This window comes from Diceros bicornis, chromosome 17 (genome assembly GCF_020826845.1).
Source record: "Diceros bicornis minor isolate mBicDic1 chromosome 17, mDicBic1.mat.cur, whole genome shotgun sequence".
Taxonomy (NCBI): domain Eukaryota; kingdom Metazoa; phylum Chordata; class Mammalia; order Perissodactyla; family Rhinocerotidae; genus Diceros; species Diceros bicornis.
The window spans coordinates 52,986,309-53,124,192 of NC_080756.1; the positions used below are offsets into that span (position 1 = coordinate 52,986,309).

A 137,884-nucleotide genomic window follows, 5' to 3' on the forward strand; every position below is an offset into this window, starting at 1 on the left:
TATCAATTAAGCATCAAGTCAGAGTATGGAATATAAAAGAAATTAGGGATATGGCTAAAGGAAACAAGCCCACAGGATTATAATAAATTTTACCACTTAGTTCTAATCTCTTTTTCTCACCACAAAAAAGAAACGGTCATTATGTGATATGATGGTGGTGTTAGTTAATGATATGGAAGTAATCATTTCACAATATATAAGGGTATCAAATCAACATGTTGTACACCTTAAAATTATACAATGTTATACATCAATTATGTCTCAATGAAGCTGGGGGAAAAAACAAACTGAGGGACAGTCTACAAAGTAACTGATCTATAATTTTTTTAAAGCAATGTCATGAAAGATAAAGTCTGAAGAACTGTTTCAGATTAAAGGTGAGTAAAAACCCAGGATGACGAAATACAATGTGTGATTTTGGATTAGGCTCTGGTTTGGGCTGGGGGGCAGGCAGGAAGATGACTGGGATTGTCATTAAATTATTGAAGTAATTGGTGAGATCTGAGTATGCCCTATGCAGTAGCTAATAAGATAGCATCAATGTTAAATTTTCTGAATTTGATATTTATTCTGTAGCTATCTAACAGACTGTTCTTGTTCTTAGGAAATATACATTGAAGCATTTAGGGTTAAAGGGGCATGATATCTGCAACTAACTTTTAAATGGTTCAGAAAAAGCAAATGTGGCAAATGTTAATAATTGGTGAATCTGGGTGAAGTGCATTCAAAAGACTTTGTATTATTTCGCAACTCTTCTGTACATTTGAAGTTATTAAATGATGTCTTGGGCCGGCCCCGTGGCTTAGCGGTTAAGTGCACGTGCTTCGCTGCTGGCGGCCCGGGTTCGGATCCCGGGCGCACAGCGGGCACGCACCAACGCACCGCTTCTCTGGCCATGCTGAGGCCGCGTCCCACATACAGCAACTAGAAGGATGTGCAGCTATGACACACAGCTATCTACTGGGGCTCTGGGGGAATAAATAAATAAATAAATAAATATAAAAAATAAATAAATAAATGATGTCTTAACATCCAAACAAAATCAATGTAATCTGCCACATTAATAGCATGAAGGGGGAAAGACACATGATCATCACAATAGTTGCAGAAAAAGTATTCAACAAAATCCAACACCTATATATGATAAAACCACTCAATAAACTAAGAATAGAAGGAAACTTTCCCAACATGATATAGGATATATATGAAAAATCCACAGCTAACGCTATACTCAATGGTGAAAAACTAAAATCTTTACCCTGAAGGTCAGGAAAAAGACAGGAATGCACATTTTTGCCACTTTTATTCAACGTAGTACTGAAAGTTGTAGCCAGAACACTTAGACAAGAAAAAGAAATAAAAGGCATCCCACTTGGAAAGGAAGATGTAAAACTATCTCTATTTGTAGATGATATGATATGTAGAAAACCCTAAAGAATCCACACCAAAAAATATATATATATTATATCTAATAAACAAATTCAGCAAGTTGTAGGATACAAAATCAACACATAAAATCAGTTATATTTCTATATACAAGCCACAAACAATCCGAAAAGGAAATTAAGAAACAATTTCATTTACAATAGCACTAAAATGAATAAAATACTTAGGATTAAATTTCACCAAGAAGGGGCAAGACTTGTACACTGAAAACTGCAAACATTGCTGAAGGAAAGAAGACCTAAATAAACAGAAAGATTCTCATGTTCATGGGTTGGAAGACTTAATATTGTTAAGATGACAAAGCAATTTATACACAGATTCATTGAAATCTCTATCAAAATTTCAACAGTGTTTTGTGCAAAAATGGGAAAATCCATCCTAAAATTCATACGTAATTTCAAAGGACACTGAAGCCAAAACAATCTTTGAAAAGAAGAACAAATTTAGAGGACTCACACTTCCCAAATTCAAAACTTAACTACAAAGCTACAGTAATCAAAACAGTGTGGTCCTGTCACAAGGATAGATGTATAGATCAATGAAATAGAATTGAAAGCCCAGAAATAAACCTTCACATCCATGATCAATTGATTTTTGACAAGGACACCAAGATCATTCAATGTGGAAAGAACAATGTCTTTGATAAGTGGTATTAAAAAAAACCCTGAATATCCACACACAAAAGAATGAAGTTAGACCCTGAACTTAACCCATATACAAAAATTAACTCAAAATGGGTCAAAGACCTAAATTTAAGAACTAGAACTATAAAAATGTTAGAAGTAAACATAGGGGTAAATTTATGACCTTGGATTTTACAATGGTTTCTTAAATATGATACCAAAAACACAGGCAACAAAAGAAAAAAACAGATAAACTGGACTTCATTAAGATTAGAAACGTTTGTACATCAAAGGACACTATCAAAAGAGCGAAAAAACAGCCCACACAATGGGAGAAAATATTTGCAAATTACATATCTGATGAGAGCTTTACAACTATAATATATATAGAACTACAACTCAACAACAAAAATATAAAAACAACCCAGTTTAAAAATGTCAAAGCACTTGAATAGATATTTCTCCAAAGAAGTTACACAAACGGAAAATAAGAAAGTGAAAGATACTCAATACCATTAGTCATTAGGGAAACGCAAGTCAAAACCACAATGAGATACTACTTCATATCTCCTAGAATGGCTGTAATAAAAAAAAGAAAGAAAAAAAAAATAACAAGTATTGCCAGGGATGTGAAGAAATTGTAACTCTTCTATATAGCTGATGGGAATGTAAAATGGTACAGTCACTGTGAAAAACTTTGGTAGTTCGTCAAAAAGTTAAAGATAGAATTACCACACGATTCAGGAATTCCACTCCTAAGGATATATCCCAAAGATTCGAAAACAGGAACTCAAACAGATACTTGTATGGCATTGTTTATAGCAGCATTATTCAGAAATAGACAGAATTCAAGTGTCCATTAATGTATGAATGGGTAAACAAAATGTGGTGTATACCTACAGTGGAAAATTATTCAGCCATGAAAAAGAATGAAGTTTTGATACTGCTACAACATGGATGAAGCTTGAAAACATGAAGCTAAGTGAAATAAGCCAGACCTAAAATGACAAATATTGTATGATTCCACTTATATGAAATATCTAGAACAGGCAAATTCATAAAAACAAAAAAGTACATTAGAGAATACCAGGGACCAGGTGCAGGTGGAAGATCGGGAAATTATTGCTTAGTGGGTACAGAGTTTCTCCTAGGAGAGATGAAAATGTTTTGGAAACATTGGTAATGATTGTACAACACTGCATATGTAATTAATGACACTGAATTGTACATTTAAATAATAATTGAAATGACAAGTTTTATATTATATTATATACATCTTACCATAAGAAAAAAAACAAAAACAAAATCAGTAGCTAGACATCATAGTGAAAATTCAGAACAACAAAGACAGAGGAAATATATTACAATCAACAGATCAAAAATATACCCACAACAGACTACTCAAAAGCAATCATTGAAGCCAGAAGGTAGTGGAATAAATACTCAAAATATTGAGAGAAAATAAAAAGTTCAAATCTAGAAATATATACCCAGATAAATTATCACAAACAAGGGTCAAAAAAAAAAACCCACAATTTTTTTAGATAAACTAAAAACGGACTTGGAGACGATATTTTTAATTCAAATAAACAATAAAGTATTAGTATCTAGAATATTTTTTGAAAGCCTATAAGTCATCACGGATAAGACAAACCAATAGAAAAATGGACGAAGGACCTGAAACAGTAGTTCACAAATAAAGAAAACATAAGTGGTTGATAAACACAGAAGGTGCTTAGCCTCATTAGTAATCAGAAACATGCAAATTAAAAGAGCATCATTTATACACATCACATCAGGAAAGATTTAAAGTTGGATAATACTAAATTTCATAAGATTGCAGTAAGATGAATATTCTTAGAATTCACTAATAAACGGGATTATATACCTTGAAGGACAATTTGTTAGCATTCTAAAATATACACACCCTGGTAGCAATTCCACTTCTGAGTATCTACCATAAAAAAATATTCCCTATGTAAACAAGGAGACATAGATAAGAATGTTCATTACAACATTACGTTGCTGCAAAAAACTAGAATCCACAGTTCGGATATTAAAATTGCTAAATAAAATGTAGTATTATGCAACATAACACTACAGAGCAGATAAAAAGGAATTAATCTGGCTCTAGAAACTGTACAATTGAGAGAACAAAGCAAATTTCAGCTGATTATATGCATAACGCTACCATTTATATAGAAAAACACAGAACAGTATTTTATGTTTCTTCTTGGTATACACACATGTATGTAAAATAACAATTTTTTTTTTTAATTTTTTGTGAGGAAGATTGGCCCTGAGCTAGCATCTGCCAATCCTCCTCTTTTTGCTGAGGAAGACTGGCCCTGGGCTAATGTCCATGCCCATCGTCCTCCACCTTGTATGTGCTGCTGCCACAGCATGGCTTGACAAGTGGTGCGTCGGTGCACGCCCGGGATCCGAACCGGCGAACCCTGGGCCATGGCAGCGGAGCACGCACACTTAACCACTTGTGCCACCGGGCCAGCCCCAAATAACAATTTTTTTTTTAATTCTAAACATCTCTCTGGGGAAGAGACCGTTGGAGGTGGTCAAAGAGGACTTTCACTTTCCCTGTAATCATCTTTTTTTTTTTAAGTATGTGTTAACATATTACTTCCGCGTTTTTAAAAGAATGGAAAGAGGCGCCAGCCCCATGGTGTAGTGGTTAAGTTCGGCGTGCTCTGCTTTGGTACCTGGGTTTGGTTCCCAGGCACAGACCTACACCACTTGTGGGCAGCCACGCTGTGGCGGGGTCCCACATGCAAAATAGAGGAAGATTGGCACAGATGTTAGCTCAGGGCAAATCTTCCTCAGCAAAACAAAAAGAATGAAAAGAAAACTTTCTGCAAAGAATCTTAGTAAATTAATAGTGGTTACCCTTGGAAAGGAGAGTAGAAGAGTAGGGAGTGGTCAATGAAAGACTTTCCATTTTTTCGGTCTAATCTTCTGCATTTTCACCCAATGTGTATTCATATATTACTTTGTCATTTTTTAAACGTTGAGTTGCTTCACCACTTTGTAAGCAATACTTAAGGGCTGAGACATTGTTATCATAATATGATTATAAATTTCACTCTGATTCTTTATTAGAACATTTAGAAACTCTTCTTCCACTAAATAAAATTCTTAATCCTTTACATATAAGTGGCAAATTTTATCCAGCTGGGTCAAGGAAGGAGCAAATTGCATCAAAATCAATGGAAAGTTTATGTGACACTTTAGGCAAAAAGTAAATACAGTTGATTTTCATTTGAAACATTCAATGACTCAGTTTGTTTAATATGCCTTACAACTTGGAAAAAAACAGTAAAAAAATAATAAAGCCTAGATTTGGATTCCAGTTTTTTTTTAATGCCTCTATAACTGACCCTATACTTGTGGACTGTCTCAAAAGATGTCCTTCTTGTATCCGTAAAAAAATGCAAGGTTGGGGCTGGCCCGGTGGTGGAAGCGGTTAAGTGGGCGCGCTCCGCTGCAGGGGCCCATGGTTCGCAGGTTTGGATCCCGGGTGCGCACTGACGCACCACATGGCAAGCCACGCTGTGGCGGCATCCCATATAAAGTGGAGGAAGATGGGCATGGATGTTAGCCCAAGGCCAGTCTTCCTCAGCAAAAAAAGAGGAGGATTGGCAGATGTTAGCTCAGGGCTGATCTTCCTCGCAAAAAAAAAAAAAAAAAAATGCAAGGTGGCAGAGACATTAGAATTCCCATAGTCAGAAATTTAGCAGGGGAATAAATGAGCCATTATTTTCACTGGACAATGGGCTTGAGTCCTTTTTGGTATAGAATTAAAGAAATATGATTTTAATTTTCAGATGTTGACACTATTACCAAAGTATGTTATTTTTTAATCATTTTTAGAAATGAATAAAATTACCTAAATTATCAAATTCATTTAAAAAATAAATGAATTATAACTTTATGGATAACAATGGTCTGAAAAATGTTTACTATGTTTTTCATTTTGGGAAATTCTGATTAGTTTCTAACTAAAAACTAGTTAAAAGTTAATGTTATGAAAGAGTTAATGGGCTCAGATTCCAGTAATTGGGCTTTCTGTATTTGAATGTGGTTAATATTTAACCAGACGAAATGCCCCTCGGCAGTTGTAGGACTCAGGCAAAGTGCAGCTAAATGTACTCTTGTGCAATTTATTTGGATAGGGTTCAAATACAACACTGAGACTTGTGGGACGCGAAGAGCAGACAGGAGAGTTAACTCAGCCACACAATAATTGTTATGGGAAATGAACATTTTATAAAGTTGATTTATGGCATCTAACCTCACAATCCTTATTTTGTTTCCAATATCAAATACTTATGCTTTCTGTTTCATGTCACTCAATCATGCATTCATTCAATAGTTATTTATTGAGCAACTACACTGTGGCCCAATAGGAAATAAAACAGACAAGAATCCTCACCTTCCAAGAGCTTATATTCTTGAGGGAGGAGAATGATAAAAAGCAACATGAACAAGGAAGTTAAATTGCATATAAGAAATGTTTCCTGCTATGGGAAACAAAGCAGGGGGGAAGGTGGGCGTCGGGGTAGGAGGTGGTCACAGCTCTAATAGGGACTTAGGAAAGACCTCCACGAGAAGCTGACTTTTAAGCAGAGACTTGTAAAAGGTGAAAAAATACTGTGCCTTTTCCTGTCTCAGCCTCCCTCTCTTTATTGTTCTTGATCTCCCTTCCATCTTTCCTTCCACCTTTTCTCTGTCTTCCTCTTGACTAGAGAAACTGTGATGAAATAAGGATTCCAAAGCTGTAGAGTCTGTATGAAAGTTCTGGTGGCTCTCCTCCCTCACAGAATTTTTACAAAGATGATCTAATAGCTGTATTGTGTAGAGAATGGTAAATTCCTTCTCTACACTGATATTAATAGCAGATTTGCAACTACTCCACTTATCACCCCTTGGGAATAGTAATAATAATTATTATTATTATAATGAGTGGTAAGGGAAAGGGAGGAGTTCTAATACTTAATGTTACTTACCTGTGTCCTGCACTCTGATAATCACATTACATGGCTTTCTTCCTACACCCTGCCAGTAACCCTGTGAGTCGATACTATTAGCATCAACATTTAAGGTTGAGAAAGTGAGGCTTAGAGATGAGAAGTTAACTGCACAAGCCAGGATTTGAACCCTGGCAGTCTAACTCCAGAGACTACGTGCTCAATCACTATGCTAGGCTTGCATTTTTGAATGTGCTTTCCAAGCTTCTTCTCACAAAATACAACCTTAAGAGTGAAGCAGGGAAAATCTGGTTGCCCCAATATTAATGCTCAGAAAGCTGTGGCTCAAGTTAGAAGCAAAGGTGACTCCATTAGAAACAAGTGACAGAGGCAATGCAGTGCAATGGTGGGGAAGAGCTTGGGTCCTGAATCCAGACCACCTGAGTTCAGATCTTAGCTCTGCCACTTAGCTGTGAAATCTCCAGTAGATTACTTAACCATTGTGTACTCCACCTCTAAAATGGGGGTGATAATAGTACCTGCTCCATGATGTTGTTGGGAGAATTAAATCAGGTAACACACGTCCAGCACACCATAAGCTCAATGTATATTAGCTATTAAGTACAAAACCAGGACTAGAACTCCGTTTGGACTTTAGTTGAGTGTGGTACCCAGAGCACTATATTTTCCAGTCCTGAGGAGGAGACGGAGCTGACTTGGTAGAGTGATATTTCAGACAAGGAATTTTTCTGTTACATGAAAGTTTTTGGTATTTTACCAAAATAAAAATAATAAATAAAAATAAATAAAATACTGGAAGAATAGAAAACAATTAATAGAACTAAACACCAAAGGGTTAATTTTCTATATGCAAATTATATTTCATTAAACCTGACTCCAAAAAGGAAATATAACAAACTTTACACTTGCCCAATTTTTTAATAATCCTTATATAATTTTTATATCTCTTAAAATTTTCTCACCTTATTTTTCCTTTAACTTCCATGATACCACATTGTCCAGATTTTTCTCCTACTAGTCAGGCTACTTCTTCTGGGTCTCCTTAAATGTACTTGTTTCTCAGAACCCTCCTCTAGACCTCTTGTTCTATATATTCTACACCAGGATTTCATCCATTCCCATTGCTAAAATCCTTCAAATATGATGATAATTTCAAAACTTGTATCTCTAGCCATGAGCTCTTTCCTGTGCTCTAGACTCTCATATCCAACTCAAGGGTAGACATCCACAGGCACTTCATGTCTAACTCACACTCATTATATTCTCTGTCTCTGTCTCTGTCTCTGTCTCTCTCTCTCTCACACACACACACACACAATCTCCTTGCTGTGTCTCCTATCAGCAAAAAGCATCATAATCCACCCAACTAACTAAAGCAGAGACCTGAAAATCATCCTTAACTTCTCTCTCTCAATCCTAAACACCCAATCAATTACCATGAAGCATTGATTTTTTTCTTCTAAATATCTCATGAATTTTTCATCTTCTCTCCATTCCCATCCTATCTCACTTCGGGATACCATCACAACATATCTAGATAACTGCACTAGCCTTCAGACGGGTCTCTCTGCTTCCAGTCATCCTCCAAACCTCCATACGAGTGATCCTTCTAAAACGCAAACCTGATTACATCGTTTCATTGCTTAAACCTTCTCAGGGCTCCTCATTTCTCCAGGGATATAATCTAAGCTCCTTCCCAAAAACCTCTTTATGTTCGAGTTCCGACAATTCAGGATCCTTATACTCATGAAGTCCTTCCCATTCTCAGAATATGCCCAGCTTTCTCTTGTCTTTAAGCCTTTCATATACTTTTTCCTAAGCCCAGACCTGTAGCCCCTCTCCTTCTTCATCTGGAGAACTTCGTCATTCATTATGGCCCAGCTTTTTTCTAACTTCCTACAAGAAGTCTTCCCCGAGTTTGGAAGCCTGGATTACACCCCTACTTCAGTGCTTTTTGATACCCTGAACATGATCTTTTATTGCATTTACTATTCTGCACTGTTATTGCCTGTTCAAGGCTCTGTATCCACCACTCTCATCATTATCCTGTAAAATATAAAACAATGTCCATATAGTTCATTGATGTATTCTCAAGGTAGAGTGCAGTGTGTTGAATTTAGTAAGGCCCAATACACGTGTTGACTGAATGGAGGAACAAATGTAATTATTATAATAGCTGAAGTTGGAGACGAGCAACAAGTTCAGGAGTTGTTAAACTCTTGCTTAGCAATGATTGGAGCTTTTAGAGGCAAAGCAATGAACTACAGAAAGTTTTCTTTACTCTTGCATCCTCTTGATTCCCATCCTAGACATACACCCCCCCACCATTGTCTCTCTTTTCACCAGCTATCACTTAATACCCCAAGATTATAGTTTATATTAGCTTATTTTATTTCTCCTCCCCCAGGAATATTTTCATAAATTCTCTGCAATAATGAAGAGCTCACATCATCTAAAAGGAAAATGCTAATGCACTTCCTAGCCAGGATAGTAATGTGCTGCAGGAGGAATTAAGATGTGTCCCAAATATTGATCCTCTCAGCTTTCGAAGCAGTCACCTTTATCTGCAAGAAATCTCTTTGACTTACTTGTATACTGTGCAAATATTACCATTTTCTATGTGTGCTGTGATGTGAAAAAGTTTGGGGAGCACTATTCTAATGAAGGAGCTGCAGGCAGTGACGTGTGGTTGGTAACAGTTTTTGAGTCGGCCTAGTGTCCACAAATTGGGAAAGCTGAAAATCTCTTATCAGGACTTTATAAATCAGTGGTTCTTAACCAGGAGAGAGGTGACATTTTTGGTTGTCACAACTGGGAAAATGCTACTGGCATCTAGTGGGTAAAGGCAGGGATGCTGCTAAACATCCTACAATCACAGGACAGCTCCCCACGATAGAAACTTATCCACTCCAAAATGTCAATAGTGCTTAGATTGAAACACTTTGTTCTAAGACAAAGGAAGTGGGTTCTAACTATATGTGGATTTCCACTCCCTTAATCCTTTACCATCAACAACTACTCTGACACCACTTCTGAGCCTATTAGGATTTATCCTTGATTGTTAAGAGGACACCACTGAGAGCAATGACCCCTTTCAGAGAATTCTTGCCAAATTCTACACACTCTATTTGGAAACCTTGGGGTGGGACTTCCAGTTTGCACAGAGCACACTCATAAATAAAGTCCTGTGGATTTGGGGAGTTTCTGAGACCAGGCAGAGTGCTAGGAGAAGGACATCTATTCTCTGATCCCCTATACTTCCTTCCTACACCATGGGGAAAGGCAGCTATGCTCTGCCATATCTTCTTCTAATTAGTGTTGCCCTCCTGCCTACAGCTGCCTCAGTCCATGGGAAACCGTGAGTACCACCTGGGACCCTATTTTATATTGTCCTTTCTTTTTTCAATATTTCACTCTTACTTCATTTCATTGCTATTTTCACCCAAAAGCTCCACCTATATTCTTGAATGTCCCTTCCAACTTTAATATCATATAATTCTATATAATCTTTTTTTCACTCTAAAGTAATTAGTGTGACAAAACTTAGATTTGATTTGATTTAGGAAAACTTCCTTCCTATTAGCCTGTCACTGAGACCTAAAACTCGAAAGAGCCATTTCTCTTTGTTGAAGAGATTTAAACACAATAGTTTAAAATATATATTTAAATCGTAGCCACTCATGATTGGATTAAACATTAAACTGTAACTTGGGGCAGGTGAGACTTAGGGTGAATCAGACCTCTTTGAGCTTAGCTCAGTATCTCTAAAGTGGCACTATCTGCCATGCAGGGCTATTGTAAGGATCAAAATCACTTGAAAATGATCAAATATACTACCAATAGAATTTATTAATAGTGAAAAAAACACATTATCAGGAGTTGTATTGTCACATTGATTTTCTCTTTTTTGTGATTATAAGAACAAAGACATTTAACTTTAATAGGAGTGGAAAAAAAAGAAGATAATCCAGTGATATTTAGAATACTTTAGCAATATCAGTCATAGGGTGGGTTTTGGGGGAAAAAACCCTCAGATACAAGGAAGGGAGAGGTGAGCCATCATCACTGAAGACAAACTTTGTCTATTTCTCAGTTGTGCCGTGGGTCAATTATGCAACTCTGAATTCCACACTTAATGTTATGAATCTAGAAATGAGGAGAAACTGAAAATAATAGTAGTACTAGGTTATTTTTCAAGTATTAAACATGGCAATTGAGAATAATCTTTTTTGTAGTTTTTTTTTTAATTTTTTGTTTATTGTGGTAACATTGGTTTATAACATTGCATAAATTTCAGGTGTACATCGTTATACTTCTATTTCTGCATAGATTACATCATGTTCACCATCCAAATACTAATTACAACCTGTCACCACACACATGTGCCGAATTATGCCTTTTGCCCTCCTCCCTCCCCCCTTTCCCTCTGGTAACCACGAATCCAATCTCTGTCTCTATGTGTTTGTTGTTGTTATTATCTACTACTTAATGAAGGAAATCATATGGTATTTGACCTTCTCCCTCTGACTTATTTCACTTTGCATAATACCCTCAATGTCCATCCATGTTGTCACAAATGGCTGGATTTCATCATTTCTTATGGCCGAGTAGTATTCCGTTGTGTATATATACCACATCTTCTTTATCCATTCATCCCTTGATGGGCACTTAGGTTGCTTCCAAGTCTTGGCTATTGTGAATAACGCTGCAATGAGCACAGGGGTGCATGTATCTTTACGCATTGGTGTTTTCAAGTTCTTTGGATAAATACCCAGCAGTGGAATAGCTGGATCATATGGTAGTTCTATCCTTGATTTTTTGAGGACTCTCCATACTGTTTTCCATAGTGGCTGCACCAGTTTGCACTCCCACCAGCAGTGTATGAGAGTTCCCTTCTCTCCACATCCTCTCCAACACATGTTGTTTCCTGTCTTGTTAATTATAGCCATTCTGACGGGTGTGAGGTGATATCTCATTGTAGTTTTGATTTGCATTTCCCAGATAGTTAGTGATGTTGAACATCTTTTCATGTGCCTGTTGGCCATCTGTATATCTTCTTTGGAGAAATGTCTGTTCAGGTCTTTTGCCCATTTTTTAATTGGGTTGTTGGTTTTTTTGTTGTTGAGATGCATGAGTTCTTTATATGTTTTGGAGATTAAGCCCTTACCAGATGTATGGTTTGCAAATATCTTCTCCCAATTGTTAGGTTGTCTTTTCGTTTTGTTGATGGTTTCCTTTGCTGTGCAGAAGCTTTTCAGTTTGATGTAGTCCCATTTGTTTACCTTTTCTCTTGTTTCTCTTGCCCGGTCAGACATGGTGCTTGAAAATATGTTGCTAAGACCGATGTCGAAGAGTGTACTGCCTATGTTTTCTTCTAGAAGTTTCATAGTTTCAGGTCTTACATTCAAGTCTTTAATCCATTTGGAGTTAATTTTTGTGTATGGTGTAAGGTAAGGGTCTACTTTCATTTTTTTGCATGTGTCTGTCCAGTTTTCCCAACGCCATTTGTTGAAGAGACTTTCTTTTCTCCATTGTATGTTCTTGGCTCCTTTGTCAGAGATTAGCTGTCCATAGATGTGTGGGTTTATTTCTGGGCTTTCGATTCTATTCCATTGATCTGTGTGTCTGTTTTTGTGCCAGTACCATGCTGTTTTGGTTACTATAGCTTTGTAGTCTATTTTGAAATCAGGGAGTGTGATACCTCCAGCTTTGTTCTTTTTTCTCAGGCATCCTTTAGCTATTCGGGTCTTTTGTTGTTCCATATAAATTTTAGGATTCTTTGTTCTATTTCTGTGAAAAATGTTGTTGGAAATTTGATAGGGATTGCATTGAATCTAGAGATGGCTTTAGGAAGTATGGACATCTTAACTATGTTAATTCTTCCAATCCAAGAGCACGGAATATCTTTCCATTTCTTTGTGTCTTCTTCGACTTCTTTCAGCAATGTTTGTGTACAGCAATCTGTACACAAACATTGTGTACAGATCTTTCACTTCTTTGGTTAAGTTTGTTCCTAGGTATTTTGTTCTTTTTGTTGTAATTGTAAATGGGATTGTATTCTTAATTTCTCTCTCTGCTACTCCGTTGTTAGTCTATAGACATGCAACCGATTTTTGTATGTTGATTTAGTATCCTGCAACTTTACCGTATTTGTTTATTACTTCTAAAAGTTTTCTGGTGGATTCTTTAGGGTTTTCTATATATAAAATCATGTCATCTGCAAATAGTGACAGTTTCACTTCTTCCTTTCCAATTTGGATCCCTTTTATTTCTTTTTCTTGCCTGATTGCTCTGGCTAGGACTTCCAGTACTATGTTAAATAGGAGTGGTGAAAGTGGGCATCCTTGTCTGGTTCTTGTTCTTAGAGGGATAGGTTTCAGTTTTTCTGAAAACCATTGAGGATGATATTAGCTGTGGGTTTGTCATATAAGGCCTTTATTATGTTGAGGTACTTTCCTTCTATACCCATTTTATTCAGAGTTTTTATCATAAATGGATGCTGTATCTTGTCAAATGCTTTCTCTGCATCTATTGAGATGACCATGTGATTTTTATTCTTCATTTTATTAATGTGGTGTATTACACTGATTGATTTGTGAATATTGAACCATCCCTGCATACCCGGAATAAATCCCACTTGATCATGGTGTATAATCTTTTTAACGTATTGTTGTATGCAATTTGCTAGTATTTTGTTGAGGATTTTTGCATCGATGTTCATCAGTGATATTGGCCTGTAATTTTCTTTTTTTGTGTTGTCCCTGTCTGGTTTTGGTATCAGGGTAATGTCGGCTTCGTAGAATGAGTTAGGGAGCTTCCCCCCCTCCTCAATTTTTTGGAAGAGTTTGAGAAGGATAGGTATTAAGTCTTCTTTGAATGTTTGGTAGAATTCACCAGGGAAGCCGTCTGGTCCTGGACTTTTATTTTGGGAGAGGTTTGTGATTACTGTTTCGATCTCCTTACTGGTGATTGGTCTATCCAAATTCTCTACTTCTTCTTGATCCAGTTTTGGAAGGTTGTATGATTCTAAGAATTTATCCATTTCTTCCAGATTGTTGAATTGGTTGGCATATAGCTTTTCATAGTATTCTCTTATAATCTTTTGTATTTCTGAGGTGTCTGTTGTAATTTCTCCTCTTTCATTTCTGTTTTACTTATTTGTGCCTTCTCTCTTTTTTTCTTGGTGAGTCTAGCTAAAGGTTTGTCAATTTTGTTTATCTTTTCAAAGAACCAGCTCTTGGTTTTATTAATTTTTTCTATTGTTTTTTTAGTCTCTATTTCATTTATTTCTGCCGTGCTTTTTATTATTTCCCTTCTTGTACTGATTTGGGGCTTTGTTTGTTCTTCTTTTTCCCGTTCCTTTAGGTGCATTGTTAGATTGTTTACTTGAGATTTTTCTTGTTTGTTGAGATAGGCCTATATTGCTATAAACTTCCCTCTTAGAACCGCTTTTGCTGTATCCTATAAATTCTGGCATGTCGTATTTTCATTTTCATTTGTCTCCAGTTATTTTTTGATTTCTCATTTGATTTCTTCATTGACCCAGTTGTTGTTCAGTAACATTTTGTTTAATCTTCACGTATTTGTGGTTTTTCTGATTTTCTTCCTATAGTTGATTTCTAGTTTCATACCATTGTGGTCAGAAAAGATGCTTGGTATTATTTCAGTCTTCTTAAATTTATGGAGACTTGTTTTGTGGCTTAATATACGATCAATCCTGCAGAATGTGCCATGTGCATTTGAAAAGAACAAGTATTTTTCGGTTTTTGGATGGAATGCTCTGTATATATCTACTAGTCCATCTGTTCTAGTGTGTCATTTAAGGCCAGTGTTTCCTTATTGATCTTCTGTTTGGCTGATCTATCCGTTGGTGTAAGTGGAGTGTTAAAGTCCCCTACTATTATTGTGTTACTGTCTATTTCTCCTTTTATATCTGTTAATAATTGCTTTATATATTTAGGTGCACCTACATTGGGTTATAGATATTTACAAGTGTTATATTCTCTTGTTGGATTGTTCCCTTGATCATTATGTAATGCCCTTCTTTGTCTCTTTTTACAGTTTTTGTTTTAAAGTCTATTTTGTCTGATATGAGTACTGCTATCCCAGCTTTCTTTTCATTGCCATTTGTGTGGGGTATCTTTTTCCATCCCTTCACTTTCAGTTTGTGAGTGTCTTTAGGTCTGAAGTATGTCTCTTGTATGCAGCATATATATGGGTCTTGTTGTTTTATCCAATCAGCCACCCTATGCCTTTTAATTGGAGCATTTAGTCCATTGACATTTAAAGTAGCTATTGATAAGTATGTGCATGCTTCCATTTTTTAACTTTTTTTTTTCAGTGTTTTAGTAGTCCTTCTCTGTTACTTTTTACTTCTATACAGAATTGATGGTCTCTTTAGTTTGACCTCTGTCTGAAAGCTGTACTCTTTAACTCCCCTTCTCCCTCATTTTATGTTTTTGATATCATAGCTAAGTTCTTTTTTGTGCATTTGTATCCATTACCCTCTTATCATGGAAACAGATAATTTTTTCTATTTGTGGTCTTCTATTTTCCCCTTAAATCAGTCCCTTTAACATTTCTTGTAGGACTGATTTCTTGGTGACAAACTCTTTTAATTTTTGCTTGTCTGGGAAACTTTTGATCTCTCCTTCCATTTTGAATGATAACCTTGCTGGGTAGAGTATTTTTGGCTGTAAGTTTTTTCCTTTTAGCACTTTAAATATATCATGCCATTCTCTTCTAGCCTGTAAGGTTTCTGCTGAGAAGTCAGCTGATAACTATATGGGGTTTCCTTTGTATGTAACTTGTCTTTCTCTTGGGGCTTTTAGGATTCTGTCTTTATCTTTAATTCTGGACATTTTGATTATGATGTGTCTTGGTGTGGGCCTCTTTAGGTTTATCTTGTTTGGGGCTCTCTGTGCTTCCTGTACCTGGATGTCTGTTTCCTTCCTTAGGTTAGGGAAGTTTTCATCTATTATTTCTTCAAATAGATTCTCTGCCCCTTTGTCTCGCTCTTCTCCTTCTGGGACACCTATAACATGGATGGTAGTGCACTTGATGTTGTCCCAGAGGTCCCTTAGACTGACCTCACTCTTTTTAATTCTTTTCTCTTTTACCTGTTCAGCTTGGGTAATTTCTTCTAGTCTTTCATCTAGCTCGCAAATCCGCTCTTCTGTATCCTCTATTCTGCTTTTGAGTCCCTCTAGTGAATTTTTCATTTCCAGTATTGTATTCTTCGTTTCTGATTGGTTCTTTTTCATATCTTCCATTTCTTTGTTGACATTATCACTGAGTTCATCTATTCTTCTCCCCACATCAGTGAGCATCCTTAACACTCTTTGTTTGAACTCTCTGTCAGGTAGGTTGCTCATTTCTGTTTCACTTAGTTCCTTTTCTGGGGTTTTGTCCTGTTCCCTTACTTGGAATGTATTCCTTTGCCTCCTCATTTTGCCTTCTTCCCTGTGCTTGTGTCTATGTATTAGGTAGGTCAGCTACATCTCCTGCTCTTGGATAGGTCACCTTATGTAAGTGATGCCTTAGGAGGCCTGCAGTGTGCTTCCCTCAGTTCTCAATGTTCTGGGGGTGACCCCTATTTGGGCTATGTGTATCCTTCTGTTGTGGCCTGTTTGCTCTCCCTGTAGGTACCCAGGGAGGCCGAGTTATGCTCCTGGCCAGCTGTTGTAATGCTCAGCTGTTTGTAGTTGTTGTGGGCCCTTCAGTCTCTTTATCAGGTGTGGGAGCCCCAGCACAGTTGCCTGCGAGTTCTAATACCACATTTGTGTTCCAGTATTTCTTTTAAGTGAGTAGGCCCCAGCGTGGCAGGTTGTTAGGCTCAGGGGCTTACAATTGCTATAAGCCTCCAGCCTTTAGGTGTCTTGTCAGCTCTCTGAGGATTGCAGCTGGATGGGGCTGGCCTCAGGCATGGGAGCACCCAATTGTTTCAGGCTTTGGAAGGTGGGGCAAACCCCCTATGTGGGTCTTTGAGAAGCTCAAGTCTTCTGCAGTTGACAAGCCCTACCGCTCACAGGTCCACACCCATAGTCAACACAGTCCTGCCCCGTGTGCATGCCCCGACCTCCTGAAGTGGACCCAGTCTCTCCATGGCGGGAGCCCCATACACTCCACCACGTCCCCACACTCTCCACCCGCTCCTTGTGCAAGCCCTGCTGCACTGAAGTCGGCTCAGTTGCCAGGCTGCAGAGAAAACAGTCACCAATCTATGCAGGCCCACAAGTTGCCTGAGGGCTTGTTGTTGGGTGGGGCCAGTCTCTAGGGTGGGCTGCCTGCCCTGGCTGAGCTGGATTAAATCGGTGCTCTTGTGGGTGGGGCAGACCCTGGGCTAGCAGGCCCCAGGGAGAACTCCAATGGCGTCTGTGTCAGCATGCCCACACCAGGCCACTACCAGGGCCACCCCCAATGTCCCAGTCCCCGGAGAGGTCCCACCTCTCACCGAGATGCACTCAGGGCCTATCAGGTGAGTCTCTTTTCACCAAAGCACTGTGCACCTTTCTTTCTGGTGATTTTAGGTTGCTTTCTGAAACAGGTGAGTTTGTGCATGGGCCCTTTGAGAGCCATTTTTAATTTCTTTGTGAACCAGCTTTTCTGGGGGTACTCCCCAATGTTTTCGTAGCAGGCAAAGTCAGATATTATGCCACTCATCTCAATTGTACTGGGTCCACAAAATGCCCACAGCGGGGGCACTCCCTGGCTCAGGGCCCTGCTCCTCCAGGGAGGCTGCGGACCTGTGCGCTGCTCCCGGGCAGCCGTGAGGCACTGCGGCTGGTGAAGGTGGCGTTTTTCCTCACCAGAAGGGAGTTTCTGCCTCTTCTACCTCAGTTAGGATTGTCCGTTGTTGCAGGAGTTCCTCTTATCCAGTTTTCAGTTCTGTCTCAGGGGTAATTTTTCCACGAGTAGTTGTAAATTGGCTGTGTCCATGGGAGGAGGTGAGTTCCGAGTCTGCTTACGCTGCCATCTTGACTTCTCTCCCAGACTTGTTGAGAATAATCTGAACTCTATATTTTTATGTAGTAAATAATTATTCCTCCCATTTTTTCCTTTAAAAAAGTAAGTTCAGGAATTTGAGTGTTGAGAGTTTAGTGAGATAAGCACATAAAATTATCACATCTTTAGAAGTCACCTTGAGTGGGATATCACCGCATAGACTGAAATATTACCCTTACCAATGAAGAGAGACAACAATTTTCTTGCCATTTGGCCATAATATCATGTTGTCAACCTGCTTTCTCTGAGTGTAGAACTAAGAATGCCAATAATTATTGCAATGAAACCATAATCATGGATGATAATATGTCTTCCACTGACCTAAACACCTTCCTTTCCAGGCAGTATATGGTGCTGGTCCCCTCCTCATTCCATGTTGAGACTCCCGAGAAAAGCTGTCTCCTTCTGAGATGCCTGAATGAGACAGTGACTGTAAGTGCTTCCTTGGAGTCTACCAAGGGGAAAAGGAGCCTCTTCAATGACCTCAAAGCTGGCAAGGACTTATTCCACTGTGTCTCCTTCACTGTGAGTACAGCTACCTATCTCTGTTTTGTTTTTTTTCTTTCTTTCTTTTCTTTAATGTAATTCTTATGGTCGGAGATTGGTTTTCTGTATCAGGGAATTAATTTAGAAGGATATCAATTACTTCAAAGAGAGACCTAGAAAGTTTACCCCAGCAAAGGAACAAAATATAGATTTCCCATGCCAAAATGGGAGAGAGGCAATACTTATAGACATGCTAATTTTCTGTTTAATTCCCACAAAAATCCTACTAGCCGGACAAAGAATAAGTTAGATACTTTGGGGTGTTTCTAATAGTAAGGTGAAAACTTTAATATAATACCAGAACTCATGAGGACCCCCACCTTCTACATATATTTGACACCCTGAGGAAATTTCCAGTTTCTTCTTGGGACAACCCATTCTCAAGATATAACTCCCACTGGGCTGGTCTGACGCTGTAGCGGTTAAGTACAGGTGCTCTGCTGTGGCAGCCCGGGTTCGGATCCCGGGCATGCACCGACGCACCACTTGTCAAGTCATGCTGTGGCGGCGTCCCATGTAAAGTAGAGGAAGATGGGCACGGATGTTAGCCTAGGGCCAATCTTCCTCAGCAAAAAAGAGGATTCGCAGATGTTAGCTCAAGGTTGATCTTCCTCACAAAAAAAAAAGACATAACTCCTACCATTATTAGAATATTAATTTTTTCCTTTCCCATAATTTTCAGAGGTGGATCTACTTTTTAAGTAAGATTATAATATTTTCTCCATAAAGTTGACTATGTTTTAATTACTACTGTTGAGTCACATGGAAATTTGGGTTTCATTTGTTACACTTCTTTCATAATTATTCTCCTCCACTTCATGTTTAAGTAATAATTAGTGCCCCCTACCTACCTTTCTGTGATTCTGAAGGAAAACAGGAAAGAAATAAATACTAAGGCCTCCAGGGAGAGGTTGTGAAGGCTCTTATGATCTTTTTTGTTCTTAGCTCCCAAGATCCTCTTCTTCTGAGGATGAAGTATTGCTCTCTGTCCAGATAAAAGGACCAACGCATGAATTCAGGAAAAGGACTACAGTGCTGGTGAAGAAGACAGAAAGTCTTGTCTTTATTCAGACAGACAAAAAAATCTACACACCAGGACAGTCGGGTATGAAACTCTATGGTGGAGTAATTCCAGAAATGAGATGTCTTCCTCAGCATGTTACCCAAATGGTCTCACTAGGAAAATTTCTCTTTTTCAGTTAAGTTTCGAATTGTCTCTGTGGATAAAACTTTTCACCCACTGAATGAGTTGGTGAGTCTTTTGTATGTGTGTATATCAGTGTTTGGGAGACAGTCAGTGGCAATGGAGAGCAAGAAGAAGACTATAAGGGATTTTTGCTTCAGCAAACCTGAAATCAATAGTAGCAGAAAACCGTTAACCCAACCAGAAAAGCAGATTGTCATGAATGGTGTTACCAAAAGGGAAAGAGAATGAATTTTTCTTCTTCTGCACTTCTCAGTCAACTAGATATCAGCCTACTACATTTATTGTTTAGAAGGATAGGTATTAAGCATAGGGGGGACATACACAGGTAAAATAGACAGTTTGGCCCTTAATACCATTTAATCACATAAATCCTCAAAAGCTTTACACCTCCTCTACGCCTCCACTGCTTTAAAGTTCCGCTTAGACTTCTATAAAACTGTATTGGACTAGTTGTCTCTCCCTCAAGACAAATATCTTATTCAAGAGATGTGTCATTGGTCTGAATCTTACACCACAGACTCAAGTATGCAATCAGTGTCACATTTCTTTCAATCAAATTAAACTCAAGAGAGAGTCCTTATGGAAAATTCACTTTTTGACATTTTGGAAAATGCCTCCTCTTCCCTTGTGGTGCAAAATAATCCAAAAGACTTACATGGATCCCAGAAACTGAGGGAAACCACTAGGTTCCAATTCATCGAGGTGATTTTCTATGCCCCTGTCTCATCAAACCTAGCACAATCCTTACCCTACCACTTTAGTCAACTTCACCTCAAACATCATCAAGGGAAAAAACAGTAAATCCCCACTGTACTAACTGTTCTTCATCTTTACCTGTATTCTTTGTCTCTACCTCTGTTACAATGAAAGAACTATCCCTGTTCCAATTCAAAGCCAACTCCTCTAGCTGTGCTTCTCAGCCCATCCTCTCTTACTTTCTCAAGAGCTCCCAGTTGTTCTCTTCTTCTCCTCCATCATTGTATCTCCCTCTGTGGGGTAGTTCGTAACAGGCTACACACTTTGCTACTAGCACCTTATTAAAAAAAAAAAAAGTTAAATATAAAAAGTTCCCTAGACCTCACACCCCTTTCCAAATACCACTCCATTTCTCTGTTCCCCTTCATAACCAACCTCTATGAAAGAATTTACTACACACACTGTCTCCACCCGTTACTTCCGATCTCTGCACTTTTTTGATGCTGTGATATATTTAAAGCACACAGACAGGTATTGAGAATAATTTCACAAGTATCTATACTCAAAATTGTGATTAATTTAATGTTAACGTTTTCCCATATTTGCATCATTTTTATAGAAGTAAGACATTAAAGAAAAATGTGAAACTCCCCTGTGTACCCTTCCTTTATCATATTACTCCTCCCTTCCTCATCATAGATGGCCACTATCCTGAATTTGGTATTTATAATTGCTGTACATGTTTTTTATTTTACTAAATGCTACATACATACAGTGCGTATATACATAGTATATGTGTATATTTATATATGTATACATAGGTATACATATATATGTATATACATATATAAAGAGAAAGAAACAGAGAGACAGAGACAGAGATTGGCATCCTTAAACTATTATGGTATTGTTCTGCATACTTTTTTCAAATTTTTATAAATGGTAATAAAGTACAGGCATATCTCATAAATATTGCAAGTTTGGTTCCAGACCACCAAAATAAAGTGAGTATCTCAATAAAGCAAGTCATGTGAATTTTTTGGTTTCCCAGTGCATATAAAAGTTATGTTTACACTATACTGTAGTCTATTACGTGTGCAACAGCATTATGTCTAAAAAACAATGCACAGACCTTAATTAAAAAATACTTTATTGCTAAAAAACACTAACCATCATCTGAGCCTTCAGCAAGTCTAATCTTTTTGCTGGTGGAGGGTCTTGCCTTGATGTTGACGGCTGCTGACTGATCAGGGCGGTGGTTGCTGAAGGTTGGAGTGGCTGTGGCAATGACAACAATCGAGTTTGCCACATCAATTGATTCTTCCTTTCATTAACGATTTCTCTGTAGCATGCAGTGTTGCTTGACAGCATCTACCCACAGTAGAACTTCTTTCAGAATTGGAGTCAATTCTCTCAAACCCTGCTGCTGCTTTATCAGCTAAGTTTATGTAATATTCTAAATCTTTGTTGTCATTTCAACAATCTTCACAGTATCTTCAGCAGGAGTAGATTTCATCTCAAGAAACCACTTTCTTTGCTCATCCATAAGAAGCAACTTCTCATCCATTCAAGTTTTATCATGAGATTGCAGCAATTCAGTCACAACTTCAGGCTCCACATCTAATTCTAGTTCTCTTGCTGTTTCCACATCTGCAGTTACTTCCTCCACTGAAGTCTTGAACCTCTCAAAGCATCTGTGAGAGTCGGAATCAGCTTCTTCCAAACTCTTGTTAATGTTGATATTTTGACCTCTTCCCATGAATCAAGAATGCTCTTAATGGCATCTAGAATGGTGAATCCTTCCCAGAATGTTTTCAATTGACTTTGCCCAGATTCATCAGAAGAATCACTATCTATGGCCGCTATAGCCCTATGAAATGTATTTCTTAAATAATAAGGCTTGATCAAAATTACTCCTTGATCCATGGGCTATAGAATGAATGTTATGTTAGCAGGCATGAAAACAACATTAATCTCACTGTACATCTCCATCAGAGCTCTTGGGTGATCAGTTGCATTGTCAATGAGCAGTAATATTTTGAAAGGAATCTTTTTTTCTGAGCAGTAGCTCTCAACAGTGGGCTTAAAATAGTCAGTAAACCACGTTGTAAACAGATGTGCTGCCATCCAGGCTTTGTTGTTCCATTTATAGAGCACAGGCCGAGTAGATTTAGCATAATTCTTAAGGGCCCTAGGATTTTCTGAATGGTAGATGAGTATTGGCTCCAATTTAAAGCCTTCAGCTGCATTAGCCCCTAATGCTTTGGAGCTTTGGAGCCAGGCATTGACTTCTCCTCTCTATGAAAGTCTAGATGGCATCTTCTTCCAAAATGAGGCTGCTTCTTGTACATTGGAAATCTGTTGTTTAATGTCGCCACCTTCATGAATTATCTTAGCTAGATCTTCTAGATAACTTGCTGCAGCTTCTACATCAGCACTTGCTGCTTCACCTTGCACTTTTATGTTATGGAGATGGCTTCTTTCCTAAAGCCTCATCAACCAACCTCTGCTAGCTTCAAACTTTTTTTCTGCAGCTTCCTCACCTCCCTCAGCCTTCATAGAATTGAAGAGAGTTAAGGACTTGCTCTGGACTAGGCTTTGTCTTAAGGGAATGCTGTGGCTGGTTTGATCTGCTATCCAGACCACTAAAACTTTGTCCATATCAGCAATAAGACTGTTTCACTTTATTACTATTCATGTGTTCACTGGAGTAGCATTTTTAATTTCCTTCAAAGACTTTTCCTTTGCATTCACAATTTTTCTAACGGTTTGGTGCAATAGGCCTAACTTTTGGCCTGTCTTGGCTTTCGACACCTTCCTTGCTAAGCTTAATCATTTCTAGCTTTTGATTTAAAGTAAGAGATGTGTGACTCTTCCTCTCACTTGAACACTTAGAGGCCATTGTAGGGTTATTAATTGGCCTAATTTCAATATTGTTGTGTCTCAGGGAGTAGGGAGGCCTGAGGAAAGGGAGAGAGATGGGGAAATGGACAGTTGGTAGAAAAGTTGGAGCACACAGAACATTTATCGATTAAGTTTGCCGTCTTACATGGGCATGCTTTGTGGCACCCCAAGACAATTACAATAGTAACATCAAAGATCACTGATCACAGATCACCATAACAAAGATAGTAATAATGAAAAATTTGAAATATTGCGAAATTACCAAAATGTGACACAGAGACATGAAGTGAGCCAATGCTGTTGGAAAAATGATGCCTATAGACTTGCTCGATGCAGGGTTACCACAAACCTTCAATCTGTAAAAAACAATATCTGTGAAGCACAACAAAGCAAAGCACAATAAAATGAAGTATGTCTGTATATATCATCCTGTAACTTGCTTTTTCATTTATATTATGCTTTTCAAATTTATCCAAGCTGTTATATGTTTCTCTAGTATAGTTTAATCATTTTAACTACCATACAGTTCTTCATTGCATGAACAAACCACAGATTATTTATCTATTTTACTGTTGATGAACATTTTATTAATTAATTTATTTATTTTTGGCTAATAAACAATGTATATACTTAAGGTGTACAATGTGAAGTTTTGATATATGTATATGTATTTGATATATGTTTTTGATATATCAAAACTTGTGAATTGATCACCACAATCAGACTAATTAACATATCTATCAGCTCCTACAGTTGCCTTCTTTTGTGTGTGATGAGAATGCTTTTTCTGCATCTACTGAGATGATCATATGATTTTTATCCCTCATTTTGTTAATGTAGTGTATCACATTTATTGATTTGAGTATGTTTAACCATCTTTGCATCCCAAGGATAAATCTCACTTGATCATATGTATGATCCTTTTAAATTAAGAATGGTTTATACGATCTAGTGCATCCTTTAACAAATTAGAAAGACAGTATAATTTTTATTACTAATGGATTACTGAATCTATTTTTCTAATTTATCCTTCTCATTTTCTAAGTGATTATTATTTTTTCTTGGTATCCCATTATTTTTTTCACATTGATCTTGATGAATATGTTATTAGCCCTACTAATTTATCAGTAGATTCCATCAGTTTATCCATGTGGACAATAACATAATCTGAACAGTTTGTGTTTTCTTTCACACTTTTTATAAGCCAGTTTTCTTTTCTGGTCTTATTGTCCAGGACCTGCAGAATGATGTTGAGTAGAAGTATGTTTATGATTTTTATGGGAATTCTACTAAAGTTACACTGTTAGGTGTGATGTTTGCTATAGGTTTTCTGTAGAATCTCCTTATCAGATTAACAGATATCTCTTCTATTTCTTCCATTTATACTCATCTTTTTTTTTGTGTGTGAGGAATATTAGCCTGAGCTAACATCTGTTGATAATCCTCCTCTTTTTGCTGAGGAAGATTAGCCCTGGGTTAACATCCATGCCCATCTTCCTCTATTTTATGTGGAACACCTTCCACAGCATGGCTTGATAATCGGTGCTTAGGTCCGCACCCAGGCTATGAACCTGCAAACCCCGGGCCACCGTAGCGGAGCGTGCGAACTTAACCACTACGCCACTGGGACAGCCCCTACACTTATCTTTTTAAAATTTAAAATTTGGGGAGTTTGTTTTGAAAAGAAGAAAAATATGTCTTCTGGGCAATGGAGAGAGAAATATGAAATGGGCATAAGCAAAGAGACAATATTTAAACATGAAAGTGGATGAAATACTCAAAAGAATGGATTTAAAAAGAGCAGGGAGGAAAAAAGGTACTGAGCCCTGAGGACTAAAAATTTAGAGATTGGGAAGATGAACAAAATTCAACAAAGAACACTGAGAAGGAACAGAAAGAGGAGTCTGGAGAAAGTAATCAATGGTGCCGGGAGCTGCTGATAGGTCAAATAAAATAAGAACTGAGAAAGTGATCTTTTTAGATACAGCAATGGGAAAGTCATTTGGTCATCTCAGTTAGAGCACTTTCAGTAGGAGGTTGAGTTCAAAGCCTAATGGGAGTGATAACAAGAGAGAATAAGAAAATGTTGGATACAATGAATGACAAGAAACTCAGAATTTTGTTGTAAAAGAAACAACATCACCGTGAGGGAGTAACAGGGTGGGAAAATGAGGTCAAAAACTACTACCTTTACAAAATTATTTTATTATTTGAAATACTTTTTCAGTGGATTCTATTGGGTTTTCCAGGCTAACGCCATATCCTCTGCAAAAATAGTAGTAATAGTAATTTTACCTCCTTCTTTACAACTTTTATAAATTTTATTTCTAATACCTAATTTTGCTAGTCAGTACCTGTAGACCAAGTTGAATAAAATAAGTAATAAAGATCGTCCTTGTCTTGTTTCTGACTTTTGTGTTGAATATGTTTTTTCTTGGAGATGGTATAGAAGTATTGAATTCTTAATCTTAAAGAATTTTTGAAAGGAAGGTTGTTGAATGTTATCAAATGCTTTTTCAATGTCCATGGAGATAATCATATTCTTCTGTCATCATGTAGGTATTACTACAGTGAATTATAGGAATATTTGCCCTCATAAAGGGCAATCTTTGTATTCCCAGAATAATTAACTGCTGCATAATCACAATGTGTTCTAGGGAATTCTGTTAATAATATCGTATATAAGATATTTGTGTTGTTCTTTATATACAGTCATATGTCACTTAAAAAGGGGGATACGTTCTGAGAAATGCATCGTTAGGCAATTTCATTTTTGTGCGAACATCATAGAGTGTACTTACAGAAACCTAGATGGAATAGCCTACTATACACCTGGGCTATATGGTACTAATCTTATGGGACCACAGTTGTATATATGGCCTGTTGTTTACTGAAAAGTCATTATGTGATGCATAATTATATAAGGTCGGTCTGAAGATTTGTTTTAAGGGCTTTCTTGTGAGTTCTAATAATATGATGTTAGCTTTTTTCTAGTTATACTATTCTCTATACCATTGCTATTATCAGTTTTTTAAAAATTTGATATATTTTTCTGATGAAATTCTTTAGGACTAGTCCTATTTAGAGTGTAATTACTTGAAAATATTTTTATTTCTTCTATACTAATTGATATGTTTGTAATTTCTTGCCCCTCTGAGGCCATTTTGGTGATTTATATTTTTCTAGGAAAACATTTATTTGCCTAGGAATGAGTAGAATCATCTCTTATACTAGTTTTAAATTTCTCCATATCTTATTTCCCTATTATTTCTAGATTTCTGTATTTGTCCCTTTCCCCTTTTTTTTGAGTAAGTTAGCTAATAGTTTATTTTTTATTCCACCAAAAAAATCCATTTTTAGAATGATTTATTATCTTTATTACTTTCTGTCAAATACTTCTTTTTGGTTTAGTTTTTTCTTACTTCTTATGTTGAACACATACTTTATTTCCATGTTTTTTAATTTATTCACAGAAATATTTAGGGCTATGTTTTGTCCTCTGAGCACTACATTTGAAGCATTTCATAATTATTTTTAATTAGTTTTTCACTTCTGTTTGATGTTCTCCTGGATCTAGGTTGCTTACAAGAAAACATTTAGTGAGTTGTTCTGCTTTGTTTTTTAGTTTTGTTAGTGTTAGGATTCCAGTTGGTATTTGCTAGTAAGATTTACTATTAAAAATGTGGGCTCTGGAATCAGACAGCTTGGGTTTGAATCTTAGCTCTACCATCCTCCATCTGTGCTTTCTTGTTTTGTTTTTAATTTTATTTATTTATTTTTTCCCCCAAAGCCCCAGCAGATAGTTGTATGTCATAGCTGCACATCCTTCTAGTTGCTGCATGTGGGCCGCGGCCTCAGCACGGCCAGAGAAGCAGTGCGTTGGTGCGCGCGCAGGATCCGAAGTCGGGCCGCCAGCAGCGGAGCGCGAGCACTTAACCGCTAAGCCACAGGGCCGGCCCCATCTGTGCTTTCTTGATCAAGTTTCTTAGCCTGATAATGCCTCAGTTCTCTTATCCATAAAATGGGGATAATATTAGTACTCATCTGATTGTACTGAAGATTAAACAAAATAAGGAATGTGACAGTCCTGAATGATATCTTGCACAGAGCAAAACCACAATTGATGTTAGCTATTATTATTATTACTCTTCTCAAACTTTAGTTCAGAGTTAGAACTAACATGTGCAGCTTTCCTGCCTGACACTCAGAAATTCTGGGCAGTCGTTTTGTGCTAGGCCCACAAATCTACCGCTGGTCTTCTGACCACACTTTGAAAAACAAAGGGCTGCCTAAGAATTCTGGAAGCCATATGATATTTGAAGCTGAATCATAAGAACACACAACTCTGTTAATCCCCATTTCCTGATTTGTAAAAGTATTGAATCAGCATGTTGTAAACTAGATAGCTGCAAACAACTAATGTTAGCAAATTCTGTTTTAGGAAATAACAAAACACACTTGTGATTGTTGGAATCTTTATTTCTTGTACTATTCCTAACATTCATTGGCTTCTTAAAGCAGATTAACTCAATATTCTATAAACTTTTATTTATAATTTTGTTGTATTCTCTAACAAATAACTGTCCTGTACAAACTTGCTTGATCATAAATTATCTGGTACATTGAAAAAATCATAATTCTAGGAATATAATCTGAACACAACTTTACTTTCACAGTTCTTTGAAATGTACTCATCCCTGCCTCTAGATGAAAAACTCTAGATGACTTTTCTGGTTGTTCTCAGATAATTATTTTTAAAAATCACAGTATTCTTCATTAATTGGACTGTCAAGTCCCATATATCAATCTAAACTCCAAACTTAAGTTGAAGCTATATATTCTCCCTCTTTTTCACAGCTGGACTGTTGTGCAGGTGGGAAGCCAGGCCAGAGGGATTCACTGATCCTCCTTCTTTCTCAGCTTTAAGTGACTACCCTGTCCTCTCCGTATCTGGGCTTTCTAACCTTGCTAGGATTGAAGAAGGAGAGCAAAAAAGAATTGTCTTGACTTGTACTGTCCTGAGAGGGTTTTGCATCCTTTGGGCCAGGTAGATGTTTAAAGCTAACTCATATTCTCATGGTGTACTTTTTGTGAACCCTTCAGAGACTCTCATCATTAATATATCACCAACAGTTACTTACACCAGGCAAATGTGCTCTAGTCCAGTGGTTGCTTACTCCCTCTCCAACCTCCAGAAATCCAGATGTCCACTTCCAACTTATCTTCACCTAAGATGTGTTTCCTTCTGTAGATAGCCCAATTACACAGAATCTATAACCCTTTTACTGGCTCTCTCTCCTGTGTGAGCCTCATCTGGTCAATGGGAGACACTTCTGTGTTCTTTGTTTGCAAAACCTCTGAAAGTGCAAATCAATCCCAAGGCAGTAGCAACTTTCCTTTGTTCTGCAGCCAGAGTAGCTAGTCAGCCATTTCTTGCCCTTATATTTCTAGGTCATGAGTTAGGCACTAGTTCACTCTCCAATTAAATGCAGGAGGCACATATCAAATGCTCACAGTGACCCCTTTGAAGCTACACTTATTAGACCCAAAATGAGAAGTAGGTACCTTGTATAGGGTAACAATAGATCCTGGTTGACCCAGGACAGTCTTGTTTTATGAATGTTGTCTGAAAATAATTATAATTAGTATCTTCTTTCACTCTCAAAAATTTCCTGATTTGGACATAAATTACATAGTCACTCTACTCTTTGGCTAGGGATGAGTCTTACAGCATGTCAGAGAGATCTTACTCAAAAAGCCTCCCCAAATCTCCATTCTCCCATTCCTTTTTTTTTTTTTTGAGGAAGATAAGCCCTAAGCTAATAACCAATGCCAATCCTCCTCTTTTCGCTGAGGAAGACTGGCCCAGGGCTAAGATCCATGCTCATCTTCCTCCACTTTGTATGGGACACGGCCACAGCATGGCTTGACAAGCAGTGCGTCAGTGCACACCCGGGACCCAAATCCCGGACCAACGCAGCAGAGCGCGCGGCACTTAACCACTATGCCACCAGGCCGGCCCCTCCCATCTCTTTTTATCATTGATGTATATGGTTGAGTTCTCCAAGTTCTTGAACTTCTACTTAAAACTTCTGTTTTGTGATCTGTCTTGCAAGTCACTTTGTTACGTGATATTAATTTCCTTTAATCTTGGCTGAAACACTTATTGTAATATTCAGTCCTTTAAGTCTATTTATGTTTGCTGTATTAGGAAAAATTCTGAGCTAATATTTTTTTCCGTTTCTTTTTTAGTTTCCACTGGTTCACATTGAGGTAAGCAACTTAAAGCATTCCATATTCAGAAAGCAATCAGTAAATTGAGAGGAAATTGCTGTTTGGAAGGTTGTGACAATATTCCAAAGACACTAGAGATTGAAAGAAGCCTTTGCGTATCTGAAATCCTCCCATTATCCAGAGAACTGGGATGTTGTACCTCATTCTGCTTCTATTTCTCTCTTTCCAAAGAAAAATACTAGAACTCTCCCAAATGATCTATCGTTAATACAGCTGTCTTCCTAAATGTATTATTGACCCTAATTCTTTATTTACTTTGATATGTTATAACCTGTTTCATATATCTAGGACCCTGGAATGAATCGAATTATGCAATGGCAGAATATCACGTTAAAGAATGGTCTTAAACAGTTGTCCTTCAGCCTGTCATCAGAGCCCATTAAGGGCTCCTACAAGATAGTAATACTAAAACAATCAGGAGGAAAGACAGAGCACTCCTTCACCGTGGAGGAATTTGGTATGATTTTGGAAGATTGGAAAGGGAAAGTGGGGATCAAAAGCTTTTGGTTACTACAGTGTGAATCCATTTGGATACTTTCAGTTCCCATGGATGAGGTTGGGCTTCATCTGATTCTAACCAGGACCATCATCTATGAACAAAGAACTTCATAAAAGTTTTGGGATTTTTTAAAAACAAGTTATTTTCCCTAACTTGGAAGTTTTCTCTTATTTCAGTGGAGGCTTCTGTGATTCCCTGGGACTAATACAATCTATAACCACTCAATGTTGTAGCTCTATTGGGTGTTCTCTTAAGATTTTAAAAGTAGTTAGAAGCGAAGTCACCACTTCAGAGCACTGGTTTGTCATTTAGGCAACCACAAAAATAATTTGCCAATCTGCCACATTTCTCTTATCTCCTTCGATAGTGGTTCCCAAATTTGAAGTGCAAGTAAAGGTTCCAAAGGTAATCACTGTACTGGATGAAGAAGTGAATGTGTCAGTATGTGGAATGTGAGTTAATTTTTGTTTCTTTTTCTACCCTTAAAATACTCTCAAATACTGAGAATATTTCGGATGACATCTTGTTGAAGCACCATAAAAATTTATATAAATACCTGGGGCATCTCTCGTCCCTTCTCTAGAACCTTCTCTTCATGGCATTATTTTCTTTTCTTCTTTCTTTTCCTCACTATAATTATTGCTCTACATCCATTATTACTGAAATATCCATTGCATAACTTGGTGGTATGAAGAAACAAGTTGGGTTCATTCTAATAACCTCAAAGTTTTTCCAACAATGGAATGAATTGTGTTAGGCGACATTGAGTTCTCTACCTTTGGAGATATAAAAGCACTTGATAAGATCCACTTGACAGGACAAGTAAAGAAATTCAAGGACCAGATGTGGCATTGTGCTGACCCCTCAAGGTGTGGTAGAAAGAGCACAGAACTAAGAGTTCACAGTCCTTGCACTTTGACTTTAAGTATGACTTTAAATGAACTTGCATTTCCTTATCAAAAAAACACAAGAATATTGGACTAAATGATTTGAAATTGCTATTAAAGTCTGCAATTATGGAAATCTAAAACAGCAATAGCAGAGGTAACTTGTAGAATGAGAAACTGAACTGCCAAAGGATCAAATACAGGAAACATGGCTTCCGCTGAGCCCCTTCCCAAACTCTTTCAAAGTAATAGTGATGAGATTCTTTTTTTAGATTTATTTGCATCCAATAACCTACATTTCTTTCTTAGAAGAGAAAATTCAGATAAATCAGAACAAATAAAATCAATTATTTTGTCACATATTCAAAAAAAATGTGTAAATGAGGAAAGAAGTTAATTCTCCTAAAGCAGAATGGTAATAAATAAATTATATACTATGTGATTCAAGTTTAGTAAATAAATATAACAACATAAGTATAAAACAGTCTTTGAGGAGTTCTTGGGGGATTTTGGAAGACTGTCTCTAGCTGAGTGTGATTGTGAGGATTTTTTTTTTCTTTTTCACTGTCACTATTTTCTGATTCTTCCATAAAACACATTGACAATTTTGTTGTGAGAAATTACAATAAACATTTAGAGTAGAATAAATAGAAGAAAATTGGAAAAGAGAAGTGTTAGGATAAAAGAGGAAAGATTGAGAGGGTTTGTTAGGAAATATTTCTCAGTCTGTTGAGCCGTGTTTCCAATTAACATGAACCATACACCGTAAAGACTTGGAGGCAGCAGAGTATAGTGGCTAATAGCTAAGCAGCCTGAGTTCAAATCTCAGCTCCATCACTTACGAGTTGGGCTGCCTTGATGAGTTACTTAACCTCAATGTGCCTCATTTTCCAGAACTACAAAATGGAGAAAGCAATATCATATCTCTCATGAGGTTATTAAGAGGATTAAGTTACTTAATATATGTAAAGCATTTGGAAGAGAGCTTGGTCCATAGTAAGTAGTAACTAGTATTGTATTTGTTGTTACTATGGAACTACAGAAAGTAAGTATGCTATGACTGATTGATAGTGTGGAATATGGATAGGAAGAAGGTGGGTCTCTGCTCCTTGGAAAACTCTTGGTCTCTGGGAATTTCTCTTGTGGCAGATATACCTATGGGAAGCCTGTCCCAGGACACGTAACCATGAGCATATGCCGAAAATATCGTCACTCCTTTTATCACTTTGGCAGAAATTTAGAGGTTGCCTGTGAGGAAGTCAAAAAGAAGGTGAGTGAAAACCATTTAAAGAGGCTTGTTGACATCTGAGAATAATTGTGAAATACAAATACAGGAAGAAGACAATCTGGAGGGAGAAACATGTCAAGATACCAAAAGATGAAAGTCCCACGATCCACCATGATAGATGGAAGAATTCCAGATATTTGCAACTAAACTTGTCAACAAACTCTTGGCCATAAATGAGAAATAATGGTGTTTCTTTTAAATAATAGTTAACAGTTATTGAGCACTTATGGCATGCTAGCCAACATTCTGGCATATTATATCTATTAATTTATTTAATCCTTGAATCAGTCCTATGAAGTAGGTGTTATTATTATCACCATTTTATAGACAAGAAACAGACATCGGGACACTATGTAACTTGCTCAAGATCATGTCACACAGCAGATAAATGGTAGAGCTGAATGCCATGCTCATAACCAATGTACTATGCTACCTCTAAGCAGTTGGTTCTCTCCAGAAAATGCCTTACATATTGGTTTGGATTGACCATTGGTCTGACCAGCATGCCAGTTTATTTTTATCTTTGTTTTTCTTGCTTATCAGCTAGACAGCCACGGCTGCATTGTGCAACAAGTAAACACCAGTGTGTTCCAACTAAAGGAGAAGGGGTTTCAAACTATGAATCTTCAAGTGAACGCCAAGATTATAGAAGAAGGCACAGGTGTGTGGGTAATGTAGAACATGGGGGACAAAACTGTGAGTGTTGATGCCTCTTCATCATTGGAAGGATAGGGAGAAGGAAGCAGAAAAATAATTTGAAAGCAAGTGGTTCCTCTCCAACACGTACTGTTTTGGTTTGGTTTTGTTTTAACCTCTTTCTCAGAGCTGGAATTAACTGGAACTGGGACAATTGAAGTCACAAGAACTCTAACAAAACTCACATTTGTGAAAGTGGATTCACGCTTTAGACGAGGGATTCCATTCTTCGGGCAGGTAGAGTACTTTATATTTCATAGATAGTTAAATTGTATTGTGACACCCAAACAACACAGATCTTTCTGCTCAAGATCATACCTTGTTAAAAATGATCGGTTGCTCCATAAGACCAAAATCACAAAACCACATATAACCAGATCTTTTTACTTATAAATAATGCTCATGAAATCTATAAACCCCAAAGCATTATTTTGTTTCTCTTGCAAAATAACAGGGGCTAAATGTTCAAAATAAATCCACACTGTCTCTAACCTTCACTTCTTTGTATATACTATTTATTATCTCTAATCACTAACATAAATATCAGTTCTTTCACTAGTTTTTCTTATAAGTATCTCAGCGCATCTGCCACTGTTAGTTTAAATGATAAATGCATTGGTGAGTGAGTGGTTTTCTTTTGAAGCACAGGAAAGTATGATACACCTATATGGCTTTAAGGATATGACCCTTACTCTCTATGTAATAGATAAATATATGTTAAATATAGGAAATACAAATACTAAGAAAATGTTACCATTTGATGTTACTAGTAATTAATGATTAATGAATTTGTCCAAGTCCAACAGAAATCTCTAGTGAGTTTTTTGCATGGCTTATCATTAAGGGAGAGAAAATGATTGTCTAAGTTACTTTTTGTTCCTAGAATTCTATAGTTTTGATTCTGTGTACACATTAAATCACTCCCAGTATAGTTAGCATACACGACTCTGCTCTTACAGAGAAAAACACAGAATTTCAATAATGTACACTTGGGAGAGACAAAAAGCCCCAAGTTGAAAGAAAAACCAGAGTTGGCATAACTTGGGGGAATTTTTCGTCTTTACATGATGTCAAAAAAAGGGTTTTGCTCTTGTATTCCTTATGGCTGGTATCATCAGCCTGAATCTACAGTTTATTCATTGTTCTATTACAGGTACGTCTGGTGGATGGGAAAGGAGTCCCTATCCCAAATGAGCTCATCTCCATCCAAGCAAATGAAGCTAACTATTCCTCCAACAGTACCACTGATGAGCATGGAGAGGTGCATTTCTCCATCGACACTACTAATGTTATGGATTCCTCCCTCACTGTCATAGTAAGTTTGGAAGTGAGGACCTAAAAACAAAGGAGAAGCCTTGGTAGCAGAGTTGCAACCCAACAGTGCTTAGCTCAAGGAAAAGAAATTCATATTCCAAGTTGTCTTATTGTAGGGTGAAATGTGACAAGTTCTTGATAAATAATAAAGGTACTATGGGAAAAACTAGAGAAATAACTGCCCATACCATAAAGATATTCTTTTAAATATTATATTCCCAATAAATAATTATCTTCTTTTATTTTGGTTCTGCTCTATATCTCTCAAGTTGATACCCTCAAACAAAGAAGGGTAAAAGAGTATATTTTATTTATTTAATCAAGGATAGATGACATTTGTATTCTCAAATTCATTACCCCCAAAATATAATATTCATTTTCTCAACCCACAAATGTTCATTGCATACTTGCGGGTACTGGGCACTGTGCTAGTGCCTGGTAAGAAAAATAATCATGGTTCTTACTCTCATAGAGCTCACATCATTGATGGTAGAAAGTTCCATTAAGTATTACTGTAATACCTGTGAGTGTTATAATCAAGGATGAACAAAGTAGAGTGAAAGTTAGGAGAAAGTCTTCTGAGGGGATTGGTAAAAGGGAAAGATGAATCCTGAAGTATTAAAGAGCAACTACTACATGAGAACATAGACATAATTGCCCCTCAAATAACTCCTGCAAAACTCAAGGATATAGAGCTTGCAGAGACCTCACAAGATCAGTCCACAGTATCACAGTAGCAGTAACCTTTACCTGTGCAATTAAATTATTTATACAACTTAATAAGCCCAACTAGATAGAGACATCTACTTGCTGAAGATCAACTTATCAATTTATCACAATTATTCTCCTCAATGAGATTTCCTAGTTCCTCTGGTTCTGGTCTGTCTAGATAAACAGTCTATGCAAAAGATACACTTCACTTTTTTCTATTCATAGGTATAAATACTTACCTCAAAATCTTCTGAAAATTGGGGATACTGTCAATTAGTTCATTTAATCAACAATAAGGGAGCTGTCCCCCATTTTTACTAAGAAGTGCAAAATTTTTAACTATTCAGTCAGGTGGGAGAGCAAGCTTATGCAGCTTAGAAGAGAAGTCCTTTGTAACAGGCTGTCTACAAAGTAACATTTCTTTTTGTTTCTCCAGGTTTACCATAAGGAACAGAGTCCCTGTTTTAGCTACTATTATTGCATGACAGAAAAACATAAACAGGCATATCACACTGCTAACCATGTTTTCTCCTTAAGCAAGAGCTATGTGTACCTTGAGCCTGTGGTTGGTATCTTGCCCTGTGGCCAAATTCAGACAATTCAGGCACATTATATTCTGAATGGGCAGGTCTTGGGGGAGCTGAAGGAGCTCATCTTCTATTACCTGGTAAGTACTGACTCTTGAGTGGAAGATTAGAAAGAAGATGTATATGAGGCCAAAAAATATGAAATCCTTTCATTTCTTAACCACGCCTCTTTTAACACTTTGTCTTTTCATTGGGCTGGATATCACCACCTGGGTCTCAATGATAAATATGTTAATGGGGGACAAGCTTCATGATAAGTGTGGTGATAAACTGAGAAAACATCTTTTATTTTAAGATCATGGCCAAAGGAAGCATTATCCGAACTGGAACCCATATTCTCCCCATGGAGCCAGGAAAAAGTGAGTGTTCCCCACTTACCAATACCTCTCTGACTGTACTCCCTAAACACTCACCAATGGACCCCCAACAATTGAGCAAAATAGGAATGCTATGATGCTTCTTGTGTGTCACCATTACATTCTCAACAGCCATAGGTCAAGGTTCCACTGCCTAATGTAGGCTATAGTATCATTAACTCAAAGATGGAAAATTCTCAAACATCTCAAACTGAACATCACCAACAATATTAAACACCTATTCCTGGGGCTAGAATATCTGAAAATATAAAATATTCCTATATATACCTAAAATGAATAATCCATGAAGTCATACTAAGATTAACATCAAAAAGGTAAAGTATATTATTTCAGTTTCTTTTCCCCATAAGATCTAGAAGCCACCCACCTTGAACTTTGATCATTCTAGCCACATCAATTTTTGAATGATAGAAAAATGACTAGGAAGAACAGAACTATAAAGTATAATAGATGGGAGACTGAGATATAAAGATTTCAGAGGGGAATAAAAAATTGGGGAATTAATGCAGATTAGGTATTCTCACACTACATATGCGTCAATCATGATCTTTCATGTCAGTGACCTATGTATCTTGTTTGTTCATGCTTATTTAAAAAGTCTCCCTGAATTTTATTCAAATAAACATAAGCATCTTCTTAAGTCATCAAATATTTCTTCCGGCCTTATTACTATTTCCTCTCTAAGAATGCTTTTCCCCTAAGTACCCATATAGCTAGTTTGGTCACCTCTTTCAAGGCTTGACTCAATTGTCACTTCCTCAACTAGGCCTATTCTGGATGTCCCTATTTAAAATTGTAACTTACCACTCAACCCTGGTATTCCCAATGCCCTTTTCTCCTTACCCTGCCCTACGTTTTTCTCCATAGGACTTATCACATGTAAATATACTATCTATAATTTACTTACTTATTCTGTTGATTTGTTGCCTTTTTCTTTCCACTACAATATAAACTGAACATGGACAGAGAGTTTGGTTGGTTTTGTTTTACAGATATGTACCAACTGCCTAGAACAGGGCATGGTACATAGTAAATTCACAACATATTTGTTGACACCCTTGGTTGCCCAATTTTAACAACCATTTAGTTCATTAATAAAAGTTTCAAATAAGTTACCTTTAAAAAGCTAAATAGAAATCATAAAATACATCATTAGGAGATTATATAGCTTCAGGTTGGTCTAAAACAATAAGGGAGACTTCTAATATTGCATAATTTTCACTAAAAAAATAAAAGTACTGTGAAAATTTGATTCACACAAAACGTTTTTAAAAAAATAAGCCACAAGGTCAATAAACCAACTAAATCAGCAATAAACGTTTACTAAAAAAAAAAAGTACATTTGTATTTCTAAGTGTTGATTGCTCCACTAAACTAGTCTATAATTTCCAATTCCATCTGAGTTCCATCACTGCCAGATTATCATCTCTTATTTTCCCTCCTTCTATCTGAGTTATAAATGTAATGACAATCAAGGTAGTTTCATTACTTGACAGAAACAATAACTTCTAGCTAATGACATTTAGGCTTGCTAAGCTTTAAAGCAGATAGGAAATCACTATATGATTAGCAGAAGGGATAAATAACATGGATAAACTTTTCAACAGTAAAGCTTCTTTTTGGAAGATATCCTGCACTACTCTTTTCATACATTACCCGTTAACACCCAGCCCATTAACCATGGACAGATTTAAGAATGTCTTCAATGTGAAGATACAGGTCCCCAAATTCCTAGGTGTCCAGGTTTTCCTGTCAGTTATCCTGGCCCATGACCACTTCCTCTCATTCTCTCTGTGCTCCAGTGAAAGGCCATTTTTCTGTGTCAGTCCCTGTGGAGTCAGACATCGCTCCCGTCGCTCAATTGCTCATCTATGCCATTCTACCTGATGGGGAAGTGTTTGGGGACTCTGCAAAATATGAAGTTAAAAATTGTCTACCCAACAAGGTAGGTGATTTATTTCCTAAAATTAAAAAAAAAAAGACATGAGGCTAGGAAGGACATGGATTATTTTAGAGATGAAGAAACTGAGGTCATATCAACTTAGTAACTAATGCCGTCACAAAATAATTTAATTGCAAGACCAGAACTAGGATCCAGGTCTCCCAATTCTTGGTTCAGTGCACTTTTTTTTGAGGCTCACCTTCTTTATTTATTATTTTTTGTGTATGTGATAAGAACATAACATAAGATCTATCCTCTTAGCAAATTTTTAAGTATACAATACAGTGTTGTTAGCTATAGGCTATATGCTGTGCAGTTGATCTCCAGGACTTATTCATCTTGTATAACTGAAACTTTGTACCCTTTGATTGACACATCCTTTTCCCCTCTCCCCAGCCCCAGGCAACCACCATTCCACTCTCTGCTGCTTTTATCAGCGCCTTTCAATCAGGTTGTGCTGCCCTTAAAATACAACCCAGTCCAGAGCCATTCACTTCATTCCCCTGAAATGAAACGGGAAGCATAGGTAAAGAGATGATAGATAGGTAGAGAGAGAGAGAGAGATAAATTTATAGATTAGATTAGATTACATTATTAGAATGACTGACATTTCACCTGGAGCAAATATATAACTGGTCCTTAAAAATAAGTAAGTAACAAGAATATATATGGCTCCCAGTGCTCATTTGTTGCTTCAGCATATAACTGGCCTGTATACTAACTGCTAAATAAATCTGGGTGGGAAAAAGACGAGCAAAGAGCCTCAGGACTAACTCTCTGACAACCATAATTTAGAAAAACAGATGTATGTTGAATATGCAAATGACAAAAAATGTGAAGGGCTTTAGGATTGTAATAACAGATAGCTTACTAACCTGATGATTTTCCCTTTCTCACAGGTGGATTTGAGCTTCAGCCCAACACAAACTCTCCCGGCCTCACACGCCCACCTGCGAGTCACAGCATCTCCTCAGTCTCTCTGCGCCCTCCGGGCCGTGGACCGAAGTGTACTGCTCGTGAGTCCTGAGGCTGAGCTCTCTCCGGTCTCGGTGAGTTCCCGTCAGCCTCAGGGGTCGGGAAGGGCCACTCGAGAATCCCAGAGCAAGGAGAAACCTCTGTTCAGTAAAGAAAAGAATAATTTTAAATATTTTACATTTATTTGAGGGTTAATAATTGTCGAAGCTCTTTAACGTATATCTTATTCAGTGCTCATGGCATCCCTGAAACATATCTTCATTTTAAGATCTAAAAGTACAGTTCAGAAAAATGTACGATTTATTAAGCAGAAAGTAAGAATGGCCAGTAAATTGCAGAGCTTAAATCTGATTTCACATGTTGTGTCTATGTACCTATTGTCTCTCTATGATACCACTGCTATCTCGATAATGAGTCAAATGTATATTTTAATTACTTTTACCCTTCAGATACTCAGTATAGAGCCTATCAGAGTAATGTTGGTTTTAGGGCACCAAAGTAAACTTTTTCTTTTTTAAATTGCAGTAACATTGTTTATAATATTATATAAATTTCAGGTGTACATCACTATATTTCAATTTCTGTGTAGATTACATGATGTGCACCACCCAAAGACTAATTACAATCCATCACCACACACATGTACCTATTCATCCCTTTCACCCTCCTCCCTCCCCACTTCCCCTCTGGTAACCACCAATCCAATCTCTGTCTCTATGTGATTGTTTGTTGTTGTTGTTGTTGTCTTCTGCTTATGAGTGAGATCATACCGTATTTGACTTTCTCCCTCTGATTTATTTCACTTAGCATAATACCCTCAAGATCCATCAATATTGCCACAAATGACCAGATTTCATCTTTTTTTATGGTTGAGTAGTATTCCATTGTGTATATATACCACATCTTCTTTATCCATTCATCCCTTGATGGTCACCTAGGTTGCTTCCAAGCCTTAGCAATTGTGAATAATGCTGCAATGAACATAGGGGTGCATCTATCTTTATGCATTCGTGTTTTCATGTTCTTTGGATAGATACCCAGCAGTGGAATAGCTGGATCATATGGTAGTTCTATTCTTAACTTTTTGAGGAATCTCCATACTGTTTTCCATAGTAGCTGCACCAGTTTGCACTCCCACCAGCAGTGTATGAGAGTTCCCTTCTCTCCACACCCTCTCCAACACTTGCTGTTTCCTGTCTTGTTAATTATAAGCATTCTGATGAAAGTGAGGTGATATCTCATTGTGGTTTTGATTTGCATTTCCCTGATAGTGATGTTGAACATCTTTTCCTGTGCCTGTTGACCATCTGTATATCTTCTTCAGAGAAATGTCTGTTCAGATATTTTGCCCATTTTTAATTGAGTTGTTAGTTTTTTTGTTGTTGAGATGTATGAGTTCTTTATATATTTTGGAGATTAACCCCTTATCAGATATATGGTTTGCAAATATGTTCTCCCAATTGTTAGGTTGTCTTTTCATTTTGTTGATGGTTTCCTTTGCTGTGAAGAAGGTTTTTAGTTTGATGTAGTCCCATTTGTTTATTTTTTCTATTGTTTCTCTTGCCCGGTCAGACATGGTGTTTGAAAATATGTTGCTAAGACTGATGTCAAAGAGCATACTTCCTATGTTTTCTTCTAGAAGTTTCATGATTTCAGGTCTTGCATTCAAGTCTCTAATCCATTTTGAGTTAATTTTTGTGTATGGGTAAGATAATGGTCTACTCTCATTTTTTTGCATGTGGCCGTCCAGCTTTCCCCAATACCATTTGTTGAAGAGACTTTCCTTTCTCCATTGTGTGTTCTTGGTTCCCTTGTAGAAAATTAGCTGTCAATAGATAGGTGGGTTTATTTCTGGGGTCTTGGTTCTGTTCCATTGATCTGTGTGTCTATTTTTGTGCCAGTACCATGCTGTTTTGGTCACTATAGCTTTGTAGTATATTTTGAAATCAGGGAGTGTGATACCTCCAGCTTTGTTCTTTTTTCTCAGGATTGCTTTGGCTATTTGGGGCCTTTCGTTGTTCCATATAAATTTTAGGATTCTTTGTCCTATTTCTGTGAAAAACTGTTGTTGGAACTTTGATAGGGATTGCCTTGAATCTATAGATTGCTTTAGGAAGCATGGAAATCTTAACTATGTTAATTCTTCCAATCCAAGAGCATGAAACATCTTCCCATTTCTTTCTGTCTTCAATTTCTTTCAACCATGTTTTATAGTTTTCAGTGTACAGATCTTTCACCTCTTTGGTTAAGTTTATTCCTAGGTATTTTATTCTTTTTGTTGCGACTGTAAATGGGATTGTTTTCTTAATTTCTCTTTCTGCTACTTCATTGTTAGTGTATAGAAATGCAACTGATTATTTATGTTGATTTTGTATCCGGCATCTTTATCGTATTCATTTATTACTTCTAAATGTTTTTTGGTGGATTCTTTAGGATTTTCTCTATATAAAATCATGTCATCTGCAAACAGTGACAGTTTCCCTTCTTCCTTTCCAATTTGGATCCCTTTTATTTCATTTTCTTGCCTGATTACTGTGGCTAGGACTTCCAATACTATGTTCAATAAGAGTGGTGAAAGTGGGCATCCTTGTCTGGTTCCTGTTCTTAGAGGCATAGCTTTCACTTTTTCTCCATTGAGAATGATATTAGCTGTGGGTTTGTCATATATGGCCTTTATCATGTTGAGGTACTTTCCTTCTATACCCATTTTATTCAGAGTTTTTATCATAAATGGATGCTGTATCTTGTCAAATGCTTTCTCTGCATCTATTAAGATGATGATGTGATTTTTATTCTTCATTTTGGTAATGTGGTGTATCACATTGATTGATTTGTGGGTGTTGAACCAACCCTGCATCCCTGGAATGAATCCCACTTACTCATGGTATATGCTCTTTTTAATGTATTGTTGTATTCCATTTGCTAGTATTTTGTTGAGGATTTTTATGTTGATGTTCATCAATGATATTGGCCTGTAATTTTCTTTTTTGGTGTTGTCCTTGTCTGGTTTTGGTATCAAGGTAACTTGGCTTTGTAGAATGAGTTAGGAAGCTTCCCCTCCTTTTCAATTTTTTGGAAGAGTTTGAGAAGGGTAAGTATTAAGTCCTCTGTGACTGTTTGGTAGTATTCACCAAGGAAGCCATCTGAGTCCTGGACTTTTATTTTGGGGGAGATTTTTGATTACTGTTTTGATCACGTTACTGGTGATTGATCTATTCAAATTCTCTATTTCTTCTTGATTCAGTTTTGGAAGGTTGTGTGATTCTAAGAATTTATCTATTTCTTTAGACTATCCAATTTGTAGACATATAACTTTTCATAGTATTTTCTTATAATCTTCTGTATTTCTGAGGTGTCCATTATAATTTCTCCTCTTTCATTTCTGATTTTATTTATTTGAACTTTCTTTCTTATTTTCATGGTGAGTCTAGCTAAAGGTTTGTCGATTTTGTTTATCTTTTCAAAGAACCAGCTCTTGGTTTCATTGACTTTTTTCTATTTTTTTTAGTCTCTATTTCATTTATTTGTGCTCTGATTTTTATTATTTCCTTCCTTCTACTGATTTGGGGCTTTGTTTATTCTTCTTTTTCCTATTCTTTTAGGTGCACTCTTAGATTGTTTATTTGAGATTTTTCTTGTTTGTTGAGGTAGACCTGTATTGCTATAAACTTCCCTCATAGAACCACTTTTGCTGTATTCCATAAATTCTGGCATGTTGTATATTCATTTCCATTTGTCTCCAGGTATTTTTTGGTATCTCCTTTGATTTCCTTACTGATCCAATCGTTGTTAAATAGCACTTTGTTTAATCATATATTTGTGGCTTTTCTGATTTTCTTCCCATAGTTGATTTCTAGTTTCACACCACTGTGGTTAGAAAAGATGCTTGGTATTATTTCAATTTTCTTAAATATAATGAGTCTTGTCTTGCGGCCTAATATGTGATCAATCCTGGAGAATGTTCCATGCACATTTGAGAAGAATGTGTATTCTGTAGTATTTGGATGGAATGTTCTGTATATATCTTCTAGGTCCATTTGGTCTAGTGTGTCACATAAGGTTAATGTTTCCTTATTGATCTTCTGTTTGGATGATCTATCCATTGGTGTAAGTGGAGTGTTAAAGTCCCCTACTAATATTGTGTTACTGTCTATTTCTCCTTTTATGTCTGTTAATAATTGCTTTATATATTTAGGTGCTCCTATGTTGGGTGCATAGATATTTACAAGTGTTATATCCTCTTGTTGGATTGTTCCCTTGATCCTCATGTAGTGCCCCTCTTTGTCTCTTGTTACAGTTTTTGTTTTAAAGTCTATTTTGTCTGACATAAGTATTACTACCCCAGCTTTCTTTTCATTGCCATTTGCATGGAGTATTTTTTCCATCCTTTCATTTTCACTTTGTGAATGTCTTTAGGTCTGAAGTGTGTCTCTTGTATGTGGCATATTTATGGGTCTTGTTTTTTAATCAAACCAGCCACCCTCTGCCTTTTGATTGATGCATTTAGTCCATTGACATTTAAAGTAGCTATTGACAAGTATGTACTTACTGCCATTTTGTTACTTTTTTCTGGGTGTTTTAGGAGTTCTTCAACGTTCCTTTCTTCTTCTCTTGCTCTCTTCCCTTGTGGCTTGATGGTTTTCTTTAGTATTATGTTTGGCTTCCTTTATCTTAATTTTTGTGTATTTATTACAGGTTTCTGGTTTGTGATTACCATGAGGTTTATATGTAATAACCTATGAATATAATGATCTATATTAAGTTGGTGGTCTCTTTAGTTTGACCTCTTTCTAAAACCTCTACTCTTTTACTCTTCTCCTCCCACATTTTATGTTTTTGCTATCATATCTAACCTCTTTGCGTGTGTGTGTATCCATTACCCTTTTATCATGCAAATAGGTAATTTTAGTTCTTTTGTCTTTTGACCTTCATATTATCTTCATACATGGTTGATCTGCTACCTTTACTGTATTTTTGCCTTACCAATGATTTTATTGCTTTTTTTAATTATAATTTTCTTATTCCTATTTGTAGTCTTCTCTTTCCCAGTTAAATAAGTCCCTTTAGTATTTCTTGTAAGACTGATTTCTTAGTGATAAATTCCTTTAATTTTTGCTTGTCTGGGAAATTCTTTGTCTCTCCTTCCATTCTGAATGATAACCTTGCCAGGTAGAATATTCTTGTCTGTAGGTTTTTTCCTTTCAGCAATTTGCATATATCATGCCACTCCCTTCTAGCCTGTGAGGTTTCTGCTAAGAAGTCAACTGATAGCATTATAGGGTTTCCTTTGTATGTAACTTCTTGCCTTTCTCTTATGGCTTTTAGGATTCTCTCTTTATCTTTAATTCTTGACATTTTAATTATAATGTGTCTTGATGTGGGCCTCTTTGGGTTCATCTTGTTTGGTGCTCTCTGTGCTTCCTGTAACTGGATGTCTGTTTCCTTCCTTAGGTTAGGGAAGGTTTCAGCTATTATTTCTTCAAATAGATTCTCTGTCCCTTTGTCTCTTCTCCTTCTGGGACACCTATAACATGGATGTTAGTGCACTTGATGTTGTCCCAGAGTCCCTTAGACTATTCTCATTCTTTTTAATTCTTTTTTCTTTTATCTGTTCAGCTTGGGTGATTTCTTCTAGTCTTTCATCAAGTTTTCTGACCCATTCTTCTCTATCACCTACTCTGCTATTGAATCCCTCTAGGGAATTTTTCATTTCCAGTATTGTATTCTTCATTTATGATTGGTTCTTTTTTATATTTTCCACTTCTCTGTTGATGTTCCCACTGAGTTCATCCATTCTTCTCCCAAGATCAGTGAGCATCCTTATGACTTTTTGTTTGAACTCTTTGTTAGGTAGACTGTTTATTTCTGTTTCATTTAGTTCTTTTTCTGGGCTTTTGTCCTGTTCCCTTACTTAGAATGTATTCCTTTCCCTCCTCATTTTGCTTCTTTCTCTGTGCTTATATCCATGTATTAGGTGGGTCAGCTATGTCTCTTGATCTTGGAGAGGTAGCCTTATGTAAGTGATGCTTTATGAAGCCCAGCAGTGTGCTTCCCTCTCATCACCAGTTCCAAATGTTCCGGGAGTGACCCCTGTGTGGGCTACATGTGTCCTTTTGTTGTGGCATGGTTGCTTTTGCTGCAGGTGCCCAGGGAGGCTATGCCGTCCCCATGGCTGCTGGTTGTAATACTTAGCTGTACGTGGCTGTTATGGACCCTTCACTCACTTAATCAGGTGTGGGGAGCCCAGCACAGTTGTCTGCAAGGTCTAATAGCACATTCTTGTTGCAGTTTTTCTGTTAAGTGAGTAGGCCCCCAGCGTGGCTGGTTGTTAGGCTCAGGGGCTTAAAATTGCTGTAGGCCTCTGGCCTGCAAGGCTGTTGTCAGCTCTCTCAGGATTGCAGCTGAGAGTGGCTGGCCTCAGGCCCAGGAGCACCCAGTGGGTTCAGGCTTTAGAAGGTAGGGCTGATCCCCTATATGGCTGTTCGAGAAGTGCAGATCTTCTGCAGCTGACAAGCCCTACTGCCCACAGGGCCACACACACTGTCAACACAGTCCTGCCCCATGTGCGGGCCCCAGACCCCTGATGCAGACCCAGTCATCCCACTGCAAAGGGCCCACACGCTCCACCAATGCACCACACACTCCACCAATGCGCCACACACACCACCCACTCCTCCCGCATGCCCTGGCCCGCAGAGGCAGACCCACTCGCCAGCCGCAGAGAATCCAAGCACCCCGCCTATGCAGGCCCACAAGTTGCCCAAGGGCTTGCTGCTGGATGGGACCAATCCCTAGGGTGAACTGCCTGCCCTGGTTGAGCTGGATTTAATTGGTGCTCTAGCAGGTGGGGCAGACCCTAGGCTAACAGACCAGGGGAAGAACTCCAATGGCATCTGCTAGCATCTGTGTCAGCATGCCTGTACCAAGTCACAGCAATGGCTGCAGCCAATGTCTCAGTCCCTGAAGAGGTCTCACCTTTCTCTGAGATGCACCCAAAGCCTATCAGGTGAGTCTCTCCACCAAAGGACTGTGCACCTTTCTTTCTGGTGATTTTAGGTTGCTTTCTGAAAGGGGCGAATTTGTGCATGGGCCCTTTAAGAGCAGGCGTTGTTCCCCTTATGTCTGATAGCTTTTCTTGGGGTATTCCCCACTGCTGTTAGTAGTCACCACAGCCAGATATTATGACACTCGTCTCAGTTGTGCTGAGTCCAAAAGCTGCTTATAGTGGTAACACTCCCTTACTCAGATCTGCCACTCCTCCAGGGAAGGCTGTGTACCTTAGGGTTGCTCCCAGCCAGCCACGAAGCACCACAGCTTGTGAAAGTGGCTTTTTTCCTCTCCAAAAAGGAATTTCTGCCTCTTCCACCTCAGTCAGCTCTATCTCTTGTTGCAGGGCTTCTTTTTATCCAATTTTCAGTTCTCTCTCAGGGTAATTGTTCCAAGAGTAGTTGTAAATTTGTTGTGTCCGTGGGAGGAGATGAGTTTAGAGTCCACCTATGCCACCATCTTAACACCAACTCCCAAAGTAAACTTTTTATAAAAACAGATTCTTACAAACCTCAAGAGTTCCTAAAATAGGAATAAAATAAAATAATAGAAATAAATAAAAATAAAAACAAAGAAAGATGTTCTCAAACTCTTCAAAACTCTCAAAAGCACAACTGAAATCATAAACTATTTGCAGTAGTCTTGCCTAGGCTAATTAAAATGTGAAAGTCTTATATTTGGTTTTTATATTGGGTTAAGACCAACATTTATGAAGAGTAGTTATAGCTCTAATAAAAGAAAAAATGTTTTAAGAATCATTATTGGCATTGGTTGGTTGCATAATTTAAAACACAGGTTTATACATTTATAAATTTAAAATGTATTTATTAAGTTTATTTATTTTATTTCTATTTATTTATTTTAATTTAATTTATTTATTAAATTTTATTTAATTACTTTTGGAATTATTTAGCCAGGATAAGGCTGGGAACTTATTATTGTTTAATTCAAGCAATGTGTAAATCAAACTAGTGCTTAACTTAAACTAGTGTTTAAACAGTAAGAGTTTATGTTTCATATGTAGCAAATTGTTTGGAAAACATATTACTAAAGTTTCATCATTTATATTTTGACTTCCTCAAAACATGCTTATAATAAAAGATCTATTGAGTAATTATTTTTAGCCAAGAAATATATGCACTTAGTTTAAAAATGTAAACAGTGTTAGAAGAGTTCAAACCAAAAAACAATAAGAACAACAGTTTTCTGGCTCCTTATCACCCTTCATCATTCCATTCCTTGCAAGCATACACTTTCAACCATTTCAGTTATTTCTTCTGATATTTACTTCCATATTTCTGAAGTAGATAGCCTTTGTTCATTCTTAATTTTTAACATTGTCTATGGATTCCTGTTATGAAGTAGCATTTTAACTCTTATTATTCATCTTCTCTTCTCTCCTCATCTTTCCAATACAATTGTATGATAATTTAGGTTAAATCTTTTGTCAATTTTCCTTATTGTGACTATATAAATATTGTTCATCACTAAGCCAAATAGTATATTATGACTATATTTCCCCTCTTGCTTGTTTTTATTTTTCCTAGAGTTTAGTCATTGCCTTATTTTCATATTTGCTTAGGGTTTTCTTTTTCTTCCATTCTCTCTTTGTCTCCACATTCTCTTATGATTCTGTAAACAGTGTTCAATTCAATTCTATTAACTCTACTCCTTTTTTTCTGTTGGAGCCCTCCATCTCTTCTCTGTTCTGGACCTATTGTTTTCTAGGCCTGTTGCTCACTTTCATCCCCGAGAATTCACTTCAAATCTCTCCTGGTTTGGTCCACTGTGTCCTGGATCCCATGACTTCTTTCTTTGTTTGCTTGCTCCTTTTGGTGAGGCACATCCTTCAGTAATTTTATAAGAAAGAGAGCATGGAAAGTAAACTTTTTTGGGAACTGTGAATATCTTTATTTAACAATTAATTAATACTTTGACTTAGTACAGAACTTTAGTTAGATAATCATTTTCCCTGAGAGTTTTGAGGGCTATCGCCCCCTTTGTGGGCTAGTTCCATTGCTTTCTAGCCTCCAAAATTATTATTGAGATGCACAATGCCATTCTAATTCTCAGTCTTTATATTTGTTCTCTATTTTCTCTCTGGAACCTTTTAAGATCTTTTTTTTATGTTGGGTGCCCTGAAAATTCAAGATCATGTGAAGGATCTTGCTTCATTTATTACACTAGACATTTATTATACTGAACATTCAATGAATCATTTCAATCAAGAGCACAGATTCAAACTTTTGGGGGAGTCATGGTCACTGACTACAGTCTGGTGAAGGCTATGAATATTATTTAAATGCATAAAATAAAATACTTAGGAATCTAAAGGAAGTACAATTTTCAAAATATTTTCATTTGATATTCTCAATTTGTAGCTATAACTATCACACTGAGGACTGCTGAGAAAAAGTTACTTCCATGGTTATCTGTTCATTTAAGCATTGTCATACCTAGAGCTATCCCCCAAATTCTTTCCAATCCTTACCTATTATTATTAGTGCCTCCTAAAAGCGTACAAGTAGTCCACAAAGGAAAATAGACTTCATTATGGCCACAAAAATTACCCTGAGATAAATGGCAATGGAGAGCATAGGCTGAGGAACTTCCTGCTTGGGAGCTATCTTTGGGCCATGATTGGTTCCTCTTAATAACAGGTACATCTTTCAGTACTTTTGTATGTCTGTTCTTATTAATACCATCATATTAGTGGAATAACCATTGAAGTCATGTGCCTGGGGATATGTCTGAATACCAAATCTAAGGCGACTTGGGATGTATATTGATTTCATATTTTCTTAATGAAGAGAAACCAAAGAAAAATTTTGCCAACTTAAATTTGTAAACTTTGATGGTCATAGATGAGTTATTAAATATCCACTTATAATTTTTGTATATTATTTAACTACACATATTCAAAATCAACATTACATTAAAATATTTATTAATTTAGAAATATGGTTTTTCCCACTGACATTTCATGAAACAATTTTATTCAAACTCTTCACAATAATTTCTGATGCTAGTGTCTTGACCTTGATGACGCTATATTATCTAACAATTTTCCAGAGCATATAATCTTTATTTTCACCTAAATTATCTAAGATATGGCATTTTGTTTATTTTTTTATTGAGGTCACATTGGTTTATAACATTATATAAATTTCAGGTGTACATCATTATATTTCAACTTTTGTATAGACTGCATTGTGTGCATTATGTTGACCACCAGAAGCCTAGTTGCCATCCGTCACCATACACATTTACCCCTCTACCCCTTTCGCCTTCCCTAACCCCCTTTCCCCCTGGTAACCGCCAATCTGTTCTCTGTATCTCTGTGTTCGTTTGTTTATCTTCCACGTGTGAGGGAAATCATACGGTATTTGTCTTTCTCTGTCTGACTTATTTCACTTAGCATAATACACTCAAGGTCCATCAAATAGTTTATTTCTTGAGATTTTCATTTTTATTTTAACTTAGTCTGATTTTTTACAGCTCTTAATAATAAAATACTTTGAATTCTCTCTTTTTTCTATCAATAAGATTACACGATGAGAAATTTTTAGATGTTGCATTTTTCAAATGTGGAAATGCAAATTGTTTTGACTGTTCTTTGGACTTGGGAAGTCTGTGTAACACTGATGGATTGCCAGCTAGACTATTTAGTTAAGCATGTAAAAAGCAATAAACAATTCTTAGTTTTCATAATTCAAAAGCTGTTCATCAAATAGCTATATTTCTCAATAGTCCTTGAGAAAATTATTGCTCTAATCAAGTCTCTAAAAAAAACAATAAAGTAAATGTTTATATGGTGAACACCATGAATATACATCTGTATGAAGAATGAAAAATAAAACACCCAAATAGCCTATTTTAATGGGAATCAGTACCACTAGTGGCTTGAGGTAAGATGACCGGCTAGAGCATAAACATGAACTGTAAAAGTGCCATATGGCAGATGACTTAGGAGGGCATAAAGTATTTGAGAGAAGGCTGTATACTATGAAAAATTTGGGGGCCGGCCCCGTGGCTTAGTGGTTAAGTGTGCGCACTCCGCTACTGGCAGCCCGGGTTCGGATCCTGGGTGCACACTGACACACTGCTCCTCTGGCCATGCTGAGGTCACGTCCCACAGACAGCAACTAGAAGGATGTGCAACTATGACATACATCTACAGGAGCTTTGGGGGGGAAAAAAAAAAAGGAGGAGGGTTGGCAATAAATGTTAGCTCAGAGCCAGTCTTCCTCAGCAAAAAGAAAAAGAAAAAGAAAAACTTTGTAAAGACTCTTAAAAAAGTGACATTCTCCTTTATTTTTTTATTTTTTGTTTATTGCAGTAACATTGGTTTATAACATTGTATACATTTTAGGTGTACATCATTATACTTCTATTTCTGCAAGAGATTCTCTTTTCTGAGCAATAATTTGGTGGAAAAATGAAAATCTCATTTTGTATTTGAGCATATACGGAATAACCAAGACTTTTGGATCATCATTGGATGAAAAACTGTGGACTTCGCATCCCAGGAATAATGTCTTGGATTACACTGATCTGACTTAGATAGATGATATGTGATGATTTATATCCCGTTAGAACAAGGAGTTCATTTTTCCTATATGTAAGGGAAAAAGTAGGTGGACATAATCCTTTTAATAGTGGCAAGATTACCTTCTGCCTATTTAGATTACAAATCTAACTAAATCCTTGAGGGTAAGACTCACAAAACTAGTTTCATTCTTTCACACAGTAAAATTCTATTACTGACTGATTGATATCATATTACAAGCATATATTTTTTAGTTTATATTTAATATATGTTTTATATTAAATTATATTATAAATATTATCTCTCTCCAACATAAGGTCCAGAATTTGTCTTTGAGCTCTCTCTTAATGTTCCTGTTAGTCTTGGATACTTGGAATATTTTTAATCTTTTCTTGAGCATGGTAAACACCTTTACAACAAAACACTGTCCAAAAGAAAAAAAATCTCCACAAATCTCTTTTATAGATCATGGACACACTTGAGAAATAATTGGTAGTGATCATAATGATTCTTTTATTTTCAGCAGGTACCATTCAAGAAAGGACAAGAAAGAGTTTTTCCCCTCTTTCCTCATTTTTTATAGGTATATAATCTGCTGCCTGTGAAAGACTATGCTGACTTCATTCATAGTTCAAATCAGCAGAAAGAAGACCAAAAAGACTGTATCAAACATGATAATGTCTCTATTGATGGACTCATGTACTCTCCAGTGTCACACAGCAAAGAAGAGGATGTTTACAGCTTCATGAGGGTAAAGCCTGTATTATCCATTAATATTCTGCCTTGTGAATTACTTAGGATTAATAGAATACTACATTAATAAAGAATATCAGAAAGTGTCCAGTCTGAGTCATTGTTTTTCTGCTGAGGAATCTGAGACATAGAGAGGTTAAGTGACTTGTTTAAGCGACATAGTTAATTGTAGTAAAGCCAAGGCCAAGACACACTTCTGATGAATCTTGTGTTCTTTTCAACATACTCTGTGGCTTTACAGCACTAACTTTACAATACTCAGCTTTGCTATACTAAAGAGTATGAGGAATAAAATTTGAAGAGTCTTCAAAGAATAAAATTCTCTTATTATGCTACTGTATCAAATATTCTATAACTCTTCTTTATTATGTAAAATTATAATGTCACTAATTGGGTATTATATTTTCCATACAAAGTAGGGTTTTTATATAATTTTTAAATATTTATGTTTGATTTGGTAATCATTTTCTTTCCAGAACATGGACTTAAATGTATTCACCAACTTGAAGATCAAACATCCCAAATTTTGTCCTGATGATATAAGTTCCCACCCTCCAGGTAAAATGACAAATTAGTTTATGTTTTGGATTAAGGGAAATGTTAACCATTTAGCAAAGATGATGAACATGAAATGGTTGAGCAGGCATATTGTCCATAACAAAGAAAAAGAACCCAAGTTTACGTGGGCCAAATTAATTGCCCAAAGTCACGTAGACACTAAGTGGCACAGCCAGAACTGGAGCCCCTTCTTTTGATTGATTTGGACACTTCATTGTCACTCAACAAGCAAAAAAAATAGACAATAAGATAAAATATAAAAATTACTGTAATAGGTGGACACACAAGAATAATTCTGTGGAGTCCGAAAATTTTTCATAGAATAGATGTGTCACACGGAATGAAGAGAATTTTGACAATGTATGAGAGATAGGAGAGAAGAGAAAAAAGACCACTTCAAGCAAAAGGAAGAGTATCAAAGGAAAAGAAATAATTTTTACGTAAAATTACACTGCAAATGAAGTACTCTATTTGTAGTCACTCTATTTTCTAACCCTATGCTAAATTTTTTAAAACTTCTGTCTTACTACCAGGCTATTATTTTCAGAGGTCATAGTCAAACATCTTCCCTTCTGATTCTACCCACCCTTTTCAACGTTCACCAAAATATCGTCTCTCAATAAATGATTTTGGTTGGCAATAGTATAAAAAAAAAGAAAAAAAATCAATTAGGAGCCAAAAAATCCTGATGTGTGGCATCAGGCAAGTCAATTCTCTTCTTTAAGCCTCAATTTTGTTGGTAAAATGAGGGAATCATAATAAATGTCCTCTAAATTTCCTTCTTACATTATACAAGAATATGATTTGAAATATTCATGTAAGATATTATGTGATGTGATACATATATACAAACTTCATGGTAACCGGATACCAAAAACCTATAGTTGTTACACAAAAATTAAAGAGAAAGGAATTCAAACATAACACTAAAGAAAGTCATCAAACTACAAGGGAAGAGAGCAAGAGAAAAAGAAAGGAACAGAGAAGAACTACAACACAGCCAAAAACAATGAACAAAATCACAATAGTACATACTTATCAACAATTGCATTAAATGTAAATGAACTAAATGTTCCAATCAAAAGACATAGCATAGCTGAATGGATAAAAAGCAAGACCCATCTATATGCTGCCTACAAGAGACTCACTTCAGATTTAAAGACACACACAGATTGAAAGTGGAGGGATGGAAAAAGTTATTCCATGCAAATGGAAATAAAAAGAGTGCTGGAGTGACAATACTTATATCAGACAAAATAGACTTTAAAACAAAGGCTGTAACAAAAGATAAAGGCATTACATAATAATAAAGGGATAAATCCAACAAGAGGATGTAACATTCATAAATATTTAAGTACCCAACATAGGGTCACCTAAATATAGAAAGCAAATATTAACAGACTTAAAGGGAGAAATTAACAATTATACAATAATAGAGGACTTTAATACCCCACTTACATCAATGAATAGATCATCCAGACATAAAATCAATAAGGAAACAGTGGCCTTAAATGACACATTAGGCCAGATGAACTTAATAGACATATGCAGAACATTCCATCCAAAAACTGCAGAATACATATGCTTTTCAAGTGCACATGGAACATTCTCCGGGATAGATTATGTTAGGCTGCAAAACTAGATCAATAAAATTAAAAAGATTGAAATCATATCAAGCATCTTTTTTGACCACAGCGTTATAAAACTAAAAATTGATTACAACAAGAAAAATGAAAAAAATACAAATGCATGAGACTAAAAATCATGCTACTAAACAACTAATGGGTCAACGAGGAAATCCAAGATGAAATTAAAAAATACCTTAAGACAAATGAAAATGGAAACACAACATTCCAAAATCTATGGGATGCAGCAAGAGCAGTTCTAAGAAGGAAGTTCATAATGATATAAGTCTAGCTCAGGATAGAAGGAAAATCTCCAGTAAAGAATCTAAACTTACATGTAAAGGAACTAGATAAAGAAGAACAAAGCCCAAAAATAAACTCAAAATGAATTAAAGACCTGAATGTAAGACCCGAAACCATAAAAATCCTAGAAAGAAACATAGGGAGTAAGCTCTTTGACATAGGTCTTAGCAGTATTTTTTCAGATATGTCTCCTCAGAAAAAAGCAACAAAAGCAAAAATAAACAAATGGGATTATATCAAACTAAAAAGATTTTACACAGTAAGGAAAAGCACCAACAAAATGAAAAGGCAACCTACTGAATGGGAGAAGATATTTGCAAATCATACATCCAATAAGGGGTTAATATTCAAAATATATGAAGAACTCATACAATTCAATATCAAGAAAACAAACAATCCAATTTAAAAAATGGGCAGAGAAGCTCAATAGACATTTTGCTAAAGAAGACATACAAATGGCCAACAAGTACATGAGAAGTTGCTCAACTAATCATTAATAATCAGGGAAATGCAAATCAAAACCACAATAAGATATCACTTCATGTATGTCAGAATGGCCTTATCAAAAAGACAAAAAATAACAAATGTTGGTGAGAATGTGAAGAGAACCTTCATGCACTGTTGGTGGGAATGTAAATTGGTGCAGCCACTATGGAAAACAATATGGAAGTTCCTCAAAAAATTAAAAATAGAACTAGGGGCAGCCCGGTGGCTTAGCAGTTAAGTGCACATGCTTCCACTTTGGCGGCCCGGGGTTCGTATCTCGGGCATGCACCAATGCACTGCTTGTCAAGCCATGCTGTGGCAGCATCCCATATAAAATGGAGGAAGATAGGCACGGATGTTAGCCCAGGGCCAGTCTTCCTCAGCAAAAAGAGGAGATTGGCGACAGATGTTAGCTCAGGGCTAATCATCCTCAAAAAATAAAATAAAAATTAAAAATTAAAAATAGAACTATACTATGATCCAGCAACTTTACTTATGGGTATTTACCTGAAGAAAACAAAAACACTAGTTCAAAAAGATATATGCACCCCTATGTTCATTGTAGCATTATTTACAATAGCAAGATATGGAAGCAACCTAAGTGTCCTTTGATAGATGAATGAATAAAGAAAGATGTGGTACATATATATATAATGGAATATTACTTGGCCATAAAAAAGAATGAAATCTTGCCTTTTGCAACAATGTGGATGGACCTAGAGTGTACAATGCTAAGTGAAACAAGTCAGACAGAGAAAGACACATACCATATGATTTCACTGATATGTAGAATCTAAAAGACAAAACAAACTAATAAACAAAACAAAGCAGAAACAGACTCAGATACAGAGAATAAATTAGTGGTTACCAGAGGGGAGGCAGGTGAGGGGCTGGGTGAAATAGGGGAAGGAGATTAAGAGGTACAAACTTCTAGTTATAAAATAATTAAGCCATGAGGATGTAATATAGAGCATAGGAATATAGTCAATAATATTGTAACAGCTTTATAGGAGGACAGATGGTAACTAGACTTATTGTGATGATCATTTCATAATGTTTATAAAGATCAAATCACTATGTTGTGCATCTGAAACTAACATAATGCTGTATGTCAATAATATCTCAATAAAAATGTTTTTTTAATTTTAAAAAAAGAGGAAAAAGCATTAGGCTTGGTTTTGTGGATCTATGGAAAAAAAAAACTTTGCAAGAATCTCTCCACTAATAATAATGTTGGCATTATGGAGCTCTGGTCATTTGTTATTCAAATGATTCTTATTACAGTCACATGGTATCTTGCCTGAAGGGCAGTCTTATGGTTCTTGCTTTCTTCTAAGGTGAAAGTTTTACCTTCTTTTTGGAAACCCTCCCCAGCTACCCTAACCCAAGAAATATCCACCAGTTACACATACACTATGTTATGCTTTCTCATGAATTTTATCATTTCTACTTTTGACAAAGATTCTACCCATCCAAAAAATGAGTGGTTCAACACATTTTTTCTAATGCAATTGTTTTAACGTTTTAATTTTAGCAAGAAAACTAAATATTTAGCTACATTACAGTCATGCGTTGCTTAAAGACAGGGATACATTCTGAGAAATTTTTGTTAGGGGATTTTGTCATCGTGCGAACATCGTAGAGTGTATTACACAAAAGTAGATGTTATAGCCTACTACACACCTAGGTTGTACGGTACGAATCCTACAGGACCACCGTCATATACGTGGTCCATCATTGACCAAAATGTCATTATGTGGCACATGACTGTATTCATACATGTCACATTGTATGGAAATATCATTCTCAAAGCAGTATTTTCCCTTCTTCCATTGTAATATGCATAGTGGCACTTCCTTATGTGGAATATAATGAGGTGATTGAAAATTTCCGTGGAGAGCCATTCGCTGAGACTGTACGAAACTATTTCCCTGAAACCTGGGTCTGGGACTTGGTAGTGGTAAAGTGAGTAACTTCCCTTTTTCCCATTACCTTTGGGTGTGAAAACATGATTTCATTATTTCCAACTATTTTTCTAATTAATTTCTGTCATTTCAAGGCAGGACTAGGCTAATTTATAAAACTCTGGTCTAATTATATTAATTCACTAATTATAGACATAGCTGTGTTCCTGGCACTTCTGGAAAATTAACATGGTGACTAATAATAATCTAGCTTTCTAATGTTTAACACCACTGAAGGACACTGTATTGAATAGCAAACTTGAAGCAATCCTACATGGAATAAACCATTTTTAGAATTATAATTTATAAAATTGTCAGATGGCATTTTAGAGAAGGAAGTTCAATGACAATTTCAAATCCATAGTCAGATTTCTAATAGTAGTACAGATTTTGAGGTGGTGTGGGGGCATGACTATGGTTGGGGAAATAGAACCATTTCTTTTATTTTTTCCATAGTGGGCTCTGATTATACTGTTAATATCTATTACTCTTTGGAGAGGACTCAAAAGTATGACGCTGGGTGACACTCATCAGTTACCATCTTAGAAATAACCAATTCACTCGCTTACTTTCTGTTCTTCGCATTGCCATCCTCCCCAGCTCATCAGGTGTGGCTGAAGTAGGAGCAACAGTCCCTGACACCATCACTGAGTGGAAGGCAGGGGCCCTCTGCCTGTCCAACGACACTGGACTTGGTCTCTCCCCGATTGCATCTCTCCAAGCCTTTCAGCCCTTCTTCCTGGAACTCACAATGCCCTACTCTGTGATCCGTGGAGAAGCCTTCACACTTAAGGCCACTGTGTTAAACTACCTTCCCAAATGCATCCGGGTAAGGGCCTTACCAAATTAAGCATGATCAAAAGATTGCATTAGGCCCCACCACCTTTTCCAGATCACTGAAATATCCCCTGACTCCAATTACATATATTACCACACCAATAATAATCAGGTCCCAAATTAGAAGAGACCTAGCATTTTTTTCCCAAAAATATATGACACTGGTTTTGAAACTATAGCTTGCAAACTCCAGATTTCTATTTTCTTTCATTTCTAAAGTTTACGAAAATGTTTTATTATAATCTAGGCTGAGTGCCTAAAATATGACATAATAGTCAGTACTGTTCAATCCTTTTATTTGGGTTTTCTAAGTCATCCTCTAAATTCCCAAGACACTTTCTTTGTACCTACCCTCTAACACTCATCACATTTAACCATACGTAACATAATTCTTCTTCCTGGAATCTTATATGCCCTAGAACCAAAAACATCTTGAGGACAAGAGCCACTTATACTCAAGAAGTGATTTATATACATAAAGCTTACAATATGTTTTTAACTGAATGAATGGATGAGTGTGTGGATAAAAAATGAAGGAAGGAAAAAAATAAAGGAAGGAACACCAATTGGAGTATAGCCACAAAGTAAGCTGGGAGAATTCTCGTGAGTCTAAGCCAGTAGATAAATTTCCTCAGGACAACATGCTATTGTAGACTTTTCCTATCCTCCATTACTGGCACCAAAAAAATTAATAAATATAAATAGATAAATATATATTTATATTAATTATATTTATAAATATATATATATATGTTCTGTATGAAGTCTATACAACTTTTTAATGTATATAGTCTCAGCTTATGTCATTTTCAACCCCATAATTTCCAAAAGTGTTTCTCCTAGTCTCTTTTAACACCCAAATTCACTCTAGGATCTTTCCCTTGCCCCATCCCATACCTCAACTTGTTACCCCTCTAAACTCATATCCCTTGTGTCACTTTGTCCCATATGGGGCTACAGGTAAGTGTGCAGCTAGAAGCCTCTCCTGACTTCACAGCTATCCTGGAGGAGAAAGACCAAGATTCTTACTGCCTCTGTGCAAATGGGAGACAAACTGTGTCCTGGCTGGTAACTCCCAAATCACTAGGTGAGTGAAAGCTCTCTGAAGGAACCCTCTCTACTCAAAGATGAAGAATACACGAAGGTTCCTTAAATTAGGTTCTCGTCTTTGGGCCCCACAAGCAGAAGACTCCAGGTGTTGCTGCTTTTGTCCCTGTACTTGCCAGCCCCTTAAATAAGGAGCAAGCTTTGGAATTGCTGACAAAACTTAGGACACCTTGTAGATATCGGGGATTTAAAGAGTACCAAGTCTCTGGGACATCTAAGCTCTGATCTATAGGCCTTTTGTTTCAGGGAACGTGAATTTCTCTGTGAGTGCAGAAATACTACAGTCCTCAGAGCTCTGTGGTACTGAGATGGCTTCGGTTCCTGAAATTGGGAGGAAAGATACAGTGGTCAAACTTCTATTAGTTGAGGTGAGTAAGCCTGACTTGTCTGATAGCCATAGTCAGTCCAGGAAATGGTAGTATTATTGACTGTCTATAATCTTTGGGTAAAAAAAGAATTAATAATAATAGCACATGAACTCAGCATATGAGAAGTGCATGCATTAAGATAAAAGCACTGTTTTGTCCTGTTTTTCCACTTGCCTTTAGCAATTTTCCCATTAGCTGAAAGTTGGACTAGATATTTCTTTTCCTTAGTCTGCACCTCTCCCCTCAGTTCCCATCACTTCTTTCTCCTTTTTCTCTTAATTATCCTTTTTTATTCTTGTCCTTTATCACCTGGACTCCTTCAAATTTCTCATACTTTTAGGCCTTCACCACTGTGATGCATATTAGAAATTATCTAACTCAAGCCCATCACTTCACAAGTAAGGAGGCTATAGACCCCCTCTCAAAACTCACATTATTTTTTTTTGCACTTGGATGCTCAGTCCCTTCTCATCTCTGACTTTTCATTCTCTCCACACAAGCCTGAAGGAATCAAGAAGGAATATACCTTCAACTCCTTACTCTGTGCTTCAGGTAAGAGTCATTCAAAACAGCAATAAGAAGATAGTAGCATTTTAAGTTACAATGAATTTTTCCCACATAAATCATCTCATTTGATTTTTGCAATATTCCTATGAGAAAGCCAAGACATTATGTACCTTATGTACCTCATGCCCATTACCCAAACAAAAAAAATAAGTGCCACAGGATCAAGGTTCTTAACTGGATTAACATAGCTATTAATAGCACAACAGGACTCAACCTAAAACGTCTTTGTTCCTCATTTGTAGCTCTTTTCTTCAGATTACAGGAACCTCTTCATCCAGCACACACAGGGGCCTCAGGAATGGCTAGGAAGAGTCAGAATCAAAATGTATCTAAGCTAATGGGAATAATATATAGAATATGTGGTGAAGGAACATATATTTCTGATCTTAGAGCTTCAGTAAAATCTAAGCTTTTTATGGCCAAAGACATTTCATACATAAACTGTACCAAATCATGAAAATATGGTTGTCATAGTTATTTTTTTCTCATTTTTGTGGCATTACTTGTTCTTCTACCACTGTATGCGTAGTCGTGAACTAGCCATTTGAGAACCGGCTATAGGAATTGATCATAAAAGATAAATCCTCCCCTGAATGTAAACTTAACAAGGGCAGGAATCTTGTCTCCTCTGGTTCACAACTGTATTCCCAGTGCCTAGAACAGTAACTGGCACAAAGTGGTTGCTCAGTACACATTTGTTGAAATAATGAATAATTTTGCTTAAAGTTTTTCATTCTAAAGCAAGCTCATGAACTAAAATCTATTCTGAGAAGAAACTTACAGTAGAGGTGAGATAAAGTAAATGATTTCACCAAAAGTGACAAACCAACATCATACTTACAAGTAGCATATTTGAGAAAATTGTTTTACAATTATTCAAAACCATAGACAGTTTTTATGTGAAAGGTAGAAATATGAAGGGAGTCACTGGAGGTTAACGAGATTTGCTTATCTCTGAAATTTTCAAGAGTAGAATTTGTTGTTCTTTGTGCCCACAAGTCTATTCTGACTCTTAGTGACTCCATGGAATAATAAAGGATATATCCCTACCTTGGTCAATTTTGCTTTCCTGAGACTTCATCATTAAAAACTAATCTACCTGCCACCCCTCCCACACACACACCCATATCAAGGACTTCCCTGAAAGTAAGAGCCTTGAGTAGCTAGCAACTGAGAGAAGTACCCTAGAACAGCAAAGAATCATATTTACTCTCTCGATTTAGTTATTCTTACATGTTGAGTGTCTACTCACACATAAGCTAAAACTTGAGGCCAACAAAATGCGTTATCTTCATATGGCTATGAAACATTTTAAGAAGCCTTCAATAGGAGTAGATCATCACATATCACAGAAAACTCAGAGCTTTCTTTGGACAGCCCCTGTGCAATTCAATGCAGTGGATAATAAAAGAGGATGAGACATAGCTTGGAAAGCCACCTAGTACCAGGAAATGTAAATTTGGAATATTAAAATCAAGGACATTTTCTGAGGAGGTAGCAAGTCCAAGTTTAAGGTGCATTCCTAAAAGCACTGGCCCTAGGACTTTTCCGAAAAGGAGACTGTAGATAATCCTCTTGTATCTGATTTGTTTGTTTATCTAGATGTCGGGGTATCTGAAAAATTGTCCCTGAAACTCCCACCAAAAGTAGTGAAAGAATCAGCCAGAGCCTCTTTCTCTGTTTTGGGTGAGTCACTCGGCCTCTGATGAACTTGGGACAGCAACCACTGCCACTCCCCCAGGTTTTTTTCAAATATTACTTTCAACTACGCTTCAGCTTTTCAACTTCTTTGTCATATCTCTATTTTTTTTTCTCAGTTTCTAATTGGTTCCCAGGATACCTGACCCTCCATTCTAGTTATAATTTCTTCACATCAGCTATCTTTCAGAAATGACTCAAAATGTGAATGTCATTTGTTCTTGATGATACCAGCCAGTTATGGTAGTTCTGACTTCTCATCTTTCCTTTCCAGGTGACATACTAGGTTCTGCCATAAAAAACACTCAAAATCTTCTCCAGATGCCCTATGGCTGTGGAGAACAGAACATGGTCCTGTTTGCTCCTAATATCTATGTACTCAAATATCTGAATGAAACCCATCAGCTGACCCAGGAGATCAAGTCCAAGGCCATCGGTTATCTCAATGCTGGTGAGTCAGATAGAAACTTCACTTTGTTCGGGTAAATGTTCTCTCGACAAATAGGCTTCACATTCACTGGGCAGGAAAAGCTGTGTTACTGGGGGGTCCTGCATGCCGGAGAGGCCAGGGTATGTGAGTGACCTCTGGCTTCTCTGGCATCTGCTTGCACGTTTGGGAAGTCTCTCTTTCTCTGCTATGTCACTGCTACTTCATGGACCATCTGAAACCTTCCATTCCAGGTTATCAGAGGCAGCTGAACTACAAACACAGAGATGGCTCCTATAGTGCCTTTGGGGACCAACATGGCAAGAAGAAAGGCAACACGTGGTAAGAAAAGTGTCCTATATGACAGACTTTGTACAAGCATTACCCTTCTTATTCTTCATGGAAACTCTACAAATTACATACTATGAACCTCATTTTATAAAGGTAGAAACTTATGCCTATTGTTGTTATGTAAATGTCTCTAGGTTGCACAAATAATTAGTGGCGGAACTGAGACTCATCTTAAGGTCTATCTGCCTTAACTCCCAAATGCCTTTTGGATTCAACACAGTAAGATATTCTTTTTCATGTCTCTCTAAGACTCATCAGAAGTAAAACAAATCTGGCCACTTTAAGTTATTTTCCAGCATCCAGAAATACCAGAATTTAAGGCTAGAAAAGTTTCAGCCATTTTTCACACTGAGACAAAACACACAGGCAAACAAGAGGTAACAAATGAAAAGGAGATTGGTGAAAGGAGAGGGAAGGAAGGTGTGGAGGGAAAGGATGTAATTTTTCGAGGCAGAAAACATTGCCAAGAGGTTGTCCATAGAGCAGGTGCAGAAGAGATGGTTTTTCTCATCTACAACAGAAAATCCGTGAAAGGAAGAAAACCTAGTGTGAGCACGCAAATGTCCTAGTCAACCACCTGATTAAGAAAGATGGAGCCTGAATCTTTGAAGCCATAAGAAAGTGAACGAGAAAGTAAGGATCACTTGAAGCCACTCGATAGTGAATTAACAGCAGATAGAGCCCAAAGAAAGTGAACAGTGTCCTGGAGTAACAAAAGGAGAGTCCCCAGCTCTAAGCACCCAGAACCCCTCATACTGACTCTCCTGAGCGTTGAGGGGGCCCCATGAAGCCTGTGCATGTGAAGGTGCTGCATGAAAAAAAAAATGGCCTCATCCCCCTACTCTTCTTCTTCCATCAGGCTCACAGCCTTTGTGCTCAAGTCCCTTGCCCAGAGTCGAGATTTCATCTTCATCGATGAAACACACATCACCCAAGCCCTTACCTGGCTCTCCAAGCAGCAGAAGGACAATGGCTGTTTCAGGAGTTCTGGGTCACTGCTCAACAATGCCATTAAGGTGACTGCTTTTATAAGCTAGCTCTGAGCCTCGTGATCTCACTGATCCATGGCAATTTGTCCAAGGGTGAAGGCACATGACAAGAAAGCACACAGGAATTCCTGAAGGAAAGGACTGGGAGGTATGAGAGGGCAATAGGGTGGAGAAATAAACCCACATACCACTGAGGAAAAAGAAATGGAATCTCGGATGGGAGTGGGGATAGATACAGATGAGAACTTCCAAGGAACCAGGCAAGAGAAAGGACTGACCGTGAGGAGAGTAGACATCTTCAAAAGGTTTTCTGATGTGGAAATAATCTCTCTTTCCCTCTCTTACACTTACAGGGTGGAGTAGAAGATGAAGTGACCCTCTCTGCCTATGTCACCATTGCCCTTCTGGAGATTCCTCTCCCACTCACCGTAGGCACCAATGATGTTCTCAGTTTCCCAGACAGCTGTGAATCCGTTGACCTATGATTACAATAATGCTCCTCTAAAACCCAAGTGACAGCTTTCCTGCCGCACAATGCTGATGCATTTGACGAAATGATAGAGACCACTCGATTCATCAGTGAGGATTCACTTATTCAGTGAAGACCTGGACTATGTGCCAAAGCTAATCCTAATACACATGGCGTCCAGCCCTGCCCTTATCAGTTTACATTTTAATTAGAAACTAATTTTTTTTTTTAAAAAAGGAATGATTTCTATTACGTTATGTGTTTTTTACCACTAGAAAGAATGATTTCTAAAAAGATGGCCAGGAAATTGATAGATAGATGAATGGATTTGAAAAGCACTGATACCGCATATCTTGTGGTCATTATGTTTATTCCAGGACCTGCTAGGACCCCTTTTCACTCAGGATGCCCATTGTTCTCCCCTCACAGCACCCTGTTGTCCGCAATGCCCTGTTGTGCCTGGAGTCAGCCTGGAAAACAACACAGAAAGAGGCTCATGGCAGCTCTGTCTACACCAAGGCACTGTTGGCCTATGCTTTTGCCCTGGCAGGTAACCAGGACAGAAGGAAAGAGATACTAAAATCACTTGATGAGGAAGCTATGAAAGAAGGTGAGAGAATGCATTATGTTTTTCTCCCCACCCACTTCCACTGGATGGAAAAGGGGAAGAATATTGAATTCCCGAAAATAACTTCCCTTTTGGTCTACATCACTATAAATGCTGACAATTTTACGCAAACTCACCCGTTAAGAAATCAATGCTCCTTTTACACCCAAACCTTCCCTGGTATATTATGTTATAGAGAGAATAAGATAGATAAAAGTAACATCACAGGAGAATTTGGGTGTTTCAATTTCCTTTTATTTACAAAGACAAATATAACTGACATTTATACTTTTCTGTATGGTACATGAATACATATCAAAGTGTCTAGAAGCTACTAGAGCCATAGCAAAGAAACCATCATCCATAATAATAGCTTCTATTTTTACTATGTCTAACACAACTCTCTGAAATAAATTGGTAGGTTTTTTATTTTATTTCAACAAAGCTAAAATAATGACCCAATCATTTTGGGTTCCTTTAGCAAAGGAACAAACCAGTGAAGAAATCATAGCTGCCTTTTTCTTCTACCAGCTCTACCAGGTCAAAATTTGAAGCAGTTCAGTTCATACCTTATAAATTTCTGTCCCCAATATTTGCCTCACCCACACTGGATAGATCATAGCAAGTTCAGATTTTTACTCTGGAATAATAAATCTATGGATATTATGATTGAAGTAAAAAACTTACTTTAGCTTTTGTTATATTGTATTTATTTATTTCTAAATAGAAACATACAATCATACATTAAATACCAATAGTTTTCATTCTTTATTCTTATCCTTAAGACAATGCAACACATTGGGAACGACCTCAGAAACCCAAGGCACCAGAGGAGCATCTTTACCAGCCCCAAGCTCCCTCTGCTGAGGTGGAGATGACATCCTACGTGCTCCTCGCTTACCTCACAGCCCAGCCTGCCCCAACCTCAGAGGACCTGACTTCTGCAACACACATTGTGATGTGGATCACAAAGCAACAGAATTCCCATGGGGGTTTCTCCTCCACCCAGGTCTGTGGTTCCCCCAGGATTCTTCCCCTTTAGAGTTAGGTCGCAGCTAGAAGGCTTGAACAAGAGAACAATAGCAAGAGGAAGGAAGATGGAGAAGAGGACATAAAATGAGGAAAAGGTTATTTATGATTATTTTGAGTCTCTAGCAAGTAGGAAAAGAGCCTCAAACATTTCCCAAAATAAGTTGTCTTAATCCCTGTGCTAGGAACTAGAGTCCTCTTTACACATTACTTACTGAAGTATGGTTGCACCACATCAACTTTTGATCAGGAGCCACAACCTTAATTTACGGACAATGGCAAAAATTCTGGAATGTCTAGAATCTTAGAAGTAGTCCTTTAAACTGAACCAGAGCGATAGATTGCAAAAAATGATGTATGAAAAAAGAGGACTCACCTAAGTCCTTATGTCGCTGCTGCACCAGGTAGCACCTTCTTTCTCTCCTCTCCTGACAGAGTCTCCTAATCTTTGTTGTAAATGTATCCTAAAAGGAAAACTGTTTTTCTCTACTCTCAACACTCCTGACAGTAACTACCTGGAGTTAGCACAGACCGCACGGGTTAATGGCTCAGTCTCACGAGATTGCCTCTCACTTCAGATGCCAGGCCCAAGTCCAGGCCTCCTGTACTTCTGACCAACCAGCTATAAATTGGGAGTTCCCACGACCCCCTCCTTGAGTTTGATAATTTGCTAGAATCGCTCCCAGAACTCAGGAAAGCACTTTACTTACTAATATCAGTTTATTATAAAGGATACAACTCAGGAACAGCCAAATGGAAGAGATGCACAGGGCAAGGTAAGTGGGGAGGAATGTAGAGCCTCCATGTCCTCTCCAGGCACACCACCCTCCCAGCCCTTCATGTGTTCCCTGACCTGGAAGTTGTCTGAACCCCTTTGTTTAGGGTTTTTGTGAAGGTTCCATTACACAGGTACGACTGATTCAATTATTAGCCACTGGTGATTAACTCAATCCCTAGCCCCTCTCCACTGCCCTTGGGGGGGGAGGATAGGGGCGGGGAGGAAAGAAGAGGATTTAAGGCTGAAAGTTCCAACCCTCTAATCACAAGGCTAGTTCCTCTGGCAACCAGCCCCCATCCTCCAAGAATCACCTCGTGAGCATACAAAAAGTTACTTTTACCACTCCAGAGATTCCAAGGGTCTTGGAAGCTCTTGTATCAGAGCTTCTTCTGATACAGAGGAAATAGAGACCAAATCTCTATTTCTTATTGTGCCACAGATCCCCTTTGGGTTTTCTTAAAAGTAACACAACCTCATACTTTCCCTCTCCATTCCCTACATTTGACATCAATCAGGACTACAAGCTATTAACTTTCATCCAGCCACATCCAGCCTGTCAAATATTATTTCTAAAAAATACATCTAATATAATCCCTTGTAATTTCCACTCTCAGTATTCTGAATGTACATTGCAGAACTTACCTTCAGAGAAGTTTGGGGAAGTGGTAAACTCCTCTAAAGGAGAAATAAAATATAGAGAAATGAAGTTTCTGTTACCTGTGCTACCGTGGTTTGCAATTCACTTCATTCTCTCACTCTCCCCTCTGAAATGGATAATCTTCATTATGATATTAAAGCACCCTCTTCATATTTGTTTTCTCTTTCTCTCAGTCCTATGGACTGAAAGACAGTGTCAAGACTCATTTTTAGTAAGAAATAAAAAGGAATTCTTAAAGGAGAGATTCTCTGAGACCTAAAGTACATTCCCATAGAATGGTATCAATAAAGAGAGTGATAAACCATGGGGAGGACTGGAATTATAAAGTTTTTCCTTTTATTTGATCAGAGTGCAGATCAGAGAATAATGCTTATTGACTACCCTGGTATCTCTCAAAGGCACATCAAAAGCAGCAGTTTGCTGATGAGAAAGAGCAAGACTAGTTTTGTGGGAAGATGGGGGGTGTCATTGTGGGTTTCGGAGGCAGAGGAAGAGGAATAGCAAATATGAATGCAATGAGCGTCATTCATATACACATTTCCCACTTGCTGTGAGAGAACTTGCTTTCTCTAGAGCAAGCTGCATAGGGAAATTATGTGAACATTTTGATTCTGAGGTATCTCAAAGATTGAAATCAGTCTTGGAATTAAGATTCCATCGTTGAAATAATGAGGGAGAAAACTCCATGGCATCTTTGTAATAGTAAAAATGGACTTTGGGAAGAATCCAAGCCCCCAAAGTTGACCCTCTCCTGGACTTTCACATGCATCTCTTCCAGGACACAGTGGTGGCTCTTCATGCTTTGTCCAGATATGGAGCAGCCACTTTCACCAGAACTGAGAAAGCCGCTTTGGTGACCATCCTGTCTTCAGGGACATTTTCCACAAAATTCCAAGTGCAGAACACCAACCGCCTGTTACTACAGCAGATCTGGCTACCAAACATTCCTGGGGAGTACAGCATAAAAGTGTCAGGGGAAGGATGTGTGTATATTCAGGTAACATTCTTGGGGAAAGTCAGAGAGATTCCACGCTAAACCCTCCCCCCGAAAATGAAAACTCTATTTATCCACATGAATAGCAGCAGAGCATTGTCTGATGTAGTGCCAGAAAGTGAGAGGATGGCACAAAAAGACTGGGCAGGGTTCCGCTGTGCTGTACACAGGGTCACTAGGAGTCGGAATCAACTTGAGGGCACTAACAATTTATTCCTACCTGGGCAATAAAAGGACAAATCAGGAAAAAGTAAATGGTGACAGATTGAAGGATCTTGTAGACTGGAAACTATTTCTGTTCATAATGTTCCACAGACAGCTCTGAAATACAATGTTTTCTTGGAGAAGAAGGAATCTGCATTCACTCTACAAGTAGAGACAATACCCCAAACTTGTGATGAATTCAAAGCCCATACAAGCTTCCAAATCTCACTAGAAGTCAGGTAAGAATATCTGTCTCTATTACTTAGTTCTGAAAAGATTAGCTGCCTAGACCTCTTCAGTAAATGGCTTCAAGCAAACCTAAAGTAATCCCCTTTATTAAATTTTTGCCTTGGCAGTGAAGAAAAAATTAATGTCTTTGCCAGTGTGGACAATGAAGAATTTGTAGAGTTATGAGCTCGATTTATCTGCCTCCAGGATTCTTTTATTACCCACCACCATTGTTGAAGAATAAATAATTTCTTTCAAGAATACTTCGACATGGGCTCATTCTTCCTTCTCTCTAAAGGATAGCTTTCTTAGTCTTTTAAATTTTCATTTTTCTAGAGAAAAAGAATTCACAATTCAACAGCACTCTTTAAAAGCTTTACTTGGAATAGATTCAGTGACTCTAGTTATAATTACAAAATTGAATGAATCTCAGATGAAGAGAGAAAATAATATTCACAATTTGATCCATCATCAATAGACAAATAAGTTAAATGTATTTCATAAAAGCAAGATATGTTAATCAAGCAAAGACATATTCAAGTAGCTACAGGGAATACAAATAACAGACACAACTCTTATCTAAAGGAATCTTATAGTCTAGTTGTGAAGGTAATCTCCACATGGAAAAAAAAGATAACCCTTCATCTAAAATGTATAAATTAAAAAGAAATGTCATATACCAGAGATTCTAAAATCTGGTTATTGTCCTTTACAAAAATTGTTTAAAAATGCATGAGTCCAGGTCCCACCCTCAGAGATTTAACTCATTATCTCTGGAGCTGCGCTCAGGCATCTATTTTTTAATGAGCTCTGCAGGTGATTCTGTTATAAAGTCAGTTTTCAGAACCACTCGTATTGACTAGAAAGGCTATATGTTTCTAGGGATGGGAAGATCACTGAGGACAAGACAGTAGTTAGGAAAGCTACTTAAAGATGCCAGGGCTTATGTTGGACCTTAAAGAAGGGCAGGACTCAAAACATGGCAAGGCCTATTTCTTCCCTTTCTTGTGTCCATAGCTACACAGGCAGCCGTCCAGTCTCCAACATGGTGATTGCTGATGTAAAGATGATATCTGGTTTCATTCCCCTAAAACCAACAGTGAAAATGGTAAGTAGACGCTAGGTATTTGAATTTTCTGTATCCCCAGTTTAACAGCATACCAACAGCATCCTAATAATGTCGACTGTATCAAAGCAACGTTGGTCCTAATCTAAGGAATCGAATTTATTTGGTACCAGGTACATGTTTAGCATTGTGCTAAGTGCCAACACAAGAAATGCAATAAAGATGTCTGAGTTAATTGAGCCTACATTCTAGTTAAGAATATTTTAAAAATGGGTAAATGAAACTGTCAAATAACATTTTAGGGCAAGATATAGTTAGGTACCAAAATTATTGGCATAGTCTTTAAATACTATGGGAATTCAGAGAAAGCTGAAATCATTGTTACTAGAGTAGAGACCGACACCTTCACAGATAATCTCAGATGAAGAGCTATCCAACTTGAGGATACTTCTCCCTCACCTTCAAACAAAAGCCAGGGACACTTATTACTTAGTCATGTGAATATGCAATCTTGCATCTAATGTATTCATATTCCTAATTTTCTGTGTATGTTCCCACTTCATTAGACAAGTGTCTTCAAACCCATTTAAAGGAATTTAATCCCAGCTTCTTTTTTATATAGATTTCCGTCCCACAGTCTGCTTGTCTCTTAGTACCCCAAGGGCCTCATTTATTCTATAACACTGGTGATTTCTCTCATTTTCCTCAGCTTGAACTATCTAGACATGTGAGCAGGACAGAAGTGAGCAACAACAATGTCTTGATTTATGTGGAACAGGTAAGAGCCCTGCAGCCTTGCTAGACACGTCAGGGCGGATAGTCCTTTTAGGTGGGTCTCTGCACCTGGGAAGCGCATGATATGAGAGGAGCAATCATAAGGAAAGCCTTTTGGAAAAGCACATCCTTTCTGTTCCACTAGATAATATTTTAAATTCTCTTTCCTCATTGCAGGCTTCCCTGGAACTTGGAATGTCAGAAGCAAGGGGGTTGGGGGAGGCTGGAGGATATGGATTTGTTTATACTAAAATGGGAATATGAGTATTTCTATTTACTTCAGGTAAACACTCTTTTCCACAAACAGGCTGATCATCTAGAAGCCCTGTTGAAAGTTGCTGATTAAGAATAGGAGGTGTTCCCAGAAGCCATCAGTGATTACATCAACCTCACCTTATCATAGACTAATGTGATTGATTTCATTAGCAACACAAGAACACTACTCTGATTTTGTACATGTATGTTTACACCTTGAAAAATATCTGCAAATATTAATATGGATAGAGTCAGTCTGCCAGTAAAAAGAATTTTTCTCGCTATGAGCAGAGCCATGCACTGGGCATGGAGGAATATGAATTGTTTTGTCTAAAAGACTGGTAAACTTGTCATTATTCAAAGGAACCTCTGCTCTAGTTCCTCACATTCCTGCTCTAAAATGCCTATCGCCATCTACATATGTGAGCAGGGAGGGAGCACACTTGGTTTGAGATTGAACATTATCAGCCAACTAAGAATTGTTCCTCAAAGGATGAAGAATGAATCAAGCGAAAAAAAAAAAGACATGAGGCCTCCCTGATTCTGCCTTATTCTCCCTTTCTCCTTTCAGATTACGAATCAGACGCTGAGCTTTTCCTTCACTGTTGTACAAGACATCCCTGTAAGAGACCTGAAACCTGCTGTTGTGAAAGTCTACGATTACTATGAGACAGGTGCGTAAGAGAGGACTAAGAACCTCGCTAAACTCGATTCCTAATAAAGAAATAGAGTGTGATAGACACTTGTGAGTCAGTCCTGTTTTCAACGTTTTCTGTCTCCCGTACCTTATACCTGCTACCTTGGCCTATAAAACTACTGCCAAAACCACCTACAACATAAGCCTATCAATCATGCACAATTTTCCAAAGTACCAAGAGTTTTACAAAGAAGTGTTTACAGTTAGAGAGATATATATAAATTTCCTTTAAAAGATACTACAACAATGCAAAGCAGTAAACAAAGCCTAGAGAATTACACAGATAATTATCATAGGAAATTAGAGAGAGAGAAAACTATCGCCTGAGTGGTTAATGAAGACCAAAGAAAGTAAAATTTGAGTTGAAAGATAAAGGGTGGGGATTATTCTGATTAGTGGAGAGGAACATATAAGGAGAAAAGTATAAGAAAACATCCTGAAGGAAAAATAAGCAAATATCAAAAAAGAACTGAAAGGACACATACCTACAGGCCTCCCTCTTGTACTTTGCTTGAACAACTGTCATATGAACAGCCTTTATTTTTCTCCAGACAAGGGAATTATGCCAGTGGTATCAAGAGTGGGAATTCAATAAAGCTTGCAGGCCTAATAAGTCAAAGCCTCTCCACCAAACCCTGTCCCATCGAAGCTCCCATTCTCGAGCTTGTCTCCCATTGTGTTTTCCAGATGAAGCAGCTTTTGCTGAATACAGTGCCCCCTGCCACACAGGTAAGCTGTTACCTTCCATGTTTCAAGCTCTCATTTTGCGCTCAACGCCAGTCCTCCTAATTACAAACTCATCTACATCTTTTTTAGTTGATCTCAGATTCCTCACACTGCACAATAACACAGGAATGTACATCTTGGGGGAGGAGCACTAAATCTCTGGAAGATGTCTCTAATTCCTGTATCAGAGGAGTCTATATTTATTATAGGGTGGATATCTCATGGATCCCGTTCTCAACCATAGCCAGTTTGGTTTCCTTTAAGAACCCTGCAATTCATATCCAATTAGAATTACACTCACTCCTTGTCAAGCCCTAAATCATCCTATTTACTTTCCTCTTCTCCCCACGGACACAGAACAAGGAAAGTTTGAGGCCCATATGTATAAATAGAGCTTTGCTGAAATCCCCAGAACCAGGACTCTTTAAAAGGATCATTTTGTCTCTGCAATATAGATACCAAACAAGCTTGATAAATAAATGTATATTTCCAGAGAGCATCTACCATTGATTCCTCATTCAGTGCAAATTGACTCCAAGCTCACTCAGCGCCTTGCCATGTACGCTGTGTTTCCAGTGAGCAAATAATGACATTCTAGTTGAGGTAATAACATAGAGTATAAAGCCGGGAATAACTCAAAACAGATTCAACGCTGCAGAACCTCAGAATATTCAAAATAATGTAATGGCAATCTGAGGAAGCTATATCGCCAAAAAAGCTTTCGGACGGGTAGATTAGTGACAAGAAGAGTATGAAGTATATCTTTGTGGAGACGCTTTTGCAAAGGCACAGAGAGTGTGCTGTACGCCAGGTAAAATGACTAACTTTACTAGGTAGGAGCTCCCCATTTCAGGATGCTAAAAATTAATTAATTAATAAATTATGTTAAAGTGGGAGATAGGAAAATATTATGGTAATTTCACTGAATTAGGAATTTTTTGGCCTGACTTCTGGTCCAAAATCTGCCACTGACCCTTTGTCTGACTTTGGGTCGATCCACTAACATCTGAATATCAACTTCATGTATATAAGAGAGAGTCTGATGTTATTGGAGAAGAGATAAATAAGTATGGGAGCAAGGTTTCTGAGGCGATAAGAAAATGCAGAAGCATAAAAAGAGGTATAAGGGTTAACTTAATTTTTTTAAAAAAGCTAATACTGAGTGTCTACCATCCGCTAGGCATTGTACTAAGCATTTTGTTTGTATTATGTAACTCCATCCTCACAATCACTCTATGATGTACATACTATGAGTAATGCAGTTTTTTAAATGAGAAAATAGAGGTTCAAAGAAGTTAAGAAACTTCCCAAACTCTAGTGATGAAGGAGGCAAATTTGAACTTGGGCATTCTAGGGTCAGAGTCCATACCCTTAACTACTTCCCTCTATTACTTAGCTGTGGGAAGAAGAATTGTTTCTTCTTTTGACATTTCAGAGGTTGGTGGGAGGCTGAATGCAGAAAGAGAGATGTGTTCAAAGGAAGAGAAATGTACACATGAGCAGGGAAAAGGGGAGAAAAATGGGGCAGAGGAAGCAGGAAAGGCAGAAGTTAGGGTTTCTGGGAGACCCTCAGGTAAGTTCATGTCTGAGACCTGCTGGCATCACCATGTAGCATTTGTCCCTTTCTTGTGTGAAGCATGTGGGATTGATAGACTGTGACCAGTGTGACCCAAGGTTTGAGTATGCCTTTCCCAAAAGACAAACTACACTGAGGGAGGAGAAAAGCTAACACCTACAAAATCTCTTGCTTAGAGCCTCTTTATTTAAAGATTATGTTGGTTTATTTCCTTTCTTTCTAGGGTACAGAAACAAAAGAACACTTCAGTATTCTGAAAAAGCTGGTAGACTTAGATGGGGTCATATCATGGGATCCAAGATTCCTTCCCTGAATGACCACAATAAAAAAGTCAGAGAGCTCAGACTGGATGTGGCCAGGCCCATAGGCATTTTATACAAGGCACATGCTATCCCCCTATTGTATGCTCCAATCACAAGAGAGCTACATCAGCTCAGAGCTCAGATTTGTGGGACTTCCTCCAAAGGGACACAAAGGAGAATCCCAACTTCATGCAATGAGTTACAAGCATTGCAAGTGAATAACCAAATACCATAAACAATGGTTTCGTGGGGAAGAAAGGAACAGGGAAAATCCTGTGAATTGGTCTCTGACTCTTGATGCTCTGATCTTGATGCTCTGATCTTTTTGTCTAATTGAAATGAAAACATGTAAGTGAGGCCCAGGACAGAAAGTGGAAGCAGCTCCCAGTTTTGGTCTATGCTAAGAGAGTTAGGCCAGGTTGAAGAGGTATGACGGTGTTTATGGGAGTGATAAAAAGTGAAGCTAGAGAGAGCAGTTGAGACTGATTTATCAAAGGTCTTAAAAGAAGTCTGCATTTTATCCTACAATAGTAAACCAATGGAATCTTTAAAAACAGGAGAGTGGCATGGTCAGATTTGATTTAGGATAGTAACAAGTGGCAGAAAGGGGCTAGAGAGGTAGAGACAGGTGGCAAGGAGATTATTACAATGGTCCTTATTTCTCATGAAAAATGTGCCTGGAAAATGGGTTGTGAGTATATTTTACTTCTTAAAACTGTATTCCTAATTCTTACTGCTTATGGAAAGTCAAAACGCTTTTCACCAGTATGACAAGTTCTAAACCACAATGAAAGTCAATAAAGAAATTTTAAGACACGGGTCTACTGTAGATATCAGGTTCAGCTTCCTATGCAATTTGTTCCCGAGTCGATTAAAAGCCATAATTGACACTAAGTGGCAAGTCAGGATCAACAATTAATGTGTTCCCAGATGTGCATCTTGGTCTGAACTGGAATGAGGAATGGGGAATTACTAAATACTAAAATAAAGTTAGACACAGACTAATAGGATTTTAAAGGGCAAACACTGATACAAAAGAAGCACATATAGCGTGTTCTGGATTCATGCCTCGGATCCTGAGCATTATGGTGAAAGACCATCTGAGACATTCTGTAAATTGTTTTTTTTCATGTGTTTCCCCTACAGTTGTCCCTCAGCAGAAGCTCTGAGATCCCCTTTTTTCACGTACAGTAACGAAAGATAGCCACGGGGTGGTGGCAGAGGTTAAAAAATATGAGTACTGCTGTTTTATTAATTATAAAAAACTTTAAAATAAAGAAGTCAGGCAAAGGGAAGAGAGAAGGAGAGCAATAAAATGATCATGGAAACTAATTGAGAAGATAACAAAATAAGTACCTTGCACAAATCATCCTTACCTGTGGGCAGAATTGCTTTCACAATCCTAGGAACAGTTAACTGATTCTTCTGTTTTTTCGGTTTGGTTTATTTTCTTAGAATTAGTGTATTCTACAAGAAATGTTACATTTCTTTGTTTTCTACCAATGAAATGTGACTCTAAACCCCAGCCCCATTGGACTCACAGGAAATTATCTCATATATTCTGGGGTTCTTCCACTTGGTGATCTAATGCAGGATCAAGGTGTCACATCCCACCCCTCTGTGGTCATCTGTCCATAGTGATGGTTTTAGATCCACCACTCTGTGGCCTCCTTGTCATTCTTAGGGATAGGAATCTTTGACAAAGAACAAGTGGCTGGGCCTGGCATCCAGCCCTCCAGATCTTCCCTCTAAAGCCCCTGAGGAATCCACTGACATCTTTCTGCCCAGCCTGGAAGAATTGTTTTAGTCTGGGGAAATGTCTTAATCATTTAGTCATTTTAGTCAGAACCCTTAGTTTCTTAGTTGGCTTTCTTCCTTCTCAAATTCTATTACTCCCCTAATTATTTATTCTTTTAAAATCGAAGGCCAGGAAACTGCCCCAAATCTCCCTTGAAGTTTGATTATCAAGATTTTCTACATAGACAATCACATAATTTGTGAACAAAGACGGTTTTATTTCTTCCTTACCAATTTGTATACCTTTTATTTCCTTTTCTTGTGTTATTGCATTTGCTAGGACTTTCAGGACGATGTTGAACAGAAGTGGTTAGAAGGGACATCCTTGCCTTGTTCTGAATTTTAGGGGAAAGCATCTAGTCTCTCACCATTAGCATAATGTTAGCTGTAGGTTTTTTGTAGATGTTCTGTATCAAGTTGAGGAAGACCTCCTGTATTCCTAGTTTGGTGAGAGTTTTTATCATGAATGGGTGTTGGATTTTTGTCAAATGCTTTTTCTGCATATATTATGATCATATGATTTTTTTTCTTTTGCCTGTTAATATGATGAGTTACATTAATTGATTTTCAAATGTTGAATTAGCCTTGCATACCTGGAATAAATCCAACCTTTCATAGTGTCTAATTATTTTCATGCACTGTTGGATTTGATCTGCTAATATTTTGTTGAGGACTTTTTATTTTTGTTCATGAGAGAGTCTGTAATTTTCCTTTCCTATAATATTTTTCTCTGGTTTTGATGTTAAGGTAAAGCTGGCCTCATAGAATGGGTTAGGAGATATTCCCTCTGTTTCTATTTTCTAAAAGAGATTGTAGAGAATTGGTATCATTTCTTCTTTAAATGTTTGATAGAATTCACCAGTGAAACCATATAGACATATTTTGATGATCTACTTCTTCATCTGGGAGTTTTGGTAGATTGTGTCTTTCAAAGAATTGGTCCATTTTATCTAAGTTATCAAATTTATGGGCATGAAATTGTTCATAATATTCCTTTATTACCCTTCTATTTTCCATGGAACCAATTGTAATGTCACCTCTTTCATTTCTGATATTAGTAGTTTGTGTCTTCTCCATTTTTTCTTGATTAACTTGGCTAGAAGTTTATTATATTATTGATCTTTTCAAAGAACCAGTTTTGGTTTCATTGATTTTCTCCATTGATTTCCTGTTTTCAATTTCATTGATTTCTACTGTAATTTTTATTATTTCTTTTCTTCTACATACTTTGGATTTAATTTGCTTTTCTTTTTCAAGTTTCCTGAGGTGGAAGCTTTGATTATTGATTTTAGATGTTTCCTCTTTTCTAACATTTGCATTCAATGCTATAAATTTCCCTCTAAGCATGCTTTTGCTGCATCCCACAATTTTTTTTTATTTGTATTTATTTATTTTTTCCCCCAAAGCCCCAGTAGATAGTTGTATGTCATAGTTGCACATCCTTCTAGTTGCTGTATGTGGGACGCAGCCTCAGTGTGGCCGGAGAAGCGGTGCGTCGGTGCACGCCAGGGATCCGAACCCGGGCCGCCAGCAGCGGAGCACGTGCACTTAACCGCTAAGCCATAGGGCCGCCCCATGCATCCCACAATTTTAAGTTGTATTTTCATTATCAGTTAGTAAAACATATTTTTAATCTCTGAAATATGGATATTGCATAATAGTTGGTGTGTTTTTTCTGTCCAAACTAAATATTTCCCTCCACTCTCTTCTTGCTTGCATGGTTTCTGAAGTGAAGTCCAATGTAATTTTTATTCTTCCTCAGTTCCCTCTGGTTTCTTTCATGATTTTCCCTTTGTCTCTGATTTTCTGTGGTTTAAATATGTAGGCTTCAGTGTAGAATTTTTAGTATTTATTTTACTTGGTGTTCTCTAAACTTTCTGGATCTATGGTTTGGTGTCTGTTAATAACCGGAAAATTTTCATTATTACTTCAAGTATTTCTTTTGTTCCTTTCTCTCTTTCTTCTCCTTCTGGTATTCCCATTACGTGTTATGTTACACCTTGTGTAATTGTCCCACAGTTCTTGGATATCCTGTCCTATTTTTTTCAGTCTTTTTTCTCTTTGACTTGCAGTTTGGGAAATTTTCAATTCTGTTAACAAATGCTCTACGTATCCTAATACATGCCAACATATTGACCCATTTGATAGGGCCAGGATTGGAATTGTTGGATAAAAGGATACATACAAACTTAATTTCAGTGTTCAGTATTCAGCCAAAAAGTATTCTAGAATGGCTGTACCAATCTATACTCCCTCCACTAGTACGTAAAGGGTTCCCATTTCCACTATAGTCTTGTCAATATTTGTCTACTTTTTTACACTTTTTTATATTTTTTTCTTTTTTTTTTTTTGAAGTATAATTGATATACAGTATACTATTAATTTCCGGCATACATCATAGTGATTTGATATGTATATACATTACAAAACAATCCCCATGACAAGTCTAGTTACCGTAGGACATCACACAAAGATATTACAATATTATTGAGTGTATTTCCTATGGTCTACATTACATCACCATGATTTATTTATTTTATAAATGGAAGTTTGTACATCTTAATCCCCTTCATCTGTATCCCCCACCCTCCAACCAATATCTCCTCTGGTAATCACTAGTTTGTTTCTTGTATCTGTGAGTCTGTTTCTGTTTTCTTTTGTTTGTTTTGTTTTTTTAGATTCCACATATAAGTAAAATCATACAGTATTTGTCTTTCTTGGTCTGACTTATTTCATTTAGCATTGTACCCTCTAGTTTCATCCATGTTGTCTCAAATGGCAAGATTCCACTCTTTTTTATGGCTGTGTAATATTCCATTGTATACATATATTTATATATGTAGACATATATATATATACACACATACTACATTTTCTTTATCCATTCATCTATCAATGGACACTTATGTTGCTTCCAAATCACGGCTATTGTAAATAATACTGCAGTGAACGTGGGGGGTATATATCTCTTTGAATTAGTATATTCATTTTCTTCAGATACATATCCAGAAATAGAATTGCTGGATGATATGGTAGTTCTATTTTTAATTTTTTGAGGAACTTCCATACTGTTTTCTATAGTGGCTGCACCAATTTACATTCCCACCAATAGTGCACAAGTGTTCCCTTTTCTTCACATTCTCGCTAACGTTTGTTATTTTTTGCCTTTTTGATAATAGCCATTCTGACATGCATAAGGTGATATCTCATTGTGGTTTTAATTTGCATTTCCCTGATTGTTAGTCATGTTGAGGTTGAGCATCTTTATATGTACCTATTGGCTGTCTCTATGTCTTCCTTGGAAAAATGTCCAAGTCCTCTTGCCATTTTTTAATCAGATTGTTAGTTTTTTTGATATTAAGTTGTGTAGGTTCTTTACATATTATGGATATTAACGACTTATCAGATGTGTGATCTGCAAATATCTTCTCCCATTCAGTAGGTTGCCTTTTCATTTTGTTGATGGTTTACTTGACTGTTCAAAAGCTTTTTAGTTTGATGTAATCCCGTTTGTCTGTATCTGAGTTTGTTAACTTTACCTGAGGAGACTGGTCCAAAAAAAATATTGCTAAGACCAGTGTCAAAGAGCTGACTGCCTAAGTTTTCTTCTAGGAATTTTATGGTTTCAGGTCTTACATTGAAGTCTATAATCCATTTTGAATTCATTTTTGTATATGGTATAAAATAGTGGTCCAGTTTCATTCTTTTGCATGTAGCTGTCCAGTCTTCCCAACACTTTTATTGAAGAGACTATTTTTTTTCCATTGTATGTTCTTGCCTTCTTTCTCATAGATTAATTGACCGTATATGCATGCAGTTTATTTCTGGGCTCTCTATTCTGTTCTATTGATTTATGTGTCTGTTTTCATGCCAGTGTCATACTGTTTTGATTTCAACAGCTTTGTAGTATAGTTTGAAATCAGGGAATGTGATACCTCCAGCTTTGTTCTTCTTCCTCAAGATTGCTTTGGCTATTCAGGCTCTTTTGTGGTTCCATATAAATTTTAGGATTTTTTCTTCCAGTTCTGTGAAAAATTTCATTGGTATTTTGATGGGGATTTCATTGAATCTGTCGATTTATTGGGCAGTATGGACATTTTAACCATGTTAATTCTTCAAATCCATGAGCACAGTATATCTTCTCATTTATTTGTGTCATCTTCAGTTTCTTTCATCAATGTCTTACAGTTTTCAGAGTGCAAGTCTTTCACCTCCTTGGTTAAATTTATTGCTATGTATTTTATTTTTTTCAATGCAATTGTAAATGGGATTTGTTTTATTTTTTTTCTGATAGTTCATTATTAGTGCATATACATGCAACCAATTTGTGTATATTAATTTTGTATCCTGCAACTTTATTGAATTCATTTATTAGTTCTAACAGTATTTTTGTGGAGTCTTTAAGGTTTTTTGTATATACTACTGTGTTAATTTTACTTCTTCCTTTCCAATTTGGATGACTTTTATTTCTTTTTCTTGCCTAATCGCTGTGGCTAGGAATTCCAATACTATGTTGAATAAAAGCAGCAAAAGTAGGCATCACTTTCTTGTTCCTGATCTTAGAGGAAAAGCTTTCAGCATTTCACCATTGAGTACGATGTTAGCTGTAAGTTTGTCACATGTGGCTTTATTATGTAGAGGTATGTTCATTCTATACCCACTTTATTGAGAGTATTTATGATAAATGTATGTTGAAATTTGTCACACATTTTTTCTGCATCTATTGAGATGATCATACAATTTTTATCATTCATTTTGTATATGTACTGTATCGTGTTGATTGATTTTCCGAAATTGAACAATCCTTGCATCTCTGAAATAAATCCCACTTGATTGTGTTTGTATGTTCCTTTCAATGTGTACAGTCATGCTTCACTTAACAAGACAGATATGTTCTGAGAAATGTGTCATTAGCCGATTTTGTCATTGTGAGAACATCATAAAGTGTGCTTACGCAAACCTAGATGGTATAGCCTACTGCAAACCTAGGCTACACGGTACTAATCTTATGAGACCACCATCATATACGTGGTCTGTCATTGACCAAAACATCATTATGTGGTACATGACTGTATCATTGAATTCAGCTTCCTAATATTTTGTTGAGGATTTTTGTATCTATGTTCTTCAGGGATATTGGCCTGTAATTCTTTTTGTGGTATCTTAGGCTGGTTTTGGTGTCATGGTAATTCTGGCCTCATAAAATGAGTTTGGAAGTGCTTTTTCCTCTTCTATTTTTGGGAATAAATTGAGAAGGATAGGTATTAACTCTTCTATAAAAGTTTAATAGAATTTACCTGTGAAGCTGTCTCATCCTGGACTTTTGTTTTTTGGGAGTTTTAAATTACTGATTCAATTTCATTACTTGTAATCAGTGTATTCAGATTTTCTATTTCTTCCTGATTCAGTCTTGGCAGGTTGTGCGTTTCTAAAAATTTATTCATTTCTTCTAGGTTTTCCAATTTTGGCATATAATTTTTTGTAATAGTCACTTATGATCCTTTGTATTTCTGTAGTTTCAGTTGTAACTTCTCCTCTTTCATTTCTGATTTTATTTGGGCCCTCTCTCTTTTTTTTCTTGAAGCGTCTGGCTAAAGGTTTATTGGTTTTGTTTAGCTTTTCAACAAACTCGCTCTTAATTTCATTGATCTTTTCTATTGTTTTTTTAGTTTCTATTTCAATTGTTTCCGCTCTGATCTTTATAAGTTCCTTCCTTCTACTAACTTTGGGCTCTCTTTGTTCTTCTGCTTCTATTTCCTTTATGTATAAAGTTAGATTTTTTATTTCAGATTTTTCTTATTTCTTGAGGTAGGCTTGTATCACTATGAACTTCCCTCTTAGAACTGATTTTGCTGCATCCCATGGATTTTGGAACATTGTGTTTCCATTTTCATTTGTCTTAAGGAATTTTTTTATTTCTTCTTTGATTTCTTTGTTGACCCATTGGTTTTTTAGTAGCATGTTGTTTAGTCTCCACGTGTTTGCATTTTTTTCCAGTTGTCTTCTCGTAATTGATTTCTAGTTTCATACACATGTGGTCAGAAAAGATCCTTGATATGATTTCAATCTTCTTAAATTTATTGATCTTGTTTTGTGGCCTACCATGTGATCCATCCTGGAGAACATTCCATGTACACTTGAAAAAGAATGTGTATTTGGGATAAAGCATTCTGCTTGTATCACTGAAGTCCATCTGGTCTATTGTGTCATTTGAGGCCAATGTTCCCTTATTGATTTTCTGTCTGGATGATCTATCCATTGATGTAAGTGGGATATTAAAGTACCCTATTATTGTCAATTTCTTTCTTTATGCCCATTAATATTTGCTTTATATATTTAGGTGCTCCTATGTTGGGTGCATAAATATTTACAAATGTTATCTCTTCTTGTTGGACTGACCCTTTTATCATTATGTAATGCCCTTCTTTGTCGTTCATTACAGTCTTTGTTTTAAAGTCTATGTTGTCGGATATGAGTATTGCTACCTCAGCTTTCTTTTCACTTCCATTTGCATGGAATAACTTTTTCCATCTCTTCACTTTCAGTCTGTGTGTGTCTTTAGATCTGAAGTGAGTCTCTTGTAGGGAACATATATGGGTCTTGTCAAAGACATAGGGTCAGTCACCCTATGTCTTTTGATTGGAGCATTTAGTCCATTTGCCTTTCAAGTCACTATTGATAGATATATACTTTTTACCATTTTGTTAGTTGATTTCTGGTTGTTTTTGTAGTTCTTCTCTGTTCCTTTCTTCTTCTCTTGGTCTCTTCTTCTGTGGTTTGATGGTTTTCTTTAGTGTTATGTTTGGGTTCCTTTCTCTTTATTTTTCTGTGCATCTACTATAGGTTTTTGGTTTGTGGTTACCAGGAGGTTCATATATATCAAGCTATATTTATCTGTTTTAAAATGATAGTTGCTTAAGTTCAGATTCATTCTGAAAGCTCTACATTTTTATTCTCCTCCCCCCACCTTTTGTTTTTTATGTCATATTTTACATCTTTTTATTTGTATATCCCTTAACTACTTATTGTATTTACAGTTAATTTTACTGTTTTTGTCTTTTAACCTTCATCCTAGCTTTTTAAGTGGTTGATCTATTCCCTTTACTAGATATTTGCCTTCACCAGTGTGATTTTTTTCTTTCATATATTTTCTTATTTCTGGTTATGGCTTTTTCTTTTCTTCTTAAAGAAAACCCTTTAACATTTCTTGTAAGTCCAATTTAGTGACGATGAACTCCTTTAGCTCTTGCTTGTCTGAGAAACTCTATCTTTCCTTCAATTCTGAATGATAACCTTGCATGGTAAAGTATTCTTAGTTTGAAGTGTTTTCCTTTCAGCACTTTAAATATATCATGCCACTCCCTTCTGGATCACAAAGTTTCTGCTGAAAAATTAGCTGATAGTCTTATGGGGGTTCCCTTGTATGTGCCTTGTTGTTTTTGTCTTGCTGCCCTTAATATTCTCTCTTTATCTCTAACTTTGCCATTTTATTTATAATATGTCTTCATGTGGATCTCTTTGGGTTCATCTTGTTTGGGACTCTCTGTGCTTCCTTGACATGGATGTCTGTTTCCTTCCCTAGGTTAGGGAAGTTGTCAACCATTATTTCTTAAATAAGTTTTCTGCCCTTCTCTCTCTATCTTTTCTTTCTGGGACACCTATAATGCAAATGTTAGTGTGCTTGATGTTGTCCCAGAAGTTCCTTAAACTATCCTCTTTTTTAAATTCTTTTTGCTGTTCTGATTGGATGATTTCCACTATTTTGTCTTCCAAATTGCTGATCGTTCTTCTGTATCATCAAATCTGCTGCTGATTCCCTCTAATGTATTTTTCATTTCGGTTATTATATTCTTCAGCTCTGATTGGTTTTCTTATATTTTCTCTGCGTTAGAGTTCTCCCTGTGTTTCTCCATTCTTATCCCTAGTTCAGTGAGCTTCTTTAGATGTTACTTTGAACGCTTTATCACTAAATTATTTATCTCTGCTTCACTAGAGTTTTTTTCTGGGGTGTTACCTTGTTCTTTTGTTTGGAACATATTCTTCTGTCTCATTTTGTTTGACTTTCTGTGTTTGTTTCTATGAATTAAGCAAAACAGCTACTTCTCCTAGTCTTGAAGGAATGGCCTTGTGTGGGATCATCCTCTACGTAAACTGTGTTTGCTGGGGCCACCCTGGTGAGGGCAGCTGGAGTTGGTGTGGGCCAGGGGTCTGGGGCATGCTGTGGTGTTCTTAGCCGGCCAGCTAGAGGGTCTGGCCCTTGCTCCCGCCTGCACTATCAAAGTAGAGGAGAAACACTAAAAATGGTACTCATCAGCACCTTCAACCCCAGAGAGAATTTCAGCAATTCCTTACTCATTTGGCAGATGCTCTAAGGCTAGTAAATGGATTTCTTTTTCATATAGTCTAGGTGTCCTTTACACTGCTGTATTTTCACTGTGCCCCAGAGTGGGCAAGCCTGCACATGGGCCTCTCAGTGATATCCCTTCCTGCTGCAGGTTGCTGTGTCAGGAGTGTGGTTCCTGTCGATTTTGTGTCTCCCTTTCTCCTAACTGTCTCTATGTGGTCCCTCTATCATGTGTTGAGCAGAAGCTATTCAATCAGCTCTCACTTCTTCTTCAGGAGGAATTGTTCTATATGTAGATGTGGATTTGATGGTCCATTGAAGGAAGTGAGCTCAGGGTCTTCCTACATCACATTGTGGAAGTTCCTCCCCCCCATTTTTTCAATTTTAAATACAAAGTCTTACTTCTTTTTTTTTTTTCCTTTTGCTGAGGAAGATCACCCTGAGCTAACATCTGTGTCAATCATTCTCTATTTTGTATGTGGGTCACCACCACAGCGTGGTTGACAAGTGGTGCAGGTCAACATCCAGGATCTGAACCCACAAACCTGGGGTCACCAAAGCAGAACATGCTGAACTCAACCGCTATGCCATGGGGCCAGCCCCTAAAAAGTCTTACTTCCTGATTGTCTCAATTTTTACTTCTCTAACTACTAGAGATGTGAAGTATCTCTTCACATGAGCCATTAAGATTTCTTCTTTTATAAATTACTATTCATGTAATTTGCATGTGTTTATATTTTTTTATTTCACCAGTTGAAAATTGCACATCTTTCACACTTTAACATCACTGAAATTGGGACACATCTTACCATGGATAATGTCTATTTTGTTTAGCTATTGCTGCATAACAAACCACCCCAAAATTCAATAAGTTAAAACAACAACAATTTTATTATACTTCCATTTCATGGATTGACTGGGCTTACCTGGATGATTCTTCTGATGGTCTTGCCAGCAGTCTCTCATGAAATTGCAGGCAGATAGCAGCTGGGAGGGGAATCATCTGAAGGCTCTCCTGGGATTCTTGGACAGCTTAGCCCCTCCTTCTCCATGTAGCCCCAGCATTTCTCCTTGTGGTTTCTCTAACAGGATAGCTAGACTTGTTACATGGCATTTCAGAGCTCCCAAGAGCAAAGGTTCCAAGGAACTAAGGCAGAAGCTTCAAGGTTACCTATGAACTAGCCCCAGAAGTCTTGTAATATCACTTTTATCACATTTGACTGGTCAAGATCATCATAAGGTCAGCTTACATTCAAGAGAAAATGAAATGAACTCCATGTCTTGAGGGAGAAGCAAGATCACATTACAAAAGAGTGTGTAATTGAAGATATTGTTGTGGCCATCGTTGCAAAGAATTTACTAAATCTGCCATTTAACTACAAAATCATGTCTTTCCCACATACAAAATGCACCTGGTCTCTCCCCCAAAAGTCTCGTCTTATTATGGATAAGTCTAGGATCTCACCATCTAAACTGGGTGTGAATGGGTTTTGGGGTGAAGTTCTTTAGGTACTACTCTTTAAGTAGAGTTCCTCTCAACCTGAAGACATTTGAACTTAAGAGACAAGATATCTGCCCCACACACAAACTCAGTAAATGGTGGTGAGACAAAGAAAGGATAAGTGCAACAAACATTCAGTCCAGATTCAAGAGTAGAGAAAATAGACTCCTCTTCTTGGTGGGGGAGTGACAAGAACACAGTGCAAAAGAGCATGTGGCTCACTGAATTGTACACTTCAAACAGGTGCAGTTTATGGTACATCAGTTATACCTCAATAAAGGCATTTAGTTGTCTGTTTTTAAAGAGTATGTTTGATGAGAGACATTCAGGCATCTTTGGAAATACAGCCTGCCACAGCATTTTAAACAGTTGCTGTCAGGTAGGCAATGTCATGATGTAGTCACCATTCCTTCTTCACGCGTGAACTGGGCTGTTTTCCCGTTGACCTTCCCATTGAACGACTTTAATTTCTCAATGTCTCAGTCAATGAATCATTTAATAAACATTTGAAAAAGGAATTGGAATTCTGATTATTGTTTGAAACTCTCCATTGACAACTTCTGGTAAGATCAAAACAGTGTTAGCGTGAAGACCTGAAGAAAGGTTGCCAGCTTGGCAAATAACCCTAGAGACAACAGTGAGGCACTCAGGAAATGCTGCATCACCAGCACCACATGATGTCACAGACCACAATATTGTATATAAGAACATGAAGTCTGAAAGTGAGTCAGAAGAATTGCACTCTAAATAAAAATAAGTTTTAGGAATACTGGATACCAGTGGTGGGCATGGGAGGGAAGCACAGAACAGAAAAGCTAGCTGCCATTCCAAATATATATTGCTATTTAATGACAGGACAATAAATATTTAAGTTGAACCATATGACAGTATCATTTCTGTAGATCCAAAACAGTCAAATAGTGAAAAATCTTCTGATTTCCAATCTAGTGTTTCCTACAGAACTCTAAGGAAAGATTTCCTGACTTAGATAACACAACATGGAAGGCACTTAAACAGAAAAATGGACAGCATGGCATTTGTCTGTCAAGATGGGGTGGGGAAAATTAAATTACATATTATTCTTTGAGGAATAAAGAGAAAAGCCTAGGGGGAAAGCCTAGGGACCTGGCTGTGTCTGTGACTCTGTGATGATTCTCTGCCATATACTGAAATTAAATATACGTGATTGTGGACCATTCCGAAGTGATAAAAGATTAGCACTTGATTCTACTCTACTTCTCCTTTCTCTCCTACTTTTCAGAAAGTTTACTTTCCTGTAACCAAATACTGTGCTTTTATTAAGAATATGATATATCTCTGTTTTATCCTCTTTTGTTCTTTTTTTCACTAATGAGCCTCCTACTACTGATTCCCACTTTCCTTGCTACGGAAGGTTTTTTCTGTCTTACTCACTCACTGCCATTCTATCATTACTCCTTCACTGTCCATAACGGGCAGTGACCTGAATACAGGGCACAGGCAATCTTGCTAATCAAATGGCCCTAGATCTCGATCTTGAAAATGTACAGTGACAAAGGGGATAGGCCACAAATGAACTGTTTGTATCTGAGTGGTAAAAAGAATGCATGAATTTTTCTAGAATTAAGGTAGTAAGAAAATGTTCTTTCCTCTAGTGATTGGATAGAGTGGATTCTCCCCTTGGTTGGCCATTAAAAACAAAACAAAGCAAAAAGAAACCAGTATCCCCTGAAATGGCCTTGGGCTGAGTGCTTTAGCATCTGTCTTTACCACTGCAATCATTGGCTTTGACCACAAGAGGGCAATTAAATCCAATAATGAGACTATTAACACATCAGTTCTTCAAGTGATGACCTAGGGAAAGAGAAGAAACAGAGGACAAGGTAGTGTGATAGGAAAAAAAAATTTTTCATGTTAAAAAAAAATTATACATGTGCAGAGACCAAATAAGACCATTTTGTCAATCTTCAATTTCTGTGTACACAAATTGATACCTGAAAAGTTTAATCCAATCTAAATCAAAATGTTACTCTTATAACCAATTCAGAATTTCTGCCTACATTCCTCTAAGCTCTGATCCTTGTTTCCACAGACCAGCAGTAGCAAAGTGAGACAGCCCTCCAGCCTCAGGAGAGGCTTAAAAGTTGAAGCTTCTTTGATGAGGAAGAAAGTCCACCCGTGGACGGCAGCTTCGGCCCCTGCTGGAGGGTTCTAGTCTGCCCTTCCTGACAGCCTGCCCTCTGGACTTTGGACTGGCCTAGACAGCTCCACAACTGCATAAGCCAATTCCTTACAATAAATTTCTTAATATATATCTCCTCCTGGTTCTTCTTCTCTTGTTGAACCTGACAGAGATGATATAATACCCAGATACTAGTTCTCTCTCATGGAACGCTTCTGTGGGTTTTAGGAGATCCCACACACCAATAGATATACCCCTGAGGAATTTCTGCACTGCATCATTGCCTGATACAGAAGATATACCCTCTGGAAGGCCTCTTAACTTTATATTAACTCTCAATTTATGGTGAAACATTCCACATGACTTCTTTCTTCTAGAGTCCCCTTGCCTCACAGGAAGTCTTCTTAAATAAAGCCCTTTGTAGATAACTCAAACTCCATTCCCTTCTTCTGCTTCCTCTCAGGGCTCAGGGAGCTCATATACACACTCAACAAATAGTGAAACTGCTGCTCCCATCCACTGAAGCTACCCTTCCTTACCCTGTCATTAGGGGCAATTTCTACCAGCTTCCCACCATCAGACTTCCCTAAACAACATTCAGACAAATTTTCTACACCCTCCACAATAGGGGACTTAGGTCAGGTTCTTCAAGCACTCTCTTGTTCTCCAGTCAGCCCCAAATCTACATGTTTCCATAGCTGAGCAACAAAGAGCCAGGGAGCAAGACTCTGTGCCCACCTCCAGCAAGCAGTGCCCAACCTCTCCCAGATGTCCTCTAGATTCACCCTTCATTTGCCTTGGCAGGTGGGAGGGGAAATACCCCAGCAATTCCTTCATCCACCAATTCCTTCAAAGACTTTGCCTTTGTAATCAGTCTTTTATCTTTTTATGTGCGCTGTTGCTAAACTTCCTAGACCAGTTTGGAAAGGCCTATGGGGCTTTCTTTGTAATATAGGACTTTTCATCACCTACTACTCTCAGCTTGAGGTTTCAGCCAAAATTTTGAGACCACAGAAAAAACGTCTCTCTCTAAGATTCTAGTACTCTCACCACTGGGTAAGTTTTTGTACTCTCACAAAAATCGATTATTCATAGGTAAGCTTCTATCCAGAATTTTGCATCTTTAAAGAGCATCCCCAGGCTGACCTAGTCTCTCAGCACTGTTTTCCACATGTGGCTCTGTCTCTGAGTCTAGGGATATTTGATGAGGCCTCGAATCTGTCAGCAAATATCTGTAGTGCTATATGTTGGTTCTGAAAGCCTCCTGGAAGAGCCTTCATAAATGTAATCACTGCACTCATTTAAATGTTTCTCTGGCAGATGCACCAATGTTCTATCCTTCTTGCCACAACAATGCCATCTCCAGTTAGTTCCTGATGCTTCAATAATTATGCCTTTCACTAGAGGTCAATTGTCTACAACTCTCCCTTAACTAATTTAATCTTAGAATGGAGAATGAGGGATATCAAATGATATAAAACCCAGAATTCAATGAAGAAAAGATGGTAAATTTGATATGTAAAATCCAGAATTTTTAACTAGGAAAAAAAAATCCCATCATATACAAGTTAAGAGAAAAAATGACAAAGTAAGACAAAATATTTTCAGATTGTATCTCACTCAAATGGCTAATTTATTTAGTATATAAAGAAATTTTTTCTTACGAATTATTCAGAAAAATATCAGTCATCCAACTCTTTTAAAAAAGGATAAAGTCTATGAACTGTCAGTTTACAGAAAAGGAAATAGAAATGGCTCTCATGCATGTGAAAAGATGCTCGCTATAATTCTTCATAAGAGAAATACAAATTAAAACCATAATGAGAAACCATTTCTTTACCTCTCTAATAAGCAAAGATCAAAACTTTGGGTGAAAAACTGCACCAGTGAAGAAGTAGAGGAAATGAAATTCTCATACATGGCTGGAGGGAGTGTAAGTCTACAGATTTATGTAGAGCAATTTGGCATGACTACAAGTACTCAAAAAACACAAAATTACACCTGAAGAAATATAGTCATTGCAGCATTGTTTGTAAAGGCAAAAGAGAGGAAATGATCTAAGCTTCCATTAATAGGAGACTAGCTAAGTCAACTGTTAAATCCATCAAATAGAATTCTATCCAGCCATCAAAAAGAATGAGAGAGTTCTAATGTGTATAAACAGAGAAAGATTCAAAATATATTGTTGACTGGGGGGAAAAAGTAAAGTTCAAACAGTGTTATACTATGCTACAACTTGAGTTAAATGTGTCTGTGTCTGTGTGTGTGTGCTTGTGTATGTAAATTTTTGTATATGAATAGATTATATCTGGAAAAGAACACAAAAAGTAAAAGCATTTTTCTCCAGAGATTGGAACTGGGTGGGCTGGCAATCAGAGGTGAGAGCAGATACTCTGTTTCCACTGATATATCCCTTTGTAAGTTTTGAATTTTACACTGTGAACATGCACATCTTCAAAACACAGTAAATAATTTTAAGGAAGTAACACATAAAGAAGAGAATCAAACTGTGACAAGAGCTTTGAAGGAACTAAACAAGTGGATGTCACAGAGGATGTGGAGGTTGGCTATTTTAGACAGAATGAGTATGTGGTATGGATAAACATAGGCTCAGAGAAGTTAACATTTTGCCTAATGTCACACAGGAATTAGTAGAAAAAGTATTTGAATATAGGTTTGTCTCATTGGTGCTCTTCCCACTATGTTCCCACTGCTCTCAAGTGAGGACAAGGCATTTTCTAAGGAAAACTATACAACAAATGGCTATACAAGGAACCAGTGTAACTAACAGGTTTCAGGAAAGTGAGCATTCTATACCTGTGATAGCCAGCAGCATTTAGATGCCAATAGTTGGTTACAAGTCAGGCAGAGTCTTGCAGTCAGGAAAAATTCTTTAAGCCAAAAACAGGAAGAACTAAGGGGAAAACAAAGAACTTTCTGCTAGCTCTTACTAGGGATCTACACAGCACATTCTATGGGATCTGCAGAGAGATGTCATGTATATGAGTGACTTTGAGACCAAATTGGTGACAGCAGCCCAGGGCCACAAGAGCCATTGCTGCTAAGGTAGGCCAAAACCTCCGAGCAGTCTTGGCTTCCATTACAAAATTTGGAATGTGTGCAGTGAGGTCACTGACCCTATAGCCATGTGACCAAAGATGCGGCCTTTTTGGAGGAAGGCAGGACATGTTCTTAGGGGACAAAAAAAAAAAAAAAAAAAAATGCAACTTTTGAGAGTACGTTTTAAAAAGGAGGCATGAGGGGAGAAAGGAGAAGGAGGTACACTAAGTAGGGTGATTCAGTGCACAAATGAGGCGGTACAACCACACTCTAAGCTTCCATCCACACTGAAGCTGAACCAAAACAACCCTCCCCCTGGGATGAGCTCTCTACAGAAGCCCAAGGTCCACATGAACACTCCAACAGCACCGCCAAGCCCAAATAACACCTCACTGACATTCTAGCTTGACAGTTGGGTTGGAGGGTGCAGATGGGTCTCTTTATGTCTTAATTATTATTATTGCTGTTTAGTTAGGTAAAAGATAAAAACACTCTCATTATAAAGGTTTGGTCTACAGGAAATAAAAAGAAAGGAAAAGGTGAGGTAATTTATTTAATCATTTCGATATTGACAGATTTGTGAATTGTTTCAGATTTTTCCTATTGTAGAAGTGTAATAAAGTTCTTTGTACATGTCTCTGTGCACTTGTAGAACAATTCCTTAGAATCAGTGGCTAGCAGTCACCGGTGGATACACCAACCAGGCCAAAAGCGGGAAGAGTAGGCTGATAGGAGATAACCATCAGCGCCTAGTCTCAGGCACCATGAAATGCCCATTCCTGTCCTTGGTACCTGTCCCCACTCTTGTCCCAGTCCTGATCTGGGCCTCCACAATCTGACCATTCTCTCACTGCCTCTGCCAGTGAATCCTGCCTGGTGTGCCCACCACCATCCCTGTTACTCTGAAAACAGCTTACCCTCTATTATTAACCTTTGTGCAGAATATTCCCACATTTCTTTGCCTTAACTGCAACCCAACTGTTTTCAAAAATGATGTCCTTTCAAAATGAGGCTGCCAAGTTCCCCATAAAGCTGGAAGGGGATTGGAAGTGGTGGGGAGAGGAAAGTCTGCATTTGCTGTTGTTGTGTTATCATTCTTCCCTTTGCTGATTCTGGACCATTATTTCTTCATCACATAAAAATTGCTCCTTGAAGAGATAGTGGTGGGTGTTTGCACAACACTGTGAACGTAATTAATGCCCATGAATTATACACCTAAAAATGGTTAAAATGATAAATTTTATATTATGTATGTTTTACCACAATGAAAAAAATGGCTCCTTTGAGGCACATGCCATCTGCCCACCCCATACTCTACTCCTTGTCAGTCTCACCTACAACCCTGTTCCCTCCCTCACAGTGATCCAGGATTTTGACCTAGAACTCAGTCATCGTCTCAATTCCAAGTTATACCTATACTCAAAACAGCAAAAATGGTTACAATGTAGAACAAAATAATAATAATATAAACATCTTAGAAAAAAATTTTAGAAAATGTATGTAAAATCCCAGGTAGGGCATTCTAGGTGGAAAACTAGAATCCACAATGGGGGGGCAGGGGAAAGAATGAGAGATTTGACTCTATTAAAACTTAAAATGCATGAAGAGAAAGAAAAAATATCCATGATGTTTAAAAAAAATAACAAAATAATAGACAGAAAGAAAACATTTGCAACACATGTGACTGACAAAGCTTATCTCTAATAAACAAAGAGTGCCTACAGATTGATAAGAAAAAGACCAAAAAAAAAAAAAAACTGATAGAATAAATGGCCAAGAGATATGAACAGGTAATTCAGAGGAAATACAAATAATAGATTAACTTGAGAAGATGCTCAAAGACACCAGCAGGTTGGCAAACACAAACTATAACTGAGATATACCATTCCTCCTTTCCCTCAACAAAAATAATAATAATAATTAGCCAAAATTGAAAACATTGAGAACATGTGGAGCTGAGAAGCGGGGAGGACCAGTTTCTCATCCACTGCTAGTGAGAGTAAAATTGCTTCAGTCTTTTTGTAAAGTAATCTGGTAGTATCTATCAAAATTTTAATTTGGCGTACGTTTTGGCCCATGACTCTCACTCTTAGGAATGTATGATACAGAAATAGGATGTATGTACAAAAATGTTCACTGTAGTATTTATTTCATCTCTTATACTATTACTCCCAAATCTTTTCCTATCCAGCATATTCCTCACTTCAGGGTCACCTCCTCTTTGGATTTCTTATCTACTTCTGGCTACTTCTATTTTCTGACAACTTTTTTCTCCCCTGAAACCACCCTGTAAAATGCCTACCCTTCATCATTCCTACCATTTGACTTCTCTATTATTACAGCTAGTCTGACACGGGCTCTTGCCAATAATCATGCAATAGCGCAGACTGAAATCACTAAAAATGTATGGCCTCTCGCCTCACCTGAGCTCTCGGTACTGCTAGCAATGTTGTGCCTCTAGGCAGACATCTCTCTCTTTTCCCTTTGTGGAAATTCCAAAATTCCACCTTCCATAGATTCCAAACCTATCACTTCCTCCTTCATTCTTTGCATACGACCTTGTCTTTTATTTCACTGAGAAAATAGAGTTTACCATGCAAAAACAATCTACACTTTCTTCCTTATAACTTACACAAACATATCAGAATCCTCACCCATCCTTCCCCCTTCCATAGGAAAGGGGACACTCTTTCCACTCAAGGTTGTTTCTTCCCTTTGGGCACTGGGTCTCATACTCATCCACTGCCTCACGGATGCTGGTCTTGCATGTATTTTTAATCCTCCCTTTCAACTGAATTTTTCTCCTCGAGTTATAAACATGTGCTACTCTCTCCTACCTATATATATCAGCCCTATACATAACCTTTTATTTAGATAAGATATTATCTCCTTCCTTCCTGCCATAACAAACTTCTTAAAACAGACTTCTAACGTCATTGTTTCCACTTCCTTAACTCGTATTTATTTGTCAGCTCACCGAAATTTCACATCTTTCACCAGCACACTGGAAGGATGATGACCAATGACTTCCACATTGTCAATCTTATTGAATACTCTTCTCTCATCACATTACTTTACATCTCTTTAGCATTTCATACTGATGATTTCTCCCTGCACCTTGAAAATCACTCCTTCCATAGGTTTTATCACATTACTGTCTTACTTTCTCCTGTGTGCCAGAACAGTTTTCTCCCCTCCCCTTAATTCCTCCCACATCTCAGTACTAATAAGGAAATAAAGACTTTATTATCATCAAAGTTTTGCTTTGAGAGAAGATCATTACTAGCAAGGGAAAGATTTGTCTTATAGTTTGCCAATATGATGAACCTGAAAGACCTTCTCCTAAGTAAAAACTCATCATTACCCTTGTAGGATAGAGCCAGGGGTGAAAAGTCATCATTACCCTTGTAGGATAGAGCCAGGGGTGAAAAGTCATCATTACCCTTGTAGGATAGAGCCAGGGGTGAAAAGTCATCATTACCCTTGTAGGATAGAGCCAGGGGTGAAAACTCATCATTACCCTTGTAGGATAGAGCCAGGGGTGAAAAGTCATCATTACCCTTGTAGGATAGAGCCAGGGGTGAAAAGTCATCATTACCCTTGTAGGATAGAGCCAGGGGTGAAAAGTCATCATTACCCTTGTAGGATAGAGCCAGGGGTGAAAAGTCATCATGATCCTGAGGAGCCTGGGGTTCACTTCAGCTTTGCTTGATGAGGAGATAGAGAAATAGGCACTTCAACACATACATTGTTGGACAGTTTCAATTGGTGGGCCCATTTGAAAGTACTCATTGACCCAGCGATTCCCCCTGATATATTCATACATGGGCAAAATAACATATGAATAGGATATTTATCTAAAATCTATAGGAAAAATCATAGAACCTAAAAAGCTAAAACAATTGTGAAAAAGAAAAGCAGAATTGGAGGACTACAGTACCTGATTTCAAGACTTACTATAAAATTACAGTGGGGTAGAAGGAAAAGGATAGACATATAAATAAATGGAACAGAAGAGAAAATGCAGAAATAGACCTATGTGTATATGATCATTAGTTTTTAACAAAAGTATCAAGGAAATTCACTGAAGAAAGGGTAGTTATTTCAATAAATGGTGCTGGAACAATTAGGCATCTATAAGAAGAAAAAAAACGACCTCAAATCATACTTCACACCATATATAAAAGTTAGATCAAAATAGATCACAGACATAAATGCAAAACCTAAAACTATAAAATTTCTAGAAGAAAACATAAAGGAAATCTTTGTGACCTTGGACTAGGCAAAGATTCCTTACACAACATACAAAAAATAAACTATAATGCAAAGATTGATAAACTAGACTTTATAAATATTAAAAACTTCTGTTCTGAAACACAGTGTTAAGAGAATGAAAAGACAAGCCACAGACTAGGAAAAAATATTTGCAAAGTATATATCTCACAAGGACTTGTATCCAGCGTATGTATATAACTCTGAAAATTCAATAACAGGCAAATTAAACAATGGGCAAATATTTGAACAGATACTCTACCAAAGAAAAATATATGAATGGCAAATAAGCACATGAGAAGATACTCAACATCATTAATCTTTAAGGAAATGGATGTTAAAACCGCAAAGAGATACCACTATGTACCTATTAGAATGGCTACAATTAAAGACTGACTATACCAAGTGTCATCGAGGATGTGAAGGAAATGGAATGTTCATACATTGCTGATTGGAATATGAAATGGTACAACTACTTTGGGAAAGAGCTTGGCAGTTCTTTAAGGAATAAAACATACACCTACCATGTGATTCAGTCATTCTACCTCCTTAATATTTACTCAAGAGAAAAGAAAGCCTATGTCCATATAAAGATTTGTACCCAAACGTTCATATCAGCTTTATTTTTAATAGCCAAAAACCAGAAACAACCTAAACGTCCATCAACAAGTGAATGGATAAACAAATTGTGGCACATCCATATAATGGAATATTAGCAAGAAAGGGGAGTAAACTGTTGATACACACAACAACATGGATGAATCTCAAAATAATTACGTTGAGTGAAAGAAGCCAGAAAAAAAAAATACGAGTACATACTTAACGACTCTGTAAACTCTAGAAGATGCAATCTAATCTATAGTGACAGAAAGTAGATAAGGGGTTGCCTGAGGGTGGGGAGTGTTGGGTGACAGGGAGGAAAAAGAGGGAGGAATTACAACAAGGCATGAGACAGCTTTTCAGGACAATTGATATACTCACTACTTGATTGTGGTGACAGATTCACAGGTGTGTATATATACATATATATATGTCTAAACTTATCAAATTTTACTCTTTAAATATATTCAGTTTATTGTGTGTCAACTTACTTCAATAAAAGCGTTTTTAAAAGGGGGAAATAACAAAAGAAGTTGTCACGGTAATCTAAGTGAACAATGACAGTGGCTTGGATGAGAGTTAAAAGTGGAGATGGAGATACATGGTAAGATTTAGAATATATGTATTTCTGGGCCAGCCCCGTGGCTTAGTGGTTAAGTGCACACGCTCCGCTGCTGGTGGCCCGGGCTCGGATCCTGGGTGCGCACCGACGCACCGCTTCTCTGGCCATGCTGAGGCCGCATCCCACATACAGCAACTAGAAGGATGTGCAGCTATGACATACAACTATCTACTGGGGCTTTGGGGGGAAAATAAATAAATAAATAAAATCTTAAAAAAAAAAAAGAATATATGTATTTCTTTTCTCTTGAGTAAATACTAAGGATGTAGAATGACTGGATCATATGGTAAGTATATGTATATGTAGTGATGAGAAAACTTGTTGATGTATTGAATGGAAAAAAAAAAGAAATCAGAAACCTCTTCATCTGGAATCTGAACAACTGTGTGGATGGTAGGGCCATTTCCTGAGATGGGGAAGACCAGGGAGTAGGGATGTATAAGAGAATATTCATCCCATAATTCTTTGTGATAGTGGGGAAACAAAGGCAAATCATGTGTCCCTCATTAAGAGAATGGATACATAAAATGGAGACTATGTAGCAGCTAAAAGGATGAACTACACATACATACTGCAACACGAATAGGTCTCAAAAACATAATGCTAGGGGCCGGCTCCATGGCATAGTGGTTAAGTGCGCACGCTCCACTGCTGGCGGCCTGGGTTGGATCCCGGCGTGGACCAGTGCACCGCTTGTCAGGCCATACTGTGGTGGCGTCCCATATACAGTGGAGGAAGATGGGCATGGATGTTAGCTCAGGGCCAGTCTTCCTCAGCAAACAGAGGAGGATTGGCACGGATGTTAGCGCAGGGCTGATCTTCCTCACAAAAAAATAAAAAAAACAATGCAAGTGGAAAAAGTAAAATGGTGAGATACATAGACAAAAATCAATTAAATACGAAACAAATGAAGAAGAAAACTACATATTTTATAAGGATACAAACAAGCTCATGGAATATGTCAAACATCAAAGCATATTCCTGTGGAGGAAAGATGAGTGGTAGTGAGGATACAAGAAGAAGACGAAGGTAAATAGAACATGAGAGGCATATAAGGACTGATGAAGATGTGACCCCATGAACTGAAGAGTTTGCTGAACTCTAATCACTGTACCCGAGGTCCAAAAAATTATTTAAGTATAATAAAATAACAAAAAACAAAATGGACCAAAGTCCACGTTTTTGTTACATTAAAAGGATTCTACAATATTGCTATTTTTACTTTTCCTACTAAGCCCTCAGATATTATGTAGCTATGACCTCTATGGAGGTTTTTCCCTCTCTGGATTTTCTTCATTCTCATTTTGTTACTGCTCTTTTGTTATCTTTAATAAATGTCTATTCCAAACACTTCGTCTTAGGTAAGTTTAGTCTACAGTGTTCACCAAAGGGATCAGAAAGGGAGTGCAAGTGCTGAGAGAAAACTTTTGGTTTCTAGTTTTACCAAACTTCATTTCACTAGGCAAGGTAAATGAATTGAGTCAATAACTGACCCTAGCTCCCAATAAATACGTTTAAGGAATAAATAAATGACGAGGAAATAAGCTATTTCTAACGAAATTTGTTTAAGGGAGACAAAGCAGTGAAGAACTAGACCCAATTCTGATGACACGTGGTGAAAATCCTTACCAGAGGACTGAACCCTAGTCACAGAGGAGAGCTGTACACATCCTGACTGTTAGGGGAGAATTGAGGAGACTACTGTACTGCTTTGTTTCTTTCTGAATAAGTAAATGAGATCATACGCTCCAGAGCAGCCAAGCCATGGCCCAAGGGGAATCACTATCATGACATCCTTGACCAAGTGGGAGTCACTGCCATCACATCCATAGCCAAGAGACACCCCTCGGCCCCAGAACCAAAGGTAGGAGATCCTAAGGGGATGGGAGTTTGTTTCCACTACTTCTTCTACTAACATTCTATCTAGATTAAGCTGGCCCTTTGCCTTTTGAGAGTCAGCTATTGAATGCTCAGAAGGATGGGGTTAGGGAGGAGGAGGATATACTGTTTCTTGCCGTTAATTCCTCTAATTAACTCGTGGGGTAACCAAAACAACTAGAATAAGAACTTATAAATTCTTATATTTTACTAATCCATTTATTTATTTAATATTCACTGATACAAGCACTATTTTAGGTGTCTGAGATACAATGGTGGATAGGACAGTCCATGTCCTAAAAAACTACAAAAGAGAAAGACAAGTAAACAGATTACAATTCAGTGTCATCAACTGTACAGAATTATGGTCCCCTTCATTACTCCCTCCTACATGTTTAAACAGCATCTTCCCTCTTTATCTATGTCCAAACCCTACTAAAGAGAAATAATAACGTTTTTCTCATTTTTGAGGCATTCGTGCCTAAAATAATTTGAGGATCAACCACATAAACTGCTTCTGTAAATTTTCCTCTATAAAAACGCCTTATCAAATAGACCACTGTTGTAAAACCAACATGCAAATCACACATTCACAACATGGAAAAAATATAGTCACACATTGTTTTATTCCACCACATCTATGCATATTCAGAAAAACTAAATTCAGTCTAGGCTAGGTCTCTAGTAAGTGTGAAGAGCTGAGAAGCAGAAAGCACCACCCTGCTCTCATCCACTTTCTGCAGCTATTTTCTCACCATTCACATTATTCTTTAGAATAAGGTTTTATCTGCAAAGGGCAACTGTGAGGATAAAAATATATTATCAGAGAAAATAACATGTCAAACCATTAATGCACATAAAAACCCTCTAGTACATTAGCAATAGTATATATTTGCACAGATTTCATTAGATCAGCTGAGAATATTACATCGAAAAGGTACATTTTTGACGGAGATGGTGGGGGCGGGGATGAAGGAAGTAGCATTAGTCACTAGAGGGAGAAATTCCAAAAACAAGCTTTATCTACGTTACAAATTTGCCTAGATCTGGTCTTTAAACCGTTAAGATAATATCTAAACACTCCCAAGAGAGTCCAGCAATAAACCATCAACCCTGGGGAAGCTGTGTTAATCTTACATCCAATGCCATATCCTAGAAGGTTCAGCATTCACTATACATATGCTCATGGCTATTCCAACACCCAGAGGCCAGCTGCCCCTTTATAGGGAGCCATATGACAGATCTGACCATCCGTCAAAGTCTGATCTTCTTACAGATGCATTGTAAAAGAACTTCACAGCTAGAGGCTTGGAGACCATTTTTGCCGATGGTACCACAATTCTGTACCGGGCTGTTTGAAAGAATCCTGTAAGAATCAGAAAAAGTCAATCACTTAAGGTAACATGCAGAGTAAAGGAGTTGTAAGCATGAAGGAATAAAAACGGAGCAAATTCTTTCTCCTTTTTCAGGCCCCACTTCTCTCAGCTCCCAAAACAGCAGAACAATAACAATTGCTAATTTCCCTCTCATTAAAATGCCATTCTATTTTTTTTTTTGCCCTTATCCACTGTTCATTTACTTCCTTTTTCCCAATTTCCTTTCCTCCCCTCTCCATCTGCTATCTTTCATCTACTTCCCCAGCGACGTAATTTTTCTGTCCCTTTTCTTCTCTCTCTCTTTTTCTCTTTTTTGAAGTCCCTTACTTTGAGAAGTTTAGAGCTGATCCATCTTCCCACCTCCAGCCAGAACTGTTCCTCAAACCAATCCAGTAAAAATCCTCATCGAGGAAACTTTTGAACAGGCTCTAAGGGAGAGATTGAAGATGATGAAAAAAGGTAAGAAAGATACAGAAAATCAAAGAAGAGACTCAGTGTCACAGTCAAACAATTCTTCCTTACACCCTCTCTCATCACCATTAGTATGGACTGCATGTTTGTGTCCCCCCAAAACCTGCATGTTGAAGCTCTAACCTCCAATGTGATGGTATTTAGAGGTGGGGCCTTTGGGAGGTAGTTCAGTGTAGATGAGGTCATGAGGGTGGAGCCCTCACTAATAATGGGATCAGTGTCCCCATCAGAAGAAGAGAACATAGCTCAATCTCTCTCCATGGTGTGAGGACACAGTAAGAAGGGGGCTGTCTGCAAGCCAGGAAGAAAGTTTTCACCAGGAACGGAATCTGCTGGCACCTTGATCTTGGACTTCCCAGCCTCCAGAACTGTGAGACATAAATGTCTGTGGTTTAAGCCACCCAGCCTATGGTACTTGTTATAGCAGTCCGAGCCAACTAAACAACCACCTACTCCAATTAACGAATCTCTCTTTTAAATTCCAATTCTAGAGATTTGTTGACTGCAAAGTGGAACGCTTCCTAGAATGGAGCTTCATGTCTATAGCTGCATTCTTAGAACATGACAGATAAGATAAATATTACATCTCTACCTTTCATGGCAACTTCCTCCTTCACTGGATGGAGCAATAACTTTGAAAGAAAAAAAGCTAAATACCGCTGTGGAAGCAGTCAGGTTTCTCACTATCATTAAATATATAAATTGTTATTAAGCCTGTAGCAATACACTTGGCTTTTTCCCACTAAATTCTCATTTTCCAAGTCCTCGTCAATCTTGCGTATGACAAGAATAAAAAATCAGTTCTTAAAGAAACGAGCTTAAGGTAAAGTTAAGTTGGCTATACCCGTGCTACCCACTATAAAGGATAAATCCCAGAAGATAAATTTTGTTGTAGAATTTGGTATTAGTGCAACGAATTTTTTGTTATATTTTTCAATAAATGAAATACCACCTCAGATTCGAAAATTGCTTTTGTTACAGAGAGTTTCATTGTGTTGTTGAAGTTTCGATGTGATGTTAATGGTGACAAGTATTGTGTTTGTTCATGAACAAGAAAGACAAAATTATAAGTCTGAAGACCAAAAAATCAATGGAAAACAGTTATATATAAAATAAAAAGCTCAATGTTTGTATCTGTTTTAGAGTATGAATGAATATTTAAAGGTATTCACATATACATATGTGTCTCAGATACCAAAGCCTCCAGTTTACATGGGTTGGGCAAGTATAAATGTGCACAGTAGCATTGCTGGACATTGATAACTGACGTCTCTGTGTGTCCAGCAAATACTGCATGTATAATTAATGAGATAATTGCCTGGCATTGTCTCTTTACTCTATTTCTTCTTATCCAATTCTCTGAAGTCACTACAAATACCTTGTGAAAGAAAATGGAAAACTAATAAGAAAGCATTCAAATTGTTTCTCTGTTCCTTCTCTTTTGTTCTCAGGAATCTTGTTTCTTAGTGTCTTTGTGTGGTTGCTTGGTTGGTTTGGTTTTCTCTGAGTTAGAGCTTGATCTGATAAATGTTAAAGAAAAAGACCATAACTGTTCCCATGAGCACATATTTCCTGACTGATCATTTGTCTCAAGGCTTCTTCCTGTGCTAATGCTTTGAGATAATCCGCCATTTCATCTGGCAGTGGTCATCACACAGAGCATGGTATTCTCAAGTTCAATGAACTTGCTTTGATCTCTCTCTTCTCTCTCTAAACTTCCCTCCTTTGGAGGAACAGAAGCTCAAAAAAGGGCAGTGATATGTTACTTCACAGTAATTTAGTGGTAGGACTTGGACTAGAACCCAAGGCCTCAGCATGTCCCCCACTGTGACAGTCCATCCCTCTGTAACTCATGTCTCTCTTTAAACTGCACTTACTCGAGCCCTGAAGAAATCGTCAGACTTCTAGGACGTGCCAAGAGACATGCACATTCAGCAAGCTAAGAGACTGTACATTCCCTTTGATAAACCAGGCTAAGATGACATCTTAGACAAATATTATAACGCTGGATTCCAGCATTAGTTACAAAGTTGTATCAGGGAGAGTCCTGGTATTGCCCCAGCACAGGCTCATGAATGGATAAGAATGTCTATTGAAGCTAGTACATCTTGTTTCTCGTTATACCTAAGGTCATATATCCTAGAACCTGGGCATTTTGCTAGAAAAGAGAGAGCCAAGACGGCAGAGTACTCCTGGATTTCCCTCACTCAATCTGAAAGACCTCCTCTAGAAGTTTTTGAAAATCAAAGAAAACTATTTTCTTCTTCAAGTTTCAGGAAAAAATATTTTTAAGCCTCCTAACTTTGTTCTAAGGTAACACATTTTTGTTCATTTAAACATATCAATATTTTCTAACAACAGCTTAAATCATTGAATACCTGTGGAAGAAAATACTCTTTTTTATCCAGGAACTACTAAGAAAGTAGTGAAATTCCAACTCTCTGTAATTATTATTACACCATCAGATGTCCCATTTGATGTCATTGTTTTTATTCCACTCCAGGAAGATGGTTGCTAAAGAGTAGGAATTCAGGGACTCTGCTCTTAACTATGTCTCTGGACTAGCTCCCTTTATCTACCTGGAGACTTTCACGGGCATGGATAAAGAGTGTCTCTTCCAAAGTCAAGACAAGCATAAAGCCTCTTTGCACTCCCAGTAAAGACACTAAAGGAGCTGTCTTGGTCAGTTTGGGCTGCCATAACATGTTACCATAGACCGGGTGACTTAAGAATGGACATTTATCTCTCATAGCTCTGGAGGCTGGGAAGTCCAAGATCAAGGTGCTGGCAGATCTGGTGTCTGGTGAGAGCCTGCTTCCTGGTTTGCAGATGGGTGTCTTCTCGTTGTATCCTCACATGGCAGAGAGCAGAGAGAGGCAAGCTCTCTCATGTCGCTTCTTATAAGGGCCCCACCCTCATGATCTAATTATCTCCCAAAGGCCCCATCCCCAAATACCATCACATTGAAGATTAGGGTTTCAACATATGAATTTTGGAAAGACACAAACATACAGTCCATAAGAGATACAGAACAAGTCTTTTGTGCTATTTCTCATGATCAGAATAACCTATATTTTCTCTTGGATTTCGTTTGGAATTGGATTCCAATCCTGGGATTGGATTTTAATCCTAGTTTCCATTAAGGACACATGGTTGTAGTAGCTTCTAGATGAAGCATTTGAAAAATCAGTACAACTTGTTTATCAACACATCCTTCCCAAATATTCTATCTCCTGTGATAGTTTTGTTCTCTCAGGGTAGAGTTTCCAGAAAACAATCATGTCTTACATTTGTACGGTACTTCAAGGCTTACAAAATCCTTTTGTATTCATTCCTAATTTGATTTGAAATGCTGGATGTGCAGTATGGCATTTAGGAAAACAAAACAAAACCAATGTACTGGAATCTACCACCATCTCTGTCCCTGCTATCTGAAGATGAACAAATGGCTTCATCTGGCTGACCCTCAGTTGCCTTATGAGGATTTAGCTCAGATATTCTCTAAGATTTTTTCCAGTTATAAAATGCCCGACAACCCTGGAAGGTAGACAAACATCATCCTCATTTTATAGATAAGAAAACATGCTCACGTGGGTGAAAGGGCTTACCCAAGGCTCCTTATTGAATAAGCACCTAAGTTTTCTCTCCCAGTGCCAAACTTTTGCATTACATCCAGCTTTTCTCTTCTAGTGTAAATAAGATCATATTGTGCCCCTGATTAATGCTTTCCAATGGTTTCCCCTTTCACATAGAATAAAATCTGAAATCCTCACTATGTATTACAGGGTCTTACATGATCTACCCCGTGCCAACCATTTATTCACTCACTAGGTTCCAGTCTTCCCCTAGATTTTCACATGACTGTCATTCAGGCCTAGGCCTCGACTCAAATGTTACCTGCTCAGAGAGGCCTTCCTTAATTGGCCAATCTAAAATAATACCTACATTCACTATTAGAGCATACTGTTTCATTTTGTTCAAAGCACATATTGTCATATTTATTTGTTTACTTGTTTGTTGTCTTTCTCTCCTCTTACTAAAATACAAGTACTGGGCCTGGTCCCGTGGCTTAGTGGTTAAGTTCGCGCACTCCGCTGCTGGCGGCCCGGGTTCGGATCCCAGGCGCACACCGACGCACCGCTTCTCCAGCCATGCTCAGGCCGCGTCCCACATACAGCAACTAGAAGGATGTGCAATTATGACATACAACTATCTACTGGAGCCTTGGGGGGGAAAAAAAAAGGAGGAGGATTGGCCATAGATGTTAGCTCAGAGCCGGTCTTCCTCAGCAAAAAGAGGAGGATTAGCATGGATGTTAGCTCAGGGCTGATCTTCCTCACAAAAAATAAATAAATAAATAAATAAATAAATAAATAAATAAATAAATAAAATACAAGTGCTATAATAGCAATAACTCTTGCTTACTACTGTATCCCCAGCACCTAGAAAAATATATGAAATTATGTTCAATAATATTTTTAGAATTAAAGAACATAGAGTCAAGTCTTACGCTGCAAGAGGCTAAATCCTTTTGAACACAAACTCTGCATTTTTTACTTTACCCACATCAAGTTCTTCACTGTGCAGGTTGTGGGTAGGGAGGTAGACTGAAGAGAAGAGGTAGGGTAAGATAGATGAATGACGCCCTAATTCAAGAGAGCTTGAAACCTTTCACACATTTCTTAACCAACTTACTTAAAAGGATTATTTAAATGAGGAAGAAATGAGTTTTTCCTCATTTCTCCAGTGAAATTATAAGAAAAATAGTCCATTTCTTTCTTCCTGTCATTTCAAGGGTATGAATGGCAGCTAATAAAGCACAGAAATGGATAAAGACTTTCTCAGAAACCTCAGTGAGAGGCTGAAGAGCTGGGATTGGAGAATGCCCACATGCAAACTCCAATGCTGCACTTACTGACTACAGTCAAGACCCACACAATTCTAAGTTACATGATCAGGCCAGTTTACTACTCACTGGGGAGGCTGGATAGTGAAAATCTTCCGTGTCACTTTCACTTGAAAATCTTCCCACTTGGAAGAAGCCTTTAAAATCAGATGCAATTACCTATGTTCTATGTACTTACAGATAGTATGTGTGTCTGTGTGTCTGTGTGTGTGTGTGAGTGTAAAGCAGCATAAATGTATAAGGAAGGGTGTTAACTCAGAACTCTTCTCCTCCAGAGAGGGTGTGAACTAGAGCACTTAGGTGTTATGTCACCTTAGAGTTTGTAACATTTGGTTGTATTTTAGAGAGAAAAAATGCAAAATCTAAAAGCAAGATGAATATAGAAAACAAACAAATGAAATCAGGTACATTTTTTCTTTCCTTTTCCTTTTTTTAAGGTCAATATGTATACCTTACACACACACACACACACACACACACACACACACACACGCTTTTGCAGGTAATATTTTTAAATTGTAATTAAAATATTATTAAGGCATAGAAAATACTCCTTCAACTTTCAAAATCAACTTGGTTTATGTGATACATCCAAGGTAGTTCATGGAGGAAAACCTGTAATATGTCAAAGCTATGAAATTGGTTTATATCTTTTGATTTTGATTTGGTTATATCTTTTGATTTTCATATAAATATGCTTATAGCTGCATATAAATTGGAAATAAGTAAAATTTTGTCTAAGAATATGAAAGTAGTTAAGCAATAATAGGAAATAGAGAATTTTTAAAAAATTATCTAGAATAATTTTTTTTTATAATTTTATTTATTTATTTATTTTTCCCCCAAAGCTCCAGTAGATAGTTGTATATCATAGTTGCACATCCTTCTAGTTGCTGTATGTGGGACATGGCCTCACCATGGCCGGAGAAGTGGCGCGTCGGTGCGCACCCGGGATCCGAACCCGGGCCGCCAGCAGCGGAGCGCGCACACTTAACCGCTAAGCCACGAGGCCGGCCCTAGAATAATTTAATGTTTGGGAAAAATAGGAATGAAATAATGCTATGTGATAAAAGCAGCACACAAACACAGGCTGTCCTAAAAGCCTAAAAACATAGGATAAATGTATCTTTAAATACTATGTCTGTTATATTTTCAAATAATATCATTAATATATTTTTCTTCAAGCTCCAGACACCTTTTCAGGTGAAGTAGTTAAAACAATGGATGTAGTTATTAATTTGAATAAAGTACACACTACAAAGCACCCAAAGTCTAAAATCAATTAGAATCCATTGCTTTAAATTTAAAGGTATTTCACCTGAAAACATTTCTGGAGGTTGAATAAAAACACATTGAGCATATTACTTGAAAATGTATCTAAGGTACTGTTTAAAAATAAGTTTATCTTATGTTTCCAAACTTTTCAGATACCCTGTAGTATGTAAACATTGATTAATATCATATATAGATATGTAGATACATTAAGAGATTTCAAAGAGAAATTTGATAGGCTACAAATTACTACAGTTTAATATTGATACAAATTTTCCTGGTAATTTTGTGTATGTGTACAATACTAAAAGCAAATAAGACTTGCTCTGTAAATGACAGCACTGTCTTTAAAAGATAGTGAGGGCCGGCCCCGTGGCTTAGTGGTTAAGTGAGTGCGCTCCACTGCTGGCGACCCGGGTTCGGATCCCGGGCTCGCACCGACGCGCTGCTTCTCTGGCCATGCTGAGGCCACATCCCACATACAGCAACTAGAAGGATGTGCAGCTATGACACACAACTATCTACTGGGGCTTTGGGGGGAAAAAATAAATAAATAAAATCTTTAAAAAAAAAAAAAAAGATAGTGAAAAGTTGCCCATCAACAGATGAATGGATAAACAAAATGTGGTATATCCATACAATGGAATATTATTCAGCCATAAAAAGGAATGAAATTCTGATACATGCTACAGCACGGATAAAGCTTGAAAATGTGCTAAGTGAAATAAGCCAGATACAAAAGGATGTAATAGTCAAATTCAGAGAGAGACAAAAGGTAGAACAGTAGTCACCGGGGCTAGGGAAAGGAGTGGAGGTGGGTTATTGTTTAGTGGATACAGAGTTTCAGTTTGGGATGATGAAAATATTCTAGAGATGAATAGTGGTGATGATCTCAAAACAACGTGAATGTACTTAATGCCACTTAATTGTACACTTGAAAATGGCTAAAATGGTAAATTTTATGTTATGAATATTTTACCACAATTTTTTAAAAAGTTAAAGAAAGAAAAAGATAGTGAAAGATATCCTAACCTATCTCCCACACCTCTTTTGATGTGAAGGTTATACTGGCTGTTTGACCTGCTTATGAAGGAAGGGTGACAAAAGACACTCTACCAGACTACAAAGACCTCCAGAGTAAAATAATTCTCCTACCATCTACCCTGTGTTTCCAGACATTTCTTTCAATCTTCTGACAAATCACTTCAGATTTCCTCATAAGAGAAATACTCAATTCAACAAGTGAAATTTACTCTGTGATATATATTTTACTGAAATTTCATGTCTTAGGAGACAGAAGAGAAAAACAAAAGTTATTTTGACTTTTAGCTTTATTCTGAGTGACAAGGAGATTAGTTAAAGTGGAAAGAAGAAAAACTAAAATTAAGCGATTCCTACTATGTTAAAGGAACTTACACATAGATTTTCTTATTTAATATTCATAATAATTGTGGAAAGTTTTTTCACCACTTTGTACATGAGGAAAATGAGAGTCAAAGAGGTTAAGAAAATTGCTGAAGTTCACACAGCTGGTAAGCAATGTAGTAAAACCAAACTCAGGAGTGTCTGAAACTAAGCCCTTTTCATTACCTGATTCTACTTTAAAATATGGGGAAAAGTGACCATGTTACCATGGTGTTTGCACTGCGGAATCCAAAGAGGGAAATCTGGGGTATAATTAGATGTAAACCCGAAATACAAGAAAAATCAATATCAAAAGTTCAAGGAGAAGACAAGGACAACCCCAAAGTCATAAACTCTAATAGGGAAGATGGCTGAAGTTGAAAGAGAGGTTGTTAAAACAACAAAGTATGAGGATATATCCTCAAATTATGATAATGAGGAAGAAAGATGTTATGGTTGAGGAGCATCAGGATAGATTTAAGGAAACCAAGGTATTTCCACAGGGAATTCTCTAGTTAAGATAGATTTTAGAATAACACACTAACAACTATAAGAAACAAAGGCTGGGGCCGTCCCGGTGGCATAGTGGTCAATTTTGTGCACTCCACTTTGGCAGCCCGGGGTTCGCAGTTTCGGATCCCAGGCCTGGACCTAGATACCACTCATCAAGCCATGCTGTGGCAACATCTCACATACAAAATAGAGGAAGATGGGCACAGATGTTAGCTCAGGGCTAATCTTCCTCAGCAAAAAGAGGAATATTGGCAATGGATGTTAGCTCAGGGGCCACTCTTCCTCACCAAAAACAAAAAAAAACAAATGCTAACATCTAAAATTGAGCTTTGTGAACAAAAATAACAACAAAAATCAAGAATTTGAATATATCTAAAGATCTAAAGAACAACAAAGGGCAGATGCTATAATGTAAACAGAAAACAGGAAATAACAGAGCAATTCAATTTCTATTTTGTTTTTATTTTCTTAAAAATAAAATAAATCTTGGAGTCCAAGATAGAAAACAGAGACAAGTGAGCATCTCACTATTTTAAACATATTTAAATATATTAAATCCCAAAGGCCATAAAGTGTACATTCCAGATTTTCAAATTCAATTTCAATTCATACATATGGAAAAGTAAAGGCACTAGAAGACAATTAACAGGAAAAGTTATCTCACTTTTCAACGTGCACAAGATGGATTCTGGAAGCTGTCAAATACAATATTTCTGTAAATGACTTTAAAAGTGGGCTGAAGTGGAGCTTAAAATCTGGCTATGAAAAAGAAAGACTGGCTCTGACAGATCTATAGCCTTGAATTCATTCATTAACTCTTCTGAATTTTATTCACTCCTCAGTGAAATGGAGATGTTGAGTTCTATTTTGTAGGCTATGCTGTCAAGATTAATATACATAAAATACCTGACACACAGCAGGTACTCAATACATGGTAGTTTCTATGATTATTATTATATACTTTGGTATAACTGATCTAAGATAGAGGTGGACTAGACATGTATCTTACTGAAAGACTATTTAACTACATGAGAGGGATACTTCCTATAGCCTTGCAGCCTCCAGCATACACCAACCTAATTCCCTAGCAGTATTCTCCACCAGTGGCATGCCAGTTTGAAAAACTTCAGTTTGAATAGATCCATAGGCTCTTTTGGTAGCTGTTCAGACCTAAAGATCATACTAGGAATATCAAGCATATCTTAAAATAGTATACAAATCTTGCCTTGAGAATCAAAGAAGAACACCACCAGTACAAGAGGCTCAGCAGATCAGATATAAGTCAAGTTGGTTCTACAGAATCTGACAACGGCTGAGAGCAAGAAAAAGAATTAGGCCAGAGAACCAAGCAAGATTCCCCAGGAATGTCAGAAGCAAAACTTACCTGTGGTAACCATTAAATCTATCAGCAATATTCTATCCTTTCCAGTCCTGACTTGAACTAAGGGACCTTAAGAGGAAATAAACAAGTTTTGGAAATGTAGCCAATCTAACTGTTCTGCTTACTCAATAGTAGCGACAGGACTCAGGGAAAGTAAAGAAAGAAAGGAAAGGAAAATTCTCTCTAATACTACTCCATTCCTCTGGGACACCTCAGAGAAACACAAATGTCCCCAATTCCCGGATATTCTGTGTCTTAGCCCTTTTCCTCCTCATCTCTGGATCACACCATGCAATTTATAGTAGCTGCTACACCACAGTCCTCTGCAGTGCTGTCTTGCATTATGACTCACTACTCTGTTGATCAGTATTTGCTCAGCAATGTTTCAAGCTCTTCACTCACTTCTGCTATTGACTTCAGTCAGCTCAAGTCCTCAGACACAGCTATATCAGAATGTGAATGAGAGTTGCTGCAAAACCGTCCAGAAAGCAAGGTTATTATCAGCAGATGACATAAAACCAAGATTTCATATGTCTAATGAATAAACCCCAACACATTCTGCACCTACTTTAGGGACGGTCTAAAGGAAAAGTAAGTCACAGAGGTGGACTGATCTAGAGTTAGAGTCTATGCAGAATTTCAAAGGAATGAGTATTGCTTTTTCAGAAAACAAGAATCTAGATGCTTTAATCTTTTCTTAAAATAGGGAGTTATAAAATTAAGGTTCTATATGTTCTCCCCAACTGCTTTAGAGTAGTTACATCTCTAAATTTCCCCAAGGGATGTTAATTTGTTAGTTGCTGTTAGATGTTGATGTTAAGTTGAATTCTTAATAAACTCTTTTCTGTGACTTGATTCTAATCAAAAAAGAATACATAAAGCAATATCAAAACACGAAAATCAGCATGAAATTGGCACTAAAAACCTAACTAGGATTTCTTATTTTCTTTGTATACGTTGTTTACATTGACAAGTTAGAATTTGACTGATTTTTGTACCAGGTTACCTCAGGTTGTCAATTCCTTGTATTAACTTGAGATGCTGCAGGATTAACAAAGAGCTCTCCTCCAGGAGACTGCTGGGTGGACAGGAAGGATCTGAGAGCCCTGTGCAAAGGGAGCTCACCAGCAAAGAGTTTAGGATCTCTCTCTCTCTCTCTCTCTCTCACACACACACACACACACACACACACACACACACACACATACAGAGTTTCCTCCTTCTTTCCCAACTTTCTGGAACTGTTTTGTCTTCATGCCCCCTCCTCCACCCCAATTGTTTCCTAGCCTGGAACTTAACTGGATTCCAATGAATGAAGGAAAAAGGAAAAAGATTAAAAGAAGGCATTTAATCCCTTGCGTGGTCTCTTTGTCACCAGGCTATCTCTCTTCCCCTCCCTCCCCTTCCACCAGCTCTTGTGTAAGAGTCTGCTACCTCCTTGTTGTTGGACACGTATGTTTCTGGATCTACTGCATCTTTTAATTAGACCCATATTTCTGGTCTAATTCCTCTCTGTAATGCTCACCTCCTTCTACCTCCAACACACACACATACACACATACATGCCTATGCAAACATCTAGGTTTACATTTTCTAAACGTTTGCATTTACCATTTCCTGGTTGTCTGTAAACGTAAGGAGATGTGAGTCTCTGGATAAGCAGAGCTCCAGACTGGAATTCCAGTCCTTTTTCTCCACTGAGAAGTAGTAACAATGGTCACCATACTTCATCCAGAGGTCTGGGCAGCTAGGACAGCTGGCACAAGTGGAGGGCTTGGAACCTAGAAAGGAAAAGTACCTGATTCACATCTTTATGGACTTCTCAGTCTTGGGGCTGAAATGGGAGCTAAAATGGAATACGGCCGTCCCAACGTCTTCCCTGCCCCACCACCTCTCGGATCAAGGTTTAGAGAAATTCACAACAATGTGTCAGGAAGGGGAAATTTTACCCCTTCTCTTCTTCGTTCTTTTGGCTGATTAAATCTAAATGACATAAGGCAGATTAACAGGAGAAAATCAAATTTAATTACATATGTACAGGAAATCCACATTAACATGAGAGATTCCAAAAACAGTCAGGCAAAATGAGGCATATTTATCATTCTAGACTAAGGAGAAGGGGAAGAGTCTGGGATTTCAAAGGGAAGGAAGGCAATTCACAGGAAGAATGAAAAGAGTAAATGTTCAGTAAACGAATGTTTGCTGGGCCATCCAAAAACAATGGGACACAGAGAGGACTTTGGGCAAAGAGGCCTTGCTAGGTTGCCCCGTCTACCACACTTAGTTCATGTTAAACTATAGTTATCTATGGTGATATCTCCCTTCCTGGAACAGGTCCTCTATCTAAAGTCTTTTAGGCAGTTAGGGGGAAATGCAAAGGTTCTTCCTGAGACTTCTGGGTCTTGATTGTTTTCAGGTCAAAATAATCTGCATGCCAGAGTGGCACATCTTGGGGCAATTCGTTCTGAACCCCTACTTATGCATGGCTTCAAATTAAATGCCCACACAATGTCCAACTCCATCAATACTACTATACATTTCACTCAGCAAGGATGTGACTATGACTGAAGGAGCGGGGAAGGAAATGGGTACAATCTTGCTGAGGACTGCAGAGAGAGTATATTGCTTATGCTAGGATTTTTACGCACATGTGGTATACATAACAGATAAAATAACTGTGCATGTGCAGGATATGCATCAGTGTAATTTTTATATGGGCTCAGTGCATACATTGTGTAACTGCATAATATACATTGCTTAAATCAGGCAGAATCCTTCAGAATGCCCAACCTCACCCTGACACCCCATAATAGTGCAGAAGAAAAGGACAGAAGCTAAAAAGAGAAACTTAACTAGAATGAAAGGTCGTTTGGGTTTTTTTTTTTTTAACCACAAATATGATTGTGTATCATCATTGGAAATTGGTCAAAAGACTTATACTTCAGCAGAAACAATGCACTTAGATATCAAAAAAAAGGATTTTCTGACAGAGAAGGGTATCAGATGCTAAAGTGAAAAGTGATACAATTCTCCTCACTGAGCTCTTTTAAATACAGAACATTCTTATTCCTTTAAAATGGTTGGATTATAGTTCTGCGAAAATGAAAGGGAATGGTTTACGCTTTCGAGGTAATTTCAACCAAGATTCTGTTTTTCTATTGATTTTCTACTTCCATGAAACATTTTTGTATAAACTCACCATAAGCACAATTCCACAATAGGAAAGTACGAGCCATTATATCAAGTGAGCACATGTGTAGATATATAATTGCAGAATAGATTGTATATCTATTCTAGATTTGGTAGTTAAAAATGGGGAAAGTAGTCCTTTTTACTGTAAAGATTAGACAACTTTTCTATGGGAAGGCCTGGCATGCGACCAATATAGGGTTCAGGAGACCAAGTTATAAAGTTGGCACCTGATCGATTTGTGCTTTTTCCACACAACTGTGATGTTACCCAGCCTGTATTAGAAATTACCAACTTCCCTAGAAGTCTCTTTCTGTCAAAAGTAGGACTTGGGTCTGAGGTAGAGGTCCTAGGGCTGAACCCTTAGAATCCTAATGAATAAAGTCTGTATAGCGTCTCACTAACAATCATCCTCAGATAACACAAACCTAAATTAGGACTCTGGATTGTGAAACAATACACTGAGGGCCCTCTGGATCATCATATTTAAGGACCTAGAAGAACTAAATCTAGAAATTCTCTAAATGGGAAAAAAAAAAACCAGAATATGTTTAATTCAACTATATCTATTATGTGAAAAGCTAAACACAATTAATATTATAATCATAATTTGATTATCACGATGGATATGGTAGTGGGTAGAAAAATGTTTATGACACAACATGAAATTAAAAAGTAATATACAAAATTATGAGCACACTATGACCAGAACTATACCCAGACTTACTTAAAAAAAAAAAGAAAGGTAAGGGCCGGCCCCGTGGCGTAGTGGTTAAGTGTGCGCATTCTGCTGCTGGCAGCCCGGGTTTGGATCACGGGCACTCCCTGACACACCGCGTGTCAAGCCATGCTGTGGCGGCGTCCCACATAAAGTGGAGGAAGATGGGCCGGATATTAGTACAGGGCCAGTCTTCCTCAGCAAAAAGGGGAGGATTGGCAGATGTTAGCTCAGGACTGATCTTCCTCGCAAAAAAGAAAAAAAGGAAGAAAGGTGAGGGAGATTTTAGAGGACTTGATTGAAATTCTGTTAAAACAATAAATACTTACACAAATGCATGTACCCAAAGACTAGGAGACTATACCCAGGAAATGTTGTTGTGCATAACTGGTGATTTATTTTGCTGGAATTATTTTCCATTTCTCAAATTTTCTGTTATGTTACGTTGCTTTTATAACACAAATTTTGGTTTCAGTTAGCACTTACCCTGGCACAGAATCCATTGGGATAGCAGCAAACTTGCTAGAATGGCACTCAGAAGCCCCAAAGCTACTGCCACATGGCAAGAGAGAGGGGACCTGGAAGAAGCTGCAAGAACAGAATTCAAAGCAAAATTCTGATCAGACTGAAAGCTGAAGGAAGAAAAGTCAGGGAAGGATATCTGGGATCTTGAAGCAGTTTTGCCTAGTGGGAACTGAACCGCGGCCCTGAAGACTCCACCCACATCTTCATCAAGGAATATACTATATTTATCAAGTTAAGGATACCTTTTTCCTTTGGAAATGTGGCTTATACAGTCTCACGCTTTAGTGGTGAGAATATAAATTGGTACAACCTCTTTGGAGGACAATTTGGCGATGTCTACCAAAATTGCAAAGGCATTTGCCCCTTGACTCAGCAATTTCTCTTTGAAAAATCTTCTACAGATATTCACATGTGCAAAATGTCGTATTTATAAGGCAATTCACGGCAACAATATTTGTAGGAGGAAAAGATTGAATTCAACTTAAATGTCTGTCAATAAAAGACCAGTCAAATACATTCTGATATATACATAAAGTGAATATGCAGCTTCTAACAAAGATTAGGGGAAAAAAACAAAAAAAAAAATGCTTTTTTTAGTGGGGGGTGGCCTTGTGGTGTAGTGGTTGAGTTCACGTGCTCCACTTTGGCAGCCTGGGGTCCATGGGTTTGGATCCCCGGCGTGGACCTACATACCACTCATAGGGCCATGCAGTGGCAGAGTCCTATATACAAAAAAATATAGGAAGATTGGCACAGGTGTTGGTTCGGGGACAATATTCCTCAAGCAGAAAGAGGAAGATTGGCAACGGACGTTAGCTCAGGGCCAATCTTCCTCACACACACACACACAAACACAAAAATGCTTTTTTTTACAGACATGGAATGACTTTCAAGACATATAGTTAAAGAAATATTCTCCAGAACAATGTATACTATACACAAGAATCTGACAACATTGTTTGACTCTGCAGAGGGGAAATAAATCAATGAGGACAGAGACAGGAGGGAGACTTTTTACCTCATTTTTTTTTGTACCTTTTGAATTTTGAACCACGTGATGTATTACCTATTCAAAATTTAAATAAATAAAATTTAAAAGAAAATGAAATAAGCTTTATCTCAGAAGTGCTTTGTAAACTGTCGTTATTGGAAGAGTAATGAATTTAGGTTGATACCATGTTTACAGATGGACACTACTTCATATTAACTCTGTTGCATAAACCTACACCTAAGAATGCTATTTGTTTTTTTGTTTGGAAAATTGAAATATTTTTTACCCAAACTTTTATTTCAAAATCAAAGCAGTCTCATAGTCTGATAGTATACAAGTTATGTGTGAAGAGCAAACATCTATAAAGTAAGATATTTAAGTTCTAATTTTGACTACTTTATGTTGTAACCTTTAATTTGGAAATTGGAAAATTAATTCTGTCTCTCTGGGCCTCACTTTCCTATTTAAATTTTAGATAAATCATCCTGTGGATATGTGTATGTAGCTATGAAGCATTCTGAACTTCTCAAAAGAAAGAAGTTCATAATGAGAAATACCTTTAAAATGAGAGAGTTCTGAACGATAAATATTAGGACTGATAAATTCAAAAACACTAGGTTTCTAGTGACATAAGAAAATACATTTGCACTATAGAAGAACATTTAATGAAATGAATGTTGATTTTAGATGTTATGCTAAATGGAAAAAAGGTATTAAAACATAATAGTATTTGTATAACCACAATCGGATTCAAAAAATTAAGTGAAATTTAAAAAATATTTTTTAATTTACTTAAAAAATATACACATTAAAAGCCACTTAGTGGAGTACATACAGCAGAGTCAGCACAGAAAGCCAAAAATATATCAAAATAGTAACAGTGATGATCACCATGTTATAAAATCACTAGTGATTTTTTTCTTATATGTGCTCTCATAGTTTCCCTAATTTCTATAATGAGCATGTAATACTTTTGAAAAAGATTTTTAACGTCATTTTAAAGCTCCCAGTCTATTTTCCCTTTCCCAAGTAGAGCACCCTGCAAAGCTAGGGTAGGAATGAACACACCGGCAATAAATAAGAATGTGCAATGTGCACTGTACATAAGTAAAAACCCACTTACCTAGAAATCAAAATAATTATACTCAAGTTCCAACTTATCACCGGGTGTGTGACCTTGCACTTCCTTTGTACATTCCTTTTGACTTAATAATTCTATCCCTTAAAAATTAGCACAGACATAATCCAAAAGAAGGAAAAATATGTACAAATAAAATGTCCAGGGAGCGGCCCAGTGGCGTAGAGGTTAAGTTCACATGCTCCGCTACAGCAGTCCAGGGGTTTGGATCCTGGGCCCGGACCTACATACCGCTCATCAAGCCATGCTGAGGCAGCATCGCACATGGAGCAATTAGAAGGATGTGCAACTATGACATACAACTATCTACTGGGGCTTTGGGGAGGAAAAAGGAAAAAAGGAGGAGGATTGGCAACACATGTTAGCTCAGGGCCAATCTTCCTCAAAAAGAAAAATGTCCAATGCTGTGTAATTTATGGTAATAGAAATAAATCTAGATATCCAAGTATACTGGAATGATTTAGCAAATTATGGCAATGCTTTCAAAGGATGAGACTAAAAATTATAATAATAAGGCTATGTAGCAAAAAGAGAGAAAGCTATGGAGCTTACATAACTTACGGGAGTTTACTCCAAACATTACTAAAGAGATAAAGCTCTCCCAATAAAGCTCTTGCAGTAGTTCAGGAGTAACAAAGAATAACAGAATTGCCCTAGCTTGGGTTTCATAGATGAGATCATAGAAGTAAATGGTTAGAAAAGAATTTACCTGAGACCTAAGATCGGATCCTCGACCATATACCAAATTTTCATATTCCAACTCTGGACTTCAAACTGAACCAAAAGTATTTCCTCAAATTACCCTCCATTTTTCTACATCCTCTACCCCAAACTTGTTTTACCTCCCATTCATCCCTTAGCCTATGGTCACTATGCACAATTTTCCATACTGACTTGGTTAACTTACCTTTTTGCTGTGGTCTGGAGTCATTCTGGGCCTGGGGTGTGGTAGAAAACTCTAATACGGAATAAATAGAATTATCAGTCATCTCCATCTAAAATCTTTCACATTCAGTTGAGAGAGTAAAATTATAGAAGTGTGAGGAGATGTGCGTCAGTCAGGAAACACCCCAATCTCTAAACTGCTGGCAGGAAACTTGAAGGTTTGTTTGAAAAAAATGGTCCAGCATGACAAAAACAGAAGTAATTTTTCAGGAAATGATTCAAATTCTGGGACTGCCTATAGAAAGAAATATTCTAAATTATGATTTTTTTTGGCCTCATCATATTCTCTAGATGATCATTAAATATATATTGAATTGATTCCCCATCGCACCTAATTCTATCAAGCAAGGAAAGTTGCTCTTAAGTCCAGCAATTTCAATTATGGAAACTGGAATAAAAATAAGAGTGGTTCCTCGCTATGAATTTATCTCAGATTTTATATTTGCTTTGTTGCCTTTTGAGAAAATAGATGCATACCAAATGGGACTGATTTCACTGTTTCTTGGACTTTTGGGGTAGTGATATGTGATAGAGAAATGGATTGTTGGCTGCATGCGCATGGAATCGTGAGAGAAATGGACTATTGCCCAGATCTGTGTTTTGTGAATATGCTGTACCCCTGTGTTCCCCCAAACATCCTCTCATTGTGCTCTAATCTTTACCCTTCACGGTGTCAAAAATTCCATTACATGTTCTCTCTTCATTCTCTTATTTGCAAAGACAACTATATAGGGGAACAAATAAAATAAGTATATACTAAAGTGTTAGTAATTTATTTCTAATAGGTGAAAGGTTAATAAAACCTTAAAGTAAGGAACACAGAAAGGAAATTGAAACTCTGCGAATAGATAGGCTCACTAAGATAGAATGTATCAAGATAGAAGAGTGGAAAGAGAAGAAAAACAGGGAAAGCATATTAATAAAAACTAATATAGTTCTGTTTTCACCCATGACAGACGGATACTGGACTTGACCTCCAGCCAAAAAACTATACATGACAAAATATAGGAGGCAACTGCTTAGGCACAGAACAACAGACAGCACCATGATCCTTGAGAGAACAGAACACACAAAGGAGAGCACTACGATCACCCTGGCATGCTACCTAGGGCCACTTTCTGGCACAAAACAAGAAAATGAATCCTAAACAGAGCAGCAGTCTCACTAAGCTGAGGAGGCGGAGATCCAAGTTTTGAGCTGCGTACATGCCTGGAATTTGCAGGGCAGGGTAACTGACAAGAGAGAGCTGCACAGAGAGAGGTGTTCAAAAGGCTGCTTGGGAAGTCATCGTAGGTCCTCGGTTAACAGTTAGGCTGTACAGACAGAGGACATGATTTTGCAAGTCTCAGCTGAGACGTCCCCCTGCAGGGCTGACAGCTGAAGACTGACACCAAGGGTGGTGCAGTGCTGACCAGCTTGAACAAAGAAACAAAGCAAAGCTTGACAGAACCAAACAGACCCACCAGTAATTTAGCTGCCTATAAGAACAAATTTTGATGCCCTTGAAAGGAAGACAACATAAACAAAATGTGGTCTATACATACAATGCAATACTATCCAGCCTTCAAAAGAAAGGAAATCCTGTCACATTCCACCACATGGATGAACCTTGAAGACATTACACTAAATGAATTAAGCCCATCACAACAAGACAAATACTCTATGATTCCACTTATATGAGGTATCTAAAGTAGCCAAATTCACGGAAACGGAAGATAGAATAGTGGTTGCCAGGGGCCAGGAAGAGAGAAAAATGGAGAGTTCTTTAATGATTATAGAGTTTCAGTTTTGCAGGAGGAAAAACTTCTGAAGATACGTGGTATGAAAATTTGAATATACTTGTATTAGTCTGCTTAGGCTGCCATAACAAAATACCATAGACTGGGTGGCTTAAACAACAGAAATCCATTTTCTCATAGTTCTGGACACTGGAAGTCCAAGACTGAGGTGCCTGCAGGGTTGGTGCCTGGTGAGGACTCCCACCTTGGCTTACAGTAGCCACCTTCTCACTATGGGCTCACATGGCCTTTCCTCAGTCTTGTGTGCAGGAAGAGAGAGAGCAAGCGAGCTCTCTGGTATCTCTTCTTATAAGGACACTTATACTATCAGATCAAGACCCAACCGCTATGACCTCATTTAACTTTAATTACTTCCTTAGAGGTCCTATCTCGAAATATAGCCACATTGGAGGTTAGGGCTTCAACATATGAATTTAGGAGTAGGAAGGGACACAAATATTCAAATATTCAGTCCATAACAATACTTGACACTAAGGAACTGTACTTAAAAATGGTTAAGATGTTTTAAAAAAGAAAAAAAAAAAAGGAAGGCAACATAGGAACCCAGACTCCTTGAGGAAATGACTAATTCTAGGGCCAGGGCAGGAAAAGTACAAGATGAGCCTGGAGCATCTTTTAGTCTCTTAGTGCTAGAAAATAAGGATGTACTGAGAAACAAAACCAAAAAAAGATGAGGGCATGTCGGAAGGACACAGGAACCAACCTGAAAACGCTCCCAATGGCCATAAATGAAACAATTAGAGCAAAAAAATAAATAATAGTATTGGATTATAACCCAGGAATTTAAAAAAATCTATGAATCCATACTGATTTCTTTTTATTTAAACATATTTAAGGTGTACAATGTGAAGTTTTGATTTATATATTTTAAATACATTTATAAATATATTTAAGGTGTACAATGTGAAGTTTGATTTTATTTATTTTTTTTAATTTTTTATTTTATTTATTTATTTTTCCCCCCAAAGCCCCAGTAGATAGTTGTATGTCATAGCTGCACATCCTTCTAGTTGCTGTATGAGGGATGTGGCCTCAGCATGGCCGGAGAAGCGGTGCGTCGGTGGGCGCCCGGGATCGGAACCTGGGCCGCCGGCAGCGGAGCGCGCGCACCCAACTGATAAGCCACGGGGCCGGCCCTGAAGTTTGATTTTAATTTGACATTGTGAAATGATTACTACACTGAAACTAATTAACATATCCATCACCTCCAGTATTTAGTATTTTGTGTGTGTGGTGAGAACATTTGAAATCTACTCTCTTAGCAAATTTCAAGCATGTAATACATTATTATTAAATATAGCCACCATGCTGCACATTAGGTCTCCAGAACTTATTCATCTTATAACTGAAAATTTATACCCTTTGATCAATATCTCCCCTTTTCCCCCACCCACCAGCCTCTGGTAATGACCTTTCTACTCTCTGTTACTATGAGTTTGACCTTTTTTTTTTTAGATTCCACATAGTGAGATCACATGAAATTTGTCTTTCTGTGTCTGTCTTATTTCACTTAGACAATGTCCTCATTGCAAATGGCAGGATTTCCATTTTTCATTATATATATATATATATATATATATATCTCACATTTTCTTTATCCATGCGTCTGTCAACAGACACTAAGGTTGTTTCCATATCATGGTTACTGTGAATAATGCTGCAATGAACATGGTAGTGCAGATATCTCTTTGAAACAGTGATTTTATTTCCTTTGGATATATACCCAGAAGTGGGATTGCGGGAACATATGGTAGCTCTATTTTTAATTTTTTGAGGGGCCTCCATACTGTTTTCCATAGTGGCTGGACCAATTTATATTCCCATTCATTTCAATGATTGTTTCCTTCACTGTGCAGAAACTAATTTGACATGGTCCCACTTTTTTATTTTTGCTTCTGTTGCCTGTGCTTTTGATGTACATTCCAAAAAATCATTGCCAAGACCAATGCCAAGGAGATTTTCCCTATGTTTTCTATTGGGAGTTGTACAGTTTCGGGTCTTACTTTCAAGTTTTTAATCCATTTTGGGTTGTTTTTGTGCATGGTGTAAGAAAAGGGTCCAATTTCATTCTTTCACATGTGGATATCCAGTTTTCCTAAGATCATTTATTAAGAGACTATCCTTTCCACATTGTATATTTTTGACGCCTTTGTCAGAAATTAGTTGACTGTATATATATGGGAAATGAAATGATGCCGGCAAAATGAAACTGTTGTTCCTACCCTTTTTGTGTGGTTATTCCCAAGTTTTTTTCTCTACTGTGTTGCTGATGCCTCTTAAGTGAACTCCTGAGATCTCCCAGAGCTATTTTCATTGTGGACAGCTATGTAATTATTGTTCTTTGTGGGGGGATGGAGGCTGGGGTCTCCCACTCTGCCCTCATGGTGATGTCACTCCTCTGAATCCATACTGATTTCAATAAATGATTGAATAAATAAATAAATGGGGAAGAAGTTATAAATTTTCCTTACAGAGATTCCAAATAAGATATGCACTACTCCCCCCTCATGATGTGCAATTTAATTTTCCTCCCCTCACACATTAACAAGACTTAATGACTTACTTCCAAAGAATAACGTATGGATAAGGGAAAACAGTAACTTTACAGTGGAGAAACCTGGAAAACACAAACTTAACCCTATGAACAGGGTTAAACACGTGAACCACCAGCGATGTCTTGTTGATATCATGTTCCCCAAATATCATGCATGAAAAAGGCAGCTAACCACTATGGTATATTTCATGAAAACCATAACCTCAGGCTATACATGGAAAAAAATCAGATAACTTCAAATTGAGAGGTATTATACTAAATATCTGATCAGTACTCTTCAAATATATCAAGGTCAGAAAAATAAAAAAATACTGAGAAAGTATCACAGCCCAGAGAAGACAAAGCAAATACAAAAACTAAATGCAAGGTGGTATCCTGGATTAGATCCTGGAATTGAAAAAGGACATTCGTGGAAAACTGGTGAAATTCAAAGAAAACCTGGATTTTAGTTAGCAATAATGTAACTGTGTTTATTTCTTAGTTTTGACAAATGTACCAAGATTATTTAAGACGTTAACATTGGGGAAATGGGATGGAGGGTATAAAGGAATGCTCTGTGCTAGGAATGCTCTGTATCTTTGAAACTTTTCTGTAAATCCGAAGTTATTCGGATTATTTTATTTAAAAAAGAAAGACAACATAATGCAGAATACCTACAAAGTAACATGTTTAATGTCCAGCATACAATAAAAATTTATTACAATGCAAATAAATAAGAAAATATGGGTCATAGACCAGAGAAAAATCAGTAAGTAGAAATGAAACTTAAGATAACATGAATGTTGGAATTAGCAAACAAAAACTCTAACAGCTATATAAATATGCTCAAAGACATAGAGGAAAATATGCTCATGATGAATTAAAAAATAATCACAACAGAGAAATAAAAAGTATAAAAAAAGAACCAAGTGAATATTCTAAAACAGAAAAGAATAATATCCGTAATTTACAAAAAAATAACCGAATGAGATTAACAACAAATCGGAGAGGACAGAAGAAAATGTCAGTGCATGTGAAAATAGATTGCTAGACATTATCCAACTTGAAAAACAGAAGGAAAAATGAACAGATCTTCAGTGACCTGTCGGACAATATCAAGTAGTATTAGATTAGTATTAACATAAGTGTTATTAAAGTCCCAGAAATACAGGAGAAATATAATGGAGCAGGAAAAGAATTTGAAGAATTAATGGTTAAATATTTCCCAAATTTAGTGTAAACCTTACAGATATGAGAAACTCAACAAACCCCAATCAGGATAAACATAAGGAAATCACACCTAAGAACATTATAACAAAACGGCTGAAAACCAAAGGTAAAGAGAAAATATTGCAAGCAGCCAGAGAAAAATAACACATTAACAGAGGGTAACAATGACACAAATGATAACTGAATTCTCATCAGAAACCAAAAAGGAAAAAACAATGGAATGTCATTTTTAAAAAGGTAAAAGAAAAACACCGTTGGTACAGCCACTATGGAAAACAGTATGACGGTTCCTCAAAAAATTAAAAAGAGAACTACCATATGATCCAGCAATAGCACTCCTGGGGAAGTATCTGCAGGAAATGAAATCGCTATCTCAAAAAAATATTTGCACCCCCCATGTTCATTGCAGCATTATTCACAATCCAGCATACGGAAATAACCTAAGTGCCCATCGATGGATGAATGGATAAGGAAAATGTAGTGTGTGTTTGTGTATATATATATATATATATATGGAATATTATTCAGCCATAAAAATGAAGGAAATCCTGCCATTTTTGACAACGTGAATGAATCTCGAGGGCATTATACTACGTGAAATAAGTCAGACAGAGAAAGACAACTACTGTATGATCTCATTTATATGTAGAATCTATAAAAATCTGAACTCATAGAAATAGAGTAGAATGGTGATTGCCAGGGGCAGGGGGTTTGGGGAAATGATGAGATGTTGATCAAAAGGTACAAACTTCCAGTTATAAGATGAATAAGTTCTGGGGATCTATTGTACAGCACAGTGACTATAGTTAACAATACTGTATTGCATACTTAAAATTTGCTGAGAGTAAACTTAAATGTTCTTACAAAAAACAAAAGAAAGTAACTATGTGAGGTGATGGATGTGGTAACTAACCTTATTGTAGCAATCATTTCACAATATATATGTGTATCAAATTGTCACATTATACACCTTAAATTTACACAATGTTATATGTCAATTACATCTCAATAAAGCTGGGGGGAATAATACTACCAATCCAGAATTCCATATCCAGGAAAAACATCCATCAAAAATGAAGAGGAAAAAAACACATTTTCATAGTAAAGAAAACAGAAATTTTGTCATAAGCAGTCTAGCACTACAAGAAATGCCAAAAGAAGTTCTTCATACTGAAAACAAATGTCACAAAATGAAAACTTAGATCTACAGGACTGAAGAAGAACAGAAATGGTAGATAAATAGATTATGTTTATTTTCTTTTATCCCCTTAGTCTCTTTAAAAGAAAGAACAAAGCAAAATAAACATATAAAGCAAATTATAAACAAACAGCAAAATGATAGGCCTAAAGTCAACCATACCAATAACTGAATTTATTATAAATGGACTAAACACATCAAATAAATGGCAGAGATTGTAACACTAGATAAAAAGCATGAACCAACTATATGCTGTGTATAATGCATGCACTTTAAATATAATGACACAAATAGATTGAAAGAAAGTATGGAAAAAGATATACCATGCAAAGAGTAAACAAAAGAAACCTGGAGTGGTGTATTAGCTTATTATTGTTGCTGTGACAAATTACCACAAACATGGTGGCTTAAAACAATATATATTTATTCTTTTATAGTTCTGGGGGTCAGAAGTTTAAAACAAAGGTGTTAGAAGACTGCTTCCTTCTGGAGGCTTCACAAAATAATCCATTTCCTTGATTTTTCCTGCTTCTAGAGGCTGCCTGAATTCCTTGGCTTGTGGCCCCTTCCTCCATCTTCCAAGTACATCACCTTAATCTCTGTTTCCACCATCACATCTCTCTTTTCTGACTTTGACTCTACTGCCTCCCTCTTATAAGGATTGCTGTGATTACACCGGACCCACGTGGAAATCCAACATAATCTCTCCATTGTGAGATTCTTAATTTAATCATATCTACAAAGTTTCTTTTGCCATATAAGGTAACATATTCACAGGTTTTGGGGATTAGGACATGGACATATTTGGGGGTGGCGGGGGACATTATTCAGCCTACCAAAAGTGGTTATATTAATATAAGATGAAATTGACAAGTATAAAGAGGTACATTTCATAATTATATGAATCACAGCATCAAGCATACACAACAACAACAATAATAAATGAGCATGCACCTAACAACAGAACTTTAAAACATACAAAGCAAAAACTAACTGAATTAAAGGGAGAAATAAACAAATCCATAATCATAGTTGAAGATTTAAACACCCCTTTCTCAGTAACTGATAAAACAACTAGACAAAAAAAAAAAAATCTGGGGCCAGCCTAGTGGCACAGTAGTTAAGTTTGGCGTGCTCTGCTTCGGTGGCCCAGGTTTGCAGTTTCAGATCCCAGGCATGGACCTACACCACTCATCAAGCCATGCTGTGGTGGTGACCTGTATGAAATAGAGGAAAGACTGGCACAGACATTAGCTCAGGGCCTGTCTTCCTCAAGAAAAAAGAGGAACATTGGCAACAGATGTTAGCTCAGGGCCAATCTCCCTCACACACAAAAAAAAATCAGTAAGACTATAAAAGATCTAAACAATACTATCAACCACCTTGGCCTAAATGAAATTTACCCAACAAAATGACATTAAAAAACTACGGAATAAGGCCAGCCCCGTGGCTTAGCGGTTAAGGGCGCGCACTCCGCTGCTGGCGGCCCGGGTTCAGATCCCGGGCATACACCAACACACTGCTTCTCCGGCCATGCTGAGGCCGCGTCCCACATACTGCAACTAGAAGGATGTGCAACTATGACATACAACTATCTACTGGGGCTTTGGGGGGAAAATAAATAAATAAAATCTTAAAAAAAAAAAAAAAACTACAGAATATATAAGCCTTTCAAGTGTAAATGGAAGGTTCACCAAGTAAATTATATATTGGGTAATAATACAAGTTTTAATAAATTTAATAAATTTAATAAATATATTAAAATCTTACAGATATGTTTTATGATCACAATGGAATTAATAACAAGAAAAAATCTAGAAAATTCCTAAAAATTTTAAAATTAAAGCACACACTTATAATTATCAGGGAAATACAAATCAAAACCACAATGAGATATCACCTCACATCCATTAGAACGACTATTACCAAAAAACAAGAAATAACAAGTGTTAGACAGGATGTGGAGAAAAGGAAACCTTTGTGCACTGTTGGTGAGAATGTAAATTGGTGCAGCCACTATGGAAAACAGTAAGGAAGTTCCTCAAAAAATTAAAAATAGAATTACCATCTGATCCAGCAATTTCACTTCTGGGCATTTATCTGAAGAAAACAAAATCACTATCTCAAAAAAAATATCTGCACCCCCATGTTCATTGCAGCATTATTTACAGTAGCCAACATATGGAAACAATCTAAGTGTCTATCAATAGATGAATGGATAAGAAGATATGGTGTATATCTATAGATACATATAGACAGACACAATGGAATATTATTCAATCATAAAAAGAAGGAAATCCTGCCATTTGTAATAACGTGTGGACCTTGAGGGCATTATGCTATGTGAAATAAGTCAGACAGAGAAGACAAATACTGTATGATCTCACTTACATGTAGAACCAAAAAAACCAAGCTCATAGATACAGAGAACAGATTGGTGGTTGCCAGAGGTAGGGGCTGGGGGTGGGGGAAATGGGTCAAGGTGGTCAAAAGGCACAAACTTTCAGTTATAAGATGAATAAGCCCTGGGGATGTGATGTACAGCATGGTGACTACAGTTAATAATACCATATTGTATATTTGAATGTTGCTAAGAGAGTAAATCTCAAAAGTTCTTATCACAAGAAAAAAAATTGTAACTGTGTGGTGATGGATGTTACCCAAACTTATTGTGGTAACCATTTCAAAATGTATACGTATATCAAATCATTATGTTTACACCCCAAACTAATACAATGTTATATGTCAGTTATATCTCAATTTTAAAAAATAAAAATAAGAATAAGAAAGTGTTAGAAAGGTGATAGGTGTTAAAAACCCACTGGTACTAAGCTGAGACTTCTTTATTGACATAAAAATAAACATAATTTAAAAGGGGGAAGAAAACAACAAAAAAAAGTTCTGTTAGAATAATTAAGATGACTTTTTGTACACCTGAAAAAAATAAAAACCACACACATACTTCTAAATAGTCCATGAGTCAAAGAAGAAATAATAAACAAAGTTAGAAAATATATAAAACTGAATAATTATGAAAATACAATATGAAAATTTGTAAAACACAGCTAAAACTGTGGCTTAGAGGGAATGTTATATCTTTAAATGAATACAAAAGAAGAAAGATTTTAAATAAATAATTTGTTTCTAATTTAAAAAGACAGAAAAAGAAGGACAAATTAAAACCAAAGCAAGCAAAAGCAAGGCCAGAGTTTTAAAATCTGAAAACAATAAAATAAATAAAAAGCAATAGAAAAATTAACAAAGCCAAAATTTGGTTCTCTGATAAGATTATTGACTGATAAACTTCTAACAAGACTGATCAAGAAACAGAGAACAAAAGTTATGAATATCAAGAATGAAGAGGGTATATCACTATAGATTGTAAAGACATTAAAAGGATAATAAAGATATAATGTTATAAACCAATGTTACCTCAATAACAAATAAACAAAAATAAAAAAAGATAACAAGGCAATATTATATCTGTATGCCAATAAATTTAACATTTTAGATAAAATGGAATCCCTCAAAAACACAATTTACCAGACTCACAGAAGAAGAAAAATGAATTTTTGAATAGTTCTCTTTCCACTGAAGAAATTGAATTTGTTAATACAAACTTTCCCATTAAGGAAGCTTCATGCTCAGATGACTTCAACAGCATATTCTATCAAACTTCAAGGAATAAATAACACAATTCCTTCAGAAAATAGAAGGCCATTCTCCAACTTATTTTAGGAGGCCATCATGACTTTGATACAAAACCTGACAAAGAATTACAAGAAAAGAAAATAACAGAACCCAACCTTCATGAATATAAAAACACCAAAATCTTTAATAATAATAAAAAAAAATCTTTAAGCAAATCAAATTCAGAAAAACATAAAAGAGATAATTCATCATGACAAAGTGTGTTTATCCCAGAAATGCAAGGTTGGTTTAGCATTCTAAAATCAATCAATGTAATTTACCACATTAACAGAATGAAGGAGAAAAAAATATAATCATGCCAACTGAAGCAGAAAGAAAACACTGAAAAAATTCACACCCATTCAGAATAAAGATAATCAGCAAAAGAACAGAAAGAAACTTTCTCAACCTGATAGTGTCTTCTACAAAAAACGTACACTAATAGCATACTTTAGGTGAAATATTGAATGTTATCCCAACAAGATCGGGAACAAGGGAAGGATATCTAATTTCACCATTTCTATTCAACATTTTACTGAAAGTCCTAGATAGGAAAAATAAATAAAAGATCAAAAGAAAGTAGAATTTACCAGTGAAGCCATCTGGGCCCAAGGTTTTCTTTGTGGAAAGCTTTTAACTACAAATTCAATTTCTTTAATGGATGGTGAGATATTCAGGTTATCTATTTTTTCTTGAGTAATCTTTGGTAGTGACTTTCAATGAATTTGTTTTTTTCCTCCAAGTCAGGGTCAGCAAACTTTTTCTGTAAAAGGCTACACAGTAAATATCTCAGGCTTTTCTGACAGTATAGTCTCTCACAACTACTCAACTCTGCCACTGTATTACAAAAGCAGCCAGAGATAAGTGTAAACAAATAAGTGTGATTGTGTTCCGATAAGACTTTATTCACAAAACATGTGGCAGGCCAGATTTGGCCCACAGACCATACTTTACTGACCATTGATCTAAGTTGTCAAATTTATTGGCATAAAATTATTCATATTACTTTTTTATCCTTTTAATGTCTGGAGGATCTATAATGATGTCACCTCTCTGATTCCTGACACTGGAACTTCGTGCCTTCCCTCTAATCAGTTTGTCTAAATGTTTATCAATTTGATTGATCATTTCAAAAATCAGATTTTGGCTTCACTTTCTCTGTTGTTTTCCTGTTTTCTATTCTACTGATTTCTTGCGCATCTTTGTTAGAGCCCTCCTTTTGCTTACTTTGGCTTTAATTTACTCTTCTAGTTTCTCAATATGAAAGCTTAGATCATTGATTTGAGATCTTTCTTCTTTTCTAAAATGAGCAAATGTTATAAATTTCTCTCTAACTACTGCTTTAGCTACATTCCTCAATGTTGAAATATTTTCATTTTCATGCCATTCAAAATATTTTGTAATTTACCTCATGATTTCTTCTTTGACCCAAATTTACAGAAAATTTGTTGTTTGATTTTCAAATATTTGGGACTTTCCACATATCTTTTTATTAGTGATGTCTAGTTTAACTCTGTTTTGGTCAGAGAATATACATTGTATAATTGAATCCTTGTAAATTTATTAAAACTTGTATTATAACTCAGAATATGTGTTATGTTGGTAAAAGTCTGTGTGCACTAGTAAGAGTATGCATTCTGCATTAGTTGGTTGAAGTGTTATGTTAACGTCAATTAGTGAAGGTAGTTGACAGTGTTGTTCAAGTCTTCTGTGCCATCACAGATTTTCTGACTATGTTAATTATGAGTGGGGGATATTGAAATCTCCAACTATAATTGTGGATTTGTCTTTTTCTCTCAAGTTCTCTCAGATTTTCCTTCACGAATTTTGAAGCTATTAGGAACAAACACATGTCCTCTTGATGATCTGACTCTTTTATCCTTATGCAGTGTCCCTCTTATCCCTGGTAATATTCCTTGCTCTAAAATCTACTTTGTCTAATTAAGATAGGCATTCTAGCTTTCTTTGGATTAGTGTTTGCATGGTATTTCCATGCAAAAATTTTTGCAAAATCTTTGCAAAGATATTTCCATCTGTTTATTTTTTTGTTTTTGTAAACAGCATATACTTGTGTCTTCTTTTTTTTTTTAATCTAATGTGACCAACTCTGCCCTTTAACTGGCATATTTAGGCTGTTTTAGATAATGTGATTATCATTGTAGGTGGATTTATATCTACTACCTTGATATTTATTTTCTATGTGTTTGACATTTTCTTTGTTTATGTTTTCCCTATTTTCCTGATCTTTTTTTTAACTGAATGCCTTTTATGATTCCATTTTATCTCCCTTATTGGCTTGTCATTGATACCTTTCCCTTTCCTCATTTCCTCCTTTCCTCCTTCCTTCTTCTTTTTCCTTTCTTTCTTTCTTTTTTTTTTTTTTTTTTTTGATTGCTCTAGGGTCTCCATTATACATCTTTAACCACAATCTTCCTTCAATTAATACCATACCACTTCATGTATATCAAATGAACCCTACGATAGCATACTTCCTCTCCCTCTCCCTGGTCATTGTCATACATTTTACTTCTACATATGTCACAAATTCAAAAATATACTGTTAACATTTTTCCTTTAGTCAATCATTAATCTTTTAAAGATATATTTTTAAATTAGAACAAAAGTGTTTTCTATTTATACACATATTTATCACTTCTAATGTTGTTCATTCTCTTGTATAAATCTAAATTTCCACTTGGTATAATTTTCATTCTGGCAGAAGAACTTCCTTTAATATGTCTTTTAGTGGTCTGCTTGCAATAAATTCCTCAGCTTTTGTTCATTTGAAAAAAATTTTAGTTTGTCTTTATTTTTTAACGATACTTTTATATGTATAGAATTCTAGGTTGACAGGGTTCCCCACACCCACAAAAATACTTTAAAGGTGTCTAGTTTCATCTGGCTTGAATAGTTTCTGACGTAAAATATGCCACTGTGTATTTTTCTCTCTGGCTGCTTTTAAGATGTTCTCTTTGTCACTGCTTTTCAGCTTAGCATACTTTTCTTCATATTTCTTCTGCTTGATATTCATGGAGCATCTTTGATTTGTGAATTTATAGTTTTCATTAAATTTTGAGAAATTTTGGCCAATATATTTTATGTCCTCTTTCTGAAACTTTAATTTAAATATGTTAGATTGCCTGAGGCTATACCATAGGTAACTGAAGCTCTGGGTCTTTCTTTTTGGGAGGGGTCTTTTTTTTCCATGTATTTACTTTGAATTTTTTCTAGTGACATGTCTTCAAGTTAACTAATCTTTCCTTCTGTAGTTTCTAATCTACTGTTGATTCCATCCAGTATATTTTCATTGTATCATTTCAGATATTGTATTTCTCATTTCTAGAAGCATGATTTGGGTAATTTTTTAAAATATCGTGCATTTTTCTCCTCATCATGTTCAATTTTCCTCTATCTTCTGAACATATGGAGTGTACTTATAATAGCTGTTTTAACATCCTTCCTGTGAATTCTCTCATCTTTGCCATTTCTGGGTCAGCTTCTATTGATTGATTTTTCTCCTGGTTATAGCTCATATTTGCCTCCTTTGTTGCATGCCTGGTAATCTTCTGCTGGATGCCAGACACTGTGAATTTTAGGCTGTTGGTGCCAGATTGTGTTGTGTTCTTTTAAAAATTGTTGGCTTTTGTTATTGGACACAGTTAAGTTACTTGGTATCAGTTGGATCCTTTTGAGGCTTATTTTTATCAGGAATTAGTAAGAAGGTGCAATTTCAGGGCTTACCTTATTTATTTCCCTTCTCTCAGGAATTACTGTTCTGTGCTGCCTGTTGTCCACTATCTGAAAACTATTGTTTCATATATGTTGCACAGTTTTCTAGTTGTTTAAGATGAGAGAATAAATCCAATCCCAGTTACACCATCATGACCAGAAGCAGAAGTCGGAAAGAAAGAAGCAATTGCCAAAATAAGTAAATTTAGCAAGGTTACAGGATATATGGTCAAAATACAAAAATCAATTATATTTCTATATACCACCAGCAAACATTTGTAAAATAAATTTTTCACGATAATTTCATTTATAAAAGCAAAACATATAAGCACTTGGGAATAAATGTAACAAATGATATGTAAGACCTCTACACTGAAAATTATAAAACACTGCTGAAAGAAATTAGATAACATCTAAATAGAGAGTTGCATCCTAACCATGGATTGTAAAATTCAACATTGTTAAACTGTCAATTTTCCCCAAATTTATCTTTAGATTCACATTAAACCCAATTATAATATGAGCAGGATGTTTTTCATATGTGATTTTGTTTTGATTATTTGTTTAGTGGTTACCTTGAGGTTTGTATAAAAATCTTGTGTTTGAGATAGTCCATTATCTGACGGCCTCTTGTTTCCTTATACTAAGTCAATTCAATCACTTTCCTCTTCCCCTTCTAAGTTGTTCTTGCTATACCTTATTCTATCTTGTGTTGTGGGTGTGTGTTTACAGTGATGAGGTTATATTTATTTTTGGTGAATTCCTTCCTTTGATCTTAGATTTTGGTATTTAAGTGGTTGCTAATCTATTCTGGTAAAGATCTACTATTTTTCTGTTTTTGTCTACCTATTTTTCTCCTTGCTCCAAGCTTTGTATTCCCTTTCTTTTCTTTTTTTTAGGCCTGAGGGCCTTCTTGATTATTTCTTGTAGTGGGGGTCTCCTGGCCATGAACTCCCTTAGCTTTTGTTTATCTTGGAAAGGTACTATTTCTCCATCATATTTGAAGGAAATTTTTGCTGGATAGAGTATTCTTGGCTAAAAGTTTTTGTCTTTCAGTATTTTGAATATATCATTCCAGTCTCTCCTAGCCTGTAAAGTTTCTGTTGAGAAATCCGCTGAGAGTCTGATGGGAGTTCTTTTGTACGTTATTTTTTGTTTTTGTCTAGCTGCCCTTAATATTGTTTCTTTGCCATTGATTTTGGCCAGCCTTACCACTACATGTCGTGGAGTGGGCCTTTGCCTGTTGACGTATTTAGGTGACCTATTGGCTTCACTTACTGGTATTGCCTGCTCCTTCCCCAGATTTGGGAAGTTCTCAGCTATTATTTCCTTGACTAGGCTCTCTGTTCCTCTTTCTCTCTCTTCTCCCTCAGGAATACCTATAATTCTTATGTTACATTTCCTAATAGAGTCAGATATTTCTCGGAGTCTTTCTTCATTTCTTTTTAGTCTTAGTTCTCTCTCCTCTTCCATCTGGAGCATATCTGTATTCCTATCCTCTATAATGCTAATTCTTTCCTCCATATTGTCAGCTCTGTTCTTTAAAGATTCCAGATTCTCCTTTATCTCCTCCATTGTGTTCATCTCCATCAGTACTGATTGGCTTTTCTTTATGATTTCAATCTCTTTTGTGAAGAAACTCCTAATCTCATTGAATTGTTTGTCTGTGTTATCTCGTATTTTGTTGAGTTCTTTTATGATAGCTATTTTGAAATCTCTGTCATTTAGGTTATGGATTTCTGTGTCTTCAGGGTTGGTTTCTGGGTGCTTGTCATTTTCCTTCTGGTCTGGTGATTTCATGTACCTTTGCATTGTGGTTCCTGTATTGGCTTTATTTTTCCTCATCCTGGAAATATCTGGTTGCAATTTCCACCGCCGCCACCATGTGGGGGTTAAGGGCTGTGTAATCTGAGCCCCCTGTGCTCTGCCCCAGCTGTTTGCTGTGATCAGCTGGCTGCTTGGTCTGGTCTGGTCAGCTGAGCTGCAGTGTCTGGCATGCAGGGAGGGGAGGCTCTCTCTTTTGCCTGCTGGGTCCCTGGCGTGGGGGCTTCTCTATTTAATTGAATAGAAATTTTAAAAATTTCTATTTTTTTAATAGAAATTGACAAGTTGATTCTAAAATATATATGGAAATGCAAAGGACCTAGAATAGCCAAAACAATCTTGAAAAAACAAGGAAGACTTACGCTATCTTAGCTCAAGACTTATCGTAAAACTAGAGGAATCAAGACAATGTGTTATTGGCATAATAAGTAACAAAGATCAATGGAACAGAATTAAGTCCAGAAATAGAACATTTATAAAGTCAATTGATTCTTCAATGAAGCTTCAAAGCAATTTAAGGGAGAAAGAAAAGTCAACAAATGTTACTGGAAGAACTACATTTCCATGTGGAAAAAAAATTGACCTCAACCCTACCTCAACTATACACAAAAATTAATTCAAAATTGATTACAGACATAAACATAAAAGCTAAAACTATAAAGCTTCTTAGCTTTATAGACAACATAGATACAACCCAAATGCCCATCACAAGAACAGATAAACAAGTTGTGAAATAGTCATACAATATAATACTATCCAGCCCAAAAAAAACCTGCTACTGATATATGCAACAACAGAATCTCACAGATATTGAGTGAAAGAAACCAAATGTAATATATGATTCAACTTTATATGAAATTCTAGAACACACAAAACTAATCTATGGTTAAAATTTCAGAGCAGTAGTTGCCTCTAGGGCTAGGAGAAATGACTGGAAAGGGGCATGAGGAAATTTTCTTGGGTGATGAAAATCTAAATCTTGATTACAGGGAGGTTACAGTTATGATGCATTTGTCAAGATACTTTCAATTGTATACTTAAGAGTTGTGTGTTTCGTGATTTATCAATTTTACCTCAACAATAAAAATGGAACTTTAAATACTGAACTCTAATTAGTAGGCTAGTTTTATACAATGGTATGGTTTATCAGTTATAAAACTACTTCCTGTGTTTTCTTGTGTGAACAAATGTATAAATATATTGAGTATAACGAGAGCCTGGTTTCTCACTCTTGGAAAGATATATAGATTTCCTAACTGTCTGCTGAGAGGGACTATAGCAATGACACACAAGTAGCAAAAAACACACCTTGTAATCAGATCTTGGTTTCTCAATACCATTCTCCACTAAACGGAACCAGGCTGCCTTGGAGAAATGACTGATTCTAGAGTAAGAAAAGTACAAGATAAACACAGAACACATATGTGCCCAAAAGTAAAGAATTGCTCAAAAAATGATGGGGACATGTCAAGAGGACAAAGGAGTCACTGTAAAGAGGCCCCCACTGGCGGTTCAACAGTAACCCACACCCTCTAGCAATTTTTCTGTCACCTCATCAGTGAGCTGCATGTTCCTGTGGCAGGAACCACACCCTCTCTTCAGAGGTCTGAATCTCTACCCTGTGGTTGGGGAAGGGAGTACATCCTTTAAGTTTCTAAGGTACTTCTTTGTCAACTCTTCTTCAGCCCTAGAGGTGGGAGCTGTACTTTGTAGTTGCTACTTCTGTATAACTTAGAGTTCTCTTTTACCTCTTTTAGTGATTGATTATTTTTCACTAGAAAACAATTCTTTATATTAAATTTTTCCTTAAAATCACTGGTGTGGTATATGTCTTCTGATTGGGTCCTGACAGACATAAGGACATATCATTTCTCTCTTAGCCCTATCAAAAATTATATACCTAAATATAATCATGAGGAAACATCAGACAAACCAAAATGAGAGACATTCTACAAAATAAGTAACCTCTACTTTTCAAAATTTCAAGGTCAAATAAGATAAAGAAAAATTACAACTAATTGCAGTGTGTGACTGTGGCTTGGCTTCTGTGGTTGGGGAATAGGAAGTAATTATAAAGAATATTGATTGGGACAATTGATGGAATTTTGAATATGGACTATGGATTAGATAATAATATTGTATCAATGTTATAGTTCCTAATTTTGATAATTATACTGTGGTCATGTAAGAGAATGTCCTTATTCTTAGGAAATACACATTGATGTACTTAGTGGTAATGGGGAACTTACTCTCAAATTGTTCAAAATAAACTTGTGTGTATGTGTGTGTGTGTGTGTGTGTGTGTGTGTGTGTGTAGGGAGGGGTGAAAGAGAGAGACTAATAAAGCAAATGGGGCAACATGTAAGCAACTGGCAAATCTAGGCAGAGTGTACATGGGAGTTCTTAGTACTATTCTTGCATCTTTTCTAAAAATGTTAAATTATATTAAAATTGAAAATTATCAAAAACAAAAAATACACTTAATCCTTGAAATATGTTAAATATGATCATTTTAAAAGGAAGGCATCAATAAAAGTTCATAATTGAAATCTGGTTCAAGATGGCAAATTGAATACATGCACAACAGGACTGAGAAACTACTACAGGGGAGGATTAAATTTTCCTTCTACCCTTCTAGGTTCTTTGGCTGGTCTGATAATTAAATTGACACAGGACAGATTAACAGGAGAAAAGCAAATTTAATTTCATATGTATGGGAGCCCCATAAAAAAATCAAACCCAAAGGTGGTCAGGCAGTTGAGGCTTACATGCCATCCTGAGCTAAGGAATGGGATAAGAGGCCTAGGACTTCAAACAGGAGGAGAGCAATTCACAGGAAGATAAGAACAGATGTTTAGTAATCAGACATTTGCCCTGCCGTGCAGGTAAGTCTTTCAGATAAAAAGTTATCTTTAGTAATAGCTCTCTTTCTGGGCCAGGCCCCCTATCGAAATTCTTTTAGGCAGTTAAGGGAGAGGGAAAAGTGTTCCCTGAGTCTGCTGGGTCTTGATTGCCTCCAGCTCAAAATAATCCACATGCCAGAGTGGCACATTTCTGGGTGGCATATCCTGCTCCCCTTCACTACCAAAGAAATCTCAAAAGATCCCCAAGCAGATCAGAAATTGTGAGCCGGTAGGATATATTTGACAGCGAAACCAGAGCAAAACCTGTAGCACAAAACTCAAACAGAATACAGCTGTTGAGAGGTTAAAAAAGCCATTTTCAACAAAGCCTCCAGCTCAGAGTCACAAAAAAGCAGGTCTGGGACAATTATCACAGCAATGAATTGAAGGAAGAATTCAGAATACCTAGATCTTTCAAGCACCCTCCCCTCCTTGGCTTACCAAACAGGAGGCATCCTCAGCATTAGACTTCAGGACAAAACCCCTAGAACTGCTTTCTAAACAAAGTGAACAATTTACCTTGTGTGTGGGAGGAGGGTGTGGGTCTACTGTAGGAGTTGTCCTTGTCAATGATGAGGCTAGAGAGAGGCAGAGCAGAAAGGCATAAAAGAACTACTAATTTTAACTTTTGTCCCTGCAAGAATCTTGAGATCAGTTCTGATACAGATAGCGCTCAGAATGGGCACTGAAGCCTGAGAAGCAGGGAGGTGACCCAGGTTATTTGCAATTGAATGGAAAGGGAAGCTCTCCCTCTCTCCCACTCCCACAGAAGACAAGTTATTCAACCTACCCAACTGCATTTCTGGACCTTTCCCCACTTTCAGCACGCACACTTCCCTCCCTCCAGCCCAATATTACTCTAGGCAATGAAATGACCAAGAGACAAGATTTCTGAAATCAAAACTTGAATTCACCAACAAATGAACCTCAATTCTAGAATGAAAGCTCATTGTAAAAAGGATTTTTATCTTTTTTCTCTGCTGTATCTCCAACACCTGGAACAGCGTAACTGCTCGGTAAATATTTGTTGAATGAATTGATAAAAGCAAGTCAATAGAAATAAGTTAAATGCCCAACACTAATGGAAATGCTTAAGTAGCAATCCATATAGCTAAACATTATGCAACCATTAAAAAGATTATTTGTAAAGTTAGTGATATTGAAACTGAGGATAAAGGAGTTAACATTTCCCTGGATTAGGGCGAAACTGTGTCTAGTACCCACAAGGCTAACATGGGAAATGAAACAACCAAAGTTTCTGAGCTTGCCTTGCAGAACAGCAGGAGGAGTGCTGATAAGAGAGGAACTTCCTGACAGCCCCTGCCTGACTAAGCATCTTGCAAGAGCACTGAGAAGCTAAAATGACTGTAACCTTTAGACGTCACAGACGAAGTATGCACCACATGCAACACATAGAGCAGACAGTCATGCCTGTGCAGAGGACTCTTAGAACTTCAGCCTCCAAGGCTACATGTCCCCCCCTCCCCTACCTAAAACCCCAAATAAAAACCCTTGCATGTAGCTTTTCTGGGAGTTCAGGATTACAGCATTAGCTGCCTGTTCTCTTTGCTCAGCGCTTTGCAATAAAATTCCTTTCTTCCACTACACCCGGTGTCAGAGATTGGCTTGCTGCGCTACAGGTGAGTGAACTCACTTCAGGTTCAATATGCATATGGAGAAATATTTGATGATGGTAAAATTTTTTCTAAGGAAAAGAGTAACATATTCAGGAAGGAAATACATAACCTCTTGGTGGGTTTATGTATTCTTGTTTTGTTGTTCTCTGTACTTTCTGATTACAAATTACTTCTATTATTAGAAAGAACCTTGTCCTTTAATTTTCTTATTTTTCTCTTGAGCACACCTCCAAACCCAGCCCAGATATGATTACCATCTAGCCTGAACTGAATGAACCATTTAATAAGCAAATGCAAGATCCTATTCAGGCAGGATTATGTAATGCTTGAGAGCATGAACTCTGGAGACTATATGCCTATATAACTAAATTATGGGGTCCCAATACTGACTCTAACTTAATAGCTGTGGGACCCAGGGTAAGTTACTTAGCCTCTATTGGCCTTAATTTACCCATCTGTAACACTGGGATAAGATACTTCCTCATTAAAGTGTGAAGATTAAGTGAATTAATATTCTTTTAAAGCACTTACAACAGTGCAGGGCACCATAAAGCTATGTAAGAGTCAGCTTCTACTATTACTGGATTCAAAACACTGCACTAGCTCTGGTGAGGAGAAAGACGAATCAGATGCCAGTCCCTATCAGCAGAGAGAGGGAGGCACAGAAAAAACTGACATAGGAGTCAAAGCACAAGGAAACCAGGCTGAAACCAGGTACAACCAAGAAGCGGGCATCAAAAGGAAGGAGTGATTCATTCTGAAGACAGAGAGTCCAGAAGTCACAGGAGGGATGGCATTTGAACCAAGTACTAAGAAGAGGTAGGACTCCAACAGGCGGCTAATAAGAGGCATGCGAGAAACCGCAAAGGAGCTAGGCAAAGACTAAAATTGAGTTGCTCGTTCCCTAGGACACCACAAATGCGGACAGGATGGAGTGACTACGATGCATAAGAAACCTCTGGTGAACCGAAATGGTTGCAGAGTGTTCATCACGCAAAATGCCACCAAACGGGAGGGGAATGATAAAGCTAACAATAATAGTAACAATAACAGTACGCTCCAAGCTACTAAACTGTAGAAACGAAATAAAGAACAAAGGTGTCGTTAAAAAAGCCAAGATGACCACGACCGATCGCTCTCCCACATCCTCGAGGCGCCAACACTGGAGACAACGAGACTGGAGCCAGCAAGAGGCGAAACAGCGCCTCCCGCAGGCGGCGAACGACCCGGGGAAGCCCCGGGAGGAAGAGAGCTAGCGCGAGAACTACAACTCCCGCCGAGACCGG

At 37.2% G+C, this 137,884-nt stretch overlaps 2 protein-coding genes across 3 annotated transcripts; one reads left to right on the plus strand and one right to left on the minus strand.

Moving 5' to 3' along the window:
- Positions 1-17,376: 17,376 nt before the first annotated feature.
- Positions 17,377-86,901, plus strand: LOC131416362 (alpha-2-macroglobulin-like). The gene is made up of 36 exons (XM_058558836.1): positions 17,377-17,549; positions 18,418-18,601; positions 19,568-19,727; positions 19,822-19,874; positions 29,682-29,702; positions 30,012-30,180; positions 30,590-30,674; positions 32,259-32,379; positions 32,941-33,058; positions 33,221-33,330; positions 34,247-34,408; positions 35,555-35,785; positions 36,001-36,064; positions 37,885-38,027; positions 38,924-39,073; positions 51,179-51,346; positions 51,825-51,906; positions 56,168-56,285; positions 56,885-57,113; positions 58,082-58,208; positions 58,475-58,596; positions 59,097-59,148; positions 60,766-60,849; positions 61,136-61,312; positions 61,543-61,630; positions 62,499-62,655; positions 62,982-63,056; positions 63,527-63,707; positions 64,490-64,713; positions 66,948-67,166; positions 67,479-67,606; positions 68,613-68,703; positions 69,371-69,439; positions 70,262-70,364; positions 71,075-71,116; positions 86,705-86,901. The coding sequence occupies exons 1-36, from the start codon at positions 17,440-17,442 to the stop codon at positions 86,713-86,715; spliced, it is 4,428 nt and encodes a 1,475-aa protein (XP_058414819.1). The 5' UTR covers positions 17,377-17,439; the 3' UTR covers positions 86,716-86,901.
- A 10,536-nt stretch (positions 86,902-97,437) lies between these two features.
- KLRG1 (killer cell lectin like receptor G1) lies at positions 97,438-135,594 on the minus strand. Of its 2 annotated transcripts, XM_058558841.1 has the most exons (6): positions 135,481-135,594; positions 116,018-116,068; positions 112,943-113,044; positions 110,161-110,330; positions 98,930-99,030; positions 97,438-98,592 (listed from the first exon to the last, which is right to left on the minus strand). In XM_058558841.1, the coding sequence occupies exons 4-6, from the start codon at positions 110,278-110,280 to the stop codon at positions 98,481-98,483; spliced, it is 333 nt and encodes a 110-aa protein (XP_058414824.1). In that variant the 5' UTR covers positions 110,281-110,330; positions 112,943-113,044; positions 116,018-116,068; positions 135,481-135,594; the 3' UTR covers positions 97,438-98,480. The 2 variants fall into 2 exon arrangements, with proteins under 2 accessions (XP_058414824.1, XP_058414823.1); XM_058558840.1 differs by lacking the exon at positions 135,481-135,594 and having other exon boundaries at positions 116,018-116,209.
- Between the last annotated feature and the right edge of the window lie 2,290 nt (positions 135,595-137,884).

What these genes read in the sequence shown, in the direction of transcription:
- KLRG1 (XM_058558840.1), bottom strand. Translation starts at nt 116,105, where the DNA reads ATGGAGATGACTGATAATTCTATTTATTCCGTATTAGAGTTTTCTACC. An exon ending in TTACAGACAACCAGGAAATG is followed by an intron (nt 99,031 to 110,160) that starts GTAAATGCAAAC and finishes TCTCTCCCTTAG; the next exon opens with AGCCTGTTCAAAAGTTTCCT. An exon ending in TCAGCTCTAAACTTCTCAAA is followed by an intron (nt 98,593 to 98,929) that starts GTAAGGGACTTC and finishes TGATTCTTACAG; the next exon opens with GATTCTTTCAAACAGCCCGG.
- LOC131416362 (XM_058558836.1), top strand. Translation starts at nt 17,440, where the DNA reads ATGGCGTCTGTGTCAGCATGCCCACACCAGGCCACTACCAGGGCCACC. An exon ending in CCCCATGGAGCCAGGAAAAA is followed by an intron (nt 36,065 to 37,884) that starts GTGAGTGTTCCC and finishes TCTGTGCTCCAG; the next exon opens with TGAAAGGCCATTTTTCTGTG. An exon ending in GGGGTTTCTCCTCCACCCAG is followed by an intron (nt 64,714 to 66,947) that starts GTCTGTGGTTCC and finishes CATCTCTTCCAG; the next exon opens with GACACAGTGGTGGCTCTTCA.